The sequence below is a fragment of the Thermobia domestica genome, chromosome 11 (genome assembly GCF_964235325.1).
Source record: "Thermobia domestica chromosome 11, izTheDome1.hap1.1, whole genome shotgun sequence".
NCBI classification, from domain to species: Eukaryota; Metazoa; Arthropoda; class Insecta; order Zygentoma; family Lepismatidae; genus Thermobia; species Thermobia domestica.
The window spans coordinates 162,710,536-162,854,714 of NC_137464.1; the positions used below are offsets into that span (position 1 = coordinate 162,710,536).

General features: G+C 35.9%; 1 protein-coding gene and 1 long non-coding RNA gene across 3 annotated transcripts; one reads left to right on the forward strand and one right to left on the reverse strand.

Moving 5' to 3' along the window:
• Positions 1 to 21,949: 21,949 nt before the first annotated feature.
• Positions 21,950 to 112,361, reverse strand: LOC145664539 (uncharacterized). Of its 2 annotated transcripts, none has more exons than XM_081731298.1 (2): positions 111,657 to 112,361; positions 21,950 to 24,802 (listed from the first exon to the last, which is right to left on the reverse strand). In XM_081731298.1, exons 1-2 carry the CDS (start codon positions 111,754 to 111,756, stop codon positions 22,281 to 22,283), a joined length of 2,622 nt encoding a protein of 873 aa, XP_081587424.1. In that variant the 5' UTR covers positions 111,757 to 112,361; the 3' UTR covers positions 21,950 to 22,280. The 2 variants fall into 2 exon arrangements, with proteins under 2 accessions (XP_081587424.1, XP_081587425.1); XM_081731299.1 differs by lacking the exon at positions 111,657 to 112,361 and adding an exon at positions 107,055 to 107,571.
• LOC145664540 (uncharacterized) lies at positions 99,809 to 108,752 on the forward strand. Its single transcript, XR_014127463.1, has 2 exons — positions 99,809 to 100,250; positions 107,566 to 108,752. It is a non-coding gene; the product is annotated as an uncharacterized LOC145664540 (long non-coding RNA).
• Positions 112,362 to 144,179: the final 31,818 nt, after the last annotated feature.

Below are 144,179 nucleotides of genomic sequence, written 5' to 3' on the forward strand. Positions count from 1 at the left end.
ATTTTTGGGACAAGTTTAGGAATTTCAATATAAAATACACAGATATTGAGTTTGGACCCCTCCCGAAATAAATTCCTGCGTACGCCACTGCACACATACGCTCATACACACACACACAAATGGGCCCCTCTTGAAAATTGTCTCGTCGGCAGCGTACATATTTATAATATATAAGATACGTGGGAAAGTGCCCCTTTCGATTTAATAGTTTTAGTTGCGGGTCCGGTTGGAATGAAATGCCGTATATGATAGAGTCAACCTTATTTTCAATCACCTATGCTATAAAAATAAACTTTCAAAGAAAGAAAAAGTGAGAGAAAAACTTGTTGGGAATCGAACCCAGGTCTTTTGCACAGTAGGCTTACGTCGTTCCCCTACACTACTCAATTCGTTAGATTTTGGATTTCCTACTTACTGCTCACATAGTACTGGTACGTAGCTGGCCCGCGTCCGTGGAATTATATACCTCTATAATCGGAAACACACTTAATTGTTTGCGTACTTCCACAAAACATACAAACACCAAATTTTGCATACTTGTTCGTCATGGGATGTGAGTAATGGGAAAATTCCGATATCACGAAAAAGGCGACATTTTCCATGTAAATGAAGTGTCGAAATTTTTCGTCGGTTTGAAATGCTGGTTTTTAGAGTAGTTCCGCACACCATAGAAACGTCATATTTTGTCAGGCAGTGAAGCTAGGAACATAGTTTATGATAGAAAAAAGAGCATTAAAATTCGTTTTCGTTTCGCGGCGCAAATCGAAAAAATGTGAAATTTGTAATGGCTGTATCTAGGAGGTAGAAATTTCGAGGTGATGTTTATTCTGATGCGTAGTTTGCGAATCCGCCCTTAAACTTGAAAAAAATAGTCATGTTCGGTGTAAGAAAGTGCTAGGAATATTATAAGGGGGCGTCTAATTCTACACAATTTGTAGATATGGTGGAATCACGAAATTGCGTTCAAGTGTGTAGAGTACAGCGCATGTGAGGGGAAAATTCCGACATGTTGGAAAAGTCGTCATCTTCGATTCAAAATGGCGGCTCAAAAATTTGTAACCATGAAAATTGTAAGTTGTGCTCTTGGTAGGTAAGCCAGGTTTCGCTATGTTATTAAGGACGTAGTTCAGTTTAAGTGAAGAAACAAATCATTGGAGAAGTCGCCATCTTGAATTCAAAATTGCCATATTTTTGAATTGCCTTCATTTGGCCTCTTATGTGGTATATTGAGGAGAATAGAACAAGCAGAATTCAACGTAGTAAGTTAGCTCCGCGGTAAAGTGTCTGGTTTCTGAGTAGCAGGTCTGGGTTCGAATCCTCGCCGACCTTGTTTTATCTTGCGTTTTTTTTCTTATCACTTTGCTTTGTTTTATCAAAATAATTTATGTTGGCATTGCGTGAACAAAATATTTTCGTTATTACAGACATTGACGGAAAGGATATATTTATACGCTAACTGTTGAGATGGTCTCGAAACTAGGCAGTATGTTCGTGTAAAGTTTCGAGACGATACTGAAGTATTTAAAATCAAACATATGTAGCATTGGAAATGGAGCATCACCAGTGTCTCTATCGGAAGCAATGTTCGGGGGGGGGGAGTATTACCCCGGGGGCACTGCTGATAACATTCTATTTGTTATTGTATTATATACGTATTATTTTGATCTCGCCAGGGGCGCTCTGAGGAGGCGGTGTTCCCCAAAAAGAGTCTGAAAGAAACAATGGGCATCTTTTTCACGATATAGTGTCCATAGAAGACAACAATACATTTTGTCTCGCGACAACAGTGTCTACTTCAAACCGGAAACGATTGCAAAGTATCTCTCTCCCCTTTTATGTCCCTCGTTAAGATACCTGCGTATACCAAATTTGGAGAGAATACCACAAATAGAAAGTATAAAATATTAATTTTAAGGAAATACACACACATACAGGGACGTACGCAGGGGGTGGTTCCTGGGGGTCCGGACCACCCCCGAAATTCCAACTTTTGTGTAAATGTAGCCTAATTTTTGGGACAAGTTTAGGAATTTCAATATAAAATACACAGATATTGAGTTTGGACCCCTCCCGAAATAAATTCCTGCGTACGCCACTGCACACATACGCTCATACACACACACACAAATGGGCCCCTCTTGAAAATTGTCTCGTCGGCAGCGTACATATTTATAATATATAAGATACGTGGGAAAGTGCCCCTTTCGATTTAATAGTTTTAGTTGCGGGTCCGGTTGGAATGAAATGCCGTATATGATAGAGTCAAGCTTATTTTCAATCACCTATGCTATAAAAATAAACTTTCAAAGAAAGAAAAAGTGAGAGAAAAACTTGTTGGGAATCGAACCCAGGTCTTTTGCACAGTAGGCTTACGTCGTTCCCCTACACTACTCAATTCGTTAGATTTTGGATTTCCTACTTACTGCTCACATAGTACTGGTACGTAGCTGGCCCGCGTCCGTGGAATTATATACCTCTATAATCGGAAACACACTTAATTGTTTGCGTACTTCCACAAAACATACAAACACCAAATTTTGCATACTTGTTCGTCATGGGATGTGAGTAATGGGAAAATTCCGATATCACGAAAAAGGCGACATTTTCCATGTAAATGAAGTGTCGAAATTTTTCGTCGGTTTGAAATGCTGGTTTTTAGAGTAGTTCCGCACACCATAGAAACGTCATATTTTGTCAGGCAGTGAAGCTAGGAACATAGTTTATGATAGAAAAAAGAGCATTAAAATTCGTTTTCGTTTCGCGGCGCAAATCGAAAAAATGTGAAATTTGTAATGGCTGTATCTAGGAGGTAGAAATTTCGAGGTGATGTTTATTCTGATGCGTAGTTTGCGAATCCGCCCTTAAACTTGAAAAAAATAGTCATGTTCGGTGTAAGAAAGTGCTAGGAATATTATAAGGGGGCGTCTAATTCTACACAATTTGTAGATATGGTGGAATCACGAGATTGCGTTCAAGTGTGTAGAGTACAGCGCATGTGAGGGGAAAATTCCGACATGTTGGAAAAGTCGTCATCTTCGATTCAAAATGGCGGCTCAAAAATTTGTAACCATGAAAATTGTAAGTTGTGCTCTTGGTAGGTAAGCCAGGTTTCGCTATGTTATTAAGGACGTAGTTCAGTTTAAGTGAAGAAACAAATCATTGGAGAAGTCGCCATCTTGAATTCAAAATTGCCATATTTTTGAATTGCCTTCATTTGGCCTCTTATGTGGTATATTGAGGAGAATAGAACAAGCAGAATTCAACGTAGTAAGTTAGCTCCGCGGTAAAGTGTCTGGTTTCTGAGTAGCAGGTCTGGGTTCGAATCCTCGCCGACCTTGTTTTATCTTGCGTTTTTTTTCTTATCACTTTGCTTTGTTTTATCAAAATAATTTATGTTGGCATTGCGTGAACAAAATATTTTCGTTATTACAGACATTGACGGAAAGGATATATTTATACGCTAACTGTTGAGATGGTCTCGAAACTAGGCAGTATGTTCGTGTAAAGTTTCGAGACGATACTGAAGTATTTAAAATCAAACATATGTAGCATTGGAAATGGAGCATCACCAGTGTCTCTATCGGAAGCAATGTTCGGGGGGGGGGGGAGTATTACCCCGGGGGCACTGCTGATAACATTCTATTTGTTATTGTATTATATACGTATTATTTTGATCTCGCCAGGGGCGCTCTGAGGAGGCGGTGTTCCCCAAAAAGAGTCTGAAAGAAACAATGGGCATCTTTTTCACGATATAGTGTCCATAGAAGACAACAATACATTTTGTCTCGCGACAACAGTGTCTACTTCAAACCGGAAACGATTGCAAAGTATCTTTCTCCCCTTTTATGTCCCTCGTTAAGATACCTGCGTATACCAAATTTGGAGAGAATACCACAAATAGAAAGTATAAAATATTAATTTTAAGGAAATACACACACATACAGGGACGTACGCAGGGGGTGGTTCCTGGGGGTCCGGACCACCCCCGAAATTCCAACTTTTGTGTAAATGTAGCCTAATTTTTGGGACAAGTTTAGGAATTTCAATATAAAATACACAGATATTGAGTTTGGACCCCTCCCGAAATAAATTCCTGCGTACGCCACTGCACACATACGCTCATACACACACACACAAATGGGCCCCTCTTGAAAATTGTCTCGTCGGCAGCGTACATATTTATAATATATAAGATACGTGGGAAAGTGCCCCTTTCGATTTAATAGTTTTAGTTGCGGGTCCGGTTGGAATGAAATGCCGTATATGATAGAGTCAAGCTTATTTTCAATCACCTATGCTATAAAAATAAACTTTCAAAGAAAGAAAAAGTGAGAGAAAAACTTGTTGGGAATCGAACCCAGGTCTTTTGCACAGTAGGCTTACGTCGTTCCCCTACACTACTCAATTCGTTAGATTTTGGATTTCCTACTTACTGCTCACATAGTACTGGTACGTAGCTGGCCCGCGTCCGTGGAATTATATACCTCTATAATCGGAAACACACTTAATTGTTTGCGTACTTCCACAAAACATACAAACACCAAATTTTGCATACTTGTTCGTCATGGGATGTGAGTAATGGGAAAATTCCGATATCACGAAAAAGGCGACATTTTCCATGTAAATGAAGTGTCGAAATTTTTCGTCGGTTTGAAATGCTGGTTTTTAGAGTAGTTCCGCACACCATAGAAACGTCATATTTTGTCAGGCAGTGAAGCTAGGAACATAGTTTATGATAGAAAAAAGAGCATTAAAATTCGTTTTCGTTTCGCGGCGCAAATCGAAAAAATGTGAAATTTGTAATGGCTGTATCTAGGAGGTAGAAATTTCGAGGTGATGTTTATTCTGATGCGTAGTTTGCGAATCCGCCCTTAAACTTGAAAAAAATAGTCATGTTCGGTGTAAGAAAGTGCTAGGAATATTATAAGGGGGCGTCTAATTCTACACAATTTGTAGATATGGTGGAATCACGAGATTGCGTTCAAGTGTGTAGAGTACAGCGCATGTGAGGGGAAAATTCCGACATGTTGGAAAAGTCGTCATCTTCGATTCAAAATGGCGGCTCAAAAATTTGTAACCATGAAAATTGTAAGTTGTGCTCTTGGTAGGTAAGCCAGGTTTCGCTATGTTATTAAGGACGTAGTTCAGTTTAAGTGAAGAAACAAATCATTGGAGAAGTCGCCATCTTGAATTCAAAATTGCCATATTTTTGAATTGCCTTCATTTGGCCTCTTATGTGGTATATTGAGGAGAATAGAACAAGCAGAATTCAACGTAGTAAGTTAGCTCCGCGGTAAAGTGTCTGGTTTCTGAGTAGCAGGTCTGGGTTCGAATCCTCGCCGACCTTGTTTTATCTTGCGTTTTTTTTCTTATCACTTTGCTTTGTTTTATCAAAATAATTTATGTTGGCATTGCGTGAACAAAATATTTTCGTTATTACAGACATTGACGGAAAGGATATATTTATACGCTAACTGTTGAGATGGTCTCGAAACTAGGCAGTATGTTCGTGTAAAGTTTCGAGACGATACTGAAGTATTTAAAATCAAACATATGTAGCATTGGAAATGGAGCATCACCAGTGTCTCTATCGGAAGCAATGTTCGGGGGGGGAGTATTACCCCGGGGGCACTGCTGATAACATTCTATTTGTTATTGTATTATATACGTATTATTTTGATCTCGCCAGGGGCGCTCTGAGGAGGCGGTGTTCCCCAAAAAGAGTCTGAAAGAAACAATGGGCATCTTTTTCACGATATAGTGTCCATAGAAGACAACAATACATTTTGTCTCGCGACAACAGTGTCTACTTCAAACCGGAAACGATTGCAAAGTATCTTTCTCCCCTTTTATGTCCCTCGTTAAGATACCTGCGTATACCAAATTTGGAGAGAATACCACAAATAGAAAGTATAAAATATTAATTTTAAGGAAATACACACACATACAGGGACGTACGCAGGGGGTGGTTCCTGGGGGTCCGGACCACCCCCGAAATTCCAACTTTTGTGTAAATGTAGCCTAATTTTTGGGACAAGTTTAGGAATTTCAATATAAAATACACAGATATTGAGTTTGGACCCCTCCCGAAATAAATTCCTGCGTACGCCACTGCACACATACGCTCATACACACACACACAAATGGGCCCCTCTTGAAAATTGTCTCGTCGGCAGCGTACATATTTATAATATATAAGATACGTGGGAAAGTGCCCCTTTCGATTTAATAGTTTTAGTTGCGGGTCCGGTTGGAATGAAATGCCGTATATGATAGAGTCAAGCTTATTTTCAATCACCTATGCTATAAAAATAAACTTTCAAAGAAAGAAAAAGTGAGAGAAAAACTTGTTGGGAATCGAACCCAGGTCTTTTGCACAGTAGGCTTACGTCGTTCCCCTACACTACTCAATTCGTTACATTTTGGATTTCCTACTTACTGCTCACATAGTACTGGTACGTAGCTGGCCCGCGTCCGTGGAATTATATACCTCTATAATCGGAAACACACTTAATTGTTTGCGTACTTCCACAAAACATACAAACACCAAATTTTGCATACTTGTTCGTCATGGGATGTGAGTAATGGGAAAATTCCGATATCACGAAAAAGGCGACATTTTCCATGTAAATGAAGTGTCGAAATTTTTCGTCGGTTTGAAATGCTGGTTTTTAGAGTAGTTCCGCACACCATAGAAACGTCATATTTTGTCAGGCAGTGAAGCTAGGAACATAGTTTATGATAGAAAAAAGAGCATTAAAATTCGTTTTCGTTTCGCGGCGCAAATCGAAAAAATGTGAAATTTGTAATGGCTGTATCTAGGAGGTAGAAATTTCGAGGTGATGTTTATTCTGATGCGTAGTTTGCGAATCCGCCCTTAAACTTGAAAAAAATAGTCATGTTCGGTGTAAGAAAGTGCTAGGAATATTATAAGGGGGCGTCTAATTCTACACAATTTGTAGATATGGTGGAATCACGAAATTGCGTTCAAGTGTGTAGAGTACAGCGCATGTGAGGGGAAAATTCCGACATGTTGGAAAAGTCGTCATCTTCGATTCAAAATGGCGGCTCAAAAATTTGTAACCATGAAAATTGTAAGTTGTGCTCTTGGTAGGTAAGCCAGGTTTCGCTATGTTATTAAGGACGTAGTTCAGTTTAAGTGAAGAAACAAATCATTGGAGAAGTCGCCATCTTGAATTCAAAATTGCCATATTTTTGAATTGCCTTCATTTGGCCTCTTATGTGGTATATTGAGGAGAATAGAACAAGCAGAATTCAACGTAGTAAGTTAGCTCCGCGGTAAAGTGTCTGGTTTCTGAGTAGCAGGTCTGGGTTCGAATCCTCGCCGACCTTGTTTTATCTTGCGTTTTTTTTCTTATCACTTTGCTTTGTTTTATCAAAATAATTTATGTTGGCATTGCGTGAACAAAATATTTTCGTTATTACAGACATTGACGGAAAGGATATATTTATACGCTAACTGTTGAGATGGTCTCGAAACTAGGCAGTATGTTCGTGTAAAGTTTCGAGACGATACTGAAGTATTTAAAATCAAACATATGTAGCATTGGAAATGGAGCATCACCAGTGTCTCTATCGGAAGCAATGTTCGGGGGGGGGGGGAGTATTACCCCGGGGGCACTGCTGATAACATTCTATTTGTTATTGTATTATATACGTATTATTTTGATCTCGCCAGGGGCGCTCTGAGGAGGCGGTGTTCCCCAAAAAGAGTCTGAAAGAAACAATGGGCATCTTTTTCACGATATAGTGTCCATAGAAGACAACAATACATTTTGTCTCGCGACAACAGTGTCTACTTCAAACCGGAAACGATTGCAAAGTATCTCTCTCCCCTTTTATGTCCCTCGTTAAGATACCTGCGTATACCAAATTTGGAGAGAATACCACAAATAGAAAGTATAAAATATTAATTTTAAGGAAATACACACACATACAGGGACGTACGCAGGGGGTGGTTCCTGGGGGTCCGGACCACCCCCGAAATTCCAACTTTTGTGTAAATGTAGCCTAATTTTTGGGACAAGTTTAGGAATTTCAATATAAAATACACAGATATTGAGTTTGGACCCCTCCCGAAATAAATTCCTGCGTACGCCACTGCACACATACGCTCATACACACACACACAAATGGGCCCCTCTTGAAAATTGTCTCGTCGGCAGCGTACATATTTATAATATATAAGATACGTGGGAAAGTGCCCCTTTCGATTTAATAGTTTTAGTTGCGGGTCCGGTTGGAATGAAATGCCGTATATGATAGAGTCAAGCTTATTTTCAATCACCTATGCTATAAAAATAAACTTTCAAAGAAAGAAAAAGTGAGAGAAAAACTTGTTGGGAATCGAACCCAGGTCTTTTGCACAGTAGGCTTACGTCGTTCCCCTACACTACTCAATTCGTTAGATTTTGGATTTCCTACTTACTGCTCACATAGTACTGGTACGTAGCTGGCCCGCGTCCGTGGAATTATATACCTCTATAATCGGAAACACACTTAATTGTTTGCGTACTTCCACAAAACATACAAACACCAAATTTTGCATACTTGTTCGTCATGGGATGTGAGTAATGGGAAAATTCCGATATCACGAAAAAGGCGACATTTTCCATGTAAATGAAGTGTCGAAATTTTTCGTCGGTTTGAAATGCTGGTTTTTAGAGTAGTTCCGCACACCATAGAAACGTCATATTTTGTCAGGCAGTGAAGCTAGGAACATAGTTTATGATAGAAAAAAGAGCATTAAAATTCGTTTTCGTTTCGCGGCGCAAATCGAAAAAATGTGAAATTTGTAATGGCTGTATCTAGGAGGTAGAAATTTCGAGGTGATGTTTATTCTGATGCGTAGTTTGCGAATCCGCCCTTAAACTTGAAAAAAATAGTCATGTTCGGTGTAAGAAAGTGCTAGGAATATTATAAGGGGGCGTCTAATTCTACACAATTTGTAGATATGGTGGAATCACGAAATTGCGTTCAAGTGTGTAGAGTACAGCGCATGTGAGGGGAAAATTCCGACATGTTGGAAAAGTCGTCATCTTCGATTCAAAATGGCGGCTCAAAAATTTGTAACCATGAAAATTGTAAGTTGTGCTCTTGGTAGGTAAGCCAGGTTTCGCTATGTTATTAAGGACGTAGTTCAGTTTAAGTGAAGAAACAAATCATTGGAGAAGTCGCCATCTTGAATTCAAAATTGCCATATTTTTGAATTGCCTTCATTTGGCCTCTTATGTGGTATATTGAGGAGAATAGAACAAGCAGAATTCAACGTAGTAAGTTAGCTCCGCGGTAAAGTGTCTGGTTTCTGAGTAGCAGGTCTGGGTTCGAATCCTCGCCGACCTTGTTTTATCTTGCGTTTTTTTTCTTATCACTTTGCTTTGTTTTATCAAAATAATTTATGTTGGCATTGCGTGAACAAAATATTTTCGTTATTACAGACATTGACGGAAAGGATATATTTATACGCTAACTGTTGAGATCGTCTCGAAACTAGGCAGTATGTTCGTGTAAAGTTTCGAGACGATACTGAAGTATTTAAAATCAAACATATGTAGCATTGGAAATGGAGCATCACCAGTGTCTCTATCGGAAGCAATGTTCGGGGGGGGGGAGTATTACCCCGGGGGCACTGCTGATAACATTCTATTTGTTATTGTATTATATACGTATTATTTTGATCTCGCCAGGGGCGCTCTGAGGAGGCGGTGTTCCCCAAAAAGAGTCTGAAAGAAACAATGGGCATCTTTTTCACGATATAGTGTCCATAGAAGACAACAATACATTTTGTCTCGCGACAACAGTGTCTACTTCAAACCGGAAACGATTGCAAAGTATCTCTCTCCCCTTTTATGTCCCTCGTTAAGATACCTGCGTATACCAAATTTGGAGAGAATACCACAAATAGAAAGTATAAAATATTAATTTTAAGGAAATACACACACATACAGGGACGTACGCAGGGGGTGGTTCCTGGGGGTCCGGACCACCCCCGAAATTCCAACTTTTGTGTAAATGTAGCCTAATTTTTGGGACAAGTTTAGGAATTTCAATATAAAATACACAGATATTGAGTTTGGACCCCTCCCGAAATAAATTCCTGCGTACGCCACTGCACACATACGCTCATACACACACACACAAATGGGCCCCTCTTGAAAATTGTCTCGTCGGCAGCGTACATATTTATAATATATAAGATACGTGGGAAAGTGCCCCTTTCGATTTAATAGTTTTAGTTGCGGGTCCGGTTGGAATGAAATGCCGTATATGATAGAGTCAAGCTTATTTTCAATCACCTATGCTATAAAAATAAACTTTCAAAGAAAGAAAAAGTGAGAGAAAAACTTGTTGGGAATCGAACCCAGGTCTTTTGCACAGTAGGCTTACGTCGTTCCCCTACACTACTCAATTCGTTAGATTTTGGATTTCCTACTTACTGCTCACATAGTACTGGTACGTAGCTGGCCCGCGTCCGTGGAATTATATACCTCTATAATCGGAAACACACTTAATTGTTTGCGTACTTCCACAAAACATACAAACACCAAATTTTGCATACTTGTTCGTCATGGGATGTGAGTAATGGGAAAATTCCGATATCACGAAAAAGGCGACATTTTCCATGTAAATGAAGTGTCGAAATTTTTCGTCGGTTTGAAATGCTGGTTTTTAGAGTAGTTCCGCACACCATAGAAACGTCATATTTTGTCAGGCAGTGAAGCTAGGAACATAGTTTATGATAGAAAAAAGAGCATTAAAATTCGTTTTCGTTTCGCGGCGCAAATCGAAAAAATGTGAAATTTGTAATGGCTGTATCTAGGAGGTAGAAATTTCGAGGTGATGTTTATTCTGATGCGTAGTTTGCGAATCCGCCCTTAAACTTGAAAAAAATAGTCATGTTCGGTGTAAGAAAGTGCTAGGAATATTATAAGGGGGCGTCTAATTCTACACAATTTGTAGATATGGTGGAATCACGAAATTGCGTTCAAGTGTGTAGAGTACAGCGCATGTGAGGGGAAAATTCCGACATGTTGGAAAAGTCGTCATCTTCGATTCAAAATGGCGGCTCAAAAATTTGTAACCATGAAAATTGTAAGTTGTGCTCTTGGTAGGTAAGCCAGGTTTCGCTATGTTATTAAGGACGTAGTTCAGTTTAAGTGAAGAAACAAATCATTGGAGAAGTCGCCATCTTGAATTCAAAATTGCCATATTTTTGAATTGCCTTCATTTGGCCTCTTATGTGGTATATTGAGGAGAATAGAACAAGCAGAATTCAACGTAGTAAGTTAGCTCCGCGGTAAAGTGTCTGGTTTCTGAGTAGCAGGTCTGGGTTCGAATCCTCGCCGACCTTGTTTTATCTTGCGTTTTTTTTCTTATCACTTTGCTTTGTTTTATCAAAATAATTTATGTTGGCATTGCGTGAACAAAATATTTTCGTTATTACAGACATTGACGGAAAGGATATATTTATACGCTAACTGTTGAGATGGTCTCGAAACTAGGCAGTATGTTCGTGTAAAGTTTCGAGACGATACTGAAGTATTTAAAATCAAACATATGTAGCATTGGAAATGGAGCATCACCAGTGTCTCTATCGGAAGCAATGTTCGGGGGGGGGGAGTATTACCCCGGGGGCACTGCTGATAACATTCTATTTGTTATTGTATTATATACGTATTATTTTGATCTCGCCAGGGGCGCTCTGAGGAGGCGGTGTTCCCCAAAAAGAGTCTGAAAGAAACAATGGGCATCTTTTTCACGATATAGTGTCCATAGAAGACAACAATACATTTTGTCTCGCGACAACAGTGTCTACTTCAAACCGGAAACGATTGCAAAGTATCTCTCTCCCCTTTTATGTCCCTCGTTAAGATACCTGCGTATACCAAATTTGGAGAGAATACCACAAATAGAAAGTATAAAATATTAATTTTAAGGAAATACACACACATACAGGGACGTACGCAGGGGGTGGTTCCTGGGGGTCCGGACCACCCCCGAAATTCCAACTTTTGTGTAAATGTAGCCTAATTTTTGGGACAAGTTTAGGAATTTCAATATAAAATACACAGATATTGAGTTTGGACCCCTCCCGAAATAAATTCCTGCGTACGCCACTGCACACATACGCTCATACACACACACACAAATGGGCCCCTCTTGAAAATTGTCTCGTCGGCAGCGTACATATTTATAATATATAAGATACGTGGGAAAGTGCCCCTTTCGATTTAATAGTTTTAGTTGCGGGTCCGGTTGGAATGAAATGCCGTATATAATAGAGTCAAGCTTATTTTCAATCACCTATGCTATAAAAATAAACTTTCAAAGAAAGAAAAAGTGAGAGAAAAACTTGTTGGGAATCGAACCCAGGTCTTTTGCACAGTAGGCTTACGTCGTTCCCCTACACTACTCAATTCGTTAGATTTTGGATTTCCTACTTACTGCTCACATAGTACTGGTACGTAGCTGGCCCGCGTCCGTGGAATTACACCTCTAAAATCGAAATAGTAATCGTGTTATATATGTGTTTTTTACGATGATTAAGGAAATGATCTCTTGTTATTTGATTGTAATAAGAAATTTGAAAGACACGATTCTAGTACAATGTTTTACTACAGTGTAGAAAGTGGTGTTGTTTTAGTTGCTATAAACATTTTTTTTAAAAGCCTCCAATAATATTAATATTTAAATTACCTAGTAAATAAACGTCTTCATTGAAAATATAAGAGTAAAGATACAGGAAGACTGTATGTAATTGTCCTGTATAAATAATCATTTCAACAAGTCCTGCTGCCCAATAATTACTTTTGTACCAAAGGACAGCATTGTAATACAGTGTACTACGTTACTGTGCAAAAACTGGTGTTCAATCAAATGTTATGAACTAATGTTTAAAAAGCCTTAACAAAATTCATATTTGTAAATTACGAACAAATTTAGTCTTCATAAAAATGCAAGACGAGAGATACAGGTAGACTGCAAGAAATTGTCCAGTAAATATGAAATATTTTAAAAAGTCTTGCTGCAGGTAATATGTACTACTATGCCGAAGGGTTCTTTTATAAGGGACTTTTCTATATTACAGTGCAAAATAGTGTTTTCTCAAATGATACCAACAAATGTTTAAAAAGCCTCCAACAATAATCATATTTGTAAATCACCTACAAATTGAAGTCTTCATTGAAAATACATGAATAAATATACAGGGAGACTGCAAGAATTTGTGCAGTATATATGAAACTTTTCAAGAAATCTTGCTGAGGTAATATGTACAACTATGCCCAAGGTTTCCATTATAATCCACTGTACTACATTATAGTACAAAAGTAGTGTTCACTCAAATGCTATGAAATAATTTAAACAATCTCCAACAATATTCATATTTGTAAATTATCTAGTAAACTGTAGTCTTCATTGTAAATACAAGAATAAATGTGCAGGAAGACTGAAATATTTTCCCACCCTTATATCACAGATATGAATTACTTTTCCTGCTGGTAATATGTACAATTAACTACAAGGACACTATTATATTACATTGTACTAAATTACACTGCAAAACATAATATTAAAAAATGCTACGAATAAATATTTGATAGGTTGCAAAAATCACATTTGTAAACAGTGAGTGTTTTCGCAAAATGCAAGGTTTAATAGGTAGGCTATTGGAAGACAGTGTCCGCTGTATATGTTTCAGAAAATAAATTCTGTTATTGTCTCTAACATGTATAGGTGTGCGCAAAGTGCACATAATAAGCCATGCACATGATAGCCAGAGTAGAAGTAGTAATAGAGTTCTTTCTAATAAATTGTGTTTGGTTTTCAAAGTTACATGGAAGGAATAATACCGGTTGAATTGAAGTATGTGTTGGTAACAGGTGTCTGCTGTAAAGGGAAGTGAATTCCTGAAGGAATAGTTTTCTAGAACATGACACCTCATGGCAAAGGCCTGACCGGGGGCCTGGGGGCGGAGCCCCCAGCGAGCTTTAGCGAGTTACACCTCTAAAATCGAAATAGTAATCGTGTTATATATGTGTTTTTTACGATGATTAAGGAAATGATCTCTTGTTATTTGATTGTAATAAGAAATTTGAAAGACACGATTCTAGTACAATGTTTTACTACAGTGTAGAAAGTGGTGTTGTTTTAGTTGCTATAAACATTTTTTTAAAAGCCTCCAATAATATTAATATTTAAATTACCTAGTAAATAAACGTCTTCATTGAAAATATAAGAGTAAAGATACAGGAAGACTGTATGTAATTGTCCTGTATAAATAATCATTTCAACAAGTCCTGCTGCCCAATAATTACTTTTGTACCAAAGGACAGCATTGTAATACAGTGTACTACGTTACTGTGCAAAAACTGGTGTTCAATCAAATGTTATGAACTAATGTTTAAAAAGCCTTAACAAAATTCATATTTGTAAATTACGAACAAATTTAGTCTTCATAAAAATGCAAGACGAGAGATACAGGTAGACTGCAAGAAATTGTCCAGTAAATATGAAATATTTTAAAAAGTCTTGCTGCAGGTAATATGTACTACTATGCCGAAGGGTTCTTTTATAAGGGACTTTTCTATATTACAGTGCAAAATAGTGTTTTCTCAAATGATACCAACAAATGTTTAAAAAGCCTCCAACAATAATCATATTTGTAAATCACCTACAAATTGAAGTCTTCATTGAAAATACATGAATAAATATACAGGGAGACTGCAAGAATTTGTGCAGTATATATGAAACTTTTCAAGAAATCTTGCTGAGGTAATATGTACAACTATGCCCAAGGTTTCCATTATAATCCACTGTACTACATTATAGTACAAAAGTAGTGTTCACTCAAATGCTATGAAATAATTTAAACAATCTCCAACAATATTCATATTTGTAAATTATCTAGTAAACTGTAGTCTTCATTGTAAATACAAGAATAAATGTGCAGGAAGACTGAAATATTTTCCCACCCTTATATCACAGATATGAATTACTTTTCCTGCTGGTAATATGTACAATTAACTACAAGGACACTATTATATTGGATTGTACTAAATTACACTGCAAAACATAATATTAAAAAATGCTACGAATAAATATTTGATAGGTTGCAAAAATCACATTTGTAAACAGTGAGTGTTTTCGCAAAATGCAAGGTTTAATAGGTAGGCTATTGGAAGACAGTGTCCGCTGTATATGTTTCAGAAAATAAATTCTGTTATTGTCTCTAACATGTATAGGTGTGCGCAAAGTGCACATAATAAGCCATGCACATGATAGCCAGAGTAGAAGTAGTAATAGAGTTCTTTCTAATAAATTGTGTTTGGTTTTCAAAGTTACATGGAAGGAATAATACCGGTTGAATTGAAGTATGTGTTGGTAACAGGTGTCTGCTGTAAAGGGAAGTGAATTCCTGAAGGAATAGTTTTCTAGAACATGACACCTCATGGCAAAGGCCTGACCGGGGGCCTGGGGGCGGAGCCCCCAGCGAGCTTTAGCGAGTTACACCTCTAAAATCGAAATAGTAATCGTGTTATATATGTGTTTTTTACGATGATTAAGGAAATGATCTCTTGTTATTTGATTGTAATAAGAAATTTGAAAGACACGATTCTAGTACAATGTTTTACTACAGTGTAGAAAGTGGTGTTGTTTTAGTTGCTATAAACATTTTTTTTAAAAGCCTCCAATAATATTAATATTTAAATTACCTAGTAAATAAACGTCTTCATTGAAAATATAAGAGTAAAGATACAGGAAGACTGTATGTAATTGTCCTGTATAAATAATCATTTCAACAAGTCCTGCTGCCCAATAATTACTTTTGTACCAAAGGACAGCATTGTAATACAGTGTACTACGTTACTGTGCAAAAACTGGTGTTCAATCAAATGTTATGAACTAATGTTTAAAAAGCCTTAACAAAATTCATATTTGTAAATTACGAACAAATTTAGTCTTCATAAAAATGCAAGACGAGAGATACAGGTAGACTGCAAGAAATTGTCCAGTAAATATGAAATATTTTAAAAAGTCTTGCTGCAGGTAATATGTACTACTATGCCGAAGGGTTCTTTTATAAGGGACTTTTCTATATTACAGTGCAAAATAGTGTTTTCTCAAATGATACCAACAAATGTTTAAAAAGCCTCCAACAATAATCATATTTGTAAATCACCTACAAATTGAAGTCTTCATTGAAAATACATGAATAAATATACAGGGAGACTGCAAGAATTTGTGCAGTATATATGAAACTTTTCAAGAAATCTTGCTGAGGTAATATGTACAACTATGCCCAAGGTTTCCATTATAATCCACTGTACTACATTATAGTACAAAAGTAGTGTTCACTCAAATGCTATGAAATAATTTAAACAATCTCCAACAATATTCATATTTGTAAATTATCTAGTAAACTGTAGTCTTCATTGTAAATACAAGAATAAATGTGCAGGAAGACTGAAATATTTTCCCACCCTTATATCACAGATATGAATTACTTTTCCTGCTGGTAATATGTACAATTAACTACAAGGACACTATTATATTACATTGTACTAAATTACACTGCAAAACATAATATTAAAAAATGCTACGAATAAATATTTGATAGGTTGCAAAAATCACATTTGTAAACAGTGAGTGTTTTCGCAAAATGCAAGGTTTAATAGGTAGGCTATTGGAAGACAGTGTCCGCTGTATATGTTTCAGAAAATAAATTCTGTTATTGTCTCTAACATGTATAGGTGTGCGCAAAGTGCACATAATAAGCCATGCACATGATAGCCAGAGTAGAAGTAGTAATAGAGTTCTTTCTAATAAATTGTGTTTGGTTTTCAAAGTTACATGGAAGGAATAATACCGGTTGAATTGAAGTATGTGTTGGTAACAGGTGTCTGCTGTAAAGGGAAGTGAATTCCTGAAGGAATAGTTTTCTAGAACATGACACCTCATGGCAAAGGCCTGACCGGGGGCCTGGGGGCGGAGCCCCCAGCGAGCTTTAGCGAGTTTTTACTCTATGATCAATTTATTACTTCAAAGAAATCAAAAATGAGCTTAGAAAAACGAATAAAACAAAGTCTACAAAGAAAGATCCTACCTCCACTTCACTTTTACTCACGCTTCTACATATTATCAGCTTGCTGTTGACACGGGCATCTCTGGCGGGGGGACGAGGGGGACGCGTCTCCCAAATATTTTGAAGTGCAAAATATGCAATATTTTATTCAAAGTTAATTTATTTACTAAGGACAGAATAACAATAAATAATAATTATTATATTTATTTGGAATATAATATTCATTCTGCAAAACGATTATAACAGAGTTCTTGATATACCTAAGGGGGTTCGTGAAGGTAAACAGAAAGATTACAGATGGAATCGAAGATAATAAACAGGTTGGGCTAGGTAGTACCATTTAAATCACTTTCTTTGATGTCCCGCCCCAAATTTTACATGCCAGAGACTGCAGTGACTGTTGTTAATGTATTATTTGTGCATCTAAACGGAAGCACTACAAACCAAAGGATATTGAAGGTTGAAATTGTCTCCGCTAGAGAGCAAGAGGTAACAGCAATCAAAGTGGAAATATGGAGATAAGTGCTATTACGTTTTCAGCTCGTCAAGGTTTGCGCTGACTCAAATAAACAAAAGAAAAACTGATTCGGGCTAATTGTGCTTGATTACAGAAGGACAAGTAGTTCACAGGATAAAAGTCGCTAGATTTGTAAGTCCCCAAATTGTCATTTAAAAATCACCAAAAAAGTCGCTAAGGAAAAAAAATATTTTTTGTCGCTATCCTAGAAGTCGAATCCCCTAGATTTAGCGACCTTTCCCCCTAATTGACAACATTGTGTATTCCCTGTTCGCTCGACTTGAATCCATCGAGAACGTTTCATATGCTGTAGTGAGATGTCTTGCAGAACATCCAGATGCACCAAGGTTCATAAGCAGTTGTCAACATCACTGATGGGATAATAGAACTCCATACCACAATAACTCATTTTCAACTTTGTGAGCAGCATGGAAGCATGTTGCAAAGCATGCATTGCTATCTGTGGCGATCACACCAGGCCCTCAACCAGCCACAGAGCTTTGGGGGGTCATGAATATGTTGGGAGAGGCCAAATCGTTAAAGATTCTCTTATAAATAACTAAATTGTGTTTTTTGTATTAATAATAGCATTTTGGGTTAAGGACTGGAGAAGGTTACGAAAAGTTTAGAGGGGCCAGGCCCCCTAGCCTCCCTCTGGTTGCGGGTCTGGATTACACACACTTTTAAGTACCATTTCACACCTTCTGTAGCTATTGTCAGAGTGACATCAGTCGCAGTGTTATCAGTAAGTTTTTGTCTCTGTTTAAAAGTACCGTTTTAGTCCTTGTAATCACATGTTTCTTCTTATTGTTTCCTGTACTATACAAGTATCTTCTATCGTGGCACTACTTTTTATGTGTGGTTAAAGTTTCACAAAACTATGCCATTTAGGAGTGACACAGCATGTTCATTTATTCTGTAGGCAATTAAACACCCTCTGGAGGTTATACAAAGGGCGCACACAAACTTTTGTATCACGAGCCATAACTCTTTTTAATAGAACGACTAACTCAAACTATCATATCTTGAAGATCTTCATTGTTACTTGCAAAAACAACGATGCCATCAATGAAATGAAAGTAAATCATATGTATTCATTTATATTTATCTCTTCGTACTCCCATTCAGCGACGTTCGTTTGTTAAAAAAAAAAGCCTGGAAGAAATAGTATCACCCTAATGTCTCTCTCCATCTCTTCCTAGTCTGTCTACAGCCAAACTGTTAGATATTTGCAGTAGCTTATTTATAAACATTATCTATAACTTTTATACAAATTTCACTGACATCACTTGCCTTAATAATCGGAGTAGCCGTTGATCTCCTCACGAAATCAAAACCTTATCATAGTTAATGAACACAGCACATAAGGATAATTTATACTTGTTTGATCATTTAATCAGTTTTCTCTTCACTTGGATATGATCCACTATACTGTAGCACATCTAAATGCACGGTTTCTTGACAAGGTGAGGTCAAAATTTGTGTAACAGAAGTGTCAATATTTTTAAAAAAAACTTCTTAGATCTCAGGAAGAAACGATATAGGTCTATAAGTAAGTAGATATAATTTGTATCCCTTTTCATGCAGCATATGATCACGGTAGTTCTCCGTTTCTAGAATACTTGTCATTTGGTAGTGGTCGTTTTGTGTAAAGCGTTGCTAAGATTTTTTCCCCCCGGTTCTTCGTCAGTTTACTTTACTATGTCTAATAACTTTACCTTCTGGTACCTTTCCCCGTTTCATGCTTAATCTATCGAATTCAATTTCCTCTCGTAGCACTGGAGTGTCTGTTTTTTTGTTTCTGCTTTCTTTCACTTCCGGTTCATTATTTGAATATAATTTGTTGTTGAATAGTTAAATCTTCTTCAGTAGTTATTTCTTCATGGTCTTGGTGGTAGTGTCATATTATATCAACGCTTTGATCTATTTCAGTCTGTTGCTTAGGCTCTGCGTTGCCCTCTTTAAGACTCATGTTGTACTCAATTTTTCTTACGAGAAAGCTGTTATTAATATTTTTTGTATGTTCTGTAATATATTTTCAAATTGCTTTCTAAAGTTCCACATACTATTTTTAGATGTAGCATTGTCACTATTATTCTTGTTTTCTTCATCAGATGTTGAGATTATGTTATTATACTTCTACTTCTTTCCCACAACTGTTCCTATCTTTTTCGCTGTGTCCATCAGAATGTTTGTTATCTTATTGTTAGCATCTGAAATGTTCACATTCTCTTCGAGTATGGCCAAAGTTTTTCAGTCCCAGTTGAAATACACTACGCAGGTCTTGAAGAATCTTATTTTCTACAATACATAATTCCTGTTGCTCTAGAGGCTTTCTGATTCTTAGAGTGAAGTTTATACCAAACTATTCGATTGTTAATTTGTTTCGAACCTGTTCAAAATATTTCAATCTTCAAACATGTACCTTGTGTTTGAAGTTAAGTAATTCGTTTTGTTGTTGTTTGACTTGGGTATCGCTATGGTAAACATTATTTATGGTACTTTTCTCAGAGGGAATCCATAACGTTAACCTTCTGAGTGTCTGCGAATTCTACTAAGAGATTTCTACATTTGTCTCGTTTGCCATATCCCAAATTACTTTTGTCTCTTTTTTGTCCTTTTTGAAGTTGAAATTCCCATGTTGATATTTAGGTAATTATTTTATGTTACTAAACTCTCTTATTTCTTGGTTTTTAATTTCTTGCAATCCTTCTCCTGAATGCCGTGTTGTGGCAATCTGCAAAAGTGTATGATATCTGACAAGAAGAAGACGCTAAGTAGCAGTTGAAGATATGTGGAACTGGCCTGATCTACCACTAAATATCTTATTCGTACTTTCCAGTTGAGCAAACTGCAATTTTCAACTACATGGTGAATGATAGGAGGGTAAACAGGGAGTGCCATCACCAACAAGCTTGGCCAGCACGGTAATTTTTTTTTAATAGCTATAAGCTTCTTTCACCAACCATAACAGATAAGCCAAGGTTCTCATTTTTCGGAGATTGAATTGTGACTGGGCAAGAGAACGTTCATAATCACTTGTAGGACGAGGGTTCTAAGAATACTAAAGAGTTACAGACTACGTTGGTATTTAAAACTGCCCATTGATACGTATAATGCAAAATTTCTGTTATCAGAAACAAGAAGGCTATGGAAGATCAACTGAGTCATCATCAAATTAAGCGAGATGAGAAGAAAAGGAGATAAACTAATCGATAAAGTATATTCATCTATCCTATTACAGAGAATCAGAATGTGACACGACTGGCGGTGTTGGATTCCTTATTGGCCAAAAAGTGGAAAGCAATATCTTTGAGATAGTATGAATAATGAGTAGGTGCTCAAGCTATATAGCCTATGAAAATTTTAAGAATAGTTCGATTTAGTTCAAGAATCACAAGACAATTTATCTAATAAAGTAGCAAGGCTAATCATAAAACTATTTCGTGCATATTGGAGGTATTCCAAAAGTTTTCTTCTGGCTTAGGTGCCAGTTTCGAAAATCAGATGGCACAATAATATAAATCCAATTTAATACATAATAATATATGTTTTGGTTTAAGCTGTCTAGGCGCCAAACTCGTATTTTTGTTGTCACGGCGACTAGGAATTTTCAAGCCCTTGGTATGAGAAGAATAAGTTTACGTATCGCAAAATCATCTGAACTTACAGAACCTTTTCGGGGGCACGGTTGCCCCCACCTACCCCCGTAGATCCACCACTGGCGAGTCATGGATTGAACTTGTTTCCGTTGTGATTCTTCTACCAGTAGGTCATTGAAATGTACTTACTGCGTTTTCCTTTACCTAAAAATGTACATTGTTGCAATTTGAACTATCTAAATACTGTACTGTAGTTTGTAAGACACATAAATATACTACGAATTAATTTTTATCAGACTGATGAACAAAACTTGGTGTGAAATCAATTGCCAGACTTAGCTTTCGAAAATAGTATTCGTAATACTCGAACGTACTAAATCTTTTCAAATGTACTGTACTGTGGCGATAACCATGTTTGCTTACGTAAGTCGTCTGCAGTATAGTTGGGTTTATTTGGAATCTAGCATCAACAATAGGTCTTTTGAAATTCTCACTACAGAAATTTACATGACTATTCCAGAAAAATCTGACCACTTATTATCTTCATACATCAAACTAAATTACTTAGATAGTTTTCTTAATTCCTTTACAAGTCTTACGTAAAATCGTCAAACTGGTCCGTAGTCTACCAGATTCAAGTGTAAGTATGTGTACCAAAAAATTAATATATATTTGCATGGTAAATAATATAACATTAAAGAATATTTAAGAGTTTAAACTAAGATTTATTAGCAATAGCTGACTTTTATAAATGTAAAACTATATCGAAAAATGTTTTTACATTTATTAATTGTAAATTATTAAATTATTCGTAAGTTATAAATTTGATTTAAGAAGCTTATGTACAGCAAATTCATAAAAAATATTTAATTACAAAAAATAAGTCTTTAAATGTACATACAGTACAAGCCTTCAACCCCAGAAAAATTTTCTAATTTCCCACATATTATTACTATTTCTAAATCTTTGAATTGTAAGAATACCAAGTGTAATGTTAAGTATAATGTATATAGGTATGATGCACTTTTACAGAATAAAGTTTAAAAGATGCACTAGATCACTTAGAACTATTCACTTCCAAATGTAATGGATGCCTGTATCGGAACATGAAGACAACAAATATTGCGACAAGAATTACAAGAAAAAATGTGCCCGTGGGAAAGATAATCCATTTTGAAATTATATCGTTGTTTCGTTGACACAGTTCAGCCAATTCGTCTAGCGGAAGGCCTTCGAAATTTCTTTGAGGACAATTTATAATTCCGTTGCACACTAGCTTTTGAGGTAGACACGTTACACTGTTAGGACAGATAAATTCACAGTTGTGGTTTTCAATAATTTGGTCTTCAACCTGTTCATTATTGGTGATTAGTTTGCTACTAATATAATACCTTTTTATAAATTCTGACCATAAAAGTTTAAACTTCACTTGGGAATCTGTGGCCATCAATTCTATTACTACTTTCGTAGTTGCATTGATATCATCGATGGAACTGGGCACATTCCAGTTCGGAGGTAGAACTTCTGAAGTTGCGTTTGATTGGCATAACACAATATTTTTGGAGGAAGTTTTCTCAGAAATTTCTGAGTAGCGAACAATTAGTTTATTAACGGAACAATCCTCCTGTAAGACTAGATATTGGAATTTGATTAAAAGCTGATGGCCTGGATTACTGTCTAACACCCATTTACAATGAACATTATTATTACTTGATTTCATTACAGATGTAGGAAACACAATAGTTCCCTGAGATCCACCTGAACTATATTGACCACACCCAACCTGAATAAATTCGAATTCTCCCTCAAACACATACATCTCTAAATTTTTGTATGTAAACGGTAGTACCTTCTGGAGGATTAACTGGAGTCTTAGATCAGGTCCCGTAGAATATACAACAAGAGGTAATGACACTTGACCACATAAGCAATCGATTAATTCAGATTCTGCGTCTACGACAAGTAGCTTATCATAATATAAATCGCTATCAGCAACACAACTTTGACGTTCTTTGTTAGCACAGTAATGAAGAGGATCAAACTGTATTTTGGTGAAAATTATTTTCACTTTTTCAAGAGGGTTACCAAGAAATTGGTATTGGCATTTCACAGAGTTTTTTCTCAATAGCGATCTATTATGTAATAAATGAAACTTGCCTTTACTTTTTACACCACTAGTAAATACTTCATCACAATCTGTTCCAGGAACAGGTGAACCCGAATACTGAGTGTTTATAAACATGTAGAAAATGGAATAGGTAAATTGCAAACCATTGAAAGAGCCTTCTGCACTATAAAACTCAATAGCAAAAGTTTCATTAGTGGACAACATAGATGTCGGAAACGTCGAATTTCCGCAAAATACATTGATTAAAAACTCCGTATGCGCTTCAGGCCCATCATACATTGAAATCTTGTCTCCACAGTCTCGTGTATATCTTACGTAAAATTTCTCAAAATGAATCCACACTTTTTCACCTGGTTGTCCATAAAATTTATACAAACAAGTTGTTTCAGCAGGATACCAATGCCTTAATGAATAAATATGACCATGGCGAGTATGATTACCACTGCTGTTGAACATCCATTGACTTTTACCAGTGTGAAGAGATGAAGCCAATGGAAAACTATATCCTATTCTTTGTTTGTTAGAATCGGAACCAACGGACAAGTGAAAGCCATCATGAGTCATTGTTCCAGCTGGTGACGACACAAATTCAATCAGAGCTTCTCTTTCATGTGTGACAATTTGTGGAAAATACCCTCGGCCACAAAATCTTCCAATCTCGCTCTTTCTGTCATCAATTCCATCATATACTACGATATAGTCATAAGGACAGTTATTTACCACAACACCTGATTTCTTCTTTCTCTTTTTGCGCTTTCGTTTTATTCTAGTGATTATTTTCGGACACAATGTTGGATGTTGACATTCTCTTCTGGTAGAGGTTAGTATTTGACGAGTTTCTGGCGAAGCCATAATATCAAATGTATCATAATATTGACCTCCAATTGTTATTCTGACATCTGATTCGTTGAAAATAACGTAATATTTACAAGTAAGGTTTCGTTGATAGAACCCTGGAAATCCTGGCGAGGTGATATCGCAAAATCCGTGACAATTTAGGTACACTCGATCGCAGTATGTTTCCGAGATGGGTTTTCCAGGTATCGCCAAAATAAGTTCTTTATGGCGTTCCTGTGCATAGAGGCGAGGCATAATGGTAGTTTCAGCCATAAAATAACTATCCTTACTATATTTATCGACGTGAAATACGAGAATAACTTCTTGTCCTTCGTGAAGATAAAACCGACTCAAACTTTGACCCAAAGTTCCACAGAGAAATCCAGCAAATGGCAAATTTCGTTCATCATTTGCGATTTGCATGTAACCACCCTTGCATGTAGTTCTATTTATGGGCTGCCCAACTTGAAACTCTCGGAATGTGATTTCGAAGACTTGTTCACTAAGGCCGTATGCTAGAAGACGAAATATGCAGTGCATTTCCTTTCCTGAGTTTAATGATGTATGTCGGGGATTTCTTATAAGGCGAGAAGTTCTGATAGTTTTGTTGCATCCTGCAAAAGAAAATAAACGATAGAATTAAAATGAGCAATTTTGATAAGCAAGTATCATCACATAATTTTATTGAATATTTTAGTGCTTAAGAACTATACGGTTTTACTCTTAATAAGTATCAGTAGCGAAATTAATTTTAAAAATGTAACCTCTCCTACGTTTATGATCTGCAGGCCAAAGCAGACGAGTGATTAATCAGAGTGAACGATTATGAAAAATATGATGTAATGAGATTGTGTGAGAGTGGAACAAGACAACGTGACATGATGTCCACTACAAACTGACAGAGCCTTGGATCGAACCAGGAACCCCTCACACCAAACATGTGTGCTCTACCACTAAGCCATCGCATCCAAAAAGTACCGATAGTGTAGCCGGTAGTTTTGTGAGGGGTACTTGATTTTTATAATGTAAAAAGAAATTAATTTATGAGGACTTATTCCATATTTATTCTGAAGCACCATAGTAATTTCTTCGTTTTTCTGAATCTTGTTCCGTTCTTTATGCCACTCACAAGTGAAAATCATAAGCAGAATGTCATCGAAAGTTGAAGCTGAAGTACTAGTGTTTAACAAAAGAGTGGACCGAAAAGAATAATAGAGTTATCACACCTACTAATTAAGCAAGCACTGGCTTTGATCCAAGACAGATATTTAAGATTTAGGTCTTTGGCTGAAACCTCCCATGGCATGGGAATGGTTAACGAGAACATTGTTGCAAGTCCATTGTCCTTCCGGGTAGTTGCCAAGAACCCAGATGTTGAGGAGGATTAAATGCAGCCAGTTGATGAAATGCTTAACTATTTCATTTGACTCATACCTTTGTTCTGCTGTCAACAGAGTCATTTAACTTTCTGTAAAAAGTAGTGGACAAACAACTCTTGTTTTGTTAGCAGGTGTTGCCGCTATCTGTTAGCTGTATCTCTCCAATGGACTTACTCTTACACAAGTTTGTAAAACTTCACGCGTAGATTATTTCACCACAGAATACTCACTACTCATGCCGGGTGTTTCGTGAGTCTGGATTCAACTTCTCGTCTGAGAAACAGTTTCCTGTTTGTGAAATATGCTCAAATTCCAGAAATAAAGTATTTCATTTTGAGGGACAAACATTTAGAGCTAATTAAATGCAAACAGGCACAGGGGATAGGCGAAGGACAACTTTAAAAATTGAAGGTAGAAAAAGTGTAGGCAGTTAGTTGTAGAATAATATATCGATTGAAAAGTTTTTGCAAATAAAATATTTTGGTACAGTCACATTATCTTTATAAGACATCAATTTAAAGTAGTAAAGAAATAAATTTCAACAAGGGACCTGATCAAACATTTTAAATGAGGCCTCAGAGGGACATTGTATCAAAATATTTGCTTTACATAAGGCATTTAAACTACATGTAACTCGATATCTTTTTTGCGATTTAACATTTTTGTGTTACTCAAAGTTCACCCGCTCTCTTGATATCCCTGGTCGAATTTTGTTGGCTCAAAATGTCCTACCTTTAAATTAATGGCTATAAGATTCGGCAGAATAGGATGTACTTTATTTCATTTTAGTCTCAACAGTGATAAAACACCTAACAGTTAAAAGAATATTCCTTAGTTATTACAATAAGAATAGTCGTAATAGTTTCTTCTTTTATGGCTCAACATCCATTGTCAACATTGAGATCATAAAGAAGACATGTATTTACAGCTTAACAGCCGAAACATATGTAGTTCCATTGAAAACAAAACGTAATGTCCTGCATCAAAGGTGGTAAAACTAATCATTTAGTTGCAAAGAAGACCTGAAAGTCATATTGATAAGGTATGGTACTAGAAATAACAATAATTAAAAAAACAATAAACAAAACAACTACCAGTTATAATTGAAATGGGAACTGACTACTTATTTTGCCTTTAAAAGCCTTGAAAGAATGAAATGATAGTAAATTAAACCACGCATCACACTTGAATTGAATTGAAGAATTTGAAATTGAGAGATATTTTAGTTAATGACGTATACTTATTAGAAAATATGAAAGAGTGAAAAATTGGGAAACGGTTAGCGTTCTGAACCTGTAAGAGAAAGGGTTCGAATCCGTCAGCCATCTACTCTGACAGAAGTTTATACTATAGACTCCCTAGAATCGAATTCTGATATGGTAATTTTTGAGCCTTTTTCTTAGATTTTTCAATTCGTTAACATGTTTAATTATAAAATGATTACATACTTGTTTCTAAAACTATTTTAGGAAGTAAATAATAAAATAAATAATAAATGGCACAACACCATACAAACATTTGGGTGGTATCAGTTCTATAGAGATCTCAAAAGTTTAGTTAGAAAGAAAGTTTGCCACCCACTTCGAACGATCTTTTAACAATACTGAAACTTGCAAGATGTGAGAAAAGTGATACCCATGTTCTTTCAAAAATTTTCAGGAGATCATAACGAATCATTGGTAACTATGCTCTCCTGATATAAATGTTAGATTACTTGAAAGCGTAATACGTAAATTGCAATCAATAGTAAAGGTGATTTCTTTATATTATTGAATTCAATGATGAGTTCGGCATAGTGTTGAGGAGATCAAAATTTGATATCCAACAAGACTTGAGTACAGAAACTTTTTATATGATAAATTTTCTTTCACCGGTATTTAAACAGAACTTCTGTTTTATTTTAAGCATTTTCAGCAAATAGTTTAAGTGTTGGTCATTCATCATGTTACGCTTATGAATAACTACTAGCGTTGCACGCGTGACGAGAAACATAATTTTAGAGACCAGTGCCGTGCTCTGGGAGGTGTGAGCGGGGAGACGGCCCCGGGCGCCGAAGTAAGTGGGCTCAAAATTCGGGAGGAAGAAGAAAAGAAAAGGAGAGAGGAAAAATATCACTCATGATAGGAAAATGCATGTGCACATATATAAAATGGAAGGGAAAAAATAACAAAATATGCTCAAAATCAAGGGAAAGCAAGGTTTATTTTTGAAAACTTTCTTGCACTTCAAGGTCAACCGTGGTGGCGCTTCGCGGCTACTCTGTCGACCTCACTCATATGTATGGGGGCGCCGTCGTATACTACCGCCCCGGGCGCTGATTTTCCACGGCACGGCACTGTTCGTGGAAAATGATACTTAGACCTAAGTGTTAGATTTCAAATACTGTTTTACTGTTACATAATTAATATCATAGAATAAAAACTACAAATTGGTGAACTAATTGTAAATACACTGTAAGAGCATTTATAAACATTTAAGAGATGCAAGTTATTACACAATAAATATATTCCAATTCTATATCTAGCCCAAATGAAAATCTTGCAATATTTATAACTGCCTTCTACTTCTTTTATAATTTAGTAAATTATGAATATATAATACATTCTAAATATTTAATTACTTTTTGTATATCAGAAATAATGAAGATCAGAAATAATAAATATCCGAAGTTAGAGCTTCGTCATACGTTATTATCTTTTTAAAACTTCCAAACTATGCTATGCAATAGTATTGAATGTCTTATAGAAAGGCTTTGTTCGTCCGTTTGTCGATAGGTATCAGAGCAATAACGGTAAGAGATATCGAGAAGTTTTCTTTTTTGTGTGTGCAATCGATTCATCGTCCCCATCGATCTATCTCCTCCTTTACTTCTCTATTCAAACCAGAAGTGGTTCAAATTAGCCATTTGCGGTTTCAAGGTTTATCGCTATAAAACAAAAATGGTAACAAACAGCGAAGAGCAGTCTCTTCCAAACGATTCAGTTGTCTTAAGGCAACATATGACTATCCATATCACTCTACCAAAAGAGAAAGTGGTTCAAATTTACTATTACTTCTAGTTTGAATACTGACACCCATAAAGGAGAAACTGTAACAAATATCGACATGTTTTTTTGCAATCGATTCAGCTTCCCAGAAATAGGTTCTGTCTTCTCCATTAACCCTTTCCGGTACCCGGCTTTTTGGGCTATTTTTTAGACTTTCAGTCAAGCAGCTACTGCATCGTCACTATTTATCCTAGGATCATGGTTCATACCTCATTCTCTTCAAAATAAAGTACCACTTGCATGCTCATACCATATACCAGGAGCGGGAAAAATTATGCCAAAGGGAGAATTTCGGAGGAAATTTTTTTCTCGCACTTTGGGCCCCTCTTGAGCGGCCCTGTGTGAACGTAGCAATCTAAAACAATCTGATAAATAGTACTTGGTATAGTGAATGTGTGTGCCAAATTTCAAGTTTCTATCTTGAATACTAAGGGCGGGAGAAATTTTATCAGGAATTCCCACCATGCCCCAAATTACCGTAAAACACCATGATCTCAGGTAAAAAATTTCCTGAGACATCCCTAATTACCCTAATGTCATGTTTCGCCCATCATTCTCTTCAGCTTAGAACTGCCTTTCAGGCGGTATGACTCACGTGTCTCCATTATGTATCTAAGGCGGGAAAATCCCGAAAAAAGAGATTTTTTGGGTCTAAATATCCTTTTTTCAACTTTTAGCCCCTCTGGAGCCCCCCTGTTTTAACGCAGAGATCTGAAAAAAAATCTGATAAATACTACTAGGTGGGCTGAATGTTTATGCACAATTCCAATTTTCCAGGTGCAAAAGTAAGCCCGCCAAAAAAATATATACCGACAATGTCCCATATTCCCGTATACAGAGGGAAATTTTTAAACATTCCCTGAGACATCCCTAATTACCCTAGGATCATGGTTTGCACATCATTCTCTTCAGAATAGAAGTGCCTTTGAGGCGGTACCATTCACTTGTCTCCATCATGTATCTAAGGCGAGAAAATCCCGTGAACGGGATTTTTGGTAAAAATTTCCCTTTTTCAACGTTTAGCCCCTGTGTACCCCCCTGTTTTAACACAGAAGTACGAAAAAAATCTCGTAAATACTCCTCGGTGGACTGAATGTTTGTGCACAATTTCAATCTTCTAGGTGCAAAAATAAGCCCGCAAAAAAATAATACCGAAAATGTCCAAAATTCCCCTATATAGAAGTATATTTTGATAAAAATTCCCTGACACTTCCCTAATTACGCTAGGGTCATGTGTCGCACATCATTCTCTTCAGAATAGAACTGCCTTTCAGGCGGTACCATTCACTTGTCTCCATCATGTATCTAAGGCGGGAAAATCGCGAAGAAAGGGATTTTTTGGTAAAATATCCCTTTTTTCAACTTTTTGCCCCTCTAGATCCCATCCTGTTTTAACGCAGAAATCTGGAAAAAAAATCTGGTAAATACTACTCGGTGGACTGAATGTTTGTGCAAAATTTCAATCTTCTACGTGCAAACATAAGCACGCCAAAAAATAATGAACATAGACCGGCCCCGCAATATTAAAAGAAAATATATATTTTAGAATTATGACGTCATCACCTCCTATGTCTCGACGCAGGAAGGAGTGAAACAATACGTAAGGTCTTCTACAATGCCTCTGGACTTCAAAAACAAAACAAAAAAAAAAAAAAGCTCAAATAGGAGAGTTATAACGCAATGTACCATGCGACACCCAGTATGGTACAGATTGTACCATGGGATCCCCAACCCACTATTCAAATAAAAAATAGTTTAAATTAATTATTTACGGTTTGAACATTTATTGCCATAGAACAAAAGTGGTAATAGATAACGACAAATAATTTTCTACAGTCGATGTAGGGTTTCAAGAGAACATATCATTTCAATCGGCAAAACACTACCAAAACCGGAAGTGGTTGAAATTTATACATGTTCAGTTTCAATACTGATTTTTATAGAGCCAAAACGGTAAGACGAATCGAGATATGCTTTTCTCTGCAATAGACTCAGCTTCCCAGGTTCTATCACTTATATTAACTCTCTATTGAAATAAGAAATTAATTAATCCTCTATAAATCATTTTTTTGTCTCAACCTTTGTCGCCATAGAACAAAAATAGTAAAGGATAGCGAGCAATGGATTGTTGATATGGACTCAGCGTCCGAGAAACAGGTTATATCTATGATCTTATTACTCTATTGCGACCACGTAGATGCACTACTTTAAGTATAAGTAATGAATTTGGATAATGTGGAAGTTTTAGCTTCATGCTGTCAAACAAAACACAGTTGTAATGGTTTACACTTACGTTATACATTTAAATGATGTTATGTGTTGATAATAATAATAATATAATAATAATAAGAAGAAGAAGAAGAAGAAGGAGAAGAAGAAGAAGGAGAATGAGAATGATATCGAAGATATACAAAGTTGTAGATATTAATATTCACAACAACAATTTTCTGTGGTTTTTCTGCTATAGTGTTTGGAAAATCTGAATTGGGATGAAAGGAGAATTTTCTTAATACAACTCCTTCACTAAGAATTCTTGAGATTTCTCTGGCTTTTCCTTTCCTCCTCTCTTTACCTACAGATTTGTTGTTTGGTCGAACTTGCAGCACATTCCGTTGGCACTGACACATTGAAGCAGCAGATGGACAAAGAATCCCAGCTTTATTTTGGCCTTTTACCAACCACTAGATAAACGATCCTCTGAGTTTTGTCGTATACACATGTAGATTGTATTGAAGTTTCTAACTGCCGCGTTTCATGCATTCTCCTTGCCTTGGCTGTGACTGGATCGTGTTCTTCCATCCTATTGTTTTCAAATGTGATTAACTTCCATTTCCTTTCCTTGCTTGTTACAGGTGCCAATACTTATGCCATAAAGCCATTTTCGTTTACTTCTGTTAGTAGAACTTAAAGAAGTGAGTTTCGTCTCACAGTGTGAAGCTACGGTAGATTTAATCCAAACTATCGAGTTTAAATATTCTAACCACAAATGATAAATGATAACATTTCAGAGAAACATGTTTTTGCTATCTTACAGATAGACGGTTTTGCCCTATGGATCATTCCATGTCAAATCACCTAATTTTAAAGTATGACCATGCTTCAATGTCTCAGATTTTCTTCAAAAATTTTTCATACCGTACATAAATACATACGAAATTATGCTAAAGTATCTTTTTTTTATTTTTTAGATGAGGAATGGGCCGGGGTGATAGTTTTGAAAAATGTGAATTTTGCACCAATTTCACTTTCCTGCACGCAGCATTATGGAACTAAAATTACCATAACTTCTTATTTTTCAAGTTATTGGACTCATCCAGGTGCCAAATGAAAGCTTAATTTTCGCTCTTTTAGCAGATCCTAAGAAACCTTGCAAAAAGTTATACTGTCAAACATTAATGGGCATACAAAACAAATTTTAGGGTTTTTTACAAATTGTGCCATTGCTCAAAAGTTACAACTATAAACTTTTGAAACTTTTTTTTGTACATTCATCTTAACACATGCATGGTTATTGTATTACATGTATTATTTATTTTTTTTTTTTTTGTATTTTACATGTACGGAAATATACAGTTTTACAAATTGTAATTTACTCGTAAGTTACAACTAATGAAACTTTTGAAACTTTTTTTTTATAGAATCATCTTAGCACAAACATGATATGGTTAAATAATAAAAGGGGTGTTTTTGGTGTTGTGGTAATTCTTCTTCTTCTTCTTCTTATTATTATTATTATTATTATTATTATTATTATTATTATTATTTTGTATTTTACATGTACGGAGATACACAGTTTTAAGTTTTGTTACAAGTTGTATCATTGCTAATAAGAATCATTTTAGCCCATACATGATATGGTTAAATAATAAAAAGAGTGCTTTTGGTATTGTTGTATATTTTTTTTATTTTACATGTACGGAAATATACAGATTTAGGTTTTGTTACAAATTATATCATTGCTCATAAGTTACAACTATGAAACTTTTGAAGCTTCCTTTTATAGAATCTATTTAGCACATACATGATATGGATAAAAAATAAAAAGGGTGCTTTTGGTATTTTTGCAATTATTATTATTATTTGTATTTTAAATGTACAGAAATATACAGTTTTAGTGTTGTTATGCCTTTCCTCTGAAGTAGTGATGGCCAATTCCGGAATTTTATTTTCCGGATTCCGGAAAGTAAAATCGAAAAAAATGGGAATTCGAAAATATTCCTGAATTCGAAAGAATTACGATGTAGAAAAAATTCCAAAATTTGTTCCGAATTCCAGAATTTTTCCGAAATCCGAAAAGTGAAATTTCCGATTCCGGAAAATTTGGGCCATTCCTACTCTGAAGTGGCAACTGTCACACTTTAAAGCTTTTTCAAGTAATCATCTTAGTAAATATTAGGTATCCTTAAAAATAAAACTAGTGTAATGTATAATTTTCGTATTACCATAATATTATATTTTTGTACTTTTGTATTTATTACTTTTTTCCCAAATGTACCATTGCTTACAATTATCAAACTTTTGTAACTTTTTATAGAATTACTTTGCATTTATTTGGTATGATTAAATAACAAAAAGGGAGGCCTTTTTTGTAATAACTTACAGGTTTTGTAAATGGAAAATATAGACCTAGCAATGTAAGGGATTGAGTGATTATTAGAAAACCTATCAACAAAAATAAAAAATAATAGACTAATGTACATAGATGAAAACAATAAACATACATACCGGTAATACTTCTCAGAATTACATACATTTACATACAAAATGTATCCTATATTTCATAGCTCAATCCTTTCACTGATGATATGATATTTTTTTTGTTTTTTAATGCTTTAAGCTGCGTAAGTTCGGGCTGATTGGCTTGTAAAAGATGGAACAGCAACTTTCCAGATGATATTTTCAAAACGTACCCAACAAAAGTGTTCATCTTCTGACCAGTAGAATATAGAAGGCCCGGAGCGACTCTGCACTCTGACGTACAAAAATAATAATTAGAAAAATACCTAAAGCACCTTTTTTATATTTTAACCATATTATGTGCTAAAATATTCTATATTGAAAGTTTCAAAAGTTTCATAGTTGTAATTTACGAGCAATGACACAATTTGTAACAAAGCTTAAAACTGTGTATTTGTACATTTAAAGTACAAAAAATAATAATTACAAAAATACCAAAAGCACCCTTTTTATTTTTAAGGTGGATAATCACCTGGAAGTCAGTACATATTTTAGATCATTCCCTTAACTACTGCGCAATGAAACGTTACATATTATAAATATTGTACTATAAGATAAAGTTATGTTTCAGGTACAATACAAGACACTGATTCATTTGGTTGTGTCTTCTGATATCGAAAAAGGTAACAAATAAAAGAAAATATTTGATTCGTTTTACAATGAGCACACAAGTTGGCACTTGCTGTTAGATTTTACTAGAAGTGCTCGATTATATGAAATGTTTATTTGAATGTGTAAAGTATTTTAAAGTAACGATCTTATTACAAAATAGATATATTGTTTGACCGATTTTCGTTTTATTTAAATAGTAATTTACATTTAAGGAAATAAATTTTGAGAAGAAAGTTGTTCAGAACGCCATAATGCGTTGTTGCCAAATTTGTACGTTTAATTCCTGGATTCTAGCATTGCAGTTCGAGAAGCAGAATTCTCCATGCAGAACTCAGCTGAGAATTTTGGTAAGGGTCGAAAACTAATTTCTCCAGCTAGTATCCAAGCAGAATTCCATGATTACTTCCTTTATTATCTGGTACCAGTAAACACTCGACACTACCTGGAAACGCCGCACTATTGAAGTAGCTTTTAGCATAGCACCGAGAACACCTAGTGATCCACCTTAACCATATTATGTACGTGCTAAGATGATTCTATTAAAAAAAAAAGTTACAAAAGTTTCATAGTTGAAACTTATGAGCAATGACACAATGTGTAAAACTATATATTTCCGTACATGTAAAATACAAAAAAGTAATAATTACAAAAATACAAAAAACACCCTTTTTATTTTTAAACCATACCATATATGTGTTAAGATGAATGTACAAAAAAGTTTCAAAAGTTTCATAGTTAACTTTTGAGCAATGACACAATTTGTAAAAAACCCTAAAATTTGCTTCGTATGCCGATGTTTGACAGTGTAACGTTTTGCAAGGTTTCTTAGAATTCGCAGAAAGAGTGAAAATTAAGCTTTCATTTGACACCTGGATGAGCCCAATAACTTGAAAAATAAGAAAGTTTTTGTAATATTAGTTCCATGATGCTGTGTGCCGGAAAGCGAAATTGGTGCCAAATTCACATTTTTCAAAACTTTCACCCAGGCCCATTTCTCATCCAAAAAATCGAAAAAACAAATTTAGCATAATTTCATTGGTATTTATGTATGAAATAATTTTGAAGATAATCTGAGACATTGAAGCACATTGCTCTAGGTGATTTGCCATTGAATGACTATGAAAATCCAATATTACAAACGGAAGGGACAAATTTCTACAATTTCCGCTTTGTACAAAGGGATTGAATCCAAGATTAAACTTATTCTTGGAACAGTAAGTTAATATCAACGAAACCATTTTTCACTATCTACTACAGTTCGTGTTCTATGAAGATCAATATTGAAAGTGGGAAAGGTAATACATTTCTAATATTTCTGGTTTTAATACAGGTCTTAGAGTTGAGATTAAATCTGTCTTTGGAATTAATATCAAAAGGTATTTCCGTGTCATCTTTTACCGTTTCTGCTCTTTAGAGATCAAGATTGAAACCAGTAAGTATAGTAAATTTTTTACCACTTTCGGTTTCAGTAAGCGGTTACGCGCAGATAGCATATCTTCTGACTCTCTCTCTCTCTCTCTCTCTCTCTCTCTCTATCTATCTATCTATCTATCTATCTGTATATATAGGGAATTTCAAAACAACACCTACAACGTTTGGGAGATTATTCGTGACAGCAAGATAAGACAAAAAGTATAGACCAACCTGGGTGCACAAATGCTTCCTTTCGGAGATATAGGATGCTAAAAACACGAAAAAAAATGAAGTTTAAAGGTCTATAGTTCCAATACTATGGGACCTACTGTAGTCGGGTCAAGACTTTATTTAGGAACTAGTATCTGTCCTATCCATGTTTCAAAATCCTGCTTTGCTTCCGCAACAATTTTTATAGAGGTAGTTGGTGAGCACTTCCAATTAAATACCCGTAGCCAAACTCCCATATACATACATCCATATATACGAGGATCATTCAATAAGTAAAGAGACAAAGTCTATATTTTTAACACTAATCATTTTTTTCAGGGGTGTTAGCTGGCAACCTTGGGATATGCTCTGATCTGCTGTTTCGTAATTTTATGTCAACATAACTTCAAAAATATCAATTCATCATGGCAAGTCCTCTAGAAGATTGCACCTTAGAAGAACAGCGCTCAGTCATTAGGTTTTTAGTTGCAGAAGGTGTAAAACCAAGTGAAATTTTTTCTCGAATGTTGAGACAGTACGGTAACAGTTGTATGAACCGTGCGAATGTGTACAAGTGGGTTGATCGGTTTAAAACTGGCCGAACAAGTGTAGGTAATGAATCCCGATGTGGACGTCCAGTGGAAGTTTCTGCTTCTTCGTTGGAATCGAGGATTGACGGACTTATTCGTGATAACAGAAGAATTACTGTTGAAATGATAGCTGAGGAAGTTCAAGTAAGTGTTGGAACTGTTCACGATGTCATTAGGAACATTTTAAAGTACAGAAAAACGTGTGCCAGATGGGTTCCCAGACAGCTTACTGACGCTCATAAAGAATCAAGGCTTTCCATTTGTCAAGCCTTAACGCAACAAAGTTTGATTGAAGGAGACGCTTTTTTTGAAAGAATAGTGACTTGCAACGAGGCCTGGATCCATCACTACGACCCTGAGACCAAAAGGCAGAGTATGGAGTGGAAACACACTAGCTCTCCAGTTCGCAAAAAATTCAAGGTTCAACCTTCCGCTGGTAAAGTGCTGCTGACCATCTTTTGGGACTCATAGGGTCCAATCTATTGCGATTTCCTTGAAGATCAGCGAACTATCAATAGCCTATACTATTCTGAGATGCTAGAACACAAAGTTAAACCAGCTATCAGGAGCAAACGCCGTGGACTCTTGTCAAAAGGAGTCATTCATTAGCACGATAACGCCCGCCCTCATACAGCCCAGCTGACCCAAGATAAGCTTCAAGAATTGGGTTGGGAGGTCTTACCTGATCCTGCCTACAGCCCAGACCTCGCCCCATCTGGTTTTTACCTGTTTGGACCACTCAAAGACGCCCTACGTGGAAAAAGATTTGCTAACAATGAGGAAGTTAAGGCAGCGGTGCAAAGGTGGCTTCGGGGCAAATCGAAAGATTTCTTCGCCAAGGGAATTAGGAAGCTGCAAGAAAGATGGCACAAATGCATAACTGTAAAGGGTGATTATATTGAAAAATAGCCTTAGTTTTGAAAGATTGAAATAAATCTTTATTGAGCTATAGCAATTTGTCTCTTTACTTATTGAATGCCCCTCGTATATATATATATATATATATATATATATATATATATATATATATATATATATATATATATATATATATATATATATATATATTTATATATATATATATTTATATATATATAGAATGCTATATAATGTTATACTCTTCGGGGCCTCGTTCAGCCGCTATAAGAAAGGAATTGCATTATTGCACTATGCGGCAACGTCGTAGATTAACTTGGTACCATTAGTATTGTTCTGCAAATCCATCAAGCAATTACATCGATTGTTACGCTAATATGTGATCCAGTGTTAACGTCTATCAACTTTAGCTCCAATCTGGAAAGGCTCTATGTATCTATTTGATGGAGTAGGGGATCCAATATATGAATATTTGTCTGCGACGTTGCCACATTATGCATTTCCCATCTCTAGATGAGGATCGAAAAGTATACAACTATATATATTTTTCGCTTTATTTTAATTTGTACAATAGTGCTCTGTAGTCCTTGAACGCCATTTCTAGAACACCCTATATATATGTGTAACATGTTTTTCCTCTGTAGGGATCTATATTGAAACCGGAACTGAGAAAGTTTTGTTTTCGGTTGCAACAAAGGAATCAGAGCCGAGACTGAACCTTTTGTCAACCATTTCTTGCTATCTTTTACCGTTCTTGCTTTATCTATTAATATTCAAAAAGAAAATAGTATATATCTACCACATCCGTTAGAATAAAATAAGAGAATAGATATAGAGTTTACTATTAGGATGTTGAATCCTTATCCGATAACCGTTTCTCTCTCTATCTTTTAACATTTTTGCTCTGATGTTTGTCAACTGACAAACGGACGATAGACGTACAGTCATTCTATAATATTTCCTATAGTTATTCATATTATAGTTTGAAAGTCGAAAGATGAATTTTAACATTCCCTAAGTGTGTTAAACATCCCTTAAGTACTCTAACATTCTTATGTAAAGAGAACATCTCAATATTTACTACTGAAGTTACAATACATTATATGAATTCAACATTTCAAGAATATATGCTTTTCTGTCCTTACCACTAGGGTCGAAAGTGGTTAAAATTCACTTCAACTTCCTGTTTCAATAGTCACCCTCACAGAGTGGAAATAGGCTTGAATAACGAGAAATTGCTTTAACACGAATTTAGGGTACCAAGAACAGATTTTATTTCCATTTCCTCGATATCTCTCTATTCTATTCTATTCAGAAGTGGAAGAAACATACAATTTTTAGTTTTGATTGTTAATCGCAATAAACTGAAAAAGGTATATATATCGAGAGAAAGATAGGAACAATTGATTTATATGGATTCAATTGCTATTATCATTATTATTATACTACTCGTAAAACTGGAAGTGATTGAAGTCCACTCAGCTTCTGTTTTCAACATTGATCGCGATTGAATGGTAAGAAATAAAATTTTAATACAAATTTGGTATATCTTAAGAGCAGATGCTACAACCTCTCAAATTGGTACATATTACTACCACTTCCTGTTTCAATATTAATCCACATGGAGCAAGCACAGTTTCTTTGTTATGAATTTAGTGTCTCAAGAATAGATTCACTCTCTGCTTTAACTTCTCTATTAAAATCTAAGTTTTAGAAATCTGTGGTTTTAATGCTAGCAAGGAATATTAAGCTTTGGTCACTCTATTTAAGATAATAATAATAATAATAATAATAATAATAATAATAATAATAATAAAACGAGACACTAGATAAACTGGGATAATTTGACAAACCACCTAGGTACATTCACAAAAAAATATTGTTATTATTATTCTTTTCTAGTTTAACGTCCCTTAATAATGAAGGTGAATGGTTGTGAAATTATTTTTGTTCTCTCTCACCAGAAACTGAACCAAAGTCAGACGTTCTAGTCACTAGACCAACAGGGAAGGTTAGATATAGTCATGTTATTCATCTATTGACGAATATGTAACCTTCAATTAATACCTGCCCAGGAAAGATTATCGAACATTGAAATATAGGATTTACTACGGGTCCATCTGTTCGAAAAATATGGAACTATTCTACGAAATTTTGAAATGTTTCCAAATAAATACGTAATTATGAGGTTTAGGAAAAGGCAAAAAATGTACTACGTAACTACGAGTGAAAAATTAGACCTTTTTTTAAAAGTGTAATTTTGTGTCCCGTTTACATTTTTCTCGGGACACAGGACGACCTTTTGAAGGAAGAGCCAATCTTATCTCACCCTACATTATACATTGACGTACTCTCTTCAATATATATTTTACTCCATATTTTCTCTTTCCTTTAAATCTGTCTGTAAAGTTCTACATCAATAACTCCTCGGTTTCAAGTTTTTATCTATTTCTTTCCATTGGAGGAATCACCATGTACCTTGGCATGTTCATGAATGTGTATCCTTTCAGTTACTTTCCAATAATTCAATTCTGTTTCCTGATCTAATGATAGCTTGATTATGAAGGAAAGAGGAACCAAAGAAAAGAAAATAACAACGTTTAGAACTAATAGAGCAAAGATGATCAAATTATTCCATTGCCATTGATGATACCTAGCCCTACTCGCTATTTCTTCTACAACGGTGTGGCGATTTTGAGACCCTCTGATACTCGCATCCAGAGCACTTGATTACTTGCCCCATCCTAGATACGCCTATAGGGTTGCCAGACGTCCCCGTTTTCCGGGATAGTCCCGGTTTTCAATGGAAAAATTCACTGTTCCGAAAAAGGCTTTTGGGACGCCTGTTTGTCCCGGTTTTCGTTCAACACACAAGAACTAGTAGGCCCTATGTCTCGTAAAAACGGAAGGTAGTATTTCTGACTTATAGATGATACCGCAACAAAGAAAAAAGTGTCTTGAATCATAAATTAGACACTGTGTCGTAATTGGGGCTATATTTAGGACTTGTTCAACACAAAAATTTGAAATTCGGAATAAGGGACGCCAGGTAGCTCTTCTTATTTTACCTTTTCACATTCCTTTTACATTCCTTGTGGGGCTTCGTTTTTGTTAACTGTGTATAGAATGAACTGGAAAATTGTGAGTAGTAACCTGGAAAAGACAGGTAATTAATTGATTTTGAGCAAATGGGTAGGAATCGTGAAATTGTATTTGTGTCCCGGTTTTTCATTTAGAAAATCTAGCAACCCTAGGTATGATAGTACATTCTTGCACTGACATCAGTTCAAGTTATTAGTAAATATTACAATATATTTATTATTGGATTGATAAGTCACATTTGTAACGTAAATTTATCGGCAGGAAACCCATTACTGTAAGTACAAGTAGAAAATTTATAATTGAATGCGAGAAATGATTTTTACTCATAACAGGATTGCACTCTTTCTTTAAATATCAACTAAACGAATAGTTTAAAGGTTTAGAAATCCATATAAAGATTCAAGACGGTTTCAAGAACGATATCACTTTTCTGTTATGAGATAATTCTTCTGAAAATAATATAAGAAATGTTGTCTGACTTTAAATAGTATATAAATATTATGTATGTTATTTATATATAATAATATATAATGTTATTGTATAACTTCTTTTCAGCTTTAAGTTTCCAACGAAATTCTCTTTATTCGTTACTTGCTCAAGAATTATGAAGAACTAATCAAAGTGGTAATGTAAAATCTAAATTAATCGTTTAGGTCGAGAGCCTCGCTTTGGAATTTTTGAAACATAATTTCAACAGTTTTATGTTAATCAAGAATTCTGAACAAAGACTTTTATTACACTCTTTGAAAGTAACAAACTTCTTATCTCCACTGATTAGTTCTTATTGTGAATGCTTTATCCTTCATTAATCTTGTAATTTTGGATCGGTATATCATGTTTCACTTTTCGTTGTGTTAAGTAACTGGAACTTACTGCATATGAACTTTAAAACATTGTTTCTCTGGCAAATTGCTTCAGAAACTGCTCCATTAATCCTAATCAAATATGAAGTATGATCTTTTGTTCACTTATTAATCTTTCGTGTGGAATAATCTGCAATCTGATTTCACGACCATCATAGTAACCAAACCAATGATATTTTTAGTGTTTTATTTTTCCTATCTCGACAAACAATACTTCCTACTTTTTTAAATCCAGATTGTTTCCTATTTTTTTTTAAAAAAAGACAATAACTTGATACTATAATCTTTTTTAGAATCGTTGTCATACCTGTATTTTGATGAATTTAGTTTACCAAAGCGAAATGAACAATAGAAGCAAATAGAAATGTATTCCACCGTAATACCTAAGTATATTACAATGAAACCTCGATAACTAGAAGATGAAGGAAATACATAAAAATTCGAGTTATCGAATTTTTGGAATACTCAAGGTTCGAGTTATCAAGGTTGCCAAAAAATTCGAGATACCGAGATTCCGCGTTCCTCATTAAAGATGACTATATAACCTTCATAACTCGAGGTTTTATTCGTTTAAGCTCTATAATTTGTAGTTCTGAAAGTTCTAAGAAAGAACAATGATTATCTGCCAAGAAACAGGTGGATGGGGACTCTTTGTCTAGACATGAGTAAAACAAACTTACAGTACACATTAGCAACAATGACAATTACGTAAAAGCATGGAGCTATAACTTCGAGTTATCGAGGTCACATCACGAGAAATTCGACTTATAGAGTTAAACTTCGGCTTTTAGAGGTTCGCAGATACGAAAGTTAGAGTTACCAAAGTGTTTAAATATGACTATTAACCCTTAAAATTTGACTTACCGAGGTTGTAATTTTTAAACATTTGACTTACAAAGACTGTATGTTTTGGAGAGTTCAAGAGAATGTGAAAGAAATTCGAGTTATCAAAGAATTCAAACTATCGTTGTCCAACTGTATTTCAAGAATATAGATAATGTAAATAAACTTTCTATCTCAGATGTCTTTAATCTCAACTTTAGTACCAAATAATCATCTACGAAATCTCGAGATATCCAGCAACCAAAACTGCTGTCACATTTTTTATCATTATTCTCCTTTATTTACATATCCGTCGAAGTAGTATTTCCACCTAGCCGAGAAACATTTCTCGCATCGATTCGGAACGAGACAGAGTCGAAACGAGAAGCGCATATTAAAATTCGAGAGAAGATGGGATAATAAAATTCTCAAGGCTCGTGGGCAACACTAGTTCATCCAACTCAAAACTGTTTTAATGTTATATAAATTATAGTTAAAACTATAAATTGAGAAAGTAATTGTATGAACACAATGAAGAGTATTTATCAACGTTTAATTGGAAGCAATTCATCTAACAAACTAACAAACGAACGAGAAATTTCTCATCTGATAGACAACACTAGGTGAAATGAACAAAGTAGGAGAAAATAAAGAGAATCCGGAAGAAACCCGACATCACAAAGTGTATTTGACCTCAGGTGGTATCGACCCAGGGGCTCCACGTACCAGGGGTGAAGGCTCTACCACTGAGCCACCAAACACCCTATCTGATATACATGTTATACATGTAATTGCATATCTCTATATTTCCAATTAAGAGTAAATTTTGTTTGCAGTAAGTATATATATATATATATATATATATATATATATATATATCAGCACTACATTATAAAATTTACTTCTTCTGTACTTATCCTAATTAAATTACTCCTCTGTACCCAAGTGGATAAAATGTGTATATTTGGTGCAGAGGTCTCTATTTCAATTCAAGGTACAAGAGCATCGAACGCACTATAGCGGTTCAAATTTCACTTTAAACTGCAGGTTTTGAGCAATATATTGCCTTCATACCATTCAATCATTCAATTTTTTCTAAACTGTGTTGTGAGAGGCACCGTGGTTGTGTGGTAGAGCGGTTATCTCTGGTGTCTGGGGTCCCTGGTTCAATTCCCGACCAAGTAAGTTTGTGGTGGACAACATCGTGTCGGTGGGTTTCCTCGGGGTATTCCCATCTCCTCCCACTTTCTCATTCTACAAGTTCTTCCATTATCATTCACTCGCTTTAATCATTTATCTCTCTTAGTCTAAAGGACAAAATCGAGGGACGTGAAACAAAGATTTTTCCCTATATAGTGCAGAGAAAGAACATTATAAAAAAACACTCAATCATTCAATTTTTTCCGTGTGTGTGCGTTTTTCGTGGTTCTCCCGTTTCCTCCCACTTTCTTCATTTCACCTTTTCATTTATTTCTCATCATCACCGTCTCCTTTAGCCTAACCGGGATAATAGTGGAACGTAAAACTGAAAGATTTCATTTCATTAAAAAAAAAAAATTCCAGTATGTTCTGTTTCCCTATTAGACGCCGAAGTACACTTACATTTATTTCTGTAGATATCCAATGTTCTTTTTCTATCTTGTTCTCTCTTTCCGTATTAAGGAAGATAATAATAGTAAATATTCTAAAATCCTATCCGAACTATATATAAAACTACATGAGCTGAAATAAATTATTGAGCACTTCCTGTAGTGCTAGAATGATTAAATTTGGCACGATTGTAGCTTTTCAAAACTAACCCACAGGAAAGTTGCCAAAATCGAATATTTTTAATTTTTAGGGGGTCTAAAAAGGGAGTGAAAAACTTCCCTATGTTATTTAAATAGGCCTTTTTTCCTTACTTATAATCTCATGTTTTAGGCACTTAGAATTGGAATAAAAACTTGAAATTTGGTATGCTTGTACGATTTCGTTAGCGTTACCTAAGTGAATCAACTGAAATATAAATTTCCAACCGTAGAGTGGTTTTATGGGGAGCTGAAAAATCTTTCCCATGCTATTTATATGGCACGTCTTCCACACCCCAAAATGTTTAGGCACTTCCGGCAGGATTAGAATGATGAAATTTGGCATGTTTGTATCTTTTCAGTACTAACCAACAGGAAAATTGCCAAAAGTGAATATTTTTAATTTTTTAGGGGTCTAAAGGGGAATGAAGAAATTCCCATGCTATTTAAATGGGCATTTTCTTGGGATACAAAATCTTACCTTTTAGATAGTTGAAAGAGGAAAGGAAACGATAGGATTGTGGGTTCAAGAGGTGCGAGGCCGTAGGCCGAGCCAAGACCGTGTGTGGGGGCGAAGCCCCCGGATGGGCAGATTCAGGGAATATGAAGAGTAAGCTCATGAAATTCAGTGTTGATGCAAATCCGATAGATAAGAAACGCGAGGCCGTAGTCCAAGTAGGCTCGGGGGTTTGGTGGTGAAGCTCCCAGCTTATATGATATATAACTCGTCAAAATTCATTAGATATCTAAGACTGGCGCAGAACTTCGTATAAGCTTCATACATGTTTGATGCAAGTATAAGCTGAAGGAATATCGTATTGATATCTGGTTACAGCAATTGAAGCGTTCAGAGCAGAAAAGAATTAAGTCCATTCACCAAAGTAATGGGTACACAGTACGCTTAAATCATGAAAAAAGTTGACAATTTTTCAAAAAATATATTTTAAGTGCCATTTCCAACATATTAACAAGAACAGGATCGGATCCAGGATTTTCTGAGGGGGCGCACCAATAACTGCAAGTACAAATGAATTGGAATTTTTTCAATGCCTTTAGATATCTGTGGTGTGAATGAGGAAATGCCCTGGAAATGCTAAGTGACTGTTTTCGGTGAATCCTTTTCTTTCAACTTTTAGAAAATTGACTTAAGCCATCGACTTTGCAAAATTTCCCCTTGTTGTAAATCTAAACGGAAACATGACAGCAGAAATTTTCGAAAAGTGTTGCTATTTTCACTGCCAGCTTCTCAATTTAGGTTGTGTATATTTACAACGAAGGGGGCGGGGTTCACGTGCACTTTTGCACCCCACCCTAAATCCAGCCCTGGACAGGAATCTTTTTAGCTCTACATATCCAAAATAGTCAAAAGTTGACTTGATTTCATTGTGCATTAAACGTGCAAAATTGGAGTAAAATATTTAATTTGCAGCTACTGTCTTTTGCCTTTGACCATGCCAAGATATTTTTAGCTATAAATAATTTTTAACTCTGGCGGCGAACAAGCCATTGCGGTTAAGCTATATTGCGGTCGTTAAGTTGGACATATTGCACTTAGGAAGCTGTGGAAAAAAAGAAACATAAATGTTTACACGTTGGTTTCGTCACATTCCTGTCTGTGTTTACGTATAGAATGTTACTGTGAATCACCTCCCTAAATATTTACTTAAGGTTTATATGAAGGATGTGCTTGTTGTTTAATTACCTTTGTTGATACTATGTGTCAAATAATGCACAAGCCAAAATGAAATAAATCGTTTGAAACTGACAGAAAAATATTATTCACATAGTTTGTAGCTTCGCTTACTTACAGTGTTACGAGGAAAGACATTTCTATCTATTGCTCCTGTGGGAGAAAGTGCAACGAAGAGTGTTTCGCAATCATTTTCTCTCCTTTCCAATCTCTGTATCTTTCGCCCTCTCTTTTCTCGCTATATCCCAAAATAGAATGTGCTATGCGAGGCTCTCAACAAGTGAAGCTGACATTAGTAAACTTGCATAAGCATTAATCAAATCAGTAAGGTGTTTGAAAACAGGCAAATTTCTCGATGAACTGTTTATAGTAACGGAGACTGATATTTTAATCCCTCTTCCATGTAATCGTTGTGTATACGATGTGTTGATGTTACAGATGAGGTCAATGATTTAGCAAAGAATAATCCCAGTTATATTACATCAAGGGAAAGAAAGAGCATAAGCGCTTCTCTTCTTAATAATACTGCTTTTTATCGAGTTTTTCTTTATTACTAATTTATTGTAATGTTAGTTTATAGCAACATAGTAATTATAATTACAGGAAAACTCTTATACCTTTGTGGGGGCCACGGTGGCTCAGTGGTAGAGCGTTCACCTCTGGTGCTTGGGGTTCCGGGTTCGATCCCAGCCCCCGCCAAGTGAACTTTGTGGTGGACAAACACCGTGTGCGTGAGTTTTCTCGGGGTTCTCCCGTTTCCTCCCACTTTCTTCATTCCACCATTTCATTCATTACTCATCATCACCGTCTCCTTTAGCCTAACCGGCATAAGCGTGGGACGTAAAACTCAAAGATTTCATTTCATTTCATTTCTTATACCTTTGTATTAAGAATGGAAAGAAAACAATATTAAGAGGACGGGGTAAGCATTCTTGGAAGTTGACCAGAACTTATAGTACGTTAAGGGTGCAAAGCCACATCTACCTGACAACACTGACGAAAAACCAAAGAAACATGCTATGAAGTCGTCTGTTCACGGAATTCAAAATCGGAGCTATAAATTAGCCAGGCAGACCTAAAAGGTAAAAAATTGGGGAGGCAGACAGAAGCCAAACTATGATAGGTATATCATGAATTAACTATGAACTTTAAAACATATCTAAATAATAGCTTTATTTATTTTTGTCACCCAGAAAACTAAGGGATAGGCTCCTTCGGCTTCAGGCAAGATCCGCCACTGCAATTAGCAAACATAAACATTGAATAATAATTTATTTCTTCAACATTTTGTTTGAAGTTATTTAACAATATTCTCGATTAAGCTTTTTTAGGTTCGCAGACTTTTTCGTTTCTTGTCACAAGTTAAATTCAGTAGTTTCTTTTGGGTATATGTTGTTTCCTGTAACCTGCAAATTGACCACAAATAATTAATTTATCAGAGATTTTCTTTTCCACCGCCCAAATTTCCATTTAATCTCATTACCAAATTAGGAGTAAATAATTGCAGTAATCCTTTGTTACTTAAGGAATACTCGGAAAGAGTGAGCCAGAAAGGAAGTGTACACAGCAAGAAAAGAAGATGTTTGAAGCAACTCAAGTTAAACAGGCCAGTTCTTCCAGCACAATATGAACCATGTTATTTCAACACCAAATGTCTGATATTGCAGATAACACAGGCCTAGTGTTATTGATTTGACACAGAGGCGGTGTTTCCCAAACACACTTGGTCTAAAAAGGAGAAAGCATACTTTGGTAATTGAAGTTCGGGGCCAGCATTTTCATTTTTTGCTTGAACCAATAAAGTAGCCACTTGTTACTACAAGTAAAATGTTAATTCACCATATGCTTATAATGAATTAAAACAATAGAAATATTCAAATCAGTTGTAAAATCTTTCAATGTTCCACTTAACTAACAACGAAATGTAATCTATTTCGTAAATACATTGATATCACGAGTTACATTATGGTTATCACTAGGCTTCGGATTTTTAGGTCCCAAAAAATTCAAATTATGATTTTAAAAAGTGCATTTTAGGATTTTATAGGTTTTTAAAAACACCGTTTAGGAATTTTAGCGTTATATTACTGAAAACGGAATATTACTACTCTTTAAACCCTTTGTTAGCTATTTCATACTAAAATGGTAACCTTAATTTAGTAAGCTTTATGCTAACCAGTTTTCTGCGTAATAAAAATAATAAAACTCTTCTTACCTTGGACTTTTTTTGATAGCTGAAATATAGTTTAACATATGTATGGCCTGTCATACTATAGTAGTAGTAGTAGTAGTAGTTTTTTTGTCAGTTTTCTTATATTTGATATTTTATACAACACCACAAATATCACTTCACTTTTCTAACGATACACTGAGGAAATACGAATGTTCAAATATTGTTTTTCCGGCACTTTTCATGTTTTCTATAGCGCAAAAAGTGGTCACTTCATTTTCTGTAATGGCACTAACAACAAAATATTTGGCAAGATTTTCTGTTGTGAACTTTTTCCTGTCGTCTGACAAAATTCTCTTGAATGCAGAAAAACTGCGTTTCACATCACATGATGTAAGAGGCGCATATTTCATACTGGCTAATTCCTCGGGATTCCATAGCAAATTTTTCTTGGACATTGTCTCCACGAAGAATTTGGCCCACTAGTTGTATCTGTGTGAAATCAGGACTGCGTTTCAAAACCGCCTCCAACTTGTCCGCAATTTTTGTTCCAACTTCCCCAGGTACTTTTTTCTCTTTCACTTCTTGACGAATTTGAAGAGCTTCTGTTAGTGGAAGAGACTTCTTCTCCAATTCAGTGATGGCTTGATGCAGATGAGAAAAGTTGGCTTTAATGTAACTTAGTTGTTGTACAGCAAACTGTGACTTCAGTGTTTTTTTTTTTTTTTTTTTTTTTAAGACGTGATTGAAGCGGCTTCAATCTCGTCGAGCGAATCGATGACCTGAACAATGCTTTCAAAATTATCTGCATAGTACAGTGCTGCTTAGAGCCACGTTCCCCAACGATACACAACGGGCTGTGGTGGCAGTGGTGTGTTTGGAAGCATATCCTTGAAGGTAGCCACTCTGTTAGGAGCTTTCAAGAAAACCTTCTTTACAAATGAAATTATGTCGTTGACGATTGGGTGTAATTCTCGAATGATTTCTGCTACACGATGGAGTCCGTGTGCTAAACAGGTGACGTGCAACATGCGAGGATGGAAAGCCTTCAAGCATTCACCCATTTTCAACATATAATTACACTGCACTGTCTGTAACCAACAATCTCTATCTTTTTCTCCATTTGGGCAAAGCAATTGTAAAGCTTTCTTAACAGCGATGGCCAACGTCGAATGGTTTTGTTTTGGGCAGTTCCTTACATAGAACAACATGAGGGAGTCCCGACTCTTCACAGTCAAGTTTTCCCACGATTACACTTGCAATGTATCTGCCGCAGCTATCCGTTTTTTCATCCACACTTAACCATATGAGGTTGCCACCAATGTCCTCTCGAATTTCTTCAATTAAGAGAACTACAAATTTGATATGATCCAAATGCAATCCCAATAAACACACTTCCTTCTCCTTTCTTACGAGGTTAGAACACTGACGCAATGTCCATTGTTGACACGGAGAAGAGGTCAACGCCATCAGCTTGAACTTTCTATCGAATGACCGCGCACCTGTTGTTGCTAAAAATAAACTTGCTGCCCCGCTTATTCACAATCGCAGCCGCAAATTACAAAGAAACATGCTGTGTGAAGGAAACATTGTTATTGCATTGTTGAAAACTGGTTGACTACTTGTTTGAAAGTATTTTTCAAGTTAAAAATAAGTATAAAGAATCATTTAGTACGTTATAGGTTCTAAAAGCTAATTTAGGATTTTTTAGGTCTTAACACCCCAATTAGGACATTTTAAGTCCTATAAAACTAATATAGTTCTACTTATAGCAACTTGAAATGTAAAGAAAACACGAATTTTTTGCATTCACTGTACAGGAATAAAATAGGTTCGAACCTAAGAATCCGGAGCCTAGTTATCACAGTCGTTGTGTAAAAAATATTCTTGATGTTTCGTGTCTACATCTGTTGGCAGTGTGAGAATTACAAGGGGGATGAGAAGGAAATCATCTTTGGTAATACTGGATGTTACTATAACCAAAGAAGATTTTCCCCTTATTCCCCTTGTAATATGCGGCGAAAATCTGTTTCCAACATTGGGGGGAGGATGGATAAAACGGCTCCCATATTTTTTTTAAAGCAATGTTCAAAATATTTATGAAGTTGAAGAACAGTACTGTGGAGGATCATGGGAGTAGAGTTGTTTTCAAAATTGGGAGGCGGTCAGATTTGAGGCTTATTCTGGGGGGATATTCATTTCATCTCAGTTTTCTTTGTGGCAATCGGACACAAATCATCACATTTCTTCCCAAAACTCACATTTCAAATCGGAGTATTAGGACGAGAGTCGCTCAGTTTCAAGATTGGAGGGGACATGTCCTCCCATCCCCCCGTGCCATTTGTGCCAGTGCTTGTAATACATACACTGTCAACAGATGTAGACACGAAGCGTCAAGAACATTTTTTTACACAACGACTTTGGTAACCATAATATAACTCGTGATATGAAAATATTTACGAAATAGATTACATTTCGTTGGTAGTTAACATGGAACATTGAAAGATTTTACAACTGATTTGAATATTTCTATTGTTTTAATCTATATTATAAAATTGAAAGTGACTGTTTGTGACTCTTAATCTCTTGAACCGCCCGACTGATCTCGATCAAATTTTCAACGTAGATACAGTTCTGACCTGGGAGTGTTTTTAGCTATTTACTTTGACAGTACAACTTAAGGAAGGGGGAGGAGGGGGACGTAGAAAAAAATAAATAAAACTTAATAACTCGTGAATCACTCGACCGATCTTGATCAAATTTCCAATATAGATGAGGTTCGGGACTGGCGTGTTTTTTTCTCATTCCACTTTGACGGAGCAACGTAGGGGTCGGGGGAGATATACAAAAATCAATAAATATAAAAATAAAAATGACTATGTTCGTGAATTAATTACTTTTGAACCACCCGATCGATCTCAATGAAATTTTTAACATATATGAAGTTCAAACCTGGGAAGTTCTTTATGATTTCATTTTGAGAGTAGATCTTAGGGGAGGGGGAGGGGAGGAGGAGAAATATATGAAAATGAATAAAACTTATTAACTCTTGAACCACACGACCGATCTCAATGAAACTTTCAACATAGGTAAGGCTCGGCCCTGGGATGTTTTCTTCATTGCACTTTTACAGTGCAACGAAGGGGAGGGGTAGGGGGAGATATATGTCAAAAAGTAAAAATAAAAGTGACTGTCTCTGTGACTTCATCATGCTTAAACCACCCGACCGATCTTTAAAAAAATTCAACATAGATGAGGTTCAGAAATGAGGTGGTTTTTATCATATCACTTTAACGGTAGAACTTAGGGGAAGGGGAGGGGAGAAATCTATATTAATAAATAAAACTTAATAACTCTTGAACCACCCGACCTATTTTGATCAAACTTTCAACATAGATAAGGTTCGGGCTTAGAATGTTTTCTTCGTTTCACTTTTACAGTGCAACGAAGGGGAGGGGGAGGAGGAGATATATGTCAAAAAAGTAAAAATAAAAGTGACTGTCTTTGTGACTTCATCATGCTTAAACTACCTGACCGATCTTTAAAAAAAATCAACATAGATGAGGTTCGGACCTGAGGTGGTTTTTATCATATCACTTTAACGGTAGAATTAAGGGGGGAGGGAAGGGAATAAATCTATAAAAATAAATAAAACTTAATAACTCTTGAACCACCAGACCTATCTTGATCAAACTTTCAACATAGATAAGGTTCGAGCCTGGGATGTTTTCGTTATCTCACTTTTACTGTATAAGCTAGGGAAGGGGGAGGGGGAGATATATGTAAAAAGAAAAAAAAAACAAAAGTGACTTCATCACGCTTTAACCACAGGACCGATCTTAATCAAATTTTCAATAAGGATGAAGTTCGGACCTAGGTTGGTTATTATCATATCACTTTGACGGTAGACCTTATGGCAGGGGGAAGGGAGGGGACAGATATGTAAAAATAAATAAAACTTAATAACTCTTGAACCACCCAACCGATCTCGATCAAGTTTTCAACGTAAATGACGTTCGGACTTGGAATAATTTTCATAATTTAACTTTGACAGTGCAACGTAGGGAAGGGGGACGGGGAGATATATGTAAAAAAAAAATGAAAATGAAAGTGATTGTCTATGTGACTTCACTCTTGAACCACCGGACCGACCTCGATCTAATTTTCAACGTAGATGAAGTTCGAACATGAGATGATTTTTGTCATATCACTTTGACGATGTAACTTAAAGGAGGGGAAAGACATTTATAAATGATCGAAAATGACCGATATTAGTGTCGAGTCTATCGTTTTTAAGGTCGCTGAGATGAACAGGGACACTTCTGATGCCGTGGCTCGCAGCATGGGGAGGAGAGGGGATATATAAAAATAACCGAAAATGACCAATATCAAGGAGCGCTTTAGTACTAGTAAAAAGAGACTGACTAACGAAACATATCACAATTTTTTCTTAATTTAACCCAGCGAAGCGGATAATTGATGCTACTTCATTATAAACGTATGGTGAATTAACATTTTACTTGTAGCTACAAGTGGCTACTTTATTGGTTCAAGCAAAACCAAAGTCGACTCCAGGCGAATAGAACCCGGGACTCTTGGCACGTGAATCACAGATGCTACTGATTCTGCCAGTCCGTCAGTGGATAAATTTGCGCAACGTACGACATATGCGTCGAGTCGGAAACTTTAAGACGCTTTTTCTCTGCTATATTAGGCCATTGTGCTCTCCTAGTTTGTAATATGAACACTTTAAATGTGCACTATCACATTGCAAAAGATGGCTCCGAAGTTCATTTACCAAAGTCTGCTTTCTCCTTGTAAGATCGAACGTGGAACGCAACCTTAGCAGCAATAGTGAACGCTCTACCACTAAATTACAGTGCCCCCCACTCCGTCCGTAACGTACAAAAAATGATTAACAACACATAGAATGTAAAAGGGTTATTTGGTTTAATACAAAATGTTTAAAACAAATTATTAAAACTTGTTTTAAACAATTAATTTTGTTTAAAACAAATTTTGTATACGTTTCAAACATTTTATTTTTGGTTATATGGTTAGTGTTTCCCATTCAGAAGGCTATTTTTCTCGCAATGAATGTTTTGATTTTTCGTGGCTTCAGCATGTCAATATGGTGATCTAAAATTTAGTTTGCCTCTTTTCTCTCCTTGCTTTTAGCGTTTAAAGTATTGTTTAAATGCTTATCAGTTAGCTTGCAAGAAAGTGTCGTAATGTTATCATCTCTCATGTGTTGTCAACAATCTTTCCATCTCAACACGTTCGACCCCAGCCAATGAATTTGTGGTGGCTAACCTTGTCTCTGCAGAGTTTTTGGGGTCAATCCACCAATCCTTCCATTATCATTGACCATCTGTCTGTCTGCTATAGACTACAGGACATAAACGTGGGTCAACACATTTTGTTCTATCTTATTGTATCAGCTACACTCATTGCCTGTTTTAACTATGCAATCACGCGTACCACGCCAAAATTCCTATTCTGTCTTCATTCTGTTCGAGATATCGATATTCTACCAATGAATTTTTGTCATTTGCTGGGAAGTTATCCAATACGTCACGAGTTTGATCCATCTTTCCTAATATAATAACGAGGAATCTCTAAATTCCCTTACGCTGCCATTAAAATGATCTGATTAATGTATTTTTAGAAAAGGCAGATTACAACTCAAAGACGATTATATGCCGCCTCAGCTTCATGGCTAGTAGGCTACGTTGGAGATTCACACCCCCTCCCCAACGGAATTAAACTACTTTTACCAAATTAAATATTAATCTATTACACAAATTTGTTTTATATAGAAGGGAATATTATAAATTAATCATCCAGAAGATGCAGATAAAGTGAAGAGTTTAAATTCAATTGGATATAAAATACTAGGAAGCTATATTTTGAATATATGATCTTAGGGATATAGTTGAAATAACTTGATATAAATCTTTACATCCCTGTAAGCAATATTAAATGATTTCCCAATTAAAGGACAAAAAATACCTAAGGAACTCGAGAGGCGAATCATGTTTCTAAAATTAATAGTTCCTTAAACCTTTGAAGTAATAATTTAAATCACATATGCAAACCTGTCATAACATGTTTTCCGGTTTCTCATTCGTATGTGTGCTGAATTCCAGAAACAAAAAAACAAAAACCCGAGGATCAAAAGGAAAAATCTCAAACACTCATGACATCTGGTAAACATTGAAGATACACAAATTCGTAGGCAAAGCATATCTGGCAAAAGGACCGCCAGATGAATGACTTCAATTCAAAGTTCATAAGGGTGGTCTCTGTTCAGAGAATCTATCACTCATCCCAACAACCGTGTTTCTTACCATATGGTTGCTCACGATCTTTAGTTACAGAACGTTATTTGCATCCAGTTCTCTTTACTTACAAATAAGTCAAAGCAGGTTCACATGTAACGCGTGACTGAACATGACACTAAAATAAATTACATAATCGTTGAAAGAAGCAACAAATTACACGTTGTAATTAAATTAAATGGTAATTACGACAAAATGTAATGTTGATTCATGAACCGAACCAAACTCATCTCAAAAGAAATTAATATTTTCTTTGACAAATTAAAACATTATATAAAATAAATTGGCATTTTTTTTTAAAAAAAAAAAATAGTGTATGTAGTTCATTTTGCTTTAGGGAAACACCATGGCTCAATTCCTCCTTTATGCTAATGTGTTGGTTTTCAGTTGGCTAAATGATTAAAATCTAACATTCCTTTACAGCATTGATTTTACTTGAGACATAACCTAATGACTATAGTGAAATTCAGTACTTGCAGTTTTATTGTAAATTTTTATTTGTACGAGAATTGAACATGAAAGAACTCACACAGAAAGCACATGCATTATAAATTTGGCTACTAAAAGCACACTAACATAGCGGTGTCACGAAATGAAAATGAAATGAAAGCTTTGAATTTTAAGTCCCACGGTTATGTTGGTTAAGCTAAAGGAGACGGTGATGATGAGAAATGAATAAAATGGTTTAATGAAGAAAGTGGGAAGAAACGGGAAAACCCCGAGAAAACCTATGCACACGGTGTTTGTTCACCACAAAGCCCACTTGGCGTGAAAGTAGTGTCGCGAGATAGTTCGTGGCCTAACTAGAAGAGTCTCTATGTATAATCACTATGTGATTGTTCTCGGATTCTCCAGTTTTTACATACTTTTATACAAGTACATTTATCATTCTTTTCACACATCATGTGAATTACAAGCATAAATTGATAGAGCTTGATATCTACTGCGGTTTTGTAGAATATTTGTTCTCCTTGTGAAATTATTTCAAAACCAATTTCTAGAGTACACGTATCAGTGGCGCATCTTGTAGCCCACCGGGCCTACCGGCAGTAGCTCTAGAATATTACAAAATAAAGTTATTCCAATATAAATTAAATTATATTGATAATTTTACACTTTAGTATCTTCTTTCAATGATACAAGTTTCTGAGAACTGTATGCATTTAGAAAGGTCAACTAACTTCTTCGCACGCAGCTGTTTCCCTATCTTAAGAAATCTTCGATATGACAACGCAGCAGTAACCACTCTCCAGCTACTACAGCAAGAATCGAATCGGCGATTACCCTTCTCCCACCTCCATCCACAGCGTACGAACGGGCTGCGAGGTAACACCAGTACCTGTTTCTTGAGCGAGAGTAAAGGAAATTTTATATGAGTAGTGACAAGGCATTTTGGAGATCTCTGGGAATTGTCTAGAACACTTGAGCCTCCTTCGGTCAACGCAACAAAAATTTTGTGTTTTACAGTATTTTGCGATAGTTGGCATAGCTGTTATGAATACTTGTTTCATTATTTGCGTTTCGTTGCAAAGGCTCTTACAAATTGATCCTCCTTCGTTGGTTAATCGCCTATTTCAGGGTTCTTATTACTCGAATAGCTTCCATTTTCTCTGGTGAGTAGTGATATACCTATCCAAAGCAAAATGTGTGGTTATTTCATGGAGCAAAAAAGTAGAAATGTACAGTCGTTGTTCCGTATAAGTCTTGCTAGTGGAGAGAAAATCATATTTAACTACTTGATAAAAGGAAAGGGTTTATTCTTATTTTGAAGACTATATAATAACGTAGAAACTAGACTTCAATAATAATAATAATAATAATAATAATAATAATAATAATAATAATAATAATAATAATAATAATAATAATAACATGCAGAGCTATTATAAAGGTTAGTGGTAGCCCAACCCATCAAACCAGTATACTCCACTGACACGTATAAGTCCGTACTATAATCATTTCAAGTATAATACATAGTAAGAGAAAATACAGTCAAAATCGAATGAACTACTGTCTATGCGAACTTCTTAGCTTCGGGGAGAGACACAAGACAAACGGACCCTGGCAAACACCCAAAAGATTGAAGTTTGGTTTCGTTTTAACTAGGCACAAAAAATACAAAATAAGAAAAATTAGAAAAGTAAAGGCCAAGCGCGTACTTAGAGTTTTTTGTTGGTAGAGGGATTAGCTTTGGGTAAGCGGAATCCAATGTTACAAGCCACTACGTCTATGTAGATTGAATGGGCATTATTATGTACCTAAAAAGACAATAAGTAATTGTGAAATACTTCCACCTATATATATATATATATATTTTAAAGAACAAGATTTTGTGTAAGAGTGTATAAGAGAAAGAGTAATTACAGATGACGTGTAAGATGAAATTCTCATGCTACATCATTTCCCTGTTAAACAAATATAGTTTTATTAAGAAAGTGTACAATTGTATGTTGAGTTAGTAAGTTTAGGGAGGCGTTAAAATATTAAATAATACTTTTGATAAAGTAGATACTTTCAAATATTTAGGATCAATATTAACAGACGAAAATCATATTCACGAAGAAATTAAATGTCGACTAAAAGCAGGGAATTCGTGTTACTATTCGGTTCAAAATCTCTTGTCGTCGCGAATTCTGTCGAGGAATTTGAAGCTTAAAATATATAAAACGATAATCATTCCTGTTGTTCTGTATGGTTGCGAAACATGGTCGCTTACTCTGAGGGAAGAACATAGACTGAAAGTATTTGAGAACAGGATCCTGAGAAGAATATTCGGACCCAGGAGGAACGAGAATGGGGAATGGCGGAAGCTTCATAACGAGGAACTACATAGTTTATACGTTTTACCCAACATTGTTAGGATCGTCAAGTCTAGGAGGCTTAGGTGGGCAGGTCATGTAGCTAGAATGGAAGAAAGTAAAAACGCTTTCAAAGTCTTGACTGGAAGACCCATAGGAAAACGAACATTAGGAAGACCTAGGCGCAGATGGGAGGATAATATTAAGATGGATCTCGCAGAGATAGGAATACAAAGTAGAAACTGGATCCAATTAGCTAAGGATAGAAGTCAGTGGAGAGCTTTTGTGAACGCGGCACTGAACCTCCGGGTTCCATAGGCCATAGAGTTAGTTAGTTAGTTAGTTAGGGTGGGTCCGGACCTGGTGGACCACCCCCCGTAAATGCACCCTCTCGTAGGGATATACCCCAAGTTAAATGTTGGGACTAAAAGGGATCAATTCTAATACAGGAATTATTAAAATCTTAATCCAGTTGTTTTTCTTTCTGTTAGTTGATTTGCTGATATAGATCGCTGACAGAAGGAAATACGTATATCAATATGAAACATAAACCTAGAATCTAGTCTATTGCTATAAATTCCTAACTCATTAAAAATCTATTCAATATCTCCATAAGTACGTATGTGTATTGAGAAGTTTAATGTTTCAATTACGTTCAATATACAGTACTATGATAGAATATTGAAAAATTCTCTTCCATCTCTTCTAATAAATACAAACATGTGCTGCTAGAGTATAAATATTTTATAATTGGAAATGTGTAATTTTTTCTTCAAAATTTGGCGCCGGTAGCATGAAATGTTGTATGAGACGTATTCTCACAACTTATGGATACTTTGCAATTACAAGTGGAGTTCGACATGTCTCTCGCCAACGTTTATATCTATAAGAAATAGAGAAAAAGAGCCTACGTAATAAACACAGCATTTCATCAGAATGATTAGGTGTATACAATTTGCAGATTATATGTATGGCGCTTGTTCCAAATCTTAAAATAAAATCGATAAGATGTTAGAAAACTTCAGAAAGGACTGTGAAGGATATGGGATGAAAATAAATGTTAGAAAGAGAAAAGCAATGGTGGTTGGAACGAAAAGGTCGTTGTTAAAAGGGAGAAAATAGAACAGGTGAAGACCCAGTTTTCGAGATCTGGGTAGTACATGTATTATTAACATATATGAAGTGCGAACGTGAACTAAAAATAAGGATAGGAGTGGTGAAGAAAGCCTTTAGAAGGAAGAAAACTCTATTTTGTGGAACCTTGAATAAAGAATTGAGAAAAAGACTCATAAAATGATTCACGTGAAGCATTGTATTGTATGAAGCAGAAACATGGACATTACGCAAGAGAAGAATGGAGAGAATTAGCTGGGTGAAGCGAAAAAAGCATGAGAAGTTTTAGAAATAATGGGGGAGAAAATAATAATTTTAGATGCAATTGAAAAGATTGAGAATGGTTGGGACATTGGCTGAAAGGGAACTGTATCATGAGGGATGTAGTAGAGGGTATAGTGGCTGGAAAAAAAGGGAAGAAGCGAAGGAGGGTACAGTTTATAGTCGGGACCATACAGAAAAAATCGTATCTGAAGACGAAGAGGTTAGCTGAAGATCGTGGAGGATAGAAACTTATCAGTTTCAGCAAGTGACCTGCCAATAATTGCAGAATATCTATGCTAAGTACTAAGAGTAGTGTTACTACTAGCTGTAATGCCCGTTCTTCAAAATAAACAATAGATTGTAGAAAATATTGGAGCCCCTTCCCCCTTAAGATTACACATTTAATTAAAAGTACGAAGATAAAAACTCGTTTTGAGCTAGGTGATAACTATAAAGGTAACCAAAAGAGTTCTGTTGCTTTTTCACCCACCAGCTTCGAACATCGATATGTCACTTAAGACATACCTGGAAGATCAAATATAGTCCCCATTAGCGTCGACGACCTTCTGCCAACGTTCTGGAAGGCTATGGATTCCATCGCGGTAGAATTTGGTGGGCTGTGAAGCGACGAAGGTATCAAGTGCATTTTGCACCTCTACTAGGGATTTGAGCTGGCGTCCTCTAAGGCGATTGTCCAAGGAATGGAACAGGTGATAATCGAACGGTGCAAGTCCAGGAAGTATGGTGGATGCAATAGAGTTTCCTATCCAAGGCATACAATGGTGTCTCGGGTCATCCGTGGGGCTTAGTGTTGCCCTGTAACAGGATGACCCGTTTGCGATTCAGAAGTGTTGGCTCAGAGTTTTGAGTTTTTCTTGAACTTGCATTGATCCTTTAACCAGCTGGTAGCAGTTCCCGATGCACCAAACACACAGGAGGATCTTCTTCTAGTGCAGTGCTGGTTTCGGCAGTTTTGGAACCGGCTCATGGGATGCTAACCAATGATTACGACGCCATGTAGCTTCGTACAGGACCCACTTCTCATTACATGTCAACATCCTATCCAGAAATGGCTCTTTCCTCAGACGAGACAGCAGAGAAACATAGGGTTTGCTCGCGTTGCCTTCTGGTCTGGAGTCAAATAATGTGGGATCCATTGACCCAACTTTTAGTACTTCCCAAGTTGATGGAGGTGCTGCCGAATGGTTTCTCCACTCACACTGAATTGTAACCCCAGTTCCTCACATGTCTGGCCACTGTTCCCTCAATTGCTGCCTGAAGATCTTCATTTTGTACATGTGTCTGTCTTCCGGCACGTGGTGCCTCTTCGAGAGTTCCGTCACCGTCCTTAAATTTGTTAAACCGCCGCTGCACTGTGCACATAATCACGACACCCTCACCAAAGGCCTGGCATATCTGCAGCGGCGTTTGATCCCAGTTTAAACTCGTACAGCATGATGCTATGTGGAGGTTCCATGTTCACTCTGTCCTTACGCAAGTTCGCGGTGTAACTGAACTGCCACTACCAGGTAGTATGTTGTATATACTCACACCAACAACTAATCTTCGCCTTATCTCCATTTAACTTACGGTGTGAGGGCCAATGGAACTCACACCTCAACAAAAAGCGACATAACTTTCTTGGTTACCTTTATATATATCAAACTTTATTTGAGATGGTTAAGCTGTTCCTCGTTATTTGCTCCCAAACAAGATCACTTACATTCATATATATTAGATGAATGAAGTTCGAAATTGTGAAAGCGAGTTGGCAAAGAGTTATGACGTTCCAAAGTCATGGAAACACACATTCATGCATATATCCATTTATATACCTGTATATTATTACAAGAGAGTATAAGTGAGTGACTCATCGTCACCTAGGCTATACTACTATAGGCATTAACGTAAAATTTGGCGAGAATAATCCTTTGTCAGGGATAAGAAAAGGTTTTTGGAAATACTCATTCTAGGAAGGGTAGAGGAAGGTTCAAAATTTCCTCGAAGTACAGTATCTCACAAATCCCTGACGTTACAGAGATCAAATTCGGCATATGAACCCTTTTTAGGATTTCCACTGTTTGAGGTAAATTTTAGACTTTCACTCAAACAACTAATGCTTCCTTACTATTTATAGTAGGATCGTGGTTCATACCTCGCTTTTTTCAAGATAGATTATACTTTCCAACGGTACCACTCGCTTGCCACCACAAACGAAAAATCGGGAAAACCCGTGAGTTTTTTTTTAAATCGAAAATTTTGCGTCCCTCTGGCCTAGGCTCACGTAGGGATTGGATTTTAAAATAATGCGTTGTTATATTTGTAATACCTGTGCAAAATTTCAATCTTGGATCTTGAAATCTAAGGTCGAGAGAAATTTTTGAAAGTCTGAAGGTGACCTATTTTTTTCATATGTATATAGGTATATACATATGTCCATAAAAATAATTCAAAAATGTACTGTGTCATTGTTATTTGATCTAGAGACATGGTTCAAAAGCCGTTTTCTTCAGTAGAACGAGTCCTTTCCAACGATATCACTCGCATGCCGGTATCATACACCTGAACCGGAAAATTAGGGAAAAACCCAGATTTAAAAAAATCCCGCCAAAACACGTTGCCCCTCGGACCCGGGCCTGGGTTCAAGTAGGGATCTGAGGTTTTTTTTTTTTTTTTTTTTTTTAAATACGTTGGTATGTACATAATACGTGTGCAAAATGTCAATTCAGTTTTTATTAACTGAATAACAAAAATGATACAAGAGCTTTCATTGGATGGCTGAAAGTAAGCAACTTGTATCTTGAAAACAAAGGCCGGAATAAATTGTTGAAAGTCTGAATTTAGGCCCTATATGTACGATACACACATATTTAAAAATTTACTGCGTCATTATTATTTGGCCTAGAGTGATGGTTGAAACGCCATTTTCTTCACTATAACGAGCTTCTTTCAATGATTTTTTTCTGAAAAAATCACCCCCTCGGGACACTTGCGCCCCTCGGGCCCAGCCCCGATTTCACGTAGGGATCTCAAAAAAAAAGGGAGAAATACCCAAAGATACACACAATCCGTATGCAAAGTTTGAATCTGATATCTTGAAAACTAATGGCGTGAAACATTTTTGAAATTTGCCTTAAGGGAACAGAAAAGGTCACGCCTCTCCGCCCCCACTTGACACCGTCAAGTAACCATCCGATTCCAAAACGCATCTCGGGTGTTCTTTGCTCCATCCTTGACTTGAGTAATAAAAGAACCCAGCTTAAATACCTGTGAAAGAACCGAAATAAGCGGTCAAAGACGACACTACGGCATGGTAACAAAAGTAACCAAAAATCCTAAAGGGGTTTAAAAAAAATAAGGAAACACATGTTTCAGTGTTTTCGAAAATTCGGTTTTATAAGGGAGAAAGAGGGACATTTACGAAATACCCAAGTTGCCCTTCGTTCAATCAAAGTGCCGAATGTGAGAATTCACTTAAGTTGAAGGTGTAAAATTCGGTATATAAACTCTTGAATAAAAATAAAGGAATCACGTATTACTTCGCGTTTGAAATATCTGGTCCTAGAAGAGGATGGAAGGGGACGGGCGGTACATATGATTATATGGAAGAATGAAACTGATTCACTTAAAATTCAGGCCATATTAATATATCTAGAAATTTTTTTTTTTTTTTTTTTTTTAAAATACACTATGCTAAGGAAGGTAAAGAAGATTCAAATGTTTTGGCCCAGAATAGAGTATCACATAAATCCATAATGTTAGGGATATGAAACAAGACATTTAAGCTCCTAATAAGCGAACAAGTGCCACAGAGTTTTCTTTTAATCCTATTTTAAGAGAAAAGGGCCATTTTCTATTATTTTTCTTCCTCCACATAGAAAGCGACGTTATCTATTGTTTGTGGATCGCAGGAAAATACCTGAAAACTTTGAAAGGAAATTCGGAGAACACTTAGTATCTACCTCTGGCTAGGTTTCAATCACCACTTTGATTAAAGAGCGTGTCCTAAAGGAGTATAGGATTCAAATCTAATGCAAAAAATATAATATCTTATGGGCACCTCAAGTTAGGAAGATAAAAATGTATACAAACTCCTTATTAAAATAATTAGACATATGACTCAGATAGTGACGACGCCAGCTTTAATTTCTTGGGAAGGAAGCAGAGGTGGGGACATTGGTGGGGGGTACACCGAAAATAGTAGCTTTATATTATTTGATCTACATTACAATAGAATATGCCTGGGTTCAGTTGGGGTGTACCGGGAGGGTTCGCCCCTACCCCCTTTCAGGGTCGCCAATGGATTCAACATTTACCACAATTCCGGTTATAAGAGACTGATATTTCTATATCGTTTCATTGCATTGGAAAAGGCGCCTGGTATTTGTGATCGCATTATGGAAATCGGCTTACCCGTTTGAAATGAACCTTAGAACATAGTTCATGCCTCAAAGCATATAACACTGATTAACGGGCTTATCTTAAGGGGGTAGAGGAGTTCAAAATTTACATTTAAAATAGAATATTTTATTGGTTTTCATAATTATATTTTTATTGAAATGCGAATCCTAAGAGGGGAGAAGGAAGTTTAAATATTTTGAATAAACCTATTTTCCTCATGTCAGGGATGGGTATTTTAGCTAATCTTGCTCCACTTAAAACATATTTTTAAACACTGGGTCACGTGTCCATTTATTTTGAATGTCGAGTTTTTGTCTATACCAAGTTTCGCTTTCCTAGCTCGAGGCTTTGGTGAGGCACTCAATTTTTCGCATAAATTATGATCCGCGCTTTCCTTGGTATATACATTTTAATTAAAGTAACATAATAAAAATCGAATTCGAGGTTAGTGATAACTGTACAGCCCCCCCCCCCAAAAAAAAATCAATTAGGTCAGTCGTGTATCTGTCAATCACTAACAAGATCAGCTTCATTTCTAGCTAATAGATACAGTATAAATAAAAAAAAATACCATTTACTTTTGTCGATGTCTGTACAAAAAATATGCAGAAAAATGTATCGATACATTTCGAGACGAGCATATACTAAGATGTTTAAAACAGTAAGTATTCTGGCCATTTAAATTACAAATGTTACGTACTAGAGACTTCTTAATGTTACTCGAACTGGTTGTTCGAAGTTATTATGCTCAGCGGATATAGATAATAAACTTGAAACACTTTAGTTCAACATCTTTCCAATTTACAGTAGTGGTTGAAACCACCGAATGAATGTACACCTTTACCGCTATGTGAAAAATTATGGGAAGGGGGAAGTAGAAGGATGAAAGTATTAGGAGGGGTATTAAAATCTCTTAAAAAAAAAAAAAAAAAAAACTCCGGTGCACAGTGTTGTCAGACAATATGCACAATGTTCACAATTCAAGAACTCTTCGCTCTATCATTGAAAGCAGGCGCGCACCCAGAAATTTTAGTGGGAGGGTACAAGCTTTGGGAGATACAATATCACCTCACACCACAAGGCACTGCACCTATGTGGTATTGAATGGGTATTATTCTGAGCCTAATAAGTAATTGTAAAATACTTCCACCTATATTTTCAGGAAAACAAAATTATAGAAGTATATTGTTTTTATAAGAGAAATTAAACTAGTTTTTAAAAAAAGAAAAAAAGAAAAGAAAGTGTACACGTTGAGTTAGGGAGTTTTGGGTGCTCCGGATCCGGTGAACTCCCCGTGGGTGTGCCCCTGACTGAAAACATGAATTACTTTCAAATTTATTGTCAAATATGCATAATAACTAAACAGGAAATGATGGTAGATAGTAGATATGTACACTCATGTCCAAAATGATTGTCGCATATCTATAACTGTGTTCTTGTAAGAATATAATTTGATAATGATTTTTCAGGATACTATTAATACTGATACTATGTGTATAATCGGGATATGTATATTTGTGGTAAATTCCATAGAGAAAGAATTATAAATACGAAAATGACATTAAGTAAAAAAAATGTTACTAAATGGACAAGAGAGTTTTATTTTCGTTTTATTGTTCTTATTTACTGCTCTTTTGACATGAAATTTGCCACATACATGTCTTTGCCGATTATACACATACTAACATTATAAGAAATACCAGGAAAATTCTCTATCAAATTATATTCCTACAACAACATATTTATAGACATGCAACAATAATTTTGTAAATGAGTGTACCTTTACAGCAGAGCATATTCATTCTTTTCGGAATCCCGCAGGTCTAGAGATGAAATACTATTTCCAAATGTACCTAAGTACAATGCCGAAAATAATATAAGCTGTTACGGAGCGAAACAAATACAAATTTAAAATACCTCTAGTTAAACTGGAAATGTTTGTTTGTTCTGGCAACACTGATAACAAGGATTACATTATGTCTGCTGCGAGAGGAAAGAAGAAAAATATGCTACGTGATGAATATCAAAGGAACCCCAACTGACTCACTAAAGAAGAGACATTTCCTGAAAGTAAGACCTCTTAATTACATTTTGTGGTTTTTCGTTACATGATGGTCATCATATAAAAGAAAGTCACCACCAGCGCCATTTGTGGTGTTGAGGTGTTAATGGTACTTAGGGGAGACGGGTCTTCTGTGGTAACAGCCGGGAGTTACAGAAAATGACCCCCGAAGAACAAACTTCTTCATTGACTTCTGTCTCAGCCGCAAGCTGGTTACGATCCAATTCTAACAAACCCCGCTTCGCCATTTACTGAACACTCATACATATAAGTTGCTTACTTTGAGGAAGGGGCCGCATCATATAGGAAAAGTTGCTTAAATGACTGTGAAAAGAAAAAAAGCTTGGCAAACTTCTGTAATTGAAGCATTAGAGTAACACAATGAAAAGGAGGGGTTTATGCCTGTTGTTCAAGACTTCAGCTCATCTACTGCCGTTCAAAATACTAATGTTGCAAGCAACTTCAAACAATTCATTATTATTTTCTGACAATACTGCTGTTGAATTTCAATTACAATGGTCTTACAAGAAAGATAACATTTATTTAACATGACATTTTCAGATCTTTGTTGCACATTGTCTATTCTAAGTATACATAAATTATATCTTATTATTATAAGTAATGTTAAAATTTAAATAATTTACGAAAAAGCATTACTTACGGAATGAGCTGGCTGTTATTATTCCTCCTTATTGTTTCTTAATCTGAAAGTGGTATGGGGATTCAATGAACTTAACTCTGTGTGAACGAACTGTTTTTCCCAACAGACAGAACGTTTCTGGTGCTTTTTTTTTTTTAATTTATAGAAAACTAGCAGCGTTCACCCCGCTTCGCTGCGGTCACCCCGGAACGCAATAAACGTTGTTACTTAGATAATTTTTACTTTTTCGCTTTCAAGTGATATGATAAAAACCATAGTAGATTGCAGTAAATGTTAACATTATATCGCCTGTCATTTATGTTAACCCGCCGAGTGACACGGTCATGCGGGTTGCATATAAATACGTTTATTTTTACCTATGATGAACTAACAAAGGATTTGTACGTTATGGACACTTGAATGGTCAATTATCTCAAGACACTGGTAATTAAAAATTAAAGTGATATGATAAAAACCATCTAGGGTCCAAATCCTAATAACCCCCCAAAAATGAAAGAAATTGGTTCAGCCGTATTAGCGTGATGAGGGAACAAAGGATTTGTGCGTTCTCTTTTATATATATAGAAGATATTTGTTTAAATTGCTCTTATTTCAAATAAATGTCTGGAAGTAACAAAGTTTGCTGTAAAAATGAAAAGCAAACGGAATGCTATACCTGTTGTCGTACTGGACCTTAGTTCTACGAGTGGCAAAGCCTGCTTCTCGTTCGGAATACGTTAATTTCTACCGTTTTTTATTACGTTCTTTCATAACTAATTTTGTTATTATTTATGTTATAACCCTATGCAAATACACTACTTTCTCAATCTTTTTTTTTTTTTTCTGTAAGATATTAAAATGTTACTGTCTTTCTCTTCATAAATACCATATAACACTTTCAGTATAAATTCGTTTTACTATGAAGACATTGCTGTAACCAACATATGAATAAAACGTAACACCTCTAAATCTATTTTGAGTTTATCTCCCAAATCTTCATACTAACACAATCTACATACACTCCTCAATTCTACTTTGGGTTAATTGCCCAAATATCCCCTTCATATATATCACAAGGAAAATAGATTTATGGGAAATATTTGAATCTCCTTCCCTCTTACAGTTAGAATAATTATTTGAATGAAAGTGTAATGCTAAAAGTATAGAAGATACCTTCCTTTTCGCATAAATATTGAAACACCCTATTAGCACAGAATACGCCTTTAAGCAAATTGATATGTTAAAAACACCGCTTGAAGTGGGTACTAACTATCTTCCAAAAGTATTTTAAACGAGTCAGACGTTTTCCAGTCCCAGAAAACTATGCATTCGACAGAAATTTTTAATTTTTACATTTTATTTTTCACCTCCCCCCACCCCTGCCGATAAGGATGAACTTTGGATTAAATGACATTGGGAGCGTTCCTATTCATTTCAGCGACCCAGAAAACTGTACATTGGGCACTATTTTTACGTTACTCCTTCCAACTCCCAATCCTTCGGTGTCTTACAACAACAGTTTTTTTTTTCTTTCAGATTGAAAGTCACATATCTACCAAGTTTGATTAAAATTGTTCGAGACATATCGGCACGCTGGAATATACATTCATACACGTACATCCAAATATATGTAGATGTGCGAGCAAGGCTTTTAGCGTTACCCTGTAAAATTTCAATCCAATTGACATACCCGTTCATGCCTAAACTTGGTATTACATGCTATCGCGATTATAATCTAATGGCTTGACAAACATAAACTATGGATTTGACACTGTTCCCAGTCATTTGAGGCATTTTTTTTTATTTTTCTTCTTCTCACTCCCCTAGCCGATGGGGGAATGAATTTGGACTTTAACACTTTATCGAGAGTGTAATCATTAATCTCAACGACATTTAGAACCATGGATTCCACATTAATAATGGTCGTTCTCCATTACTTTAACATGTCAACTACTTCCCAGCACCCTAGGGGTGCTAATGGGCAGTGGTGCATCAAGAAGGTAAACACTGACGGGGGCAGCAGAAGCCAGACTATGATAGGTATATCATGAATATACTATAAATTTTCAAACATATATAAATAATATGTTCAATTATTTTTGTTACTCAAAAAACTGGAGGTGGGGTAGATCCATCACTGCTGATGAGGGTTAAACCTAGGCTTAAGTAGTTTAAGGAGTGTCGCCAATTAATTAGGGACCCAAAAAACTATGAATTTGATACTAATGTCCGTCGTGTTTGATTATATTTTCATGTCACTATTGCCCCCTAGAGGTAGTCTACTGATGGAGGCTGAACTTGATTAAAATTGCTCCAGGCGTTCCAAAGCTATGCTGAAACATGCATATGCACACACACACACACACACACTATATATATATATATATATATATATATATATATATATATATATATATATATATATATATATATATATATATCCTTCCCCCAATATGGGGGCGGGAGAACCTGGTGTTTAACTCATTTTTAGGCCCCTCTGTATCGTACATTGACTCTTTAATATTTTTCTTATCTGATGTATAATTCGCAAGATATTGGCTTACTATCCAAATATTGGCAGGGGAACATTGTTACGTATACTCTGTGGTACCACAACATTAACACTGGTGCTAGCCCAACATATTGAATATTTTCAAACTGCACTACGTCAGATTATTACATATTTTAAATCTACATATAAAAGAAAAAATACCAATACCACACTTGTCATATAGTGTGCAAACTAAGAACGCTATAGTATCATAAACATCGAAAGACAATCATATTTTGGTGGTTTCTGTAGTAGTAATACCGCAAGTAAGACGGACGGAGTAATGCACATCCCAAGTACTTTAATGTCAGATACTACCGTATAGTCATCACATGACGTATTCCGAACGAGTGGAAACAAAGTCAGAAGGATTTGAAATTTTGATTTTTCCCAAATAACTTTATATAGAAAACGTGTTTAGATAAATATCACATCCTGTATATGCTTTCCAATAGACATGAAGAATACCGGTATAATGTCGTTTACAGCAAATTGATATCTCAAACCATTCAGGAGATATGTACAAATGGTAAAATTTGATGTATTGCTTAAATTGGCGTAGGACCTAGTTGTGGAAAGTTTTTAAAACATTTTTTTACTTTTCTCCTATAACATTATAACAATGCTTTCCGTTAAGCGCAATTACAAGTTTTTGAAGTTACATAATTAGTATTGCAAACATTAACATTTTATCATATCTCCAGAATGGTATATCAAATTTCTGTATTCCGATATTTGAATGTAATGGAAACCTTCTATGTAATTGGATGATGTACTTATCTAAACAGTTTCTCGAAATAAAAACTTTTGAAAGAATCAAATTTTCAGTTCCTAGCATCTTTTTCCTATTCATCAGAAATCCGTCATATCATTATCATGTATTACACACTGAAGTACTTTGGACGTGCATTTCCCTGCTTGTCTCGTTTGTGTTATTAATGTTGTAAAGGTCATTAAAATTTGGATGTCTGTTCAATGGCGGATCTAGAAGTTAAAGACTGCGAGGGAGCATCCAAAACACAGAACTATGATAGGTGTATCATGAGTTTACTAGAAACTTTCGAAAATATATAAATAATAACTTCAATTATTTCTGTCACTGAAAAAACTGGGAGAGCCTAGGCCCCCGGCCCCGGGCTAGATCCGCCACTGTGTCTGTGATACTATAGCGTCCTTAGTTTGCAACACTGAATAATAAATGTGATATTATAAGTTTTCGTGCAAGGTGTAGATTTGAAATGTGCAGTTACCTGACATAGTGTTATTTGAAAAATACAACTTTATATTGGGCAGACAACATTCTTCACCTTGTAGTATGCCCCTGCCAATATTTGCGTGGTACAAAATCGCAGTAATTTTTGTCCGTTACTTTTAAAGTTACAAAGATGTATCATGATAAATTATCCATCCTGTATATATGAGTAGTTCCGGCGAACATGATGGCAAGCTTCATTTCTGATGAAATTGAGATATTAGATGCAATGGGGGGTTCTGATCAAACCACAGAAGAGTATGTAGATAGTTTTACTTCGGAAATGTACCTGCTGATGGATATATATAGTAACAGCCGCGGATAAAGGATATGATCATGGGAGGAGCTAAACCATGGTTTGCCGCTTTATCCAGTGTAAAGAAAGTAGGATTGAAGCCCATTGTATCCAGTGTATACCTGAGCGTCAATGGGGGCTATAGTCTCTATAATTTCCCCTTGGATCCGGGCCTGTAAATATATAGCATTAAATCTACGATTTCTTTTTTTTAAACTGTGATGCCACAATCAATTAATTTCTAGAAGAATAAAGTCATATTTTAAACATATCTTTTTTTTTTTTTTTTTTTGTATGATGAAAGTTTCTTTAAATTTGGCTTTCTTTAATTGTTTGGGTTTGGTGTTCGATTCCGGAGAAAATCGAGTGTTTTCAACTATAGTAATGTAACGTTAAACCAACTAATTACTTCAAGATAATTTTGAGCACTATTATGGTATGCTAACTTAGGAAATGAATATTGAATTTGGAAATCAGGGTTGCATTTATTTTATAATTTATAACTCTAGGTACAATAGTTGTCCACCTTTGTCCGTGTACAATAATATTAAATTTAAATTTGAAAACTATGAATATAATTTGAAATATGGTTGATTTGAAATATGAATTTCCCCTTAGGTGGTAACCTACATCTTCTGATAACTAAGTAAAACTTGTTAAGCATCTTACAACTGAACATTCCGATTTGGTGAATTCAATTGCTGAAAATGGTTGTTAGCACTGGATTCAGCAACAAAAGAAGCAGAGAAAAAGAGGGTGTTTAGTGGCAGACCGTATACAGGGTGGGAGATAAGTGAGGGCAAAATGTGTAGAAAGTGACTAGAAATGCCATGTTAATTTTGAAACCCGTAGAGAGATTGAGGTCAAATATTGGATATGACGAATGCCTGTAGAGTTTCACTGAATAGACGTAATGTGAATCATGGGGGGCATCTGAAAAGCCGCCATGTTGAAATTGGCGCAAAAAGAATATACGGTAAAGTGATCGTGGGTATATGGCTCTAGACGCACACCGTCAATTGAAATCAATAGTGGCCAATACAGTTTGAGACCTCTGTAACACGTTCCATGAAGTGGCAATGTGGCAATACAATTATAAAGTGACGTGAATGAGGAACAACCACAAACGTAATGAAGCCACTTTCTAACCAACAAACTTCCCGATCCACCCAATATTCGTTCATATGCTGGTAAAAGTGCAAATATGACCAAGGACAACTTGAAGGTTTACATAACAGACGTTTTCTGGTCTTGTATGGAGGAGATAAAACTACTGCTCCTCGTTGATTCATGGAGAACTAATAAAGATGAAGAGTTGGTGCAGAAACCGGATAATGTAGGACTTACCCAACTGCTTATCCTAATGGTTGCACGTCACTCATACAAACGTTGGAATCTTCCGTTCGTATAAGAATTTCGTAAAATATATAACAGACATCGCTTTTCCTGTCATCTGACTTCAAAATATGACAACGAGACAACTTCATAAACTTGCAATCACTTACCTACTGCCAGTTTATAGCTCCAAGGTTCCAAGCTATAATTAGATATGGTTTTTGCAAAATTGCACTGTAAAAAATAATTTCTTAATTTTGAGAAACTGTTTCTTATCTGTGCACCAAGACAATATTTTCTTAGAAATGAGATTTGGCAATTCTCATTCATAAGGAAAGTAACAATATATTTTCTCGTTTCGCTTTATACAACCTCATCTACTTTTCTTCATTTCTCATTAATGAGAGTTTGAAACTCTTATTTCTAAGAAAAGATATTCTCGGTGCACAGATGAGAAACGGTTTCTCAGATTTAAGAAAGGATTTTTAACAGTGTGGATATTTCCAAATAGCACCTGGCGCATTCATGAAACCTGTCGACTATTGCTTCAATTTTAATACCGGAGACAGCTATGACGAACTCGATTGTCTGTCTTTATCGTTTTTCAAATGTGTCCACTGTTGTCTCCATTTTTGTGTCAACGACACAATCATTCTTAAGTTCCATAACAGTTGCAATTAAACAGAGGTTTCAAACTGTATTGGTCCCTATTGATTTCAATAGACGGTGTGTATCAAGTGCTATATGTCACATGGCCCCTTTCCCGTATATTCTTCTTACACCAATCCCAATATGGTGGCTTTTCAGATGTCCCCCATGATTCACATTAAATCTATTCAGTGTAGTTCAACAGACATTTCTCATACCTAACATTTGACCTCAACCCGTCTACTTGCTTCAAAATTAACATGGCACTTCTAGACATTTTATGTGTTCTATCTTCGCACTTTGCCCTCACTTATCTCCCACCCTGTATACGATCTGCCACTAAACACCTCTTTTTCTCTGCTTCTTTTCCAGTGCTAGGAACCATCTTCAGCAACTGAATTCACCAAATAGGAATGTTCCCTTGTTAGATTGAAATGCAGGTAATTTAACAATATTTTTGTTATCAAATTAGAGGATTAAAACAATCATGATACGATACTTTTTTAGTTTTGACTTATTTTCGTCTGTAGAAAAGAACGAAAAGTTATACCGCATTTTCTTTATAAGTAGTTCCATTAGCGAATAAAATACCCAATTATTTCCGTACATTAACACGATGACGTTTCTTATTATCGGTAATTAAATACATTTACATTTTTAAAGTGAAACGAGCCAGTATATACTTGGTTGATGATATGAATTTTTAACGTGGAATATAAACTAAAACTCAAAAAGAATATTATAATACGTCTCATAAATCTACATTTAACCTAAGCTTCCAGTGTTTTGACTTGAAAGACTTCTCATTCACAATTCTGAAACTATATTTGTAACTAGAAATACAGTATTTCTATTCTGCATTAATTTCTGACTATAGTTATGTATTAAACTTTAAACATTGTAATCCTATATAAAGTATAAATATACGTTACAAGTAGTATTCCGCAGTGCACTCCGAAAAGTGAAAATAAATATATGATTCCTCTTCCTTGTTTTATGGACATTTTGTTAACTTCTGAACCGTGTATTAATTGTTTAGTTCATCAAACATCTTTCTTATTTATATGGTAGCTTAATTATAATTAAGCGAAACGTACAGATAAAACGAGTAGATGGTGATGCACAATAGCATTTCAGCCAACAAACAAAGAAACCTAAAAACATAACGAACCAACCACGTTCTACCAGTGTATAAAATAATAATTGATAGACACACACATCAGATTTCCTTTCCTGTTCCTCTTTCGGAAGTATATGCCTAATTGAAACGAATAGGTCTAACATGGTGGCCAAATCCTGATTAACTAGTTTAAACGACAACGACGCTTTCTTTTTGCAAGTTTAATAAGTGATTAGTTAGTCTGACCTTTATCGGGACAGACACTTGAATTCTATTGGCGTAGGTGGAACTGAGTTTTAGTAAGTCCTTAATTGAAGAAGTCTGATTGTGGTTTGCATCTCAGAACATATGGAACTTATATGATGATTAGGTTCTCGTATAAGCTACGTAGATACTGGGGAAACGTGACACGAATTTGTTAGCCTACCCCTGATGTCGCACAATCCATAAATGAAAAATTGCGTCTCTGCAGCTCTCATTTCTTTGAACCCTTTATTTATTGAGCTAATTATCAAAAACATAAGTCATTGGTTAACTAAACCTAAACCTATTTCATGCTTAACTATTGTTTTACTTATTGATATGTAAAAGCTATATCTACTGAAGAAAATATAATCTTTTCTCCTCAACCGAAGATCAGCAGGCTACATGGTGTGAGTATATATATATATATTTATCTACTTACTGATAGCGAATATATTTATTATATATATGTATATATATCCACATCTGATTTTTCTTGAGCCATTTCTTTGTAACAGTAGCTGAAACACATATTTAATTATTTATAATGGAAAGTCTAAATAACAAATTTCACGCCTTTAAACCTAAGGGAGTCCGAGATATGGATATCTTGTTATAATAATTATAAACCACATTCTCCCTTCGCTTTCTACTTCACATTAGAAGAAAAATCTTATTTATGGCACTTTACATCACAATTCTATGCACTGTCCAGATTTGAAGTTTCTGGGTTTAGCAGTTTGGTGTAGGCGTTGATCAATCAGACTTCTTCATTTGTATATAGAAATATATTATAGGAATTAATAAGGTAATACAAATGTTAAATGCTTATGTGTAAATGCTTATGCACATGAATTATTGTCAAATATTCCTGACATTCTTGAATTATTTCTGAAAAACTTCATATGTATTTTCTGCTAATATCAATATAAAATTTTAAAAATAATTAATACCATCGTAAAAAAAGAACTGAATAAGAATCACTACGTGAAGTTGTCTTCCCTTCTCCCTAGTATTCGAAATTTAAAAATTAGATACTACCCATAATTAGTTTACAGTTTGTTCGTATTTGTTCACTAAGTTCCATAATTTGTTCACGCTTATTAATGGAAAGGGAGTTCCACATAAAGTAAAGGACAGAGAAATTCACACTTGCATACTCAATGTCACGCAATCAATGCAAGCCATTCCCAATAATTAGTTCACAATTTGTTCACTATATAACCCACAGTTTGTTCACGTCTATTAATGAAGAAAGCGTACCATACTAGTTGGGAGACAAACTTCACACTAATATAATCAGTCACAGAATCAAACCAAACCACCACCATCAAATAGTTCATAATTCGTTGCTATTTGTGTACTATGTACCACAATTTGTTCACGCTCATTAACGGAGAGAGAGTCCCACATAATGAGGCAGGGGCGAATCTAGGACCGACTTCTGGGGGGGGGCGGTGGGTTGTCATACTGCAACTTTTAAAGGCTCCGAACTTTGGGATGGGTTTTATTTATATATATAAAATAAGAAAGGTTCGTCTTCGGGGGGGGGGGGGGGGCAATTGCCCCGATCGCCCCCACTGAATTCGCCCCTGTAGTGAGGGTGCCCAATTTCACACTTACATACTCAATACCACGAATCAATCAACACAACTTCCAAGAATTAGTTCAAAATTTGTTCCAATTTGTTCTCTATGTTTTATCATTTCTTCAGACTTAATAATGGAGAAATGGTCCAACCCAACATGATGGGGTGGGTCAACGTCATACTTGCATACTGAATGTCACAGAATCAATCCATACTACCACCAATAATTAGGTCATAGTCTGTTCCAGTTTGATCCCACATAATTTGTTCACGTTCATACTAAAACTTACCGTGCAATTAATGATAAAATTCAGATTCGGACAAAACTTTGTTGCGAATTCAAAGAATCATAGGAAACCACTGAATAGTTGGATTTTGATTATTTTTAATTTATTCGTTATATCTCATAATTTTTGCACGCTTATTTTGAAGAAAATCGCGCAATTAATAGTAAAATTGAAGAACAAAAATAGATTTATACATAGTAAATTAAAATAACTTAGTCTACAAATTATGCGTTATGGTTAACAATTTAAAACAAATTACGGTCTACCTGTTGATTGAATTTTCGTATGATTCCTTGAATTTGTAACATAAAATAATATTCTTCCCAAAATTTACCACTAATTGCACGGTATATTCCAACACAAGGTGACCAAATTACGAGGCACAGTGATCAAATTGCAAAACAAATTTAATTTCAGTGTAGATTTTATGTTTCATTGAACTTGTAACATTAAATTCTATCCTTTTCCAAAATTGACGACTAAATGCATGTATATTCTAATATAAGCGTGAAAAATTGCGGACATGGAGAATAAATTAAAGAAAAAAAAACTTTCATGTATCTATCCAGTGTGTAGTTTGTTATTATTCTTTGAAATTGGAACATAAACATTTGTCGTTTTAAAAATTTACAATTAATTACAAGGTTTTAATTAAGAAAATCCTTAACAAATTTTGGGACATTGTGAAAACTTGGAACAAACCATAATCTCTCTACTGAGTGTGAGTTTCCTGTGGTCTTTGAATTCTCAGCATAATCTGTCATTTTCCAACATTTAGCATTAATTGGATGGCATGTTCCAATATAAGCGTAAACAAATTATGAAACATAGTGAATAGATTCGAAGAAATTACGATCAAATTAATCAATATATTATAATTTCCTGTTTCTCTGAATTTGGAATACAAAATTATTTCTCTTTTCTGAAAGATGCCTTAACTGCACATTATATTCTAATATAAGCAATTTATGTGATATTGTGAACAAATTGAAACAAATTATGGTCTAACTCAGCGTTCCTCAATCTTTTTTTCCTTTGGGCATACAAAAGTACGTTTCAAACTTTTGTGACACAGCCACGTGTAATTATTTTTCTAGATGTGAAAAAAAAGCAAATACATACTATAAGATACAAATCTCACAAACAAATTACGTAAGACTTGAATAGAAACATATTAACATAAGAGAAACGTATGACTCATAAGTGGGAGTATGACACACTTAAGCTTTTCAACTTTAAACTTGGAAAATAAGTGTGAAATCAAGTCGGTTGGCAATAAATTCTTATTTTCTTCTAGATATTTTTTTTTCAGATATCTTAGAAGACACTAAACTCTCGCGACACGCCAATGTGTCCGAAATAGCGGTTGAGGAACGCTGCTCTAACTGTTCAGTGTAGTTTTCCGTGGTTTTGAAATTTGTAATATAAAATTCGTATTTCCCATAATAATAATAATAATAATAATAATAATAATAATAATAATAATAATAATAATAATAATAATAATAATAATAATAATAATAATAATAATAATAATTGGACGGTTTGATGCAATATAAGCGTGAACAAATTACGGGAAATGCTAAATTAGAAATTGGAACATAAGAGGTCTAATAATTCAAGTAGTACAATAATGGATCTTTGTATTTACAACCTAAATTTATACAATTTTTCATAAGTTAGTTAATTACACGATATGTTCCAATATAAACGTGTACAAATTAGAGGACATAATGAAGAGTTTGAAGCAAATCATGATTTAACATACAGTGTAGTTTTCTATGATTATTTGAATTTTCAAAATAAAATTGTTTCCTCTCCTAAACGTTGGCATTAATTGCGTGGTATGTTCTAATATAAGTATGAACAAATTATGAGAAATAGTGACCAAATTGGAACAAATAATGATATAACTATTCTATGTAATTTACTATGATTCTTTGAATTTGAGAAATAAAATTCTGTCCTTTTCCAAAATTTACCATTAACAGTATGTTCCAATATTAGCGTAAACAAATTATTGGATATTGTAAACAAATTGGGACAAATCATGAACTAACTATTTCATGAAATTTTCTTTGTTTCTTTGAATTTTCAACATAAAATCCTGTCCTTATCCAAAAATTACGATTAATTATACGCTATAAGCCCATTATAAGCGTCAACAAATTATGGGAAATATTGAACAAATCGTAGGGAGTTTTATTTTTACTATTTAATGCGATTTCTCACGGTTGTTTGAACTTATAATATGAAATTTTATCTTTGTTTCAAATTTACTCTGAATTGTTCGCTTTGTCGCAATATTAGGGTGTGCAAAATATCTGACATAACAAACAGATTGAACAAATGATCTAATTATTGGTTGTAGATTAGATTGATTTTGTGATATTGAGTAAGCAATTGTGAAGTTGGCCCCCACCTAATGTGCGATACTCACACAATTAATAAATTGTGGGACATAGTGAACAAACAGGAACAAATTGTGAACTAATTATTGGCGGTGGTTTGGGTTAACTCTACTAATAAAACTCCAACTGACCAAAGCAGTATATATAATCTTAAAATATATATATACTGCTTTGGTCAGTTTGAGTTTTATAAGTAATCTTGAATTTCCCAAAGCTACAATAAATAATTTACGGGTTAACTCTGTGACATTGACTATACTAGTCTGAAGTTGCCCCCTCCTCCTCACATTGTGCGGGACCCTCTCTTCATTAATAAGCGTGAATAAATTACGAGACATTATGGAAAGATAGGAACAAATTGTAAACTAGTTAATAGTAGTATCTAATTTTGAAATTTCGAATACGGGGGAGGGAGACTTCACACAGTTCATAAGAGTACTGGTAGATGATAAAATAAAATGATAAATTTGTTTTTGAAGGAGACGGGAATACGTAGAGTGGCTCGTAGAACATTCTAACTAGTAGAAAAAAAGTCCTTACTAGAAAAAGTGTGAGAAACACTGCTCTATGCTATGTATATCAAATATAACTAACAGTTAGACAATGTCTTGATTATGTATGACAGTACACTAATTGCAGCGATGTATGCTGCTCTTGACCCTTCGTTTGCTCCCAAATTGGTGAGTAGTAGTCTATTTCTGAATTATTTTGGTATTTAGAACTCTCAACTAAAACAAACAAATGTGCCTAATTCAAGTAATGCGTTTGATAATGTACTGTAAAAGAGTTAACAAATTGTCTACATTCGATAAACTGAGGAAGATGATTCCAATTATTTCGTTTTTTGGGAATGGAAATTTGTAAATTATGTAGGAACGCAATAAAAAAAATCCATCTACAAGAGTGAGGAAGAGTAAAAATTACTGTCATAATTTTGCTCGTGGACACCTTACTACAAAGCAAAAATCTGTGTTACTGCAAAGTTATAAACAAATAAGTCTGTGCTTATTGTATTATTGGTTTCTGATTGATTGAGTCTCTTTACAAGAAATGAAGCGGAATTCGACTACACCTGCAATTTAGTATGTAAAGGTTATAGAAACTTTAATTGCTTATATTAAATGGGATTTTAACGCATCTTTCTAGAATTTCACCATTTTGCTATGTTCTTTCTGCATTCGGGATTAATGAGAATGTATATTTTTCTTTCTATTCATTACTACTACTACACAGCTGTTATCTATTTCTCCACGATATTTAGTTTCCTTAAGAAAAATCGAATCGAATTATACCAAACCGTTTCGTTAAAATCCTAACTATAGCTATATAAAATTACATGAATTGACTGCCATAAAATAAACGGGTACTTCTGGTTGAGGTGGAAAGTTGAAATTTGGCATGATTGTAGCTTTTCGGGACTAACCATCAGAAAAATTGCCAAAAGTAAATATAAATTTTAGAAGGTCTAAAAGGGAGGTGAAGAAATTCCTCGTGTTATTTAAATTGGCGTTTTCTTAGACCTATAATCTAATATTTTAGACACTTGGAATATGAATAAAAACTTGAAATTCTGTGTATTTGTACGTTTTTGTTAGCGTTACCCAAGTAAATCACTAAAAATAAAGAAATTCCAACCTAAGAGTGGTTTTATGGGGAATTGAAAAATCTTTTCCATGTTATTTATATGGGACATCTTGTACACTCCAAAATGTCCGGCAGGATTAGAATGATGAAATTTGGCATGATTGTAGCTTTCCGGGACTAACCCACAGGAAATTGCCAAAAGTGAATGTTTCTAGTTTTTAAGGGGTATAAAGGGGATGAAGAAATTCCCATGTTATTTAAACGAACGTTTTCTTGGGATACAAAATCTTTCTTTTAGATAGTTGAAATAAAAAAGAAACTTGAAATTCCGTAGAATTGTCGGTTTAAGATGTACGAGGCCGTAATTAGTGATAGGCAAATTCCCGGGAAGATATTTTTCGGGAGTATTCCCGGGAAGATTCCCCAAAATGGAAATATTCCGGGAATTTATCTACAATCACAAAAAAATTGCATTATATTATTATATTATTATTTCAAAGGTAAATTCGTTTTTTAATCACAGTATATTTATTACTGTTGTCTCCAGAGGATTCTTTAAAATGTATATTCTGAACGGTATTATGGTATTTTATTTACAGACTACGCAAATGTAGCCTATATTTTCTTACAATGTGTTTTATGCGAGTAAATATGTGTGAAAAAATGGTATAGTAAGTCAACACTTTTATACCGCTAAACAGTTTAAATTTATATGTAAGTGGATTTTCTAAACTTTACCCTACTACTGATATTAAAAACATCTTAAACTTTTATAAACAAATAAGATTGGATAACTGCCAGAAAACACATGTCCCACCATTTTATCAACATTTGCACATACATATTTATGTCCACAATATTTGCAAGATACTGACTTATCTTCGTGCAGTTTTACTATATGGATCCATAGTATAAGTAGTATTAGGAGTAGGAGTAGCAGTAGCAGTACTAGTAGGAACTGGCTAGAAGCCGCACATGGGTCCGTTGGGTTCTGTTCTCGTCATAAAATGGACAAATTAAAGACTTTCTCAATTTTTTCAGTATATTTTACAATCTGTGGATCCTTATAGTAAAACTACACTCTTATCTTTAAAATTTTACACGTAACATTGCCACACACGACCTTTTTTCCTACCTATTTCTCGAAATTTTATGCGTTAATTCACATGTAAGAGAAGTCCGAGTACCTATTTAGAAATTCGAGTCAGAGGGAGCAGACAGACCGACGTCTATTATTAACGGTGGTTCGCGGTGTTTAAATAGTATTTCATCTCTATTTCTATATTAATTTAAAAACAGGTTCCTTTTCCTCGTTTGTAAATTAATACTTTGCTACTTTCTAGTGCAAATGGAAATGGACCTTAAAAATTATGTTATTACTTAGTTATATAAAGTACCGTCAACGAATTTTATTTTTTGACCTCTAAATCATTTAAAACCTAGAAGTAAATGATAATAAATGAAAATAAAGTAATTGGCCATGTACTTCTTCTAATTTGGAAAATAAAGTTAAGAAATTAAAATAAATTCCTTCCCGGGAATTTATATGCCAGGAAAAACCCGGGAATATTCTCAATTTTTATTTTCCTTCCCACTGGGAATATTCCCACTGCCCATCACTAGCCGTAGGTCGAGCAAACGCGGGGGTCTGGGGGTGCAACTCCCAGCTAGCCGAAGGCTGGTATATCTGATAGAATCGATATGATTTGATTTGATTTTAGCGTCCCGTTCAACAGTGAGACTATATGAGACGTGGACCTACAGATTAACGTGAAATCCGAACCAAATGAGTTCCCGCCGGGAAATGAATCGATATTACGTACGTCCATATTTCATCTTATTAACAGAGAATGTACAGTATATATGTAGAATCAATAATAAAAATATTTTTGATGAATACAAATATTCCATAGTTTAATTTAATTTATAAACCGAAATTATACTAAACTCATTTCTGTATGAATGAAGTACTAAATCTCAACTACCATACCACAAAAAGCCAACTTTAACTTTGTAAAATACTTAAGTACATGAGCGTACGTTTTCAAAGACTTATATCTTTCCAATTACTTCATGGAAAGGAGCAGAATAGACATAGAGAGAGAAAATAAATTAAACTTATTAACTGAACTTGTTGTTTGGCCTTATCAGAACGTAAAATCAAACGGAAACAGAAATATATCAACAAAATAAATAACATAGAGAAGAAAGAAAGAAAAAAAGCATTAAATTGGTGTCACAATTCATGCTTCGATCTTTCGGGAAAGGCACTAACGAGACAGTTGAGCATCTAGTTGTATTTATGGTGTAAAGGTCCCTTGCTTCTATTTAGAAATGAAGGCTAACAAAAAATGAAAAAAATAAAAAGGAAAAGGAGGGGAACAGAAAAGATTTGTAATAATCTCCTACATAGGTCTCCAACATTTGTTTTGTTTTCTAACTTCTTAAACTTGAGGTTGTTAACATAGAATATGTTAATTTCACCTGCAGTTAATACAGAGAAGAAAATATATTTATTCAGCATGAGTGGTTAAATCTACTCTTCCTCATTATTAGCAGGGTGGGAAACATCAAAGTGTTTTCTTTTTCTTTCACTTGTATATACAACTTCCGTCCTTAAATTGTTATTTGGGAACAGTGTTTGCTCGTTTCTTTAAAGGAGGTCCCCGAAAGAAATCTTGTGTATAAGGTACTCTTGTCATGTTTTATCTGTTAGCTTAACATATTTTGACAACGACACGACATACGTTAAGTTTAATAACAGAAGGAATCGATAGATTTTGATCCAACACCTTAAATTTTTGTTACAAGAAGTAAATATTGCAATTAAAACAACACTTCCAACATTGTTTTTTCTCCCCTATGAACTTCATTTTCTATTCTCCATCTTTTTATTTTATTTTATTTTATTTGGTTTAACGTCCACGATTATGTACTGACGCTAAGGGAAACGGCGAAAATGAAAACATGAAATAAAATCTTCGAGTTTTACGTCCCACGATTATGTCGCCTAGGTTAAAGGGGACGGTGATTATGAGAAATTAATGAAACGGTGGAATGAAGAAAGTGGGAGAATCCCGAGAAAACCCACGAACACGGTGTTTGTCCACCACAAAGTCCACACGGCGTGAGTTGCGACCGAACCAGGGACCCATGCAACACGGGTGAACTCTCTACCACTTAGCCACAGCGGCGCCCACGGCGATAATGAGATGGAAGAATGAGTGAAATAACGAAAGTGAGAAGAAACGGAAGAGGACCCCGAAGAAACATACGCCCAATGTATTTGTCTACCACAAGACCAATTGGAGTAAGCTGAAATCGAAACAGGGACCTCACGCATGAAAGGTAAGCGCAATATCACTGAACTACAGTGGATCCTTTTCTCCATCGTATATGGTCTGAACGACAGAAAGTAATGGAATTATAGATATCAATTGCATAGTACTTTATTTACATATATTACATGTAAATTAAACCAAACTTCTTGCAACGACGCCTCGAAAGGCTTAAGCTAATCAACCCGTGATTTGAAATTGGTATCTGTTTGTGTGTCTGGTCGGCAATTGCTAGTCGTGGAAGCAAGGATCTCCACTGATATACGAAAGATTCCACAAAGTACTATTGATTTTGATATCTTTGATTGATGAGGACAGTAAAATATGATATTAACATTTGTACATTTAAATAAATGTCAATCTCATGAATTAAACTTATAATACAGTTCACTGGTTAAAACAGAATATATATATATACACGGTGGACAAAGTTATCTTGATCATCAGCTATAACGAAGAAACCAAAAGAGGGTGAAAAGTGAAACTTTGTACGAAGCAACTGTAAGGAAGGGGACATCTTCGCACGTATTAAACAGAAACACCCAACAAACAGTGTTCCCAATCCAATATAAAGTTTTGTTGTTGTTGTTGTTGTTTTTCAAATGGCACTACGTCAGATTATTACATATTTCAAATTAACATGTTAAACGAAAATTTCAAATACAAATATTTATTATTCAGTATTCCAAACTAAGGATGTTATAATATCACAAATATCCAAAGTTTGAAAGCTTCTATCACACATACAGCACAACTGAGATGAACAAGACAATGCACATCGGGAGTATCTTAGCGTTTGATACTATGGTCATGGTATGACTTGTTTTGAATGAATAGCAACGAAGTTACAAGGGCTTGAAAATTTTCTCGAAAGATTTTATTTCGAAAACATGCTTAGGTAAGTATCATGTCTAATTACTTGCATGGTTAACAATTGGCGAACAAATTATTAGGCCGTTTACAGCACTTGGATACCTCAAACCGTTCCGGAGATATGATAAACATTGATAAAATTCGTTACACTGCTGAAAATGACGTATTTCTGGAATATATTTAAAATGATTGTTGTTTTCCTTCTCTTTTATAGCATTGCAGGAATAACTTTTAGTACCTGTAATTACAAGTTCACACAATTATGTGATTTAAGCAGTGTTACAAACTTCAGCAATGCTTTTCATATCCCCTGAACGGTTTGAGATATAGAAGTGCTGTTAGCGGCAAAATGATTTGTTTGCCAATTGCTAACCGTACACGTAATTAGATAAGATACTTACAAAAAAAAAAAAAACATGTTTTCGAAATGAAACATTTCGAAAAAAAATTAACACTTCAAGCTCTTCTAACTTCGTTGCTATTCATTCAAAACAAGTTTTACCCTGACCATGGTATCCAACACTTAGATACTTTCGATGTGCATTATCCTGTCCAACTCGGTTGTGTTGTACGTGTGATAAAGGCTGCCAAACTTTGGAGGTTTGTGAAACTATAACATCCTTAGTTTGCAACACTGAACAATACATGTGGTATTTTAAGTTTAAGTTTAACATGTTGATTTGAAATATGTATTAATCTGACGTAGTGCCATTTGAAAAAAATTACATTGGGTTGGCAACAATGTTTGTTGAGTGTTTCTGTTTAATAAGTACAAGGATGTCCTCCTCCTTATAATTGCTTCATGCAAAGTTTCGCTTTTCTGTCTCTTTTGGAGAAACTTTGTAACGGATGATTACGATAAATTGTCCATCCTGTATATATATACATGTATGTACCGCTAAACAGAGATGGAGTGGGTCAGTGGGTCGTGGGTTGACAGGACGTGACCCACTGCTACTCACCACCCACGGTGACCCACTCAGAACCACTGAGCCTTCTGACCCACTGACATATTCCGCTCAGTGCAATATAAACAGCGGTGAACACTGGTAGATTTCTCGATGTTTTATTTTCAAGGCCTCCAGTTTTCTTCTTTTTTCATTTGTTTCTATTTACTTATATAAGATAAGTATATCTAAGTGAAAAAAGAACTTTAGACACTTTTGCATATTGATGTTTGTAATTGTAATAATATCAATAGGACCTACCACTTGGGTTCCGAGACACAACCTGTATGTAACTATGTGTGCGTGATCATCACAGTCAAATTGAAAGGTCAAATGAAATGACTTTTCGTATATAGTTAGGTCTCAATCCCAACTGCCATGTTATCATAGCATATTTACTATAATACATATCCTAAAGGAAGAGAAGGAGGTCCGAATTTTTGCGAAAAATTAAGTACCTCACGGGTTGTTCAACTTAGGAAGTTGGAATTCAGTACATTAACTCTATTAAAAATAAACATAATGTGTAGTATCATTTTTTAAAAAATTTCTTTTATGGGAGGTCAGGCACTTTCTATATAAGGGAAATAGGTAGTGAAGTTGATTTGTTAAAATAATGGAAAACGATCGACGTTAGTTGAGAAAGAAATTGAAAAACCATTATTAATTGAGACACAAAAACTACAGTGCTTCGCATTTTATATCCTCGGCTTTCTATTATAACAATTACCGAAGATTGTGTCTATTATATGGAGCGTTCAGAACACAAGGCAGTCAAGTCATAAAATTGTGAGAAAAAATGACATAAAATTTGTACTGTAAGAATAATTTCAGAAAATTTCACGTATGTACGGTATACTTAATTATATGCAAAATTTTACACTTTCTTCTGCTTCACGTTAGTCTACCCTACCTTGATTTGAAACTTTAAAATCTCATCCTATTTTCCACAGAAAAGTATCTGTAATTCAACAAGGAAATAATTATATATGATAATTATATTCTGATCTATCTTTGGCTACTACTGTAACTTTTGACTTTGATAATACAATTCTTCAACAAATGCAAAGCTACAACCATAACTTTTACTTTGAGAATCCAATTCTTCAACAAATGCAAAGCTACAAACGTAACTTTGACTTTGAGAATCCGATTCTTCAACGAATGCAAAGCTGCGATCATGACGTTTGACCTTGAGAATACAATTTTTCAATAAATGCAAAACTACAACCGTCACTTTGACCTTGAGAATCCAATTCTTCAACGAATGCAGACATAACCCTCAGGTTTGACCTTGAGAATCCTATTCTTCAACAAATCCAAATCTACAACCGTCATGTTTGACCTTGAGAATCCAATTCTTCATCAAATACAACGATACAATCGTAACTTTGACCTTGAGAATCCAATTCTTCAACAAATGTAAAGCTACAAACATAACTTTAACCTTGAGAATCCGATTCTTCAACGAGTGCAAAGCTGCGACCATAACGTTTGACTTTGAAAATTCAACTCTTCAACGAGTGCAAAGCTGCAAAATTAACGTTTGACCTTGAGAATACAATTATTCAACAAATACAGAGCTACAACCGTAACTTTGACATTGAAAATCCAATTCTTCAACAAATGCAAAGCTACAAACGTAACTTTGACCTTAAGAATCCAATTCTTCAACGAATGCAAAGCTAGAAGCGTCATCTTTGTTCTTGAGAATCCAATTCTTCAACGAATGCAAAGACACAACCCTCAGGTTTGACCTTGAGAATCCTATTCTTCAACAAATCCAAAGCTACTACCGAACTTTGACCTTGGGAATCCAATTCTTCAACAAATACAAAGCTAGAACCGCAACATTTGACCTTGAGAATACAATTTCTTAATGAATGCAAGACTACTTTGATCTTGAGACACACTAGTAAAGAATTTGTTTTTACCGGAGTTGATAGGAACATAGTCATTTTTGATAGTATTTTTAAATGATAACTTCGTGTCTGAACAAAATTCATCAGGACTACTGAGGTCATTATCAGAGATGTAGCGGGTCAGTGGGTCGTAAGTAAGGATGTGACCCACTGCGACCCACGTCCCACCGTGACTCTCACTGACCCACTACGACCCATTGACCAACTCTGATCAGTGTGTTGTAGAAAGCATCTTCTGAACACTTGTGAATTTCTCCACGTTTTACCTACCATTTTTCTTCCTTTCTCATTTGTTTCTATTTACTTACATGAGTATATCTAAGTGAAAAAAGAACTTCAGGCACTTTTCGATACTGATATTTGTACTTGTAATAATAGCAATAGGACTTACTACTTGGCTTTCAAGATACAGCCTAAGATTTTAGTGGAGCTAACTACTGGAAAAATATATTTTTTGAATGACTTGTAATTGGATGCGTGATCATCAGGACAAGTTGCAAAGTCAAATGAAATGACTTTAGTATATAGGAGGACACCAAGCCCATTGTTTGTTATCATATTGTTTTCATTATAATACATACCTTAAGGAAGTGGAGGTCCGAATTTTTGAAAAGAAATTGAGTAGTTCACGAGCTGTTCAACTTAGGGAGCTCAAATTCAGTATATTAACTCTTTATAAAAATAAACATAACGTGTTCTAGCATTTTTTAAAATTTTCTTTTACGGGGGGGGGGGGAGGCAGGCACTTTCTATATAAGGGAAATAGGTAGTGAAATTAATCCGTAAAATAATTGGAAATGATCGATATTAGTTGAGAAATCAAATTGAGATACATAAGGTACAATGCTTTCCATTTTATATCCACGGCTTTCTACTATAAAAGTTGCTGAAGATTGTGCTTATTGTATGGAGCGTTCAGAGCACAAGGCAATCAAGCCATACAATTGCGAGAAGAATGGACACAAAATTTGTACTGTAAGCATAATTTCAGAAACTTTTACGTTTGTACGGTATAATTAATTATGCAGAAAATTTTACACCTTCTTTTCCTTTACGTTGGTCTACCTTACCTTGATCTGAGACTTTCAAATTTCATCCTATTTTCTACTGAAAAGTATCTGTAATTCAATAAGGAAATAGTTATATATAATAACTAATTTGAAATTCTTTGTAATTTGCTCCATGACAAACACTTTACTATTTTATATTGTAAAGGTATTGCAACAGAGCTGTACTTGAGCGATTGACCCCAAGTAAACTTTGTAGTGGAGAAACATCGTGTGCGTGTGTTTTCTCAGGGTTCTCCCGTTTCCTCCCACTTTCTTCATTCCACCACTTCATTCACTTCCCATTCTCACCGTCTCCTTTAGTTTGACCGGGATAAACCAGGGAGGTAAAACTCACAGAGTTCACTTTTGAGCGTTTGATCGTAGACATTTAAACTCCGATTACTGATAATGTCACAGCCTTGTTTTATTACAAGTGTAATACAATTCAGTCAGTGAAGACGAGGGCGTGAATCATGGGTCAGGGTTGATGACTATGGGTTTTGGAGTGGATTGAGTGGGTCAGAGTGGTGGCTCATGGTGAGTCGTGAGTCAGTGGGTCACGATGGGCGTTGAGTAAAGTTTTCATTGACCTACGCCATCTCTGGCTATAACTATAACTTTTGACCTTAATACAATTCTTCAACAAGTGCAAAGTTACTACAACTGTAACTTTGACCTTAAGAATACAATTATTCAGAGAATGCAAAGTCACAACCGTAACGTTTAATTATATGGAAAATTTTACACCTTTTTTTCCTTCACGTTGGTCTACCTTACCTTGATCTGAGACTTTCAAATTTCATTGTATTTTCCACCGAAAAGTGTCTGTAATTCAACAAGCAAATAATTATATATGTTGCAGTTCTTCGTAATTTGGCCCACAACATACACTTCGCTATTTTATGTCAGATCCACCGGTATTGCAACAGAACTGCACTTGAACTATCGACCCCAAATGAACTTTGTAGTGGACAAACACCGAGTGCGTGAGTTTCCTCGGGTTTTTTCCGTTTCCTCCACTTTCTTATTGCACCATTTCATTCATTTTTCATCCTCACCTCCTCACTGACTGCCCTGCAGTAAGTGGAGATGGGGGCGTGGATCATGGGTCAGAGTTGACGACTATGGGTTTTGGTGGGTGGGTGGGAGTGGCTCACAGTGGTTCATGATGCGTGGTTCGTGGGTCAGACAGCGTCGCGACTGGACGTGGGTGATGATGGACTCTGGGTCAGTGGGTCGTGGGTCAAGTTTTCATTGACCTACACCATCTCGCTACAACTGTAACTTTTGAACGTGAGAATACAGTTCATCAAATGGAAAGCTAGAACCGTAACTTTGACCTTGAGAATACAATTCTTCAATCAATGCTAAGCTACAACCTTAACGTTTAATTATATGGGAAATTTTACAACCTTTTTTTCCTTTCCATTGGTCTAAAGTATCTGTAATTCTACAAGAAAATAATTTTATATTATGTATGACAATAAAATTGAAATTCATCGTAACTTGGCTCATGACAAACACTTTACAATTTTTTTATCGTAAAGGTAAGATTATCCAGAGTTGTAACAGAGTAGTGTTTGAGCAATTCACCGTAGAAATTCAAACTCCTATTAGTGATCATTTCGCAGCCTTGTTTTATTAAAAGTACAATACTCTTCAGTCAGTAGAAAAGGAGTTTGATGAATCATGGGTGAGAGTTGACGATGGCTTTGGTAGGTAGGAGTGTATCAGAGTAGGTCAGAGTGGTTCATGTTGAGTGGTGGGTCGTAGTGGGTCATGGCGGGTGGTGGGTTGGAGTGTTACATCGTAGGTCAGAATGGGTCACGGTGGGTCGTGAGTCAAGATGGGTGATGGATCAATGGGTGGTGCACGATTTCTGCGTGCTAAATATGGAATTTTTAATTAAGTCATTATCAACTTTTTACAGCATATACATGTAAAAGACCAGAGGTTGTCAAACTTGTGAAGCTTCTGAGCTACCGTATCGTTTGTAAATCTTACTGTGAGCTACCAACCAAAATCTTACATTAAACTTACATTTCTAGCAAATATGAAATCAAACTATTCAAGTTAGAGAGTGTCTAATATAAACACGAAGAACATAACGTGCACAAGCCCACATGTATACAATCAATTTTGAGATGAGGCTGACAATGGCAGTTGCGCGGGAGAAACAAGCAGTTGTTGTAGTCAGCGCCCCATGTCGTTAGCGTCAGCGGAGTGTTAACGCGATCTACCGAAAATGTCTCCGCAAGCTGTTAGTAGCTCGTGACCGACAGTTTGGCGATCATAGAGCTTACCTAGAGTTTATTCAGCAGTTTTCTGGAATTGAATAAGTGTCCAAAAGAGTACGTGTCATCTACGATTTTATTTCTCTAGTGCAACTGGAAGTTGTAGAAATCTAGTATTACTTCTGGACGGTAAGAAATAACTTTTTGATATTGCTTCAATGTCTCAAAAATAACTTTTATATCTGACCTTCTTCCTGTATTACAATTCGTATCTACTACGACTAGTTCCAGTACTGAATTCGCATACCTCAGAAGTTTACGTAAATTTAGTAATATGAAGTAAAACTCATATCTTTTTGACAGATACTAAAAACCTGCACCAACAGAAATGGAATAAATGATTTTGTTACCGCCTCTCGATAATATTGTGTAACCTAAAAAGATCAATAGGAAATACGATACAAGGATACGGAAAGAATTGACGGAGTGAATGTCCAGCAACCCCTAAGTACGTAATACGTGACTATGTCAATTCGACGTAATGAATCTCGAAAATTGATCTCCTCTGTGGCTAAGCGGTTAGCGTACGCCCCTTTGGCGTCGGAGACCCAGGTTCGATTCCCGACGAGAGTTCATGTGGTTCGGATTCCATGTTAATCAGTAGGTCCCCGTCACATATAGCCTCGCTACTGTGAAAGGGACGTTAAACTCCAAACTCAACTCAACTCAATTAAATCTCGAAAATTATGCTTGTGGCCTTTGGATTTTTCAGTCATTGCAGTACATTCATAATATGTATTTTTCTATATAAAAGAACTGTTCTATACTTATGACTTTTTCATACTTTTCTAATTTGTGTACGAATGAATACTGCTTGCTGCCTGATGTTTTATTTATTTATAAGATAACTAGCAGAAATGCTCAGCTTCGCACAGGGAGAGTAATACTTATGCTAATTATTGGAAAATAAGGGATAAGTGGAATAAATAGAAAAAACAAAGACGAGCAACGCTTGGACTTAAATTCTATCGAAGCTATCACCAATCGACTTAGCGACCACAAAAGCTATGGATTGAACATTAATCTTGGTGATTTTGGGTATTTTAATTTTCACTCTTTTTCAGCACCATGCTGATGGAGATAAAATGAGATTAAAACGGCATCGGAAGTGTCACTATTCATCTCAGTGACTCCGAAAACTATGGATTCGACCATAATATCGAACGTTTTAGATTATATTCACATGTATTCCCGTTTTCGTTCCTTAAGGATACTAATGTTGCCTTATTCCCATAGTATTTATTCCAAATTGTAAATGATATGAGTATTTCCACTTATTTTTTTAAAAATGAGTTTACATACTGAGTTTCATCTTCCTAAACATGGAAAGCGAATGAGATACTCTATTTTTAGAATAAATTTTAAGGTCCCTCCTCCCCCCATAGGATATGCATAAAAATCCTAAATAGCCTATAGTGTCTCTAGACTTCGATCTCTTCGATACAGTTAATTAGAAGTAACTTATGCCAAGTTAACAATGTGCATCTGTATACCTGACATACAAACAAACTTTTTACGTATAGGTCTAGTAGAATTGCTTGCCTTCGCACGAGAAGAATAATATCTTAGATAATTAATATCTAATATAAATAAAATAGAGAGTTTGTGTGTCTGTCTGTGTGCGGCCTCGGGACCAGACGAGTTTGCCGAGAGTTACCAAATTTTGGTCACGGGTGCCTTGGTCCAGGCCCCAGATCAAGACAAAGCGTTTTTTCAAAATTCGAACCAGGGGGGTCTCAAGGGGGCGTTTACCGGGACATGTAAAAGTAGTAGAAAATTACCTATATTAGTGTCAAATTCATAGTTTTCGCGGTCGCTTAGATCAATGGTGAAACTTCGATCGCATTAACTTCCAAATTCACCGGGAGGGGGATACCGAGACATGTAAAAATAATCCAAAATGACCGATATTAGTGTCAAATTCATAGTTTTCGCGGTCATTGAGATGAATAGTGATACTCCTACAGGCGTTGACTTCCAAACACAGCCCCCATCGGCTGGGGGTCAGGGGGTCTCAGGGGGGACCGGAGTAGAAAGCGACCGATATTTTTTTCGTTTTTCAGTTTGTTTACATATATATTTTACCTGATTCATGCGAAGAATGGGTACCGTATTTCAGCTAGTTTGAAAATAAAGAACTGAGTAAAATAAGTACGACAAGTAACGTATTCGACGTTATCCCCATCAAAAGTAAAGCATTTACTAAATAAATAACCACGTTGTCTCGGTCAGCTGACATGCACATACTTGACGAAACTTGGGATTAAATGCCATTAAGACTACTACCAATCAGCTTAGCAAGTTCGAAAAACCATGGATTTGACACTAATCACGATCGCTTTGTACATTTTATTTTTTACCTGTTCTGATTGATAGGTCCATATAACATTATGCCTTTCACGCAAGAACACTGATCCACCAAAGCGATCATATTCAAGAATGTTTCTGGATTCATTGCGTGTTACAACTTCTCGCCAGATAAATGTGCGTCCCGAATCACTATTCAGGCTGAACCTGCTCTCATCTAAGAAAAGAGTGTTATCACCAGGGCCCGGATCTTGTTGAAAAGTCAACTTTTTACTGTTACCATAGGACAAGACAAGTTGAAATATAAACGTTGTTAATCAACTCTAGGTTCTAAAAATATATCTTTTTAGGGTCAACATTTGGTCACCTTTTGACGTTTTAAAGTTTCAGGTCATTTTTTAATATTTTAAGGTAACTTTTAGGTCACTTATGGTCTTTTTATTCTTTTTCTTCTACATAAAGAAATCTTAAAATGAACACTTTTACGGATTTGAAAAACACGAAGTTAAATGATCTCTTTTCCTGCTTCCTGACTTTTGGGGTGGAAAAACTGCATTTCTAACAAGCTAATGAACACTAAACTGTAGCTGGTTGACGAGGGGTAGGGGTTGGTAGGTGGTCAAATAGACTATAGCTGGTTGACCACAAAGGATATGATCAGGTGAATAACTAAAAATAAATTAGAAGCCGTTCAAAGATTTTAAACTTCTTTTTATCTATTATTCTCGTGTATACAGTCTACACTTGCGAACTTTTATTCTTTAAGTGTGCTTCCTAGTTTCAGCTGCGGAGTGAATTGACACTTTCAGTACGTACAATGCCGTACAATGGACTGATATTTGATCAATGGGCTGCAACTAACTGAAACAAAACTTTTGAAAATGACTGAGAAATGATAGTTAAAATCCAATAGATATTTAAAAAAAAAAAAAAAAAAGTCCATGTTTAACGAAGTAAACGTTTTAAAATACGCAAGTTTTAAGGTCAATTTTTGTGAATTTTAGGGTCATTTTACAGAAATTTTAGTGTCATTTTATAGGTCACTTTTTAGAAAAGTTTAGGTCAACAAGATCCGGCCCCTGGTAATCACACTCCTCTTATGTCCAGTCCTGATGTTGTTGGCACCAGAATAAACGATGTGGCCAATGTTCGGGTGTCAAGGGAATACAGTGTAATGTCCGTCGGACAAAGAGAACATTCTCATGCAGTAGACCTACTACTGTGGAGCGTGAGACTTGCAGTCTTCTTGCGGCCATTGAGCGCTTTGCAGTCCTCTTAGACGTGTTTGCGATTGAACCTGCTGTTTGAAGACGATCCCTTCTTGCCTGCTTTACAATGTAGCGATCGTCCTCTGTTGTAGTTGAGCGTGAGTGACAACCACATCTTCGCACAGCATTGCCTCTGGTTCGGGATGCTCAATGTACACTTAAAACAATGCTGTCGGAAATACTAAACTCCTGGGCCACACTTCATACTTGTGCTTCTTCCAGCTTCCCGGCGATTCTTCCCCGAGTGAACTCACCCAAATGTTATCCCCAGGGCACGTCCAGCTCTGTGTCGGACACACAATTTCTCGTCTGTTTCACGTAACTGCTTCGTGTTGCGGAAGCAGACCCATTTGGCGCTACAGACACGCTGGCTTGACGCTATGGAACATCTTGCTCCCTATCCTTGTGTAAGAGACTTCTGACAACATGCTGTAAAGCTTTCATTCATTTCCATCAACCACATGATATTATATTTTATCTATCTCGCCCTTAAGTTTTGCACACCAGCATAGTTAGCACTCTCTAGAAATAAATATCCTACCTCCCAACTACAAATCGAGTAATTCTATTAATTTCTGTACTTTTCATAAATATTACATTGCCGATATGTTAGCTACTGCTTTTAGAAAAGAAATAAAAAAAAATAAAGGAATAAAAGGCTACAGTCATGGTCTCTAAAAATTTTGGAATTTTTCATGAATGATCGTTTTTGATTTCATGAAACGATATTATTAGAATTAATCGGTAAAGGAACAGAAGTACATTAAGAAAAGAGTAAATTAAATTTACTGTTATCTTAAATATTAGAGAAGAGAGAAGAAGACAATCCTTATATGCTGTACAGTATTGTTTTCATTCAAATTACTCGTAATAAGGGTGATGTTAATTTTTTTCTTTTTAAATAATATTGCAAGAATGTCTCCATGTAGACTTTATTAGAAAAAATCTTTACATAGGGTAATAAGTCTTTCCTTCAATGGCTTACAACAGTATACTATTAGGAATTATTTTGAGCAACCCACCTGCAAGAAGTGCTGACATGGACGGACAGGGAGGCAGTTCTCGATCAAGTAAGCATTTCCCGTTCCATCCATTAACATTTCCCTTTCGTCTGAAGCTACAAGTCTTGTTGCAGCGTCATCATCAATGGACAATGGCTTCTCTGACCGGACTGTGCCAATTACGACCCTCTCTCTATACGAAGACAATGACGGGGAGTTTTTTTCTCGAACCCTCTTTCGGAAAACCCTAATTAAAATCATCCCCTAATTTCTATTATGATGCACAATAATTATACGGGGAAACTAAGAGAAACGACTCACCATGAGTTAAAGTGGCAGAAACAGCGTAGTGAATCTGTTCACGACAGATACTCTTGTATAAATCTGCAAGATCGCAGTTGAAGTAAATTCTCTTAGTGACATAGGATTGCAAATGTTCCACGATAAGGGTGGAAACAGTATGAATCTTAGCGTCTCCAGAGTATGTACTGAAAGCTAAACGAGAATTATGGAAGTACCAAATAAATTATGATAGAAATGGTGCAACTAGAAAGTGGGAAGAAACAGGAGAACCTCGAGATACCACTCTAAGGCCACGATACTCGTATTATCCAGCACAAATGTAATACAACCATCATTTTGTATGTAGGTGTCATATTTTGAGAATTATACGGACATAAAATTTTCGTGCAATAGGGTTGAAATACGCTCTAAAACAAACAAACAAACAAACAAACAAAAATCAAGCCCTTCTAATAAGAATTCAGAATCGCTTTAAGATACACTAATTTTTCGATATGAAAGTAACAAGGGAGAACAAGTAAAGTGGTCAATTTCAGACAGCATCTTTTGAAATTTCTAACACTTTCAGCCCTGGCGGTAACATATGTGTACATCATATTTTAAGATTAATATAATTAATCTGGAGGGTTCAAAATTGCTGAGTTTTCATGTCAGTATTCTTTGAACTTCTCTAAATCATTTTTCGCTATTTCTCTGGCGCTTTCATCATTTGTCAGGTAGCTACGCGCATTTCTTGTAGAGTAGTTGCAGGGGCTATCACAATGGACGAAGCTCAGCCACGTAGGCTATTTTATTCTTGGCGAAACAAACTATTTGCAACAAATCCTCTTCCTGCTTTAGTGATGTGTTTCGAGTTTCTAAACTGTGTAGATCACAATGCTGTGTTCGATTAATGCCATTTTGTATTTTATATACGTATTTCAACCCTATTGCACGAAAATTTTATGTCCGTATAATTCTCAAAATATGACACCCACATACAAAATGATGGTTGTATTTCATTTGTTAAGTCAAAAAGAATAATAAGACGAAATAAAAATAAAATCGGTGAGTACACAAAAAATCAGGGCTGAAAGGGCTAATTAAAGAATCAAATATTTTCGTGTGGAGCATTTTAGGCACTGTACGAGATAGAAACGTACATGTTCGAGATATAAACTGTAGCCACTTGTAGAGACTTTAAGTGTACTAGGAGAGGAAGCAAAAGTTCAATGTCATTGGATGGTCCTGCTTGTCCCTTTCTGTGGGAAAAAATACCAAAATGTTCGTATTCCCATGTATTTACTACGTGGTCGATTATTGACCTACTTTATCTGTTTTGATGAACATTTAGGGCATGATATGGTTAGAAGTCTATTTTCTTCTATAGAACAGGAGTACATTGATGCTTCCTTCTCAAAATTTGGGAGGGATGTGTTGGCCCACCCGTTAAATTATTTGAAATTGTAATATATATATATATATATATATATATATATATATATATATATATATATATATATATATATATATATATATATATATATAATTTGATGGATGTTCTCTAGGACTCGAATATACAACCTTGTAAATTTGAGTGCTCCTATTTATCCTCTTCTATTTTTTTTAAAAAAAGGTGCCAAAATGTTCGTACTGACATGTGTTCACCACGTCGTCGATTATTGACCAAATTTATCTTTAATGAATTTTATTGCATGATATGCTTATATGGTTAAGTATATGTGGTAATTCTCTTACATAAGACATGGGTACTTTGATGACTTCTCTTAAATTTTGGGAAAAGTGTGTTGACCCACCTTAATTTGGAAATTATCAAAAAGTAGAAATTATCCAATGCTCTCTAGGGCACAAATAGACTACATTCCTCTGTAAATTTGTTTAGCTCACCTTGTATGATTCTATGATTTTAAAAAAAAAAACATTCTAAATCTATACGTAATACCTTATATTTTGGCGGGAATTTTGAATTTTCTCGAGGGCGCACTGTAGCTCAGTGGAATAGCCCTTGCCTCTGGTGCGTGGGGTCCCTGGTTCGATCTCCGGCCAAGTAAATTTGTAATGGACAACATCGTGTTCGTGAGTTTTCTCGGGTTACTCCCATTTCCTCAAATATTATCATTCCACCAATTCTTGCATCATCATTCACTTGCTTTAATCACAATCTCCCTTAGCCTAAGGAGCATAACCATGGGACATTAAACAGAAAGATTTTATTTCATTTCAATTCAATTTGAATTTTCGCGAGAAACTAAAATAAAGTGGGATTTTAAATATAGTGCCGTAAATTATAATAAAATTTTGCAAAAATTTGCAAAATTATGATCACATGGTTTCAGGGGTAAAAGTTGATCTGAAAAAGTAGGGGAACGCATTACGTCACGCCGTCCTCCATGCCTATCTTTGGCCATTGTATCTTTTAGGAAGTAGAGGTACGGCATAGTTATGTTTTTGGAAGTAGGAGGATGACGTTCTCCCAGGTTCCCCTTCACTTTTATCCCTGCATAGATGAGTATATTGATTTCTTCTCTTGAATAAAACAGCGGTACTATGATCACTCCTTTAAAATTTTGGGAAGTGGACATTGGTCCACTCTTAAATATTGGAAATTGTCAAAACTGAAAATTGGTAAATAATTTCTAGGACTAAAGTATATACTTGGGTAAATTTAAATAGTCCATGTTGTTTCCTTCTATATGTAAAAAATTGACAAAGTTGAAATTTGGGAATTTTGTTACCTAATTTACCCTATAAGATAGGTTGCATTGTAATATATGATTATATAATCGAATAAAGGTGCTCACTCTGTTTTACTAAATATTGATATATTGACACATTCTTCTTAAATGTTGGAAGGGTTACGTTGAACCTCTCCTTAAATTTGGGAATTGTCAAAAATCAAAATTTACTAAATGTTCTGTAGGACTTACATATATAGTTTTGTAAATTTGGATGGTTCACGGTAATCCTCTCTGTGCGTAAAGTTCGCCAAAAAGTCAATATTCTGAGGGTTTTAACTTCATAAAAAATGAGAAAGTATATTATATTATATTATATGATTACAGTCAAAGATCATTGGTGAAAGTTACCTTAGGTAAAATTTGATTGGGTGATCCCTGCCTATATACTATATTTTAGGCTTGAAACCTGATAGCTAATTATTGTAACCTATTCAGATGCAGCAACAACAATTTCATACATTGAACTTGGTTGCAACTCTGAGTCTAAGGTCATTGGTGAAAAGTTATTCTTGTTACACTCTGATTGGCTTGATCACTTTAAAATCTGTTCAAATTTTTAAAAATTTTTGTTGAGGGCTAATGCTTTTCTATTACTGTATCAAAACTTTTTTAGTTTAAAAATTTCTGAACGTTAGACTCATAGTTTAAGGCCATTGGTGGAAACTTTTAGAACTTGAAAACTGATATGTAATTACTATTTTTTTTTTTTTTTTGTATATTCAAAAGAAAATTTCGCTCTTTGATTCTTAAGAATTTTTTGTTATGACACTTAGTCTAAAATCGTATATGCGAATCGTTTAAAATCATTTATTTGTTAATCGAATAGCTTAAAATTTGATTATATTTTGACAGTTAACCGTGAAACGTTTTCTTATCACAATATCTCTTCCTGTCATTGTTTGTTTTGCTAAAGAGGGTAATTAACCCTTTAAACTGAAAGTTGTTGTAGTAGCTGATAGGTAATTATTAAAATCGATTGATATACAATAACAATTTCACATCTCGAACTTAAGAGCCTGACACTAAAAATAATGCAAAATCCTGTGAACAGTTTATTTATTTTGTAATAAACAAAATAATTTTTAACATACAATTATTAAATTTAAATAATAATTTTATTTAAAAAGTAGTTCACAGGATACCAATACAACATAATACGTAATCAAATGCAGTTGAGTTCATTCTTCTAGTCACTGGCTAAACTTAGATTTAGGGGAAATGCTATTCTGACAACACTGAAAATTCTTCAGGTTCATAATTTCTGTTGTAGAATAACATCTAAAATTGTGGTAAGTTGCATTTCATTATATCCTTTTACTTATGAAAACAAGCAAAAGAAAAATGGTAAATTTTGTATTATTAAGTCCGATTTAAAGTTATAACTCATAGTCTAAGGTTATTTGTGGAAATTTATTCTTTGTGCAATTTGATTGGCAAATCACTTTTAAAATTTTTGTTATTTTTTTTTCAAATTTTAAAAGATATGTTTAAAATTTTTAATTTGAAAATTGTTGAACTTTGAAAAATGAAATGAAATCTTTGAGTTTTACGTCCCACGTTTGTGCCGGTTAGGCTAAAGGAGACGGTGATGATGAATAATGAATGAATTGGTGAAATGAAGAAAGTGAGAGAACCCCGAGAAAACCCACGCACACGGTGTTTGTCCACCACAAAGTTCACTTGGCGGGGGCCGGGATCGAGCCCGGGACCCCAAGCACCAGAGGTGAACGCTCTACCACTGAGCCACCGCGACCCCGAGTTGTTGAACTTTGAGTATTGTACTCACAATTCATAGTATGTCAGTAATATAAAGGTTGCTATCTTTAAAACGCAAAATACAAATCTAGCTAATGTGGGGAGAAATGCACAACCTGTCCCTTTTTCAGTGATCTTTAATAATAATAAAATAATGTGTTTGCATGGTCTCAGCTATTCACACCGAAAGCAGAGACCTAGACCAACCGAAGTTTTTGCACGAATTAGACCTTCACTAGATCTAATCGTCTATGAAGTCCTTTTCTCGATTTTCAGGTCGGGAGAGTCAGATTTTTGTGGTGAAAATGCATGAAAAAAGATGAGAATAAATACTCGAGACGACGGATTGGAATTTTGTGTCCCTTTTCGCAGTAATTCTATATGAGACCTGAACCTACTGCTTAACGAAGGGTCCGAACAACATGCTTGTGCCGGGAATCGAAACCGGATCTCCCGCGCTAAAAACACGTACCTTAATCATCTAACCAAAGAGAACTGTCAACAGATATTACTGTCAAACTCATAGTTTAAGGGGATGCTGAGATGAAGAATGACTCTAAGTTCAAGCTTAGGCCCCGTAGTCAAGTGTATGTGTGTGTGTGGAAAATAACATGTCTAAAAGATCAATATCAGAATTGAATCGATAGTTTACGGAATTGCTAAGCTGATTGGTGACATAACCTATGACATTCAAGGTCAACTTTAGACAAGAAGGTACGTGTCACCCGGCTCATGAATTGACAAGGGCAACGTCGATTGTTCTTGGTTATTTGAATATTTTACCCGTATTGAGATGGAATACCAAAGACGTTTGTTATCGTAATTAAAACCAAAGATATACCAAAGACATTTATATTATTGTGTTGCTAGTACGTCCGTCCGCCTGTCCGCTACTCTACACGATAACTCTTGAACAGATGCAATTTTTTTAAATGTTTTTTTTTTCTATATATAGTTAGAGCGATTACCTTGGCCGAGTTACTTGTTGGAGTCAATCTGTTAAATTCTTTACGGCTAACAGTGATTTTGACAGTGCTTATCTATATCCCATATCCCATACATGTAAGCAAAATTTTTAATTGTTCTTTGCAATAGTTAAATATGGGGATTATCTCGGCCAAATTTGTCAGAGCTAATTAATTAACAAATTAACGAGTAACGGCGATTTTAACAAGGGCTATTTTATAGTTCATATTCCATGTATGCTAGGGAATTTTTGAATTGTGTTATTTCGTGAAACAGATAGCTAGAGTGTTTATTTCGGTCGAGCTCGTTAATGAAGTCAAGCTTTTAACATATTGAAGGATAACTGCTACTTTAACAGTGACTATCTATAGCCTATATTCCATGCGTGTAATCATTGTTTAAAATTCTCAGTTTTGCAATACATAGCTAGACCGATTATTTCGGTCTAATTTATTAATGGAGTTAATCCATTAACAAGTTAGTGGCGACTTTAACGTTGGTTAGTTATATTTTATTCAGATAAATGTAAGGAATTCTTGAATTCTGTTTTTCTGCAATTGACAGCTAGGGCGATTATCTCGGCCGAGTTTGTGAATGGAGTTGATCTGTTAACATCTTAAGTATTATATTCCCAAAATCATCAAACGATGAAAAGTTTAAAATTATTAAACACTAATATACATCGTGATTTCTCCTTGTGAAAATTCTATCAAGATTAACAATACGATACAACCACGAAAAACAACACGTCCTACGCAAACGGATTTTTCAGTGGCATCAAAACATAAAAACCTTCAAAGTGATAATATCAAGCTTATTCAAGGTGATGGTGTCCAAAACATATTAGTTAAAATCTTCAAGGTGTCTATTTTAAATTGAAAAAAACATATTTTCCAGAATAAACAGTGCCTTGTTAAAACTAAAACAGTTTTTAGTGATACTATAAAACCAGGCATTTTTAAAAATTATCATCATTCGACCTACACCTGCTAAGAGTGTGGTATGGTACAATTATTCTGCGTCCAGAGGAACCACCCAGGACTGACAGCGGTGATGGAAGGCCTGTGTTTGTGAGTATGAGCTTTGCGCTGATGAACTTTTACATGACATAAATGTCGTGAGGGGAGGACTACAAGACATTATAAACACACGAGAGTATCAGGGATTTCTCCTTGATAGACCCCGGCAGGTATCTCTTCCATCATTCCCGATATATACAGTGCGTCCAAGGAACAACGCGCGGATTTATTTTTACAAAATTTTTTGAAGATCGCACTGGTCAATAACTGGGATGACTCAAAATGCATAAAGATTTTCGAAAAGTCCCTTTCTGGACCCGCTCAACATTGGTTCTCCACCCAAAATCTCTCTACCCTTCCCTGGTCAACCGTCCAACAAAAATTCCTAAAACAATTTGGCGACGAACAGGTTCCACGATCTCGCATTCATCAGTATAGGGCTCGAGTTCAACTCCCTAATGAACCACTTTCTCATTACGTTTTCGCAAAGAAATTTCTGGCAGATCAGGCATACACGCAATTAGATTTTCAGGAGTTTCTTTTAGAATGCGTGTCGAGTATGACACCCGAGAACATACGTTGGTTTGGCACTCGCACCATATCTGACTATCCCACATTTATTGATGAGGTTACAACCTTAGAACGCACTCAGCTCATGGCCCAAAAGCGAGAAACGGACTCTTCCTTTTCACGCCAAACTTCAGATGTCCCAACTTCTAGCGCCATTCAAGAACTAACTCATCAAGTTTCACAGTTACAGCTTCATCTCAACACCCTTTCAAATTCTCAACCTACCTCTGTTCATTTCGCTCCTACCCGTTCTCGTTCTCCTAGTCCTCACAATCACAACACCCTCTCTCCTAACCATAAATCCCTTCCCTTTCCACGGTCCCTCTCACCCCATCCGCCGTCCTCCTGTCTCCAACATTCTCATTCCACCAATCCGACCTCTTCTTCTTCTAACTCGTGTACTCATTGCTCCACACACCCATATCATTGTTGTCAATGTACCGCCTCCTCTCATTGTCAAACTGTCCCTCAGTCTCCCCCAACTCGTAACACTCCACGAAATGATCACAATAACGACTCTCGTAAAGGCAAGAACAATAAGCGTTTTAATAAGCATTCTTCCCAACCCCAAAACGTCTATACTACACAACAGCCAACCATACCCATTCCCCCATATCCATTCTATCATCCCTTTTTTCAATATCCTACCCCTACCCACCTACCCTCACTCCCCTCCCCTTCCCCTGTCTCCACAAACTCTCGTACCAATAAACCAAAAAACGCCAAAAATTAGCGCGAGAGCGCACCAGTCTCCTCGCGCTTAATTCTCCCTCATCCCCTTCTTCCCCTCCCTCTTCCTCAGATTACCTCCAATTACCGTTGCACTTCAAAGGCAAATTACCTTACGTAAAAGCCCGTTGCATGACCAAGGATGTTTTCTTTTGCCTTGACTCTGGTGCTGAAGTCAGTCTCTTTCCAGCCGACCAACTCGACCCTTCGGTTCGTACTTTTAAGCTTCACACGGTTCTAAATGGTCTTTCATCATCTCCGGTACATCTCTCCCGTGCTACCATTCTCAACTTAAATTTTAATGGTCATCAATACTCTGTACTTTTTCGTTTGGTTCCTTTCAAAAACTTTCCTGCTATCCTTTCCAGTAAATTTCTTCAAGACCATCAAGCAACCCTTGATTTTGACAAAGGCATCCTATCCTTACGTCATCTAGGTCGCATGCCTCCAGCCGATAATGCAATACACAGCGTTAATACAAACACATCTCACTTTTTCAAAAAACATCCCACTCCTCACATTGTTTTTCAAGCACGTAGGAGACTTGTCATACCACCCCGTTCAGCTAAAGCAGTTCCTCTCAAGGTTAACGGTCACTTTCCAAATACATCCTTCCGGCTACATACTCCTATCTTACGAAACTTAAGTAACTGTTATATGACGCATGCTGTTGTTTCCATAGATAACCTTGTTTTGCCACTTGCAAACGTCTCGTCTCGTCCCCAGATTATAAAGGCCAATACTCCCATTGTTATTGGTTCTATATTTTCACCACCGGAACAAAACACTAACGCTTACACCATCAGACAGGTTCATTTTCCCACGGACGAGGACGCTTCACGACACAAAGCACAACGCCTTAAAGAAATCGGTCATCTCATTGACATTAACAAATTTCACTTTTCCCCTGACATGAACGAACATCAAACTGCTCAAATGAAGGCGCTACTTTCTGAATATGCTTTTCTTTTTCAATGGCACGACAATGATTTTACAAAAATACCCACCTTTTCGGCCACGTTAGACTTAGAATCAGACGTTCCCTTTCAGTCCCCCCAATTCGTCATTCCACACAGACTTAGACCGCGAGCAAGAGAGCTCGTCCTGCGCCTCATTAATCAAGGAGTGTTTGAACAATCAGATTCTCAGTATAGAAATAACATATTATTTGTTTTAAAACCAAATTCCAAAACTGAGCTAAGGGCCGTTTTTGATCTCAGGGGCCTTAACTCCCGTTCCAGAACAATAGCTTCTCCTTTAGAAGATATACAGGACGTTCTAGAGTCTCTTTCTGACTCAGTTTGGTTCAACTCCTTTGATTTACACTCCAGTTTCTATCAATTAGACTTAGATCCCAAGGACAGACCGGCCACTGCGTTCTCCATTAAGGGTCTTTCTCTCCCTTTCAATCACCTTCAGTTGACATCTGTTCCTCAGGGTTTCAAAAATGCCTCCATTTTACTTCAACAAGCTCTTCAAACCATTTATAGGGACATCTTCCCCAACAATATTACATCATTCGTTGACGACATGTATGTCCACGCAGATTCATTCGATCAGATGATGATTGTGCTTCGTGCCTTCTTTCAGCAAGCCGCCAAACATTCTCTGCTCTTTAACATTAAAAAATCAGTTCTCGGATCAAAAAGAATTAAATGTTTAGGCCATATTATTGACAATCACACTCTACAACCTGACCCTGATAAGATTTCGGCTTTAGCTCAGGCACCCAGACCGGCCACTCTCAAAAGCCTCAAAAGCTGGTTAGCCAGTGCAAATTTTTTCCGACGTTTTTTCAAAAATTTTTCCATCATTCTTGCACCCCTTTATCAGGCTCTGTCAAACAATCCTAAAAAGCTCATCTGGACTCCTGAGCGCGTTCAAGCGTTTGAAACAATGCAGAAACTTCTAACCTCACCCCCCGTACTTGCTCTATATTCAACCCGCAATACACACCACATTCTCATGACAGACGCCGCATCAGTAGGCGTCGGGGCGGTGTTATTACAGAAAGATCTCACTACTAACGTTGTGCAACCTGTTTGCTATGTCTCTTCCAGACATCCCAAAACCGTTTCCCCCCTTCCCATCTTCCATCAAGAATTATATGCAGTGTACTTTTCTCTTCGGAAATTAGAAAAATATTTGTTAGGCCACCATTTCACCCTAGTTACTGACAATATTTCTCTTCTTGCCGTTCGGAAAACAATTGTTCCATCCCCAAAAATTTTGAGATGGTTAAACTACATTAATACATTTGACTTTACAATCAAACATGCAAAAAGCCATCACAACCCCATAGCTGATTATCTTAGTAGGCATCCTGCTCCTCTTACGCAAGACACGATAGACATGGACAATGAAGTTGTGCCTGATTCTGTACTTCTAACTATCGATAACAACTTGGATCTATCTCGCCTACAGGGTGAAGATAAATTCTTCTCCAAAATTATCGAGACTCTTAACAAACGAGACGAGACAGATCCTTCATTCCAACGTCTCAACAAACAATACGTTATTCAGAAAGGCATACTTTACAAAAAACTGTACCGAGTACCTAACTCTCGATTACTGCTCTGCGTACCCGATAGTCTTAAACCAGCTTTATTCGATGAGTATCATGACTCAATGACTCACATAGGTTTTACCAAGATGTATTGGATGTTGCGATACAAGTATTTCTTTCCGCGCCTAAAATCATGGCTAGCTCAGAAACTTAAATCATGTAAAGGCTGCGCCATCTTTAAACGCAATTACATGCCTAATAACCCCACAATTCAGCGTTTTCCTCAGTCAGGCCTATTTGAAACCTTTTCTTTGGACCTAGCAGGCAAGCTAATACCCAGCGATCCAGAAGGTTTCCAATACTTTTATGCAGCTACGGACCACTGTACTGGATTCACCATTACTCATCCCATAACAACTCCAAACAGCGACAACTTCATCAATTTCATCACAAACCATATCATTCTTCCATATAATACTCCTCGCACAATCTACTTAGATCTTCAGAGTTCACACCGGGCTACCGTATCGTTAAACTTTCTCAAGTCTCTTAACATAACAGTTAAGTACGGCCTACCCTATCAACATCGTTCTCTAGGCACAGTCGAACAAAGATTAGGCTCCTTGCAAACGAGTCTCAAATTTCTGTGCCAAGACAACCAGAAATTTTGGCCTCGCTTCCTTGCGCATGCCACTGCGGCTCTGAATAAATCACCCTTAACTTCCATTGGTCTCTCTCCTCATTTTCTCCTCTATGGCGTTCATCCCACCTTACCATTAGACAATTTGCTACATGTTCAACAAGAAACTTTGAATACTAATGATCGCCTACTTGCACTCAAAGAAATGAGGGACCTCGTTGAATTTCGAAAACACCAAGTTTTCACTGATCTGAAGAAGCGCATTGAGAAGGTCAAAAATCCAACACAGTTCTTCCCTGACAGTTTAGTTATGGTCTTAGATACCTCAACAAAACCTAACACTTGTAAGCCATTATCCCGTCTTTATAAGGGACCCTACAAAGTGATTTCGAATGTCTCGGCTGATGAGTATCTTCTAGATATTGATGGGAAGCCAACGGTCATTGCTAAGACCCGTTTGAAACTGTACATCCCACCTACAAACCCAGACCCCGAATTTGAGTATAAGTACAAGCGCTTCCTCAGTACCTCTAAATAGGATCCGACCACACATTACTTCAAAACTCAACTACCAATTACATTTCACGTTATGTTTTGATTATCTAATTTAACGTTCCTAGTGAAACATGATCCCTTTCTGTAGTACCACACTGGCAAAACTTCCGACTTTGTCTCTCGTTATGCCATAATTACAGATACAGGTAGGCAACACACATTACAGGCAATATTTCTCCCGTGCGGCATTTTTTTTCTTCCGGTAGTTCATTATTATTGCATATGCTTCGTCTCCTGTTTTAGGCAACCCGCTGTACATGTACTATTTCTCCCGTGCAACAACTCCTAGTTACGCTCATAACAAACTCTACGCTTTTCCTTCTCCCCATAAGCAATATACCGGCATCATTCATTATTCACGTCATTTTTCTTTCCTAGACGCGTAAGGAAAGACTTTCCATCTCATTTCCTTCTTGCGTCCTTTTTCGGGAACGGCTGGTCCGACCCCACTTGATATCACTAAGGTCGCTAGGATGAAATGCTTTCTCTCATCCCACACCCATACATTACAGTCAATATATCACAATTATGTGACTTTTTTTCTCTCTCTTCTTTCAGGTTTATTCTCTCCATCCTATTTGTATCAGCTTCAGGCACGTTCATGCCACAAGGCGTACAGTTTGTTAATGGCATTGACTATATTCCCCTTCCCCAAGCGATCCTCCTTATGCTTCGTCAGTTACTTTACTTAATTAATTTTAACGACATTTTTGACCAATGTAAAGAAAACCGGTTATCTCCTCAAATCATACCAGTTCATCAGTTACATTCTGACTTACATGATTTTAATCTCAAATTGGTTTCAAAAAACTTACGCGTCAATCCCGTTTTGACAGCACCGATCATTTACACCCTACCCCTTACCACTTGCTATTTCTTTCCCGATCATATCATTTTACACGTAAAACTCCCTGCTATTCCCCTCCATACGCTACCACGTTTATTTAAATTAGTTCCCTATCCGGTTGCGTCAGCTCAACAAAATTGCTATTTACAGCTTCCTTCCAATTTTGTTGTCTTCATGGATAAGCAAGCTATCCCTTTTTCTCCGGCTGATCTTACATCTTGTTCCTTCTCATCTAAACATTTCTTGTGCAAAATCCCTACTATTTATAATCATACAATAGCTTCTTGTTTACACACTTTGAAATATCAACATATATCGGGCTTACTAAAAAACGCCTGTTCTTACAGCTGCACCCTCACACAACAGTTTACCATCACCCAAGTAGACGATCATCAATTTATTTTAACCCGACCACCCAACAACCTTCATCATCTTTTCCTTAATGGCACTGCCACGCCATTATACATTAATAATTCTTTAAATCTCCGTGTTACTTTACCCTGTGACACAAGCCTCCATTCAGGAATTATCGAACTCATACCCCGCTCTCATTTCTGTCTTCCGACCACAATCATTCCTGTCCATTTAGTCCTTCATCATATCCATATCATTGATTCCGATTTACTCCTCTTACCCGCTGATAGGATTCTCCCTTATAACTCCCTTCAAAATCTTCCCCTTAATTTTAGCCACCGCATAACACCAATCACAGCTACCAATTCTTCCTATAAACCGCCAACTTGGCTTTCCTGGCTTCCCACGGACGACTATCCCACCATCTCTATCTCCTTCTCTCTCATCCTGTTTTCCCTCTCTATGATGAATACCCTCTTCATCTATATTTTACATCGTCGTACACACCAGTTACCTTTAACACCTACCACAACTCAGCCACCCGAACTAATTCCCCTTAACTCACGTTAACTCTCCTTCCGCATCTCTTCCTAAAAAAAAAAAAAAGAAAAAAGACAATCTGAAAACTAAATCAAACAACTTTTTGGTACTTACCTCGTACCCTGTCCTCCGCCATTTGCATTCCTCGTTCTAGATATCTTAACAAATCCTCTCATTATGATGTTAATAAAACACAAACCCACCACCACACATTCGCGGACGGCACACATTAATTGCCATTGCTACTCGCGTCTCCATTTTTTTTTCTTAACACCCGTATACAAGCTCCTTTTGCTCACGACTGGCAACCTCATGCAGTTTCTCCCGAATCATTTGTCTTCCAGGTCAACTTACGGTACCTTGGCCAGGAATAAACTACGTCTCACTAATATATATATATATATATATATTTTCCTTCTGTCCTACTTAATGGCAAATTCACTCTTCATTTCTATACTTCTTCTACTATAACGGAATCTTTCGCTATCCACGACCATACTTCCGTACACAGCACACACAGTAATAGTAAACATGATCATAAAAAAAAATCAATAAATAAATAAATAAATAAAAATAAAATAAGGGGCTCGTCTCTTACAATTTTTTTTTCTCTCTTTTCTTTTAGCATCCTCTTCTTTCTGGTTATACCCGGTGTTGCAGCTGGCGACTTTATTCCCATATCTTTATACATTGCAATCCCCCTCATCTTTCTCTTCTTTATCATTGGTGGCTTCTTTTACATCAAGTTTTTTTTAACTCATAAATTTCGTCGCTCCTTTACCCACCCAACGCCTACCAGCCACACTTACACCGTATCTTACACACCTCCCGCTGCTCCGAACCCAATCTATCTTCCTCTTTTTCATACCAATAACGTCACACACCCCGGAATCTCCGTATCTCCCTAAAGATTGATCAGGTGCCTTCTTCATTACAGTTCGCCATTATACATATTTTTACGTTATCCCTTTTGTTCCTTGTACGTTACTTTTGCAATTATCTCTTCTCCCTCTTTTCTTTCTTTTAGTCCTTTAAAAAAAAAATAGGTTTTCACAATGGTCTTTAACAAGTAATTCAGTGCCTCCTGTCATGTAATTTCTTTTCCGCATCCGGCCTATTTTCACAAACGCACCTGGGCTACCCATCATCTTGCTACCCGTTTCCATGGATGATGCCTACCAAGTCGCAGTTTCCTTTTCTGGATGATGGACCTCTCGACTTCCAGACCACAAGATGCTGTCCATTCTGGCTCAAGGATCAAGCCTTCCAGATAGCAGACTTCCAGGAGATAGCCCTTGACTCTCGACGTGCTGCACCACCACGATCAGGATTTCCCGAGTTCCAGCCTTCCCGGATACACTATTGGGATCACGCTCGACATCTACACGGATCCAGCAGTTTTAGTGATTTTTTTTCTCGTGTGTGTGTTTACTAGTGCCTCCTTCCTCTAGTGTTTTTGTTTCTTTCTTTTGTGCACCAGCCTCATGGTTATAAAAGTCAAACGATGAAAAATTTTAAGGGATTCCATGTCACTGGTTCTCATGAACAGTTGACCATTGTACTTTATTAAAAGGGGGATTATTATATTCCCAAAATCATCAAACGATGAAAAGTTTAAAATTATTAAACACTAATATACATCGTGATTTCTCCTTGTGAAAATTCTATCAAGATTAACAATACGATACAACCACGAAAAACAACACGTCCTACGCAAACGGATTTTTCAGTGGCATCAAAACATAAAAACCTTCAAAGTGATAATATCAAGCTTATTCAAGGTGATGGTGTCCAAAACATATTAGTTAAAATCTTCAAGGTGTCTATTTTAAATTGAAAAAAACATATTTTCCAGAATAAACAGTGCCTTGTTAAAACTAAAACAGTTTTTAGTGATACTATAAAACCAGGCATTTTTAAAAATTATCATCATTCGACCTACACCTGCTAAGAGTGTGGTATGGTACAATTATTCTGCGTCCAGAGGAACCACCCAGGACTGACAGCGGTGATGGAAGGCCTGTGTTTGTGAGTATGAGCTTTGCGCTGATGAACTTTTACATGACATAAATGTCGTGAGGGGAGGACTACAAGACATTATAAACACACGAGAGTATCAGGGATTTCTCCTTGATAGACCCTACCATCGTACTACTTATATTTCACATCATGATATTGTAAATATTGTTTGTATCTATATCGTTTACATTTATGGTGACGGTTTTAATAAATACCACAAATATATGACACTTGTCATTTTATTAAAATTCTGACTACTTAACGTGACAGTTTATTGTTGCTACATTCAGTAACATAATTAGTATCATATTATTAGTAACATATTAAACATATTATAAGGGATAACTGGGACTTTAACGATGGCTATCCATTTTCCACACCTTTATCTCGCACGATCCTTTTTTACTGTCTTTACCAGAGTTTATTTACTTATTTATTTCTATATATTGACAGAGGTAGCAACGTTGAGTTTCTCTTCGTTATTCATACATTTCACTAACATTGACAGGGGGCAACGGCGAAGGCTTGCTTGCGATGAAACTTCTAAGGTACGTTATTAGTATACATCTGTCTATTGTTCTACACGATAACTTCTGAACGGGTATGAATTATTATTATTTTTTCTTTGCAATAGATTATCGTTAGCGGAGTCAATGCGTTAACAACCTAACGAATATCGGCGACTCTAAAGCTGGCTATCTATATCCCATACATGTAAGTGATTTTATTTAAATTCGTTTTTTTTAATAGATAGCTAGAGCGATTATTTTGACTGTGTTTATTAGTGGTGTCACTCCGTTAACATATCAATAGATAACTTCTACGGCGCTTCTTCAATGGAGGTTATCTATTGCCCATATCCTATACCTATAGATATAAGTTATGTAAGCGAATTTTTTTAACTCTTATTTTTGCAACAGACAACTACAGCAATTATCTTGATGCAAATCTTTAATTCGGTCCATCTGTTAACAGTGTAACGAGTAACGGCAACTTTTAATGGGCTATATAGCTTATTTACTATATTTTTTATTTTATTTTTTTATTTTATAATATTTTGGGGGGGGGGTAATATATACCTAAATTGATTATCTCAACCTGCTTCGATCATTGAAATCAAGCCGTTAACGTCTTACGGATAACGGGGACTTCAGCGATGGTAACGTATAGCCCATAGACATCTCTTTACTTTCAAATAATGATATCTTGAATAAACCTTATAAGCCCCGTGCGAGAAACTGGTATTTCAGGTAGTAATGTAATAGTTATAGGTATGTCTATCTAGTGAAGAGCGAATCATTTTTACCTAATTGATAAGAGGGAAGTGAGACAATTTAATTCATATGAGGCCTTCATATAATACCTAATAGAATACCTAATACCTAATAAAAATTTATGCCAATTTAAATAGTTTGTATTTTCCGTATAGGCCTATATATTACCTACCGATACAAGTACATGCCTGCTCGCCCAGTGTGTGAAATCGTGGCGGTCGAAGTGGGGAAGTGTAAAAAAAAGAAATCCTCTTTCCATTGAAACGTTTCGATATTGAGATTTCAAATATTTGAAGATCCATGATCAATAAACTATATAAGGTTATGTATACCTTTAACCACTAGTTCATCCATTAGTCACATTAGTTACACAGAATTATTGTAATCAATTTGCAAATTTTTTGCCAAAAGTATATACTGGGAGTATTCCCCTAGCCTCAGAAAAGCAGAATTTAGCACGCTGCGTTCGCCTACCGGTGTCTCTTATTTTGAAGTCCTATGTAATAATAATTTGGAAATTTAATGTTAATAATAATAATAATAATAATAATAATAATAATAATAATAATAATAATAATAATAATAATAATAATAATAATAATAATAATGAACTTCATCAATAAATATGAAAGTTGGATCACTGTAAAGTCCCGAAAAAGCCATATCGTGCGTGATGTGAATATTTCCCGGAAATCGGGACAAGTGTTAATGCTCTTCACCATTCATTTCTAATCGCCTCCTTTTGCCTGCAGAGTTTCTCAACCTGTCGTACGTGTACCACTGGTAGTACGCGAGCCGCTGTGGGTGGTACGTACAACGTATGGCGGTAATACCTTGGTGGTACGTCAGAGTAAAAGGTTGAGAAACCCTGGCCTAAAGGACATATATACGTGGGATGTAAAAGTCAAATATAACATAACATAGCAACTTAGAAGACCTTTGCATTATTGTTTGATTTCCTGAATACTTTCATAAACGTGGACAGAACTGATGGCGTTCCAGCGGTTTCCTCCAGAGGCGGATCTAGCAAATAAACACTGGAGGGGCCAATCAGGATCCAGACGATGATATGTATATCATCAGTTTACTATAAACTTTCAAAAATATATAAGTAATAGCTTCAATTATTTTTTCACTCAAAAAACTGCGGGGAGTCCTAGGCCTCCCGGCCCCGATGTAGATCCGCTTCTGGAGAATCAGTCTATAACTAATATAATCAGTGGCGTATTTAGAGGGAGGCTTCCGGGCTTAAGCCCCCCCCCCGAAATCTTACTATAGTAAAGTAAAAAAAATATCTTGCAGAATTTTCACATTTTCAGGCAAAGCCTCCCCCCGAAAGTTAGCGAAGCCCTCCCCGTGAATACGCCACTGAATATAATGGTGACACCATAAAAAAAATAATTAGAGTAATGTAATGTCTTACCTCTTGCATCCACAACAATTAATTGCCAAGTAAGAATGGTCGTTATCATCATGAAACCACAGAAATTCATTTTCTCACAAATACTGATGGGGAAAATCATGATGGAATCAAGTTCTAACACTCACTTTACGGAGTAAACAAGTTCTTAAGAAACAATAGTAACTTTTTTTCTTTGTCTTAAATCTTCAAAAATATAAATCGGAGAGTTTTCTAAGAAAGTCACGATGAAACATAATTATCTTACAGAACGCAACTTTTTATATAAGATTCCTATTACACTTGAAAGGTGGCGCGCTAGTCTCGGAAATATTTTCGCACAAGCGCGAAGAAAATCGCAAAGGATACAAAACACCAACCAAACAACCGGTTTTTTGCTTTTCTTGTTCTCTCTTTCTCTCTCCTTTTTCTTGGCAAATGTTTATTTAGTTCCCGCCAAATAGGAGTCCAAGTACAAATGTCAACACAAAACATGGTACGTTCCTCACACCTCGTAATACTTGTAGTAGCATACTTAAAAATAAACCAGAAACTTATATTTCTCAAAAGAAGCTAAAAGTCATGTAAAGAACTGAAAGGGAGGGTATTATTAGTTCTAAATATTCTTGCGAGTAATCACGAAGCCTTCTTTCGTCGGGAAAGAGAAGAGCTCCCCCTATCGGAAAGAAACGATCTAAGAAATGCCGCTACTGGTTGCCCACATGGCAGAAGAAGACACTGTCCGCATTTAAATAAAAACGCCTTCAGAGGAGGAACAAGAATTAGGATCGAGCCACGCGCACACTCTGAAACACGTTGGGGATTCTACATGATTTTTTTCATCTCTTGAACGAATCACGTTGTGCAAGTAACACAGCAACTATATATATATATATATATATAGGGCAGGATTCAGGATTTTCTGGTAGGTTTGAATTAAATTTGAATTATATTAATGCCTTTAAGCATTTGTGGTGTCTTTAGGCATAGGAATACTGTTGTGCTTGGTGAATCTTCCTTCAACCATTAGAAAATCTACGAACTATTGCTTTTGCAAAACTCCGCTTTCTTTTATGCCCCAAACGGAAACCTGACTGTAGAAACTTTTGGAAGCTGTTCCTATTTTAACTACTACCTTCTCATTTTAAATAGTATACATTAACAACGAACACGGGTGCACGTGCATCTTCTAAATCCTGCCCCATATATATATATATATATATATATATATATATATATATATATATATATATATATATATATATATATATATATATATATATATATATATATATATCATAAAATTGAAACTCACTATGTTTGTGACTAAATAACTCTTGAAACACCCGATCGATCTCTCAAACTTTCAAGATAGATGAGGTTCGCGCTTGGGAAGGTTTTTATCATGACGGTACAACGTAGGGAAGGGGAAAGGGTGAGATACATAAAAATAAATAAAACTTAATAACTCTTGAACCACGAGACTTGCCTCGATCGAATTTGCCACATAGATGAGGCTTGGTTCTGGGATGGTTTATGTCATTTCACTTTCACTGTGCAATTTAGGAGATAGACATATATATATATGACTGATATTTGCGTGGAATCCATTCACAATCACGGGGTCGCTGAGGTGAACACTGATACTTCTGAGGCCGTTTAAATCCAAATTCAATCCCGCAAGTTGGAGAGGGGGAGAAAAGGTATAAAAATGATGGAAAATGTCCAATATTAGTACCGAAACCATAGTATTCTGTGTCGCTGAGATGAACAGTGAGTCAGTGACACTTCCGATGCCATTTAAATCCAAGTTCAGCTCTTTATGTCCAAAATGAAACGTATTATCTCCGTGCGAAGACTGTATTCTGGTATTCTGTTAGGATATATATATATATATATATATATATATATATATATATATATATATATATATATATATATATATATATATATATTCAGTAGGCTCTAATAGAGAAATTCAGAATTTACACTATGCTTTCCTTACTTATTCATAATTATGCTTTTTGTATATTTTGTTCTTTAATATGCTTTAGGGTAAGTTTGGGTGAATCCGAACAGTTCTAATGTTTCTTTCTTTTATACTACCCCGCTAAACGAAAATATCCAATACGTCGTCGTATTATTTAATGATATGTTGGTGTGCATGTACAACTCAAAAAGTTTTCCTGGAACGGCATGTTAAGAAATAAAGATTTTCTGAAAGTTTACAAAATCTTTGATTTGCAAATTTGAAAGGGTGAATCATGACAGTAGGTTGGCGATTCCGGACACTGAACTTTGAAGGAAGATATATACATGATTTTTGCTTACTATCTTGCTACACTAACATTCTAACATGGTAAGTACAGAATATAAATAAAAATACATGATAAATACACACAAATTACTAACATAACAATTATACTAATTACTGTTGAAATTGTAAGCTAAGTGCAAAGTAGTGTAACTACCAGTATAGCATTTAATCATTAAACATAATAATCATATTTGTTTCCATTAGAACTACATTGTATTACTTTTTTCTTTCTTTTTCTTTTTTTTCTTTTTTTTCTTTTTTTTTTTTTTTTTTTGCTAATAACTATATTATTAGTAAAATGTGTATGTGTGCTCTGAGACTAGCATTTATTTTTCTTGCGTTAATGAAATCTGCCAGTTTCGTGAGGCACTAGTGATAATTCAGACACATGGGCCACAAATAAATTACAGGTGATGACCTCCCACACATCTTTTATGAAACCAAGTCTTACACACAGTACAGGACACCCAGGAACCGTATTTGCTTGATGATGATGCATGATAATTCTCCCTACAAAACCCACATTTGTTTTCATCCATACTTTCGCTTGTGTGTGAGGAGACAGTTTGAAACAAACTGCATTTCGTGATACTTAATCTTTTAGCAATGCCGTACCTTTGGAATGTGGGTTTGGGAGAAGCAAAAGCAGGAAAAGATAGGAACTGTTTAACTGAGAATCCTGAAGGCGATTGAGACGTGTTTGGGGATAAGTCTGATGACACAGAAGAGGAATTGTTTCCAGCTGCTGGCGGATCATGTTCATTCGACAAAAGAAATTCATGTTCCCGAACTTGTTGCGGATCAAATGGGAATATACTAGATGATGTAGCCATTCAGTAGTGTAGAATTTCTTAGCATCTTATGATTAGCATTTTGTAATTTAGTTGTGTTGGTAGGTCCTAAAATAATTTTATAGCTTTTTCTGGTGATTCCTCGGCGTTCATTTATGGCAAAATTGAATAGAAGCTAGATAAAAGCAATAGACCTCACGTACTATTTCACACTCATAAACGTGAAAAGCGAGAGAGGAGAGAGTGTTCTGAATCCTCTTAGTTCATTAATTACATTGTTCGGATTCATCTTAACGTAATAAACGTGTCCGAATTCACCCTTCTCAAAACGTCCGGATTCGCCCGTTTTGAGCATTGTAAACTTGTGCACGCGTTGAGCAGGCGCGCGCAAAGTAATAGAATTCTTCCAATATGCAACGAGTAAAGTAGGGTCTTCGCTTCGATATATATTTTACTTAACCATTTGCTGACAACTACTTCTGTGTAAAACCTTAACGTATTCCACTAAAAAGTTACATCAGGTCATAAAACGTGCACGAACTTTCCTGTTTCTTCTTCTTTTCCCCACTATTGAAACTACGTATAACACTCTTTGCACTTCCTACTCAACACTGAACTGCAAGAAGATACGGTGCTTCAAATAGGCGTCAGAACAAGTCTTCACTTTACACATGCGAAGAACAGTATTATCATAAGCTTAGTAGTCCGAATTTGGCGACTGTCCTGAATCACCCAAACTTACTATATTTTAAAATTGTTTCTTACATAGAGCAGAAAACGGCAAATCTTGTTTTTTGGTGTTCGGGAACCCGTCGGTTGCACTGTGAACGCACGGAACAAGTAGCACAGTTATCCCCTTTACCATGATTCTTTTATGAGTAACTTAGCACTTGCAATCTCAGTATAATTGTTCTACCCTGTTTTTTTGTTCTTTTTTTAGCAGTGAAGAGCTTAGAACAGGTGTTATTCCTAAGGTAGCTAATTTCATTTACAGAATCTAGAAACATGTATTTGCTTAAAAACATTTTCTATTGTCAACGAATTGTTTAGTATTCAAAATTCAATCTTACTGCATAAATGAGTGTTTATTTGTTACCTTTTTAACACCTTTTTTCTCCCAAATTTTGGTTGCTTATACAGAGTGTCTCAAAAGTCCTCTCACATAGGTAACTCTGTTATTATCAGAGTTACAACAAAACGTAAGAAGAAAACCCGTCTCCAAATAGATATGATGTTTTCAATCTAAAGTGAAAGATTTTTCTTTTTCTTTTTTTTTTAATCGGGCGAGCCGTTTGGGCTGTACACTCTTTATTCGCCCAACGTTAAATGAAAATGCAAAGTTGCCATTTACCTGGACCCACAACATAAGTGAACGAAGTTACTGTCTTTTACGCTAGCGTGTCAATGACCATCTCCCATTTCAAACAGTAACTTCATTTACTTATGTTGTGAATCCAGGTAAATGGCAACGTTGCATTTTCATTTAGCATTGGGCGAATAAAGAGCGTACAGCCCAAACGGCTCATCCGATTAAAAAAAAAAAAAAAATCCTTTACTTTAGATTGAAAATATCATATTTGGAGATCGTTTTCCTTCTTATATTTTGTTGTAACTCTGATAATAACAGAGTTACCCTTGTCAGGGGACTTTTGAGACACTCTGTATTGTAGTGTGATTACTATATTGTAGACTGAAAGTACACGTGCAAACGACTGCATAAGATAGAGCTTAAGTGCGATAGTTTTTAATCTAATATCACTGTTTGCGTGTTTTTTTATACACAAGAAACACCAATCAATGTACATTATATTTGCACTTTAATTTGTGGGGAGGTTTTTACTTTGGCCATTTCGTTCATTTATTTCAATTCTTCGATTCAGTGATTTGTTCTTTCGGTTCCGATGCTCCATCTGCGCATCGATAAGTAAGACCGCTTTAAAATAATATAGTGTAGTAGAGTAGGGTAGAGCAAGATAGTGATAAGTAGGGTAGGAGTAGGAACTTATTAGCTTAATAAGGTTAGAGAAGTTTTGACTCATTTTTGTAAAATTGTGCGGAACGGAAAGAACAAATCATTGAATCGAAGAATCGAAAAAAATGAATGAAACGGCCAAAGTTAAGACTTGCCACTTTCTGCTAATGGCCGCGGTGGCTCAGTATAGGGCTCACCTCTGGTGCGTGGGGTTACCGGTTCAATCCCAGATCATGCCAAGTAGGCTTTGAATTACAACATTGTTGTGTGGATTTCCTCTGGATCCTCCCGTTTCTCCCATTTTTATCATTCCACCAATTTCTTCATTGACATTTCTAATCACCGTCTCCTCTAGCCTTAGGACATAATCGTTATCAATAAAGTAACAATATTAGCGCAAAATTTTACTTTAACGGTTAGAACACATGCTAAAACGTAATTCTTCAATAAAGCATTAAATTGACCAATTAAATGGATATAGCTAACATAGTGATATAAAATACAAATTATGAGCCGCCCTTAGTATCATTGTTATTGTTACCTTCAATGATGCATTAATTGCACTTAAATTATAGATGATTTTCTAATAACCAACCTCTACCCCAAAGTAAATTAAATTATATATAGTAGGAAAGATTTGTGTTTATTGAGCACAGTGTTTCCATCTAGCGACTTAAAACTGTATTAGTATGATTTGTTAACGCTGCTGAAACAAGTGCTCTCATTGATAGTTGAAATAACAAATTTGATGACTTATTTTTATAATGAACATCTTTCTCGTATATTTATTCTAAAAGAGTTGAATAGTTTTATCTATTCTAAAGTAAAAGAAATTAAATATACATTTGGGTTGAAAATAATATTTATTTATCAACTCGACAATTAAAAGATTGCAACACCAAGCTAGAACACAATACTTTCCAGAATTCTTAACGTTCCACACAAATGAAACAACTACAAGTTCCATTTTCTTTTATTTCCTTTATTTTTTAAAGACGCAGAAGTAATTTCAATTCATCATCTAAAGTAACACTGTACTAAATTATAAGATGGTTTTATGGCGAAAGATATTCTTCATTAATTAATTTTATGTTTCATAATTGACACGCCCAGAAAATATTTTCACATTACATGTCCAGAAAATATTTTCACAAAGTATTACAAAATACGAAAAATAAATGTCTGTAGCCACCATTTGTAAATAATGTTTTTATGTTTTATTTGTTATTTAAGCTCGTGTTATTAAATTATTAGTATTCATGTGCTTCTGTAGGTTGTGAAACATGGTCGCTTACTCTGAGGGAAGAACGTAGGCTGAAAGTATTTGAGAATAATATCCTGAGACGAATATTCGGACCTAAGAGAAACGGGAATGGGGAATGGCGGAAACTTCATAACGAGGAACTACATAATTTATACGGTTTTACCAAACAATGTTAGGGTCATCTAATCTAGGAGGTTCAGGTGGACAGCTCATGTAGCCAGGATGGAAGAAAGTAGGAACGCTATCAAAGTCTTAACTGAAAAACCAATCGGAAAACGACCATTAGGAAGACCTAGCTCAGGTAAGAGGACAATATTAAGATGGATCTCGCAGAAATAGGAATACAATGTACAAACTGGATCTAGTTGGCTAAGGAGAGCTTTCGTGAACATGGTATTGAACCTTCGTGTTCCATGGGTCATAGAGACATTTTTAGTTAGTATTCATATGATAAAAATGACTTGTGTTTACGTCATAATTGTTCTAAACAAATTGTGTTATTAAATAGATAACACTTTCATAGTCCTTGTTTTAGTATTTTGAAATGTGTTGCACTTTTATCATTGAAGGCCTAGGTGCAAATGGAAGGTCAATATTGAGATAGATCTTAGTATAAGTAGGAAAGTCTACAAAATATAAATTGAATCCAATTTGCTTAGGACAGAAATCAATGGAGAATGTTTGTAAATACAGCATCAAATCTCCGTGTTTCGTAGGCCATCGAGTTAATTTTAGTTAGTTAGATATTTTGCACTTTACTTTTCACTGTTCGAGACTTAAAAAAAAAATGTGTTTACATATTCAGATAAAGCTAAGAATGGAATCGAAGAAAGAAACATCTGCATTTAATGTTGGTGGAATAAGGTATAAACTATTTTTGTATCCTTTTGGAGAGGTAAACACCTCACTAACCAATATACACCAGAAAAGAGCCATGATGCAAGATGACTATTGATATAGAGACCATGGCGCAAAGTCTGTCTTGAAATTTTAATCAAAAAGCAAGTAGATAAAATATTTAAACAAGTCATTACGATCTTAAATTCGGCTATATGTCGTGTCCACCAAATCATTCACAGCTAACAGAGATTGCTACTAAATGAGTTTCTTTGTCAATATACGATGCCCGACTGCCAGTTCTTTTATTCGAATTATTCAAGGTTAGACTATACAAAATATTTGAACTTCAATAATATACAGACAAGGAGTATTTTACATATTAATGTCACAAAATTATAAGTAACTAAATTAAATGAAGTAAGCCAAACTACGAAAAAGAACAAGAAAAGCACCATATAGTACTAAGACGAAGACGTAAGTCAACAAGATGGTACAGTGCTGAAAATTTCTGAACACACAATAATATAACAAATTCTAATAATAAGCAAAACTGTAACAAGAAAGTAAATTATCATAAAAGAAAAGTGTAACATACCACATGGAAGAAACGAAAGACCGTTCTAGGGAACTACCGAGGTATGACTATTGTCAAAAAGCGATCGCCGTTGGACGTAGGGATTGAAATGATGTCGTTGGGGATGTTGCAAGAAGTCAAAATAGGTAGTGGTATTGAAGAGAGGTTTAACACGGTATAAATAAGTCACTGTACATGCTACAATCCAAAAAACAGTGTTTTACCACGGAAGGCTGAAAAGCAAAATAAGGAAACAATGATATTGACGATAAACGACTGCAGCGATGTTTCTTAAGAGCCCTAAGACTTCCCTAAGAGCCAGATGAGAAAAGCAAGCGGACGACGGGCGTAGTGACGCTGCAGTGTGTCTCTTTGTTGACAAATAGAACATAAATCCATAGAAGAACAATGAATAGTATAAGTATTTCATAAGTGTTCATGAATTGATGCAGTCATTCAATTAAAACCAGACAATCTCACTTTTTGATACGATGGTCGTCCAATCTTCAGACGGATTTAAAAAAAGGAGGGGTATCGATTTTGCATTCCATGTCCAAATAGTTAAAAACCATCTTCAGAATTAAACCAGCCATAATTCTCACTTAATCCAATTTGACTATTATTTTTTACAGGTTAACGAGTCCAAAAGAATAATTCCATCGTAAATTCCAAATTTAATATCCCGTTAGATTCAACGATCCAACTTTATGTTAATCCCTATATGAACTGACGATATGCGCCCTTTCTCACAATCTTTACAGGAATCTGAAACGATGGCAAAACTGGCAAGATAATCACTAGTTAACACAGAAATAAACTGTAAGACAACGCCGCAACGATAGACAAAGAAATTTCTAAAGTATACCATCGCGAGTTGTCACAAACATTATTACATATGATCATGGAGAAACATGCGAATTAAACAATGATTTTAACCTGCACCATGTAGACTCTAACAGATTAACATATTTCTTTCCTTTTCATCTTTTATTTTATTACAGGGCAAGTTTGTGTCGTTAGAGGCTCCGCCTCGTCCCTCGATATCTCATAAATTGCGGTTTTTGATAGTAGTCAGTGATACATTTACCACCGTTAGCAACGTTGTCTTTTGTCGAGTGTGCGATAAAAAAAAAAGTTGGGTTCACTACGTCTGAGTTAAAGCAGCATATTCGTACTTCATGTGTGGAACAAACCGTTACGAAGTGAAAAGAAGCAAGTTCTACTGACCTAGATGCAAGAAGATTCTTCATTCGGTGTGTTTACAAGGAAATATGCGAAGCAATGTTTGCAACAAATATTATTCGGAAGTACTAAAATTTCGCGATTTCCTTGAAAAATGTTGTGGTCGTTAGTTCCTGATGAGTCAACTCTTCCAAAGGGATACCTTCCAATTTCCTATCAAGAAGCTATAGAATCAATTAGGAAAGAAGTAGGTTGTTTCTATGTATAGTTTTCCGCCGACAGACAACTGATGACTTGGGACGCTATGTAGCTAATTTCATAATTGGACTAACTGCTGATTGTCTATTTACACTACCTCTTTCTTATTGCATGCCAAGTTCTGGAGAGTACAAATCATAACAAGATTTGTAAATGATAGTGTTGTATCCGTATGGCGTACAAGAAAAAAAAGTTCTTCTTATTTACACAAAAAGTGCATCATACCTGTTAGAAGCTGCTATGACCCTGACAAATGTTTTATCCTAACTTCATCTAGTTCACTTGCATGGCACATGCTCTCCAACGCGTTGCTGAAAAGGTGAGAACCAAATTTCCAACTCATTTATTCCACGAGAAAGGTGGTTTTGGAGATGCCACAACGTGTGGAAGTTTACAAGGAACAATTGCCAGTCATATCACTTCCTTCGGAAACTATTATTACTAGATGGGACACTTAGATACGGGCAAGTCAATTTTACAATCAAATTTTGAAGAGGTCAAATCCGTGCTTGACTCATTTTCGGTGGAGCGACTGTATCGGTACGCATTGCTCAAAATCTATTCCAGGACCTTAAATTTGCTTGCAATGTAGGATACATAAACAACAATTTTGGTTGGATTGCTACAAGGATTAACAAACTTGAAACTGTTGGCTCTCGTGGATGCCATGGATATGTATGCAGGAAAGAAACTGGTTGTTGTCGGAGGAGATGCAGGAGGGACAGAAAAAAAATTGATGTAGCGACTGAAGGAACCCAAGTTACAACAGCTTATTGACAATGAGCCGCATTCTCATTGGTGAAACAGCTAACCCTCCTTACAATATTTTCCAATGACATTCACCTCCTGAAGTATCCTGAAGTATACTCGAGCTATTTCTTCAGGGTCGCGAAGATAAGCGGAAAAGATAAATATAATTGGAATCTAATACCAGAAAATATTTTTCAATATTATTTTGAATTTTGTTCTGATAGGCATATTTTTATTTTTACAACACAAAAGATTTAAGAACAACACAAAATAGGTCTTCTGGACATTTTCAAACAGATGTAAAGTTGTTTAAAAATCAATTTAAATGAAAGAGGTACGATATGGAACTAATAAGAACTTAATATTGAAATACCAGAAAAATACAAACGCAACAAAATTGGCATATTGAAATGCAATTAAAATTGAAAGCTAATGAGATAACTGAGCATGGTGTGATTTCACTAGTGTGGCAATGTCCGGTTCAATCTTCGTGACTCACATTATCAAATCATTTAAATACCCAATAACTTTTTTTTTAACAACTGTCCAAGTTTTTAAACTAAAATTAGAAATCACTTGAATTTGTTATCATATGATCCAATATTAAGGGATTTATGAAGTTTTAAAATTTTCAAACGGTCTCCATTTTGAAACAGTACGACGGATCGGATTCGGTATTTGTAATCTGAATGAACTAACCAAATGTCGTTTTAACCCATTCGCTTTTAGTGAAATTACTGTATCCACTATATGCAAGAAATGGATACTACTATTATAGAAATAGCTGGATATTGTGAGATCTCCTCAATAGGTATATTAAAAATCACACACACGCTTATAACAAACCATAAATTATAAGGGGGTAAGAGATTGAGATAAAATGGGGGTCGTGATAGGAATTAGGTTGAGAACCATTGTTCTAGAGAGATAGAGGGAAGTTTCTCTGCGTACAAGAACACATTGTTTGATCAAGACAAACATTTGATTCTGAACATTTTGAAATACACATGGTAGTGACATATTGTAAGTTAAATAATTAAATATATTCAAACTGTTGTTAATATCTGAATATACATTGCAGAAGATCAAGAATACTTAATGTGAGCATACTTGAATTGCTTTTTTTTAAAAAAAATAAAGGAGGGGCATCAGTCAACGAATATAAAATTTAGGAAAACAACAAAAAACTGTCCCAATGAAAGTAGAGATTTGGTAGCCTCCAATGGTTTGGGCTGGTGATTTGTTATCTTTTACTAGGCATTTTAACATGATTATTAACTTTGCATGCATGATGTATACTATGCTGTGATGATGTAAAATTTGCAAAATAATGTCCTTTCAACACAAAAGATGCAAATTACGTTAAAACTTGACAAAATTGTTTTATTACTAGACTACACATATTACTTGTTACAAAATAGGTATACTATTTAGTAAAGAAAAGTTCATATCTATGAAGACTAGGCCATGGGCAAGACAGTTTTTGTATATACAGAGTGTTTCAAAACAACACTGACAACTTTTGGGAGTTGATTCCTGACACCAAGATGAGATGAAAAGTATAGACCAACCTGCGAGGACAAATGCTCCTTTTCGGAGTTATAGGCTGCCGAAAGCATGAAAAAATGAACTTTAAAAGTCCATAACTCCAATACTATGGGACCTACCGTTGTCAGGTCAAGACTTCGTTTAGGAACTAATATGTGCCCTATCCAAATATAAATGTTTCAGAATCTTGCGGCACTTCCGCAACGACTTTTTATAGAGGAGTTGGTGAGTACTTCATATTATATGCCCGTAGCCAAAAAGCCTCTATAAAAACTGTTGCTTGAGTACCTTAGGATTCAGAAACATAGACTTTTGGATAGGGAACATATTCCTAAGTGACGTCTTAATCCAATTACGGTAGGTTCCATAGTTTTGGAGCTATGGACCTTTAAACTTGATTTTTGTTTCATATTTTCGGCAGCCTATAACTCCAAAATGAGGCATTTGTGCTCCCAGGTTGGTCTATACTTTTCGTGTTGTCTTGGTGTCAGGAATCACCTCCGAAATGTTGTCGGTGTTATTTGAAACACCATGTATATAGAAAAAGTGGAGACCTGGTTTTGTGCCCATCCCTAATAAAAAACAGTTCAGAAGTCACATAAAGTGATTTCTTGAACAAAATGTATTATATAAATTCAGCATAAGTAGTTATCTTTGTCAGTTTCTTATGTCAGTGACTAGCGCAGAAGTTCACAATAAAGCTACGTCTTCTCCACAGGAACATGTCTTTCATTTTACATTATTTAATGGGAACTTTCCCTGTAGAATAAACCTTCTTGTGTGCAGGTTGAATCACGTGATGTCGCTGGAAGTGTCATATGACGAATGAGACCATTGATTGTTGTGTAGCCTGTGATAACCTTTCCTTTACTTCTCTAAAACGAAGTGAAACAGAGTTGATATATAAAATGACACTCGTTCTGTCCGTGGGTTTGTTCACTTTCAATGGAAATAGGTATCTTCTTGTAGTAATCCATCCACCACTGCTTGTAGTTGTAGATGTCGCAAGCTTCCTTAACTGTAAACTTGCCAGGCTTATCTGTATTTAAGTAGCATATATTTTTTCCTGAATAGTGCGACTCCTTCACCGGAAATTATTCAAAATGGTTGCGAATCATCAGCTCGATATCACGTGGAATGGCATTAAACAGACTTCTCCCCTCTTCGTTCTTCTGGCTATTTTCTCACTAATTTTAAGTCACGAATTCCTTTTACGTTTACATGCATTTCTTACTCTCCTCCTAGTCTCTTCGAGATTTCCTTCCGTTGCTAGACACATGAAAAGAACACCATTTTCGTCAGATATACTTCAGTGAATCTAATGCGAATCACAATTGCCAGCTATTAACAACTCCCGGTTTGCACCAGTTTCCAAATTTTGTGTCTTCATTTTTCCGTATTACCAACTGGAAATGGCCTTTTTTCAGGCCAAAATCTAATCTTTCGTTCGGTTCAAGTTCCCTCAGCACAGTACCATACTTATGCTAATAATACATGATACTGGCAAAGAAAGCAAAGAAAATGTATTCATTAATTAATTTATGCTTCTGAAGGCGTTATCAACTTTTGTGCTAAAACGGCATCAGTCAGTGACTGATGCCCTTTCAACACAACTTCGCTTTTTTCCGCCTTGTTTTTGACCATTTCCATCCATCAGTTTTATGCCTCAGTAACACCAATATATGAACATATGGTCGATGACTATGAATTCGCACAAAACTCAATTTTGGTAAAACCTTGACTGATGCCCTTTCAAAACAAAGCGATTCTATCGTAATTTGTCAAGATGCAAAAAAGCCGGCTTTTTTGAATCGATGTTTTTTTTCACATAGAAAGCCGGCTTTTTAGGGAAAAAAACGAGAATTTTGGAAATTTTGACATTTTTCATTTTCATGATTTTTCTATCTAAATAGCTTTCTTATAGTATATTCTGTAGTTAGATAAGAATGCCATGGCCTAAATGCCATATTTCGCTCTCAAATTCACCATCAAGATGGATGGAGCACATGTTTTACGAATTAAAGCTAACATGAAGAATGTAGTATTTGAGGGCAATTTTAGAGGCTATTTAACTTTATTTTAACTTTTGAGTTGTCGACATTTTTTTTCTTCTCTAGATCATTGTAGTTTGTCATCCGTGTTTCATTTCTAAGAGCTTAGTACTCTAGATTCTAGCGCAAAAGTTAAACTTGCCGGTACGTTTTTCTATATATAAGTCAAAGCGTACGTTTTTCAATATATACGTCAAACCGTACTTACACATTTCTGTTATACTGTAGCTGTGCAATGATTTAGCAAAAATTTTCTGGGTACAACCTTGAATACCAATTTATACAAATAATCAGTAGCGGATTTAGAAAAGTACTTTCGGAGGGGTTTCTCTGTTTCGTTTTTTAAAAAGTCCTAATTTTATTTGGAAGGTCCTTGAAGTTTATGAGTACAGGCATAACTAACTTAATATTTCGTTTCGTTTATATGTTTAGCAATAATCCTCCGGATACAATCTTGAAGATCATTTTATACTGAGAATCAGTGGAGGATTTAGAAAAGTATTTTGGGAGGCGTTTTTCTTACTAATGTTTAGTTTTTCTAAACATTCGTAATTTTTATTTGACGGGTGCTTAAAGTTTATGAGTAAAGGCATAACTAATAGATATTTCGTTTGTTTTAGACATTCCGTAACTTTGGAGAACAGGCTTCAGTCCGAAAGACCGCCCCCCTAATCTTCGCAAAACCGTCACTGCTGGTAATTAGTAATAATAACAATTTAAAAACAATAAGAAAGGAAGTCGGCCAACTCACAGTACACGCACTATTTCTACATTCACAGATGGAATGAAGAAAAGCTTTGTCAGAATGGTCGAATGCTGGGTTGAATCCCGGACTTCCCGTAGAAGCGCAAAAGGTAACCACCAGTCATGTTTGTTGTGCAGTTGTATTTAGCTTAACTTAAATATATTCCGTAGTCCTTTTTTTGGGGGGAAGGGGTCCGTAATGGTATGTTGAATTCCCCTTGTTAAAAAATCAGAAAACTGGAGGATTGTCCAAACCGTGATGGTGGTTATATAAAACTTAACTGTAGAATTTCAAGAATACACAGAACGCAAAGCTCTAGATGTGCAGCCTTTAAGTGTATGATATAAATCTTAAGTATTTCTCTTATGTTTTACTTTAATTTTATTTTGTTTCGAAAAGATGATACGGAATATTTTGAAGTAAAAATACTACATACAATTTTGCTAGTTATTTGTGTATTATTTTTAAAGATGTGTTTACTTTTAGGGTTGGCTGGTTTATACCAGCTGTTTGTTTTTAATAACTGGTTTAAACCAAAAAATAAAACTAACGAAAAATGCGAATCGTGTGAACTTCATGGTGACGTTTGCACATATCAAACCATCCGCATTAGTTTTATTTCCTTTTCACCTTTTAATCAAGGTGTCCCATGTTCAATTCTCGGTCGAACCACAACCCTTCTTTCATGCGTAAACCAACTAGCGGTTCGGATGTCACTTTAAGCGAAAGTCTTCTCCTTGATAACCTCGGTATTACGTAAGAATGTTAAGCCTAAACATACGAAATGAAACCGAATTGTATATTTCTGCATGTCTGAATGCCTGTTATTTTATAAAGAAGCCAAAGTTGCTTAAGTATATTGATAGAAATTGTCAAAATTTATCGATTGCCTACGTAGCTTCCAACAGTACCTTGGATTGGACTTTCAATGATATATACATACTAAATTTGTAATTTAATACCTCAGTTTTAGCGTACTGATTATGATACGTTGACCTTTAAATTTTACATGCAAAGCAATAACAGGATTTTCCCGTTATTGTTTTACATTTAAAGTAATGACGGGATTTTCCCGCTGACCGGACTTCTTTAAGCTTATGGGACCTCTTCCAGCATAACCAAGTTTTGTTGCATAATAACACCAAGGCGAAATAAACTTATCTCTGTGAATATGTAATATAAATACATAAAGCAAAATATCTAAATCAAAAAACCTGGTTTAAATCAAAAAATCTGATTTAAACTTCCCCCAAAAAACGGGTTTTTGGCATTTTCAAAAACAACCATGGTTCTTGCCAACCCTACTTACTTTTGTATATAGGAAGTTAAAAAATTCTTATTACATACATTGGTTAATCCTTTGGAATTCATAATGTAAATATGTTGAAGGAAAATTGTTTGAAATATCTTTTCGAAATTCATGGTTTATTTTCGAGGTTTTATATTATTATCGGCATCAACCACTAATTAAATGACTTTTTGTGTTATAGAGAAACGAAACAAAGTCTACTTTATCAATTTAAAGCAGAATTTTGAAAAAAGCCCAAAATTTCTCAAGCAAAAAAGCGAAGCAAAAAAAACCGTTTTTTTAAAAAAAGGCCGTTTTTTTCGAGCCCTTGCATCTCTAGTAGTTTGATTTTTTGTTCAGTCCTTTTAAAACAAACATAAGAAATTTAAAAGAAAATACGAATTAATGTTAAAATAAATATTTATACTTATGAATATATTTAGTTATGAATTTATATTTTTCTTTGATATATTTCAGACACTTTGATTACATATTTATGTATCCACATATTTCAGGAGGTCGATAGTACATAAAAATTCAGATTTTAGTAATATAGACTGTCAAATAAATACAAAAAAGAGAATCTACCTTAACAATAGACCAAAATTTAATTATTGTAATAGCATATTTTTTGTGGTTTTAAAATACAGTAGAGCGTCGATTATCCGAAGTAATTGGGGGACATTGGTGTTCGGAAAACTGGTTTGTTCGGATAATCGAATTGTACTGTACTGTGCTTCTACAGCCAGTGCCAAACCGACAGAAGTGTGCTGATTGTTGAAACACAGCGACTGGCGGCTTGGTCGGTCAGCAGCGCCTTATGAAGGCCCCATTAGAAGCAATGTTCCGCCAGCGGTGGCTCAGTGCGGCGACTACTGTGGGAAACTTGGTTTGGGAGTGAGGGGGGATGATGGACGGTAGGGTGGGAGAGTAACAGGTGCGAGCGCGTACACAGTTCGGTTAAGCGGTCGTTCGGTTGACCGACGTTCGGATAATCGACGCTCTACTGTAATAATTTTGTTGTTAGGTAATTACGAACATAATTGGTGATCATAAAAAGCGGCGTCATTGTCGAAGAAAATTTATGTACTGCTAACATTGAATTTTTCTTCTAATATTGAAACGATAATGAGGTATTTAACTCGCATACGTTTACTTTATAGTAGCAGTTATTTTATTTAAAACGATATTTTTCAATAGTTTTGTTTACTCATTGAAAACTTATAATTTTACATCAACAGCGATCAGCATTGCAATGTATAGATGCGTTCAAACAGTTTGACCACCCACTTTCCTTAGAAAGATTATATGTATTCTCATAAACATACAAAGAATATTTACTGTTTAGCCTGTAGTACGTATCTTCAACAGGCAAAGAAAATACTCAATAGCATTTCTCTTTCGAAGAGTAAGACTTCAATGTTTCTTAGAAAGAAGTGCTTAGACAAGATTTTTTTGGAACACTATGTTTTGAAGTGATGCTTAGAGGGTTCTCGACGCCGAAATTAAATTGCCGCAAATTTTAAACGTTTCCCTAAATATTTCATAAACTTATAAAGAGTAGAAAACCTGTAAGTTGTTCTTTTAACAATGTGATTTTCCAAATGATGGCATAGTTACAACTCCTCTGAATGTTTTGGTTATGTAAAAAACTAGGAACGAATTGTTTTTTCGCGTTAAAAATTTGATTTCCTAACTTTCAAACAACGGAAAACATTCCGAGAAGTTGTAACTACGCTATCATTTGTAAAATCATATTGTTAAAAGAACAAAAACTTGCAATTTTTCTCAGCTTTATACGTTTCTAAGATATTTAAGAAAAGGTTTACAATTTACGGGCAATTTAATTTCGGCGTCGAGAGCCCTCTTAAACTATAGTTTTGTTACATACAGAAATTTCTCTTATAGAAGAATGGAAATGTCTTATTAATTTCCATTCCCTACAGTTATCAGATGAACTTAATATACCGTAACTTGTTATATATTCTAAATTAGAGCCGGATTTAGATTTCGTGAGGCCCTAAGGTATTGAAAGTAATGGGGTCCTTCATCGTCCAACTGCCCTCTGTCAATGACAAATTGCACTGCAGTTTGCAGCTGCATGCAATGTTGCCATGCAAACAGCTCATGAAGAACCTAGGCACCCTACATGCAGAAATGAGCAAACTAGTGATACTTTTGGGAGCAGGCTAGCAGGAGGGGTCCCATTACTTACATCATAGAAGTCTACTCAACACAAAATACTATTCATGTGTATGCTTTATTTTATTTATTTATTTATTTATTTATTTATTTTTGTAATCTTACATTTTGGAAATGTATATCCATTTTTTTCTGTAAATTTATTGGGCCCCCAAGAGAGTGGGGCCCTAACCTATAGCTTGTTTAGCTTATGCGTAAACCCGGCACTGATTCTAATTGTGATAAGATATGGATTGCAAATTGAAAATAATAAACACAATAATATAGTTTGTGGACTCGTAATATTAAACTATGAAAAACAAAACCAGCAAAATATTTTAGGATTTTCCAAAGCCTAACGCGTACCGGAATGCCGTTTCTTGTGAGATCTGTGAAGTCCAAATTCAATAAGAGGATAAATTATATTAAATTTGTAAAATTATCAATAAATTTAGATTAAATTTACAGAAAAGTCGGATTTCGAACCTCAGTTTCCACCTCCTGCGCACGCCCCTTGTTGTAGATTATGTTTAGATCTCTTTATCAACATTCCTTTTAATATTTTGTTTTTATTATTTCGACTATAAACTAAAACTTCAACAAAACCTAAGTTCAATGTAGCAACCGGTTTCAACATTAATTTTTATAGAGCAAAACGGCATGAATTAGCGAGAAACAGTTCTTTGGAAATGATATAATCCCAAGAATAAATGTAAATCCCTTTCTTTCACGAGAAAAAGAAATCCCATCACCTTTGACTATACACTGAAAGAAACCAAACTGTCTAAGCCAAGTACTGTTAAAGGTTTAGGTCTTATTTTTGATCCTGAATTAAATTTCAATTAACACATAAATATGATAACAAACAGCGCATATAGAAACTTAGATTTAATGTTGAAAAGGGAAAAAAAAGAAAGAAAAGAAAAGAAAGCTCCGTACCAAATGAGGGTTGGGAAACCCTGTATTGTGCAAATGAGATGTATGGGATGAGTCGTGATTGGGAACCCTTCACCCCTGGTGGGGATATTCATGAAGCTATAGGCTTATGTCTAATTATATTGGAATATATTATCAATTTCTTAAGTTCGAACATACTAGATTCGATTGAAATGAGAAAACTTTTTATCGGATTTCTGAAGAAAATAAAATAAAATAAATAAATACATGACCGTGTTTATTATATATGGAATTCCCAGTCACGACCCCCTTTTCAGTTTTATTTAAAAATAGATGAAGTAAAGAAGAGAAGAGAAAGTTAGGATAAAAAGAGAAGAAAAATAGGGAAAGTAAGAAGATGAAAAAAGGGAACTATTACTGGATATTTTTGAGAAATATGGTAAAGGAAAGTGAATAATTATCGAATTGGGATCATTTCGAATAGCTATTGGGTGAATATTTGGTATTAAGGTGATCGAAGGTAGACACATGTTAACCCATACCTCTCAGACCTAGATCCATTTAACTCCAACTACCGAATTATCCCAATCTAGCTCTGAGATAGATGAGAAAGTTTAATTTAACAGTTCATTAAATATTTCCAAAATTCTTGACGAGTATCTAGTACTTGAAGTATAAACGATGAAGCGGACGGCATGTTAGAATTGACCACAGAGAAGAATTTTTAAAAAAATCAAAGTAATACATATATTTGTCGAAGATTTTGACTTTCAAAGTTCTCTCATGATGATCATTCGTTCAGGCTACTTCGGTCCTTTTTGCTTCCTTTATAGAGCCAACTTAAATTAGGTTAGTATTGACTTTCAACGACTTGTTGCCAACTACCATTAATTATAGTAAGTCACACATATATGTCAAAAGAATTGGTGCACTTAAAACTAAACCTACATTTCACTCACACACACATTCATACAGGACAACGTATACTTAAGGTTGCATTTAGTGTAATTAAACTAACCTAACTACATCTCTATAGACATTTATTACATTTCAAGAAAAGAAAACTTAGTTTGAAATAACAGAAAAAGTTTGATACATGAATTAAAAAAAAATTATATTAATAATAATAAATAGGCATGCACAGAAATCTGTTACTTTCAACAATATCAAATAACACACTTTTCTTGTAGAGATATTAAAAAATTGGATTACATTTTTAAAAAAATCGACAAAACGAAAGACGAAGAGAGAAGGAAAAAAATTAAAATTAAACATTAAACATATTTCATGTTCAGTACAATGAATACATACCATGGTGAAAAAGAAAAGAAAGAAATATATAATTGGTTAATTAATCTTAAAAAAAAACTTTGGTAGCATTTTATTGAGTCTCTGTCCCAAGAGGAGAAATTTTGACAATTTTATGAGTCTTTGTTCTCACGTCGATAGTAGCTCCTTTTTCTACTCTCTTTATTCACTGTGATTGGTGTCCATGAGAGTATTTAATCGTTTGTCTTAACGACAGACAAATAAATTAGTTTCTTCATATTATATATAAAATTTTCATTTCGTCACTTTCAGATTTTTTAAAAAATTATCGAATCCAATCCCAGACATTGGGACTATATTTCCATAATACTATATGTCTCAATAGAGCTAGGTCTCTGGACCTATCTAGGTCCTGTATTCACATTACTAAATTATTGAACACATTTCAGTTCATTGAATTTAAGATCACTAATTTTTTTCCTTTTTTTTAGTATAGATCGTGGAGTCAAAAGTTTTAGTCACTGAACTGACGAACGACAAATAATTAGGTTTTCGATCGTAGGGGAAGATTTGCTTCATAGTTTACTGATAGAAGGATTTGTTGGTGGGGCGCACTGTTTCGTAGTTTACTGATTTCACTATGATCTCGCAAAATAAATTTGGATAAGGATTAGGGTTATTTTTACTTTTCTTACGACCTGCTACTTGTTCCATTTACAGGCAATATTTGACATAGTATTAAAAAATTAAATAGTTACAAACATTACTAACAAATCAGTAAGGTGTCATTAATTATAAGTTACGCGGTAATACTTTACATCACAAATAATTGGTCAATGTCGGGTGTCAAAAATCTATGGCAACCTAAAACCACCAGGGTAAATACCGAGCCCTTTACATACATACTCGCATATATATATATATTCATATTACTCAATATAATAAATGTCACTCTAATATTAATCTTAGTATTTCGTCGACGTTTAAATTCTACATAACCTTTTATTATTCAATAAGTATTCGCGCTCGCTTGGCTCAAAATAAACAAAAACCCTGACTAACAAAATTCTTTTTTTTTCTCATAAGGTTGCAACATTGAACTTTATATGTAAACCCGATAATCAATAATAATTCTCAAATTACTAAAGATCCGCGTATAAAGAAATAGTTGGTGTTATTTAATAAGTTGACATAAGAGGTGGAAATACAACAAATAGAGCAGGCACGTAACTTTTCAGACTATGTAAGTACATATATATAGATGTATATACAGAGAAAAAATCAAGGTTATTTGAAACTAGTGCGCCCAAACTACTAATACATACACACCATATGACCAATCAATAGAAAGAAAACCAGAAATCAGTCGTCAATGGGTATTCTTTGTACGATCGATGAATAACAAGTAAGTTTCTGGGAATCTGAAATCGTAGTGTACCTTCTTGTCAGTCCCTCCCATGGTGGGTTGAGTATCGTGAAAACGGTCCTGAGTCGTGCTGAAATACCTCCACGAATTGTATTCCTCGATGTCTCAGTTAGTACATACGATCGAAATAATTGATATGAACATTGTATGTTTTCATGAGTTTCAAAACCGGGGGGGGGGAGGAAGGTTAAAATTAAAAAAAAACCTTTAGAGAAGAAGTAGAAGAAGGATGGATAAAAAGAGAGGAGACAGAACACTACAACTACGAAAGATAAGTGGTCAAATTTACGTACACAACATACTATAACCAAATATTCTTTTATGCCAAAAGGGGTTCGGCTTACTCAAATACGTAACCTAGGGGGCGCCCTGCTGCCAAGGATGCAAGTCTGTGTCCATCAGATCCCAATCTCACAAGAGTTTGCTTGTAAGATTGAAATCTGAGCCCCGTATCCGGCCCAGACCAGCAGGATAAAAGGAGAGGGGGAAGGGACCAGGTAACTGCGTCCCCAATTTTGAAATCTCTAAGTAAGTAAAAAAAATATTCGACCCCTCAGAAGAACTAAGAAGGTTCAAGGACAGTAATGAAACTAGAGTAAAAGTAATAGCTAAGATATCCCTAACTACTGATTTGCCAAAATTAAAAAAAAATTAAATAAACTAAATTTTGGATCGGTGATTTTCAATGACCAAACATCACCGATGGCTACCCTGCGCAGACATGCCAAAGTCTGGGACGTCGTTAATTTCCATCAACTAATTAAACTGAGAAAAGAAACGAAAATACTTAAGAGGGTCAGGGATCGACGTCCGGGTACGCGATGGGCATAAATATTAATTTAGTAGCGGTTGATTTAATCGGATAGTCCGAACTGAGCTGTCAGCTATATGAACACTGCACAAAAAATAAGGTAAGCAACGAAGAAAAAAATCTCGGAGAGTCAATGAATGTTAAAGGTACAAATGACCAAACCTGTACTTTTCGTTGGTCACAGGATATAGCAGTTATTTTTCTTAATTATCATTTCTGTCAACCTTTAAAAGTAATTCCCACATGATGCTACCCTATCTGTTGGAAGGCTTAAGATCCGGGGCTGTTATATGAGGTCCTTAAATGCGAAGTAACACACAATTCCCAACTACACTTTACTATCCAAATAGCAAACTCGGTTGGATGAATGTACTGGTGTAGAATCAAAACGCGAGAGATTTTTAGTAAACATATTCATATTCTCACTATATAATATACACTAGGCCTATCCATTTAAGTACGGGTGTCCTACCATCTCATTCATATTTTATATCGTATTATTACTATATCATTACATTTATTCATTATTTACTCATTTCCACACGGAGTAATATTTTACAGACACCCTATTTCATACATTTTACAAGCAGGCCATACACATATTTATATTACACACTAATAAATATATATTTATCACAATCTGTCACGCTTAAACTACTACACGATAACATTCATCGAACCACGGACTCGTTGTTTTAAAGCACCCAAATTATATTTACTTCGCAGCTAAAAAAAATCATACGTGTATTCACTGAAAGTTAAGTTGTCAACGATAATTTTATTTCTGATTCGCTGATAAAACTAAAGCAACAATGGAATTTTTCTACAGCCACGGGAAAAGAGAATTTAATATTACATTTTGAAACAAACAGTAACATCATGTGGGCTTATTTATATTAAGAAAATAGGCGTTCTTAATTTCCGTGGATATTTCGGGTTCTAAATGACACAGCAAGCTGTAATTTTCAGAACTACGAGATCTCATGCTACTTCATCAAAACGTACACTCATTTGAACCGAAAACCATGTCCACGAAATGTAATTTAGAAATAAGGGGCCAAAATCAAACAAACTAAATCACTAACTCGTGCAATGACGTAATGTCAACAAACAACTGATTACCGGAAACGGACACGATGGCGCTGTAGTGGAGACATAATTTACCGTGTACTGAAATATATACTTGTACTTATTAATCAGAAATCTAATATATAGTCTCGTTTAGTATACTTCGAGTTAGACAAATGGTACTAAATTGACGCATATTTAATACACTGTCCATACGGTAAAATCACGTCCATTTAGACAGCCCCCCCACCTTGTCAAAATTAAACGAAAATGGTGTCAATCGTTTGTGCATCGTTTGTGCAGAAATGTGCAACACAAATTTTCGTTTGTGCAACAATGAAATATGAGCTAGAGCGAAAACAAAGTGGGGGGGCTGTCTAAACGGTAGCCCCCCCCCTTGTCAAAATTGATCAAAAATGGTGTCAATCGTTTGTGCATCGTTTGTGCAGAAATGTGCAACACAAATTTTCGTTTGTGCAACAATGAACAATGAGCTAGAGCGAAAACAAAGTGGAGGGGCTGTCTAAACGGTAGCCCCCCCACCTTGTCAGATTTAGTCGAAAATGATGTCAATCGTTTGTGCATCGTTTGTGCAGAAATGTGCAACACAAATTTTCGTTTGTGCAACAATGAACAATGAGCTAGAGCGAAAACAAATTGGGGGGCTGTCTAAACGGTAGCCCCCCCAACTTGTCAAAATTAGTCGAAAATGGTGTCAATCGTTTGTGCATGGTTTGTGCAGAAATGTGCAACGCAAATTTTAGTTTGTGCAACAATAAACAATGAGCTAGAGCGAAAACAAAGTGGGGGCTGTCTAAACGGTAGCCCCCACCTTGTCAAAATTAGTCTAAAATAGTGTTAATCGTTTGTGCACAAATGTGCAACACAAATTTTCTTTTGTGCAACAATCAACAATGAGCTAGAGCGAGAAAAAGTGGGGGCGGTCTAAACGGTAGCCCCCCATCTTGTCAAAATTGGTCTAAAATGGTGTCAATCGTTTGTGCATCGTTTGTGCAGAAATGTGCAACACAAATTTTAGTTTGTGCAACAATGAACAATGAGCTAGAGCGAAAAAAAAGAAGGGGCTCCCTAAACGGTAGCCCCAGTGTCAAAATTGGTCGAAAATTGCGTCAATCGTTTGTGCATCGTTTGTACAGAAATGTGCAACACAAATTTTCGTTTGTGCAACAATGAACAATGAGCTAGAGCGAAAACAAATTGGGGACTGTCTAAACGGTAGCCCCCCAAACTTGTCAAAATTAGTCGAAAATGGTGTCAATCGTTTGTGCATGGTTTGTGGAGAAATGTGCAACGCAAATTTTAGTTTGTGCAACAATAAACAATGAGCTAGAGCGAAAACAAAGTGGGGCTGTCTAAACGGTAGCCCCACCTTGTCAAAATTAGTCTAAAAAAGTGTTAATCGTTTGTGCAGAAATGTGCAACACAAATTTTCGTTTGTGCAACAATGAACAATGAGCTAGAGCGAAAACAAAGTGGGGGCTGTCTAAACGGTAGCCCCCACCTTGTCAGATTTAGTCGAAAATGGTGTCAATCGTTTGTGCATCGTTTGTGCAGAAATGTGCAACACAAATTTTCGTTTGTGCAACAATGAACAATGAGCTAGAGCGAAAAAAAGGAAGGGGCTCCCTAAACGGTAGCCCCCTGTCAAAATTGGTCGAAAATTGCGTCAATCGTTTGTGCATCGTTTGTACAGAAATGTGCAACACAAATTTTCGTTTGTGCAACAATGAACAATGAGCTAGAGCAAAAACAAAGTGGGGGGGCTGTCTAAACGGTAGCCCCCCAACTTGTCAAAATTGGTCGAAAATGGTGTCAATCGTTTGAGCATCGTTTGTGCAGAAATGTGCAACACAAATTTTCGTTTGTGCAACAATTAACAATGAGCTAGAGCGAAAACAAAGTGGGGGGGCTGTCTAAACGGTAGCCCCCCAACTTGTCAAAATTACTCGAAAATGGTGTCAATCGTTTGTGCATGGTTTGTGCAGAAATGTGCAACGCAAATTTTAGTTTGTGCAACAATAAACAATGAGCTAGAGCGAAAACAAAATGGAGGCTGTCTAAACGGTAGCCCCCACCTTGTCAAAATTAGTCTAAAATAGTGTTAATCGTTTGTGCAGAAATGTGCAACACAAATTTTCGTTTGTGCAACAATGAACAATGAGCTAGAGCGAAAACAAAGTGGGGGCTGTCTAAACGGTGGCCCCCCACCTTGTCAGATTAAGTCGAAAATGGTGTCAATCGTTTGTGCATCGTTTGTGCAGAAATGTGCAACACAAATTTTCGTTTGTGCAACAATGAACAATGAGCTAGAGCGAAAACAAAGTGGGGGGCTGTCTAAACGGTAGCCCCCACCTTCTCAGATTTAGTCGAAAATGGTGTCAATCGTTTGTGCATCGTCTGTGCAGAAATGTGCAACACAAATTTTCGTTTGTGCAACAATGAACAATGAGCTAGAGCGAAAACAAAGGGGGGCTGTCTAAACGGTAGCCCCCAACCTCCTCAAAATCTGTCGAAAATGGTGTCAATTGTCTGTGCATCGTTTGTGCAGAAATGTGCAACACAAATTTTCGTTTGTGCAACAATGAACAATGAGCTAGAGCAAAAACAAAGTGGGGGCTGTCTAAACGGTAGCCCCCCACCTTCTCAAAATTGGTCGAAAATGGTGTCAATCGTTTGAGCATCGTTTGTGCAGAAATGTGGAACACAAATTTTCGTTTGTGCAACAATTAACAATGAGCTAGAGCGAAAACAAAGTGGGGGGGCTGTCTAAACGGTAGACCCCCACCTTGTCAGAATTGACCAATTTTGACAAGGTGGAAGCTAACATTTAGACAGCTCCCCACTTTATTTTGGTTCTAGCTCATTGTTCACTGTTGCACAAACGAAAATTTGTGTTGCACATTTGTGCACAAACGATGCACAAACGATTGACACCATTTTCGACCAATTTTGACAAGGCGGTGGGGCAACCGTTTAGACAGCCACCACTTTGTTTTCGCTCTAGCTCATTGTTCATTGTTGCACAAACGAAAATTTGTGTTGCACATGTCTGCACAAACAATGCACAAACCATTGACACCATTTTCGACCAATTTTGACAAGGTGGGGGGCTACCGTTTAGACAGCCCCCCACTTTGTTTTCGCTCTAGCTCATTGTTCATTGTTGCACAAACTAAAATTTGTGTTTCACATTTCTGCACAAACGATTCACAAACGATTGAAACCATTTTCGACCAATTTTGACAAGGTGGGGAGGCTACCGTTTAGACAGCCCCCCACTTTGTTTTTGCTCTAGCTCATTGTTCATTGTTGCACAAACGAAAATTTGTGTTGCCCTTTTGTGCACAAACGATTCACAAACGATTGCCACATTTTTCGACCAATTTTGACAAGGTGGGGGGCTACCATTTAGACAGGCCCCACTTTGTTTTCACTCTAGCTCATTGTTCATTGTTGAACAAACCAAAATTTGAGTTGCACATTTCTGCACAAACGATGCACAAACGATTGACACCATTTTCGACCAATTTTGACAAGGTGGGGGCTACCGTTTAGAAAGCCCCCACTTTGTTTTCGCTCTAGCTTATTATTCATTGTTGCACAAACGAAAATTTGTGTTGCACATTTCTGCACAAACGATTGACACCATTTTCGTCCAATTTTGGCAAGGTGGGAAGGCTAGTGTTTAGACAGCCCTCTCTTTGTTTTCGCTCTAGCTCATTGCTCATTGTTGCACAAACGAAAATTTGTGTTGCACATTTCTGCACAAACGATGCACAAACGTTTGACACCATTTTCGACCAATTTTGACAAGGTGGGGGGCTACTGTTTAGACAGCTCTCACTTTGTTTTCGTTCTAGCTCATTGTTCATTGATGCACAAACGAAATTTTGTGTTGCACATTTCTGCACAAACGATGCACAAACGATTGACACCATTTTCGATTAATTTTGACAAGGTGGTGGGGCAACCGTTTAGACAGCCACCACTTTGTTTTCGCTCTAGCTCATTGTTCATTGTTGCACAAACGAAAATTTGTGTTGCACATGTCTGCACAAACGATGCACAAACCATTGACACCATTTTCGACCAATTTTGACAAGGTGGGGGCTACCGTTTAGACAGCCCCCCACTTTGTTTTTGCTCTAGCTCATTGTTCATTGTTGCACAAACTAAAATTTGTGTTGCACATTTGTGCACAAACGATGCACAAACGATTAACTCTATTTTCGACCAATTTTGACAAGGTGGGGAGGCTACCGTTTAGACAGCCCCTACTTTGTTTTTGCTCTAGCTCATTGTTCATTGTTGCACAAACGAAAATTTGTGTTGCCCATTTGTCCACAAACGATTCACAAACGATTGCCACATTTTTCGACCAATTTTGACAAGGTGGTGGGGCAACCGTTTAGACAGCCACCACTTTGTTTTCGCTCTAGCTCATTGTTCATTGTTGCACAAACGAAAATTTGTGTTGCACATGTCTGCACAAACGATGCACAAACCATTGACACCATTTTCGACCAATTTTGACAAGGTGGGGGGCTTCCGTTTTGACAGCTCCCACTTTGTTTTCACTCTAGCTCATTGTTCGTTTTTGCGCGAACGAAATTTTGTGTTGCACATTTCTGCACAAACGATGCACAAACGATTAACTCTATTTTCGACTAATTTTGACAAGGTGGAGGCTACCGTTTAGACAGCCCCCACTTTGTTTTCGCTCTAGCTCATTGTTCATTGTTGCACAAACGAAAATTTGTGTTGCACATTTCTGCACAAACGATGCACAAACGATTGACACCATTTTCGACCAATTTTGACAAGGTGGGGAGGCTACCGTTTAGACAGCCCCCCACTTTGTTTTTGCTCTAGCTCATTGTTCATTGTTGCACAAACGAAAATTTGTGTTGCACATTTCTGTACAAACGATGCACAAACGATTGACGCAATTTTCGACCAATTTTGACAAGGTGGGGGGCTACCGTTTAGGGAGTCCCTTCCTTTTTTTCGCTCTAGCTCATTGTTCATTGTTGAACAAACCAAAATTTGAGTTGCACATTTCTGCACAAACGATGCACAAACGATTGACACCATTTTCGACCAATTTTGACAAGATGGGGACTACCGTTTAGAAAGCACCCCTTTGTTTTCGCTCTAGCTTATTGTTCATTGTTGCACAAACGAAAATTTGTGTTGCACATTTCTGCACAAACGATTGACACCATTTTCGTCCAATTTTGGCAAGGTGGGAAGGCTAGTGTTTAGACAGCCCCCATTTTGTTTTCGCTCTAGCTCATTGTTCATTGTTGCACAAACGAAAATTTGTGTTGCACATTTCTGCACAAACGATGCACAAACGTTTGACACCATTTTCGACCAATTTTGACAAGGTGGGGGGCTACTGTTTAGACAGCCCTCACTTTGTTTTCGTTCTAGCTCATTGTTCATTGATGCACAAACGAAATTTTGTGTTGCACATTTCTGCACAAACGATGCACAAACGATTGACACCATTTTCGATTAATTTTGACAAGGTGGTGGGGCAACCGTTTAGACAGCCCACCACTTTGTTTTCGCTCTAGCTCATTGTTCATTGTTGCACAAACGAAAATTTGTGTTGCCCATTTGTGCACAAACGATTCACAAACGATTGCCACATTTTTCGTCCAATTTTGACAAGGTGGGGGGCTACCGTTTAGGGAGCCCCCACTTTGTTTTCTCTCTAGCTCATTGTTCATTGTTGCACAAACGAAAATTTGTGTTGCACATTTCTGCACAAACGATGCACAAACGATTGACACCATTTTCGACTAATTCTGACAAGGTGAAGGGGCTACCGTTTAGACAGCCCCCCACTTTGTTTTCGCTCTAGCTCATTGTTCATTGTTGAACAAACCAAAATTTGAGTTGCACATTTCTGCACAAACGATGCACAAACGATTGACACCATTTTCGACCAATTTTGACAAGGTGGGGGCTACCGTTTAGAAAGCCCCCACTTTGTTTTCGCTCTAGCTTATTATTCATTGTTGCACAAACGAAAATTTGTGTTGCACATTTCTGCACAAACGATTGACACCATTTTCGTCCAATTTTGGCAAGGTGGGAAGGCTAGTGTTTAGACAGCCCTCACTTTGTTTTCGCTCTAGCTCATTGCTCATTGTTGCACAAACGAAAATTTTTGTTGCACATTTCTGCACAAACGATGCACAAACGTTTGACACCATTTTCGACCAATTTTGACAAGGTGGGGGGCTACTGTTTAGACAGCTCTCACTTTGTTTTCGTTCTAGCTCATTGTTCATTGATGCACAAACGAAATTTTGTGTTGCACATTTGTCCACAAACGATTCACAAACGATTGCCACATTTTTCGACCAATTTTGACAAGGTGGTGGGGCAACCGTTTAGACAGCCACCACTTTGTTTTCGCTCTAGCTCATTGTTCATTGTTGCACAAACGAAAATTTGTGTTGCACATGTCTGCACAAACGATGCACAAACCATTGACACCATTTTCGACCAATTTTGACAAGGTGGGGGGCTACCGTTTTGACAGCTCCCACTTTGTTTTCACTCTAGCTCATTGTTCGTTTTTGCGCGAACGAAATTTTGTGTTGCACATTTCTGCACAAACGATGCACAAACGATTAACTCTATTTTCGACTAATTTTGACAAGGTGGAGGCTACCGTTTAGACAGCCCCCACTTTGTTTTCGCTCTAGCTCATTGTTCATTGTTGCACAAACGAAAATTTGTGTTGCACATTTCTGCACAAACGATGCACAAACGATTGACACCATTTTCGACCAATTTTGACAAGGTGGGGAGGCTACCGTTTAGACAGCCCCCCACTTTGTTTTTGCTCTAGCTCATTGTTCATTGTTGCACAAATGAAAATTTGTGTTGCACATTTCTGTACAAACGATGCACAAACGATTGACGCAATTTTCGACCAATTTTGACAAGGTGGGGGGCTACCGTTTAGGGAGCCCCTTCCTTTTTTCGCTCTAGCTCATTGTTCATTGTTGAACAAACCAAAATTTGAGTTGCACATTTCTGCAAAAACGATGCACAAACGATTGACACCATTTTCGACCAATTTTGACAAGGTGGAGACTACCGTTTAGAAAGCACCCCTTTGTTTTCGCTCTAGCTTATTGTTCATTGTTGCACAAACGAAAATTTGTGTTGCACATTTCTGCACAAACGATTGACACCATTTTCGTCCAATTTTGGCAAGGTGGGAAGGCTAGTGTTTAGACAGCCCCCATTTTGTTTTCGCTCTAGCTCATTGTTCATTGTTGCACAAACGAAAATTTGTGTTGCACATTTCTGCACAAACGATGCACAAACGTTTGACACCATTTTCGACCAATTTTGACAAGGTGGGGGGCTACTGTTTAGACAGCCCTCACTTTGTTTTCGTTCTAGCTCATTGTTCATTGATGCACAAACGAAATTTTGTGTTGTACATTTCTGCACAAACGATGCACAAACGATTGACACCATTTTCGATTAATTTTGACAAGGTGGTGGGGCAACCGTTTAGACAGCCCACCACTTTGTTTTCGCTCTAGCTCATTGTTCATTGTTGCACAAACGAAAATTTGTGTTGCCCATTTGTGCACAAACGATTCACAAACGATTGCCACATTTTTCGTCCAATTTTGACAAGGTGGGGGGCTACCATTTAGACAGCCCCCACTTTGTTTTCTCTCTAGCTCATTGTTCATTGTTGCACAAACGAAAATTTGTGTTGCACATTTCTGCACAAACGATGCACAAACGATTGACACCATTTTCGACTAATTCTGACAAGGTGAAGGGGCTACCGTTTAGACAGCCCCCACTTTGTTTTCGCTCTAGCTCATTGTTCATTGTTGCACAAACTAAAATTTGTGTTTCACATTTCTGCACAAACGATTCACAAACGATTGACACCATTTTCGACCAATTTTGACAAGGTGGGGAGGCTACCGTTTAGACAGCCCCCCACTTTGTTTTTGCTCTAGCTCATTGTTCATTGTTGCACAAACGAAAATTTGTGTTGCCCATTTGTGCACAAACGATTCACAAACGATTGCCACATTTTTCGACCAATTTTGACAAGGTGGGGGGCAACTCTAGCTCATTGTTCATTGTTGCACAAACGAAAATTTGTGTTGCACATTTCTGCACAAACGATGCACAAACGTTTGACACCATTTTCGACCAATTTTGACAAGGTGGGGGGCTACTGTTTAGACAGCCCTCACTTTGTTTTCGTTCTAGCTCATTGTTCATTGATGCACAAACGAAATTTTGTGTTGCTCATTTCTGCACAAACGATGCACAAACGATTGACACCATTTTCGATTAATTTTGACAAGGTGGTGGGGCAACCGTTTAGACAGCCACCACTTTGTTTTCGCTCTAGCTCATTGTTCATTGTTGCACAAACTAAAATTTGTGTTGCACATGTCTGCACAAACGATGCACAAACCATTGACACCATTTTCGACCAATTTTGACAAGGTGGGGGGCTACCGTTTAGACAGCCCCCCACTTTGTTTTTGCTCTAGCTCATTGTTCATTGTTGCACAAACGAAAATTTGTGTTGCACATTTCTGTACAAACGATGCACAAACGATTGACACAATTTTAGACCAATTTTGACAGGGGGCTACCGTTTAGGGAGCCCCTTCCTTTTTTCGCTCTAGCTCATTGTTCATTGTTGCACAAACGAAAATTTGTGTTGCACATTTCTGCACAAACGATGCACAAACGTTTGACACCATTTTCGACCAATTTTGACAAAATGGGGGGGATACTGTTTAGACAGCCCCCACTTTGTTTTCTCTCTAGCTCATTGTTCATTGTTGCATAAACGAAAATTTTGTTGCACATTTCTGCAGAAACGATGCACAAACGATTGACATCATTTTCGACTAATTCTGACAAGATGGGGGGACTACCGCTTAGACAGCATCCCCAACTTTGTTTTCGCTCTAGCTCATTGTTCATTGTTGCACAAACGAAAATCTGTGTTGCACATGTCTGCACAAACGATGCACAAGCCATTGACACCTTTTTCGACTAATTTTGACAAGGTGGGGGGTTACTGTTTAGACAGCCCTCCACTTTGTTTTCTCTTTAGCTGATTGTTCATTGTTGCACAAAAGAAAATTTGTGTTGCACATTTCTGCACAAACGATGCACAGACAATTGACACCATTTTCGACAGATTTTGAGGAGGTTGGGGGTTACCGTTTAGACAGCCCCCACTTTTTTTTCGCTCTAGCTCATTGTTCA

Excerpts from the sequence above, each read along its gene's own strand:
- LOC145664539 (XM_081731298.1), bottom strand. The coding sequence starts at position 111,756 with ATGATTTTCCCCATCAGTATTTGTGAGAAAATGAATTTCTGTGGTTTC. Across the intron at positions 24,803-111,656 it reads AATTGTTGTGGATGCAAGAG|GATGCAACAAAACTATCAGA; the intron begins GTAAGACATTAC and ends TTTCTTTTGCAG.